The 144,179-nt window shown below is 49.8% G+C and overlaps 1 protein-coding gene across 1 annotated transcript; it reads left to right on the top strand.

Annotated features, from left to right (window-relative positions):
• Positions 1-44,423: 44,423 nt before the first annotated feature.
• Positions 44,424-141,563, top strand: CCDC60 (coiled-coil domain containing 60; the record flags this gene model as incomplete). Its single annotated transcript, XM_079763296.1, has 14 exons — positions 44,424-44,513; positions 90,187-90,266; positions 107,995-108,150; positions 113,527-113,634; positions 119,322-119,429; positions 125,499-125,589; positions 128,344-128,575; positions 129,086-129,170; positions 132,576-132,647; positions 135,440-135,502; positions 136,163-136,285; positions 138,214-138,345; positions 139,931-140,120; positions 141,462-141,563. The coding sequence occupies 14 exons, from the start codon at positions 44,424-44,426 to the stop codon at positions 141,561-141,563; spliced, it is 1,632 nt and encodes a 543-aa protein (XP_079619422.1).
• Between the last annotated feature and the right edge of the window lie 2,616 nt (positions 141,564-144,179).

The raw sequence follows: 144,179 nt of genomic DNA, 5'->3' as shown, positions 1-144,179 counted from the left end.
TGGTGCGTTTCAGTCAACAGAAGCTCCGGTGTTTTCCGGGCAGATGTTTCCTGCCGGTACTTCCTGTGTCCTGAGCAGGTGGCCCCGTGGAAGCTGTGCTGCTGGACAAGCCTTTCAGTCAAGGCTTTTATTCCCGGATCGGGATGGGCGGCAGGGAAGGGAGCACTGATGTCAAATCCAGGCAGGAGAGAACCGTGCAGTCTACCATCTTCCACGTGCTTCCACACGAGTCAAGACGTGTCCTTGTGTTGGGCGCCTGCTGAAGACCATGGCACACACATGGACTCAAATCCCCCTTTCAACCCTTACTAATGGGGTGACTTTGGAGGAGCTGCTATAGTTCTTGGGGTCACAGTGCCCTCTCTTGCAAAAAAGATACTAATGTTACCTGCCATTTAGGGGCTACATGTATTACTGTTGGCCAGGCAATTCTTACTCCAGTGAATGAGAACCCTAGAAAAAGCAGTGCGATCGGGGAGGTGACGGCTGATTGACTTCTAAGTCACCTTGACTTAGGAGGGTGGGACTGAAACGTGCTGTCCAGCTACTTCCTGTGATAACTCCGGACAATGCCGAGTGCAATCTCACTTCCTTTAGCGTCCGGGATTTGGGCTCGGTGTTCTGAATGTTCATGGACAGGAAGTTCCCGGCTCAGAAGGATGCTCATGTGTTTTCCAGTGTTTTTCTGAGAACAGAGCTGGCAGATGACTTTGAAGGGTCGTGGGGAAGCCTGGTGTTTACGGTACAAGATTTGAGACGAAGCTCTGTGTTTATATCTTGGTCCTACAAGTCAGAACCTCCGCGCCTTTGCAGGTGCCTCTTCGCCGCCTCACATGTGCAATAGGCACTTTGGGTTGTTTCTCCAAATCACGTCCCCCTTTCCCACCAAGATCACTCATTCACCTTTTCCTGTGGGTACCTCCCCCCCCCCACCCCTCCCCCATCTTCAGCTCTGTTGTTTTCCCTGGAATTCACCCTTAGCTCTAGGGTGGGCCCTGATTGGCTAAAACGAATAAATGCATATATCCATCAGCCATGGTGATTGGTTGAGGGATGTGCACCTGAGCCGGTGCACACCAATGAGATATGAGGAGAGGATCTGAGACAGACAAGGGTCCTGCCCTCCAGACCGGCCAGAAGAGCTCGTCTGTCTCCCTTTTGAGCCTTGTGCTGTGAGGATAGGAGGATGAGAGGCCGCTAGGAGTCAATCTCAAGACAAAGCCAACAAAGCAGGAGAGAATCATCCAGAAACAAAGCCAGAACCTTCATGACAGCAGGAACCCCTGGACTAAACCACTCCTGGCTCAGAATACCCCAGGGCAATTCAGTTCTGTGAGCCAGCAATCTTACCATTCCTCCCACCCAACCCCACCCCACCCCACCCCACCCCACCCCACCCCACCCCAGTTAACTTTTTTCCTTAAGCCAGTGTAGGTTGGGTTTTCTGTTGCTTGCAACCAAAATATTCCCAAACTACTACACTCTGTTTTCCCTGCCCTACTCTCTCTCCAAAATTCTGGAAGAAGGAAACAAGATAAAAAAGAATGTGGAAATGATATGTAAACTGCAAAGCACTGTATCAATTGAGCACAATAAAAGCAGAACAACTATCATTGCCGTTTCAAGGACTTTCTAGCCAAGAATAATCCCATTTGGAGCAGATGCGGAATATTTCCTCACTCCTTCCTGTGAGATACATTAGTTTCATTACGTTGAAATCATTAGATCACACATTGATAATGGTGTTTAATGGGGCTAACAGGAGTGCTCTCCTGTAAGCAGAAATGTGTATAACTAATAACTGTTAAGATTCCTGGTGTCCACTGGTACTCACTTCGCCCAGCCCCCATCAGTGTGAGTCCAGTCTGAGCAGCTAGAGTGCAAAGGGACTCCCAGGCCTCAGCTTCTGCTCCGACTGCCAGCTGGCTGCCCGTTTGGAGGAGAGCGCCTCCTGGGGGTCCTGGTGGGTGCTGGACAGTCCTCCCTCTCCATCGGCACCGCTACCTCGGGCATTCTACTATGTTTCTTCTTCTTCTTCTTCTTCTTTTTTTTTAACTCTCATCCAAGAATATTCTTTCCACTGATTTTTAGAGAGAGAGGAAGCGAGGGGGAGAGAGAGAAACATTGATGGAGGAGAGACACACTGATTGGTTCCCTCCCACACAGGCCCTGACCAGGGCCTGGGATCGAGCCTGCAACCGAGTACGTGCCCTTGCCTGGAATTGAACCCTTGACCCTTGGGTGCGCAGGCCGGCACTCTAACCACTGAGCTAAACCGGCTAGGGCTACATACATTACTTCTGTTGACGTTGACAAGCTGTAACACGCTGGAAAACTTGGAATATTCACCCCATTTTACAGATGAGCCTAACATCAGCTCAGAGCGAAGGAATGTCTGTGCGGTCATAGGACCTGTAAGTGGCAGACTCAGAACCCAGAGCTGAGGCCTTCCCTCCGCTCTGCGCACCCGCTACCACGGTGTGGCTCACTGGTCGCTAACAAGAAAGGAGGGCCAGAGGCAGAGAGCAAAGAGCCCGGCACTCCCCAGGCTGACTCCGTGCCGGCTGATGAATCTCGTCTGGGCAGAACCGGCCCCCACTCCCTGCTCCCCTCCCTCCCACCTTTTCTTCCCGCTTCCCAGAGGAACTTGATTAATCCATTAGGTTTAACCTCCCTTTAACTTCCTGATTAGTTACATTTATAAAACTCCATTTGTTTTTGCTTTCTCATCAAGCCAAGCCAACACCCCTGGAAAAAAAATTGGCCAATTTTCAGTGCCACTGATTTACTGTAATTTCTGAAAATCAGACCGAACAGAGCAGAGACATGACTGGAATTTCAATTCCTCCTGTTCACGGCGCAGGGCATCTTTGCTGAATGGGAGACAAGCATAACAGGAGAAAACTCAGTAATGCAGGCACCCAGACTGGCCCACGGTGGCAAGACAGCAAGTGTGCTAATAAAGCAGATTAATAACATCTGTAATTCCCATCCCCTGGTCGAGTAACAAAGCTACAAGGTACAATGACAACAACGAGGGCCAAGAGAGGATGTGTTTTTATTGGCCAAGTGAAATACGCATGCTAGTATTGGTTTCCCTGCTTCCATTCCCTCCCCTGTACTCTGTGGCTCACACAGCAGCTGGAGGGAATGTTTAAAAATTAAATTAATCTTCATTTTAACAAAAGATTACATGCACATAGTTTAAAAAAACAAGTTTCATTATAGCATCCTATATAATAAAAGGCTAATATGCAAATCAACCGAACTGCAGAATGACCGGTCGCTATGACATGCACTGACCACCAGGGGGCAGACACTCAACGCAGGAGCTGCCCCCTGGTGGTCAGTGTGCTCCCACAGGGGAAGTGCCGCTCAGCCAGAAGCTCTGAGCCGGGCTCACAGCTGGGGAGCTCAGTGGCGGTGGCAGGAGCCTCTCCCACCTCCACGGCAGTCGGACATCCCCCGAGGGCTCCCGGACTGTGAGAGGGCACAGGCCAGGCTGAGGGACCCCCCTGAGTGCACGAATGTCATGTACGAGGCCTCTAGTTTATAATGAAATTTCAGCAGTCCCTCTACTTCCTCCAACAACATCACTCCTCAGTCCCGTTCCACCAAGGTAACTACAATCAATACTTTGGGCTGTCTTTTCTGGTCTTTAGCTCCATATCCTATGTAATAAAAGGCTGTAACAGCAGAACGACCGATCGACCAGTCACTACGAGGTGCATTGACCACCTTTCGGTCCCTCCCCCGAACCCGCAGGCTCCGATCACTGGGTGGCGAACGAGGAACCATGGGGAACTGGGGTGGGTGGCAGCGGGGCGGGACTGGGGACTGACCAACAGGCGGAAAGCAGACCTCTTGGTCCCTCCCCCCCGCCCATAGGCCCCAATCGCGGGAACCACGAGGAACTGAGGTGGGTGGCGGTGGGGCGGGACTGGGGACTGGTGAGTGGGCAGAAGATGGCCCTGATCACAGGCTAGACCTAGGGACCCTACCCGTGCACGATTTCATGCGCTGGGCCTCTAGTTTTAAATAACATATGAATACTGCTATTTATTGGGTTATGGATGATAAGCATTTTCTATTATATTTCTATTATGGAATTTTAATTTTCTTACATCATGACCTCTACCCAAGTCAGTCTCTCTCCTATCCACCTACTATCTATCTACCTACTATCTACCTACCTACTATCTATCTGTCTATCTATCACATTCTTTCACGCAATATCTCAATTTTTGTTTAAACCAATTTTAGTGTTAACATTGTTAAAACCATATGCCATGTAAATAATCTCCACTCCTAAGTATTGTACAATGATTTCATGTCCTTTCTTTTATAACTTTTTATTTTTCCTAGAGATAAGAATTGCCTCATTTTTATTTACTATGTACCTCCCATTCGTTTATTCTAAAACCTAGAACTATCCCTAAACAGTTTTGCTCAGTGGATAGAGCCTGGGCCTGAAGGGTCCCGGGGTCAATGCCAGTAAAGGGCATGTACCTTGGTTGCAGGTTCCTCCCTGGCCTGGGGGCCCTGGTCGGGGCATGTACAGGAGGCAACCAATCGATGTGTTTCTCTCACATCGATGTTTCTCTCTGTCTTTCCCTCTCTCTTCCACTCTCTCTAAAAACCAATGGAAAAATATCCTCAGGTAAGGATTAATAAACAAAACAAAACAAAAAACTGTAGAACTTAAGACAAACATGTTAGTACTATCTTCACACATTCGATCTATTCTGTCCTTCCTCCCCTCCTTCTTTCCTTCCATCCTCCTCTCATTTTTCCTTTCAACCTCCCCTGTCTCGCTCTCTCTCTCACCCCTTCTTTCCCCTTCCTTAAATCCTTTATTGCTTACATTAGTGAAAAATTGGAAATTCGAAGCCTCTTTTCATTAAGAAAACTTCAAAAATGGGACAGATTCCTATCTGGTGACCTTTAGTAAAGCCCATAAATCTTGACTTTACAAAACAAGATGCTCATAACATCCTGGCCTCAGGCCGATGCACAAGCAAATTTCTGTGTCCTGCACCCAGCGTATTACATGGAATCTTAGGAATTCCAGCTTAGACTTTCCAACCCGCTAACAGCTTCTAACCCAAGTACTTCTCAAATTATCCTGCAAAACCAATTCTTCCCCTCCCATCCTTCATAAGCCAATATTTGTGGTCTATACTCTGGTCAACAAGATGAGCTTCCTTACCACACACTTGGATGCTGTAGAAATGTTAATCACTCTATAAGTTTGCAAATGCCTACCCTTGATTCCTATGCTCATCTCATCAGAGCAAACAACAAGCATCTGTTGTTTCCTACCCTAACTACTTCCCAACAACAGCTTTTTTTCATTTTAAATTGACGTCAGAGAGAGAGAGAGAGGGAGGAAGGGAGGGAGGGAGAGGGGAAGGGAGGGAGGGAGGGAGGGAGGGAGAGGGGAAGGGAGGGAGGGAGGGAGGGAGGGAGGGAGGGAGGGAGAGAGAGAGAGAGAGAGAGAGAGAGAGAGAGAGAGAGAGAGAGAGAGAGAGAAACTTCAATGATGAGACTGCCTCCTGCAAGACCCTCACTGGAAATTGAGCCCACAACCCGGGCATGTGGTGCCCTGACGTGGAATCCACCTATGATCTCCTGGTTCATGGGTCAACACTCAACCACTGAGCCACACGGGCTGGCACCAACAGCTCTTAATTCCTACCTGGGGACCCACATTGCTCTGGGGAAGAGGACACCACCGCTGGCTGCAGGCATGGAGCACGTGACCTCGGAGCAGCCAATGAGTGCGTTCATTCCTCTAACTTCAGTGGTTGATTGGAGGAGGGGTTGGCATGTGACTCAAAGTGGTCCAACTGGCCAATTGGAGTGAATCTCAAAAAACGTTTCCTTGGACTGTGGAGGGAAAGCGACTCTCTTCCCCTGGATTGGTGGTGTGTGGGTGTGGGCCTGGTTCTGTAGGAGTGAATTTTGCCACCAGGAGGCAGATGGCAGATCTGAGAAAATGGTAATGGAATGAAATCATAACCCAGTTCACATCATGAACCTCTGAACCAAAACATGCCACAACCACCTTATTTCTCCCTCCTCCTCCTCCTCCTCCTCCTCCTCCTCCTCCCCCTCCCCCTCCTCTTTTGTTTTTGTTTTTGTTTTTGTTAATCCTCACCTGAAGCTATTTTTCCCATTAATTTTTAGAGAAAATGGAAGGGAGGAAGGGGGAGAGAGGAAAATTAGGGTGCAAGAAATGTTTTTGGAAACAATCCCAGGATGCGTGGTTGGGGGATCAGAGACAGGAAAGGAAAAACAGCAAAGCAGGAGACCCTAAGAGCTGAGTACCCCTGGGCTCCTGGGGTTCAACCCCATTGGTGACTTCTAGGGGACACTGCAGAACATGCTTATCAATTATCCCACTGAGAGCCCTGGCCAGTAGCTCAGTTAATTAGAGCGTCACCCCAATACACCAAGGTTGTGGGTTCGGGTTCGGTCCCCAGTCAGGGCACATACAAGAATCAACCAATAAATGCATAAATACGTGGAACAACAAATCAATATTTCTCTCTCTCCCTCCCCCCCACCTCTCTCTCTCTCTCTCTCTCTCTCTCTCTCTCTCTCTCTCACACACACACACACACACACACACACACACACTCCTGCCCCTTTCCTCTCTCTCTCTAAAACCAATAAATTAATTTAAAAAAATAAAAATTGTAGCTGGGGCATTTATCCACCTATTCTTGCCGCTCACTGGTTAAAGGACACCCTGAGGCTGAGAGATACGGGAAGAGGTCAGAGCGCACAGGAAGCCACCGGAGCCACACCAACAGCCTGCGGACACTCTAAGCGGTGGCCTAGGCCCTAGGGGATATAGGGGGTACCAACAGCATCTGCCTAGAGTGAGCCCAGAGGCGACCAAAGCCTGGAGGAGCTTCCTGCCCCTGCACCACCAGCCCGCTCTGCCGGCCCGGCCTCTGGGATTACTGTAACCACCTCCTCGTCCTCCTGCATCCGTCTGTCCACTCGCCACCTGGCAGCCAGCGCGGTCTGCGTCAAACACACATCCGGTGACTTCACTCCCTCCTCCTAAAACTCCGCTGGGCCTTTAAGATGGAGCCCACACCTTTCAAGAACCCAGTATCACCTTTACTTCTGTGGGTTTATTCTCAGCACTCCCACACCTTCTTCATGGAACTCCTTGAAGTCCTCACACAGAGCCCCCACTCGTGCCCAGCTAAGCGAGGGGATGGAGAAGCCAGGGGGATACACACCTGCCTCGGGAGATCACAGGTCTGCGGCACGGTCTCCCCGCGTGGAGGGAGGACCAGGGGGACCAGATGAAACAGGAAGGTCACCCACAAACAGACTCACTATTTTAGGAAGAATCCGTTCTCCTCTGAGCTGCCCAAGGGCCAGTCGGGGGGACACAGGGCTGTCCCTTTGGAAAGAGTGTCTCTCCTGATGGGTGGGGGGGGGGGCGGGGGGCGGGGGAGGAGGTGGCACCTGAGAAATGGGATGGTGGCTGCAGGGAAACAGAGGGAGCAGCGTCTTCTCCTCTCCCAGCAGCCCCCAGGGCCCCGGATGACAGCCTCCCCGGTGTCCGCCACCCCAGTTCGGCCTCTTGGGATCCTCCAAGCTCCACAGGCACCTAGACCTTCGACCAGTTACCACTGGGCTCCCCGGGGGAGAGGAAACGCGGGGAGTGGAGGGTGGGCGGGTCTACTTCTAGGCAGAAGACATCTTCTGTTTACATCCAAACATCTCAGTAATCAGAGGTGATGAGCAAGAGGAGGGGAGAGCCTGCCTGAGAGGCTGAGCGAGTTATGATCAATTAAAGACCATCCTTCCGAGCGTTCGCAGAGGGAATTTTAAGGTGAAATTGACTCTGATTTGGCAGAGAAAAGATGAAGTGCTTTTCCTCAGGGTGCCGATATACATGTAACCTGCCCAGCCCGTGTCACCAGCCTCACGCAGGGTGTCTAGTCCCCGAGTATTATCGCCTCTCTATTTTTAGAATGAATTAAAAAGAAAAGTCTCCAAATGATGAGGGCCTACTCTGTGCCAGGCATTTTGCAAATATTATTTGTAACCTGGTAAACCCCAGGAGGGTGGGCATCTCTAACTCCACTTCACAGGTAAACAGATGAAGGTTTGAGAGGTACGGTGACTTGCCCAAGACCACCCAGGAGGTGGAGAGTCTGTTTTCATGGCTGCGCGCAGTCGTATTGTGAGGTTTGATGGAGCAACTGAGTTGATACCCCTCCCCCAGGAACTGGCTTTTCAGGCCATTTCACTATGGACGTTCCCTTTGCTGAGGCCACTTTCCACTTGCAGTGACCACATTCCACTCTCTCCCCTCCGGGCATGCATAAAGAGGTCTCTGCCCAGAAAAATCCCGCCAAAAGTCCTTTAAAAGCCGCTGGCTCCCCTCACTGGGTGCCGGAGCCACCCAGGCTCAGCCACCTGGTGTGCGGATGATCAAATAAATTCGTAATCCCTCACCACTCTGGCCTCGTGCATTCCTTCGGCGACCCAACACGTATTACCCACCCCTCCCCAGAGGACAGAGCTGGCTGAGGACAGGGGCCTACTTGGAGGCGGTGTTTACGCTGCACAACAGGGCAAGAGTCAGTGTGAGGCTGTGTATTAGGTGCCGGGCACACAGTGGGCACTTTTCAACGTTAGGCGTCTCCCTGTCCCTTTCCTGTTCTTCCCAGGCCAGCCCTGCCCGGGGTCCCTGTCCCCTTCATGCAGTACTAGTGGCCTCATGGGGCCGTGCTGTGTTCAAAGTGGGTCAGGTCTGTGAGCTTAGCACAGCCACACACAAGTCTCATAGCAAAAACACAATGAGAATTACCACCATCTCATAAGCACCGATAAGAAGAATTACTCTAATTATTATTGCCTGAAAATTTGTGCCTCTCCTCCAAAGATAACACCATTACATTCTCACACGTCCTTACAGACACATGGAGCAACAGGCAGAGGTCGTGGTCCGCATGCCCAACTCGCTGCATCGTCCGCCTGATGTCCACGTGTGAACCTCGTCCTGTGCCCACAAACATCCTCCCGCTGCGTTCTGTTAAAAAACACCCACAGTTCCTGTGCATGTGCACATCCAGGCCTGTGGTGTTGGGCAGCTCCGGTTACGTTCTTCTTGTCTTTTAAAGAAAGCTGCAGCGAAAGCCACTGTAGCTAAGCCGCTGGGCACCTGACTTTCGCTCACCAAACACGCGGTTCTAAAGCCCAGGAGACAGGCAGGCCATCGTGTGCATATCCACCACCTCCAAACCAATGTCCACTCTTGGACATTTCGGTTCATAGACACTCTTTTGGCTCCTATAGAGAATGTTGACATGAACGTCTAAATGTCATATCTTCATATCTTGCCTGCGTATTTCCTTGCGGTAAATTCATAAAAAAGGGAAATGAATGGAAATTTGTATTTTTTTTAATATTTGCCCGAGGATATGTTTTTGTTGATTTTAGAGAGAGAGGAAGGTAGAGAGAGAGAAACATCAATCGGTTGCCTCCTGTATACACCCTGACTGGGGATCGAACCTGCAACCTAGGTATGTGCCCTGACTGAAACCGAACCCACCACCTTTTGGTGTACAGGGCGATGCTTCAACCCACTGAGCCACCCAGGCCAGGGCGGAAATTTGTCTTTTTAAGGCCTTTGACACACTCAGCAAACTTGTTCCTGGAAAGGGTTATGGGAGTTGCTTCACCCACCATCTTACCCCGTCACCTGCATTCACTCAGCAAACATTTCCTTTGTGAGAAAGGGCTCCTGACCTACCCTTTCCTTCTCAGCACGACAATGCAGCAATGCACCGGGGACGCGGCTCGGTGTGCGCTGGAGACCTGCCCCCGGTCGGCTGTGTGGCCGCGGGCAAACGGCGTCCCTTCCCTATCCTCCGGGTCCATCATCTCACCAACCACCAGATTCACTGGGACAGTCACATGAGAAATGAGATTCGAAAAAGCTGTGAGGACCGAACAAATAGATGGGACTTATTGCCAACACGAAGGGGGCGTCTCATGCAGCATCCTCATTATTTTGTGGGGTTTTTTTGCAAACACTTGAAGTTTGCCTTGAGACTCCTTATTAGGTTTTCTTTACTCTCTGCTGCTGTGGTTACCAAGACACAGATCGGATACAATTTCTCAGGGAGAAAACAGGCCCTGATCCTCTGTGGCTGTCTCTGGACCCCATCAGTCCCGGGACTGCTACCAAACTCATCCTTAGCCTGCTCTCCGAGCCGGAGTTCCGTGTTGAGATTAGCAGCATAGAAATGGCTATTACCCCCAAAAGATGCACTTGTATTCATGGTGAATCTGATGGTGCCAGCAATTCAAAACGTGAAGGCAATTTACCATTTCGTGCTTTGTAGCCAAATAATATGCAGTGATCATTTTTTTTTTTTTTTTTTTTTTTTTTTTGCTTTTCAGAATATTTGGACTTCTCTCTGCGAGGTGAGGGGAGGAGAAGTGAGTGAGACTGCAGGTTCCTTGAGCACCGAGAGGGTACGTCTTCCATATTCACGACACCCAGCACAGCTCTAGGCTTGCCTCAGAGGCTTCCATTGTGCCGAGGATGAAGCGTTGGTCTCAAAGCCTAAACCTACAGCCTAACTGGCTCCCTGGCTGACCAATCAACATCTACCCTCTCAGTTACCTACTAGATGTCAGACACTGCACTAGGTGCGGGGCCGCTTTGAGCAAGTTAGTTAACCTCTCTGAACCTTTGTTCCCTCTTGTACATAATGGAAATAGTAATTCCTACTCAATGAGAGGATGAAGGGAAAAGATGTAGAGAAAGGTTTGGTCACATGGTGGAGGTTCAGTGACAAATCTGCATGTGGGTAAGACACATAAAATGATCATTCAAATGACACAGCAACATCTCTTAGTGCCGATAATTGGGCATGCTCTGTGGAGGCACCCATGAGGTGCACCCCAAAACTTCGACAAAGGGAGCGTGACTGCCTGCTTAGGGTACCACTTCTAGCATGTAAACAATACAGGGCCAGTAACACGCCATGCATGCCTATATGCCCCTTCCCTAGCCCACGGCAGACACTGAAACCAAACACACTGATCTTTGCCAAAATCCTTCTCGGTCTAGATTTCCAGCCACAGCCCTGGCCAGATAGCTCAGTTGATTGGAATATCATCCTGCTACGCCAAGGTTGGAGGTTTGATCCCTGGTCAGGGCACATACTGGTACAAAAGTCAACCAATGAATGCATCAATAAGTAGAATCTCTCTCTCTCCCTCCCTCTCTCTCTCAAAATATTTTTAAATAAAAAAAAAGTTTCCAGCCACAACCAACCAACAGAACAGGGTTCATGAGTGTGATGAACCCTCACCAGCAGCAGATTTAACTGATCAGAGCACAGTTATTTTCAATAATCCTGTGGGAACCATGCCAGAGACCCTGACAGTCAAGGCCTTGCTGTTAGTACACCGGGATGGCCAAGGCCACTCTGAACATGGGAATCTTAATCAGCAAGTTCAAAGCCAAGATGCCACAGCAGGCGCAAGGCCACTGCGATCTCACAGTATACTCACACGTGCCCGTCTACAACCCAAATGACTGATGTCAGTGTTGGCTAGAGGCCTCTTTTGTCGAATGGTGTAATCCACGGTGCTGGTCAGCTGAGTGTGCTGGAGAAGCTGAGGCAGGCACAGAGGGTGTAGCTTCTATGAAAGGCTGGAGAGGTCGGAGAAGCTGCTGAGGCCGAGAGCTCAGGTGCCGCTACTATGTGAGGTGGTGAGTCTAGGAGCCTCGTGCGGCTGCTCAGATAGTATCTGCACAGAGACCGATGCTGCTTTGCGAGAAAGATGTATTTTGTTCCCCAGCTGGGGTGCGGCTACCTGTATGGAACTTTGCAGAAAAGAACTGTTTTGTCTGATGGCTATATGGCCACTGGTTTCTGCAATAAAGACTCTTATACACCCACACCTTCTCATGGCTTCTCCGTCTACCACCCGGCGTCCAAGAAGGTCCAGCCCCTGGCAGAGGGTTTCGGCCCCGACAGTTAGTGCAGTGGCAGGGTGTGAAAAGAAAACTGCGCGGACAGTGGGCGTAGTCGCTGGCAGAATTCAGACGAAGGTATGAGCCCCGAGCAGCAGTGCTGTGCGGTGCTGTTTCTGACAGCCGCCTGGGAGCGTTTCCTTCCCGCCGCGGCTAAAACACCATGCCCCTTAAAACAACGCTGAAGCCGTGCCATCTCCTCTGCGCTGAAGATCATGAAAGCTGCCCTTCCGGGAGGGACCTGGGAGCCAACGGGCTGCAGGAGGAGCTCCTTGCCAGTGCCCGGGAGCGCCAGAAGGTCCTCACGCCTGAAGCCACCAGGCCCAGGCTTGTGAAGACGGGGTGTGGTCCCGGCTCAGAGTGGCCCTCTGTTCTGCCTTCCTCCAGAGGATGTGTCCAGCCCAAAGAGACTAGCCTTTCTACTAGACATCCGACCTTGGACAAGTTGCTTAACCTCTCTGTCCCTCAGTTTCCTGAGCTGTAAAATGGGACAATAACAGTCTCCACCTCAAATGAGATATTGCATCAAAAGCCCTGGAACACGGGACTTGCTCAGCAAGCTTCACCTATTACCAGCTATTATTATTAAGTGCTACCAAGTGCTTGGCATCGCTGCGCTCTCATCATAATTGTCTTAAATACAATCAGGAGGCAGGCTTGGTGCTGTTTAATGTTTTAAACTCGTTGCTGGCTGATTTGCACATGCATATGGCGTTAGTGGCTACAGACATTTAACAGGAGCCCCTGTGGTTCCCGTGCCCACACTTGCTGGCAGCCTCGCCCAGTGCCACAGGGACACGGGGGTGGACTCGACGACCCGGAATCCACGTGGCTTCGAACAAGTGGTACAGCGAGTCTGTGGTGGAGTCCTCACTGGACCCACAGAGCTTTGGTTCTGTGGTACCAGGAGGCTGCCTCTGCGCCTCCACCATCCCCCCTCTTCACAAACACCAGCGGAAAGCAAAGACACAAACGAAAACAAACAGCAACGTGGGAACCTAGCATTGGTGTTCACGTCGAAGTCATTTCCTATGGGCTTGTTCTCTCCGCTGCGTACCTGTCACAGCAGCCCCACGTGGACGCTACTAGCAGGAGCCCCGTTTCCCAGGAATGCCAGAGACGGCCGAGCGCGAAAGGAGGCCATGGCCCCCGGAAGCAGCACTCCTGGCTCAGCCCGTCCCCGCTCGCTAATTGTGGGAACTGGGGTCAGTTAAGGCCCCTCCATTTCTTGGTCTTAAAGACGGGAATAATGACCTCTACCCCACAGGACTGTCACTCGGTCATACACGTTGCTTGAACATCGAACAGTAGGAACTGTGCCACGTGCTTGATATTCGCTGGAAAACAAATGGGCTTAAATGAGATACTAATATAAAACTCTTAGCACAAAGCCTGGCAAATAAAACACGCTTAGTAATAGTTAATGTCATTATGATTACTATTATTGTGGCTCAGTCAGGGTTGGAATGAAAGTCTTTTTTTAAAAAATATGTTTGATTTTTAGAGAGAGAGGAAAGGAGAGGGATAGAGACCTAGAAACATCAATTGGCTGCCTCCTGCTTGCCCCCCACTGGGAATCAAGCCTGCAGCCCAGGCATATGCCCTGACCAGGAATCGAACCAGCAACCTTTTGGTGCATGGGACAACGCCCAATTAACTGAGCCACACTGGCCAGGGCAAGGTCTTTTTGACTCTCAAATCCTCTCCATAAAGGTGAGGGTTTGTAGGGGACCAGCATGAGATAAGAACAGAAGGGGACTTGGGGTTGTCCAGAGAAGACGTCAAATGCTAGATTTTTATCATGTGCCACAGCAAGCTGTGTGATTCCGTTTACTTCCAAAGCATGTTAGGTCTTCTCATTCCCTTCTCATCACCCACCCCTGTCAGATGTACACATGCCTTTCAATTTCCATAAACATCCCCCTCTCTGTGGGAATAAATGTATGTCCCCTTGAAAGTGAACCCCGTGTGTTTGATTCTCCGGAAAGGTGTAGAAACCACCCAGACACGGTGCTAATGGGATGTGACAGACTCACAGCTTCTCCGGGCCTGGAAGGAAAAATGTTGACAAAAGGGAAGCTTAATGAGCTTCCACCCACATTTCAATTATCCTAACAAGCTGCCAAAGGAAGCCCTGTTTGCGGGCCGTAATCTGGGAAGTTTTGACAAGCCTGGGAGGAATCTCTCCGCGTGGCAGCTGAGATGCTTAGGGAGGGAAAGCAGTCTTCCTCCGGGAGAGACGTACACAGATGACAAGGCCAAGCCGCAGCCAGCTGTCACCTGGACCTGGAGAGGGCCCTCTGCTCACAAGCACCTCCCTCCTTAGCGATGCCCATTCAATGGTATCAGCTATCACCAGCCACCTCAATGCTGCGTAACAAGCACAAAACCTCCGTGGCATACAATAATTATTTGTAATCTCAAGCCAATGGCCTCTCAAGTCATACAGCCTCTCAAATCATACAGGGGCTCTTGATCCCAGGCTCAGAAAACGTATATTACGGTACTTCTGCTGCGTTCTATTGGTCACAATGGTAAGGTTAGCTGAAATCCACGGTCTGGGAAATAGACTCCATCCTTTGATGGGAGGGACTACAGAGTCACATGGCAAAGAGTATGGAGACAGGAAGACCACTGACTGGGCCCATCAGTATAGTCAATCTCTCACAACAATCCCATATAATAAAAAGGTAATATGCAAATTGACCCTCATGCCCTCATGTCACAAGATGGCCGCCCCCATGTCATCACAAGATGGCCGCCCCATGTCATCACAAGATGGGTGCCCCCACGTTGTCACAAGATGGCCACCCCACATCGTCACAACATGGTCGCCACAAGAAGGCTACCCCCACATTGTCACAAGATGGCTGCCACAAGATGACCACCCCACGTCATCACAAGATGGCTGCCCCCACATTGTCACAAGATGGCTGGCAGGGGAGGGCAGTTGGGGAGGACCAGGTCTTCAGGGGAGGGCAGTTGAGGGTGATCGGGCTGGCAGGGGAGCAGTTAGGTGTTAATCATGCCAGCAGGGGAGCAGTTAGGCATCAATCAGGCCAGCAGGGGAGAAGTTAGGCATCAATCAGGCCAGCAGGGGAGAAGTTAGGGGGCTATCAGGCTGGCAGGCAGAAGGGGTTAGGGGAAATCAGGCAGGCAGGCAGGCGAGTTGTTAGGAGCCAGTGGTCCTGGATTGTGAGAGGGATGTCAGACTGCGGGATCAGGCCTAAACCAGCAGTCAGACATCCCCCGAGGGGTCCCAGATTGGAGAGGGTGCAGGCTAGGCTGAGGAACACCCTCCCCCCATGCACCAATTTCATACACCGGGCCTCTAGTATAAACATAACACCCACCATTACTGAACAGCAACGACATGCCTACGCTATGTCACAGTGAGAGGCTCTGAGTCTTGGTTTCAGCTGAGACATTCAAACCCTTGATGTTCCGAACCAAGAAGCCGGCCTTGCAGAGGCTCCAGGTGAAAACAGTTCTGTGCCCTTCGGTCCAACACCATGCCCAGGGTGTGAGAAGGCTGAAGTGGGAAACTGGGGGGAGAAACTTTTTGGAGGAAGGAGTCCGGCGTGAAATGAGCCTCAGTCCCTCTTGGGGAGGAGGACAATGACTCCCTGCCACAGCCTTGTATCAGGAACTTCAAGGAGACACCTCTAGTTTGCTGTGTGTTCTCTGGGACCTGGGGGGCTGGCATCTGACTCAGACCTGACAAATGTACAGACTAACTGACTGGGGCTGGAGGCTGTCAAGACCAGAGGACGAGGATGGAGGTTAGAGGTGGAAGAAGATGCCATGTCCATCTTGGGGTACCAAGGAAGCACGAGTTTCCCATGAGTTGAGGAGATGTGCAGAACCTGGGGTGGAGACACCTTAAAAAACATCCCACCAAAAATAAATAGAAAAGGGCACTGACCTCTACTCCCTGGTCCCCCATGTCCCACCATGTCCAGGGACTGAGCCATGTGGAAGCCACTGAAGGGGCCCCAAAGAACACAAAGCACACACACCCCCAAAAAAAGACTCAGCTTGGAACACCTGCCAACCCCAGAGGAACGTTCAATACCTGCCAAGCAGAGAGTGCCAGCACCATTCCTGCCCTCGTCATTCTCCCTCTGTTCCCTCAGGCCTGTGGGGACACAGGGAAGCCAACCACAACCCCTGTCCCAAAGCCTGAGCGAAGACAGGGGCAAAGCAGGCTGCCTTTATCCACACAAATACTCCACCTTGGTTGGAACCTGATAAAGGTGCCCCGCCTGCAAGAAACTTTACTTCCATCTGTCTGATGTTTGTCCTAATACTAGTATACTGTATAAGTTATCTATTGCTGCATAACAAATTTCCCCAAAACTTAGTCGTTTAAAACGACAGCATTGATGACCTCCCAGTTTCTATGGGTTGGGAATCTAGGCACAGCTTAACTAGCCCTCTGGCTCAGGGTTTCTTACCAAGTTACAATCAAGGTATCAACTGGGCTGTGGTCTTAATGGAAGGCTTGACTGGGGAAGGACCCACTTTTAAGCTCATTCACATGGTTGTTGGAAAGCTATTGGTCTGAGGCCACATTCTTTGTTCCTGGCCTTATGGGCCTCTCCATAGAGTAGTTCAATCTGGCAGCTTGCTTCATCAGAACAAGCACAAAAGAAGAGTAGAGAGGAGAGTACCAGCCAGATGGAAGACTGTCTTTTACCGTCTAATCTCAGAAGCGACATTCATCTCAGAAGTGACATTCCGTCGCTTTTAATGTTTTCTATTAGTTAGAAACAAGTCACTAGGTCCAGCCCTAAAGGCTAGGGATCACACAGGGCATAAAACCAGGAGGAGATGATTGGGTGGCTCATTGTAGAAGCTTGCCTACTTCATATACTGATTTTATTAGAGCAACACACCACTTCTATCGGCCAAAGATCTGCTATACTAACTCCACAGATCCGTACTGCCTGTGACGTGAACAATGCCCTCTAGTCTCACGTGCCATACAACCTGCCAGTCACATGTGGCTGCCTGGAGGAGCTGCTTTAACATCCTTGCCAAATGTTTTGTTGTAGAAGTTTCCAAGCATTTATAAAAGCAGGGGAAATCATAACACAAACATGGCTGTTCTTGTTTCTCTTACGCCCAACCTTCCTCTGCAAGCCACCAGTTACTGGAAAGCAAATCTCAGACATCGGTGATCTCATTGCTAGTAATTCAACACGAAGCTCCCCATCCCGATTAACCATCACACAAGGAGCAGGAATGCTTTCATTTCACCTCCTCTCCAGCCATGGCTCACATTCCTCAGACCAGTTCAGACAGGTCTCTGTCACAGTTGGTTTGTTTGAAAGAAACTTTAGCTTTAACTGAAGCCCCGAGTTTTAATCAGTCCTTCAGAGTCGGCATTTTAATTACTGAGATGGAACTATTCTGTGAGCAGAAATGACTGCAGGGTGTTTTATTATCCAGCAAGGACCAGCAAAGTGACGGAGGTGGCTCGGGACTTTACCCAGGGGCAGAGAGAGCCTCAGCTCCCGCGGCTGTGCCCATGGACAGTGGAGAAATGAATGAGCTGCCTTCTTGCCGGCTCCTCAGGATGGCGACTCACAGGCTATCTCTAATCCTCCTCCTGCCCTTCGAGGTCGGGGGCTATAATCCTCGTTTTCACCGATGAGAAAGTGTAGATGTGGGAGAATTTTGTCTAACGTCACATAGCAATTGTGATATCCAGCTCACGTCTGTTTCACCTTCCCAAGGGACTCTGGGAGCAAGCTAAAAACTGACACTCCTAGGACATGACAACACTGTGAATGCCTTTTTTAGTTGTTTTTTTTTAAGATTTTTCATTGCTTTTTAGAAAGGGAGAAGGGGGGAGAGAGAAACATGGATTGGCTGCCTCCTGCATGCCTTCTATGGGGGATCGAGCCTGCAACCTGGGCATGTGCCCTGACGGGGAATGAAACTGGCAACCTGTTGGGGCACGGGACGACGCCCAACCAACTGAGCCACACTTCCTCATCTCTCCCTGTGAAAGCCTTTTACTTGACATCGGCAAAACCTGAACCATATCTGCTACTGTCTAGTGTACTCGGCACAGAACAGGGTACACAGCAGGTGCCTAATAAATGCAGCCTATGAAAAGCCTGGCTGGCCAGCTCTGCCCTGAAGTTGCCATCACACAGAACCCTGTACAAAGAAACCCCAGTTCTAACAGCCAGACAACCTGTCTGAAGAGCAGTTTTACTGCACGACCCCAGCCACCCTCCCCTTTACCTCGGCGCTCATCCCCTGGAGCACGGGGGTGGCAGCAGAGGGCGCAGCAGAGGAGGTGAGCCAGGCCGGTCCATGCCCACGCTTTCCAATTCTGAGAACACTCCATTTTACTTGCTTTCTGGAAACTAGGTCTCGGGAAGAGTCTGGGGGAGGAGTTCCCGGAATTATATTTCTTTTAACGGGGCAGCTTTGGCCCAAGGAACTGCTTTCTTTCATTCCATGAAACCTTCTCCAAAGCCGTCTGAAACCCCCCTGCACCCACCCCTTCTCTTTGCCAACAGACTCCTAACCCTTAGGACTCAGCATACCTCTCCTGTGCTCAGTGATGCCTTCTCTCTCCACGTGAACTTTCATTCCTCCACATCCCTCTCACCGGCTCCATCGGGCTTTCCCTCAGAACCTTCAGCCCAGTGAGGCAAAGCTGGCATCTGTCTTGCACTGGAACATAGTAGGCACTCAATCAACACTCATTCCTGACTGATGGATTCTTCTTAAAAAATAAAGCCGTATTCAAACTGCCTTTTCTGAAGTCTCTTAAAAATAATTACAGGGCCCAGAGGCATTCCATTCATAAAATAGAACAGAACTTGAAATTCATCTTTTTCTCCCCATAACTGGTCCCACAGCCCACGCCAACCAAATTCCTTTCCTGTTTTGTAAACTCCCTACATCTCCAAACCTAACTATGCCAGCTGTTTTGTGTTCTGTCTCTCTCTTCCCATAATTTCTCTTATAATCCTTTCTGTCTACTTTGAATTGTCATATCCATCCATTATCCAGATTCCAGAAAGCAAGGAAGGGCTAAACACAACTCAGTAATCCTTAGAACGTGGGGCAGGACTGTAAACCTCTGAAGGCTGGGCTGTTTGCCCATTTTGTTCCCTGCTGTGTTCTCAGTTCTTAGGATGGCACCTGGCACCTGGTTGGTAATCAATCAAGATTTATTGGTTGTGCCCTAGCCGGTTTGGCTCAGTGGATAGAGCGTCGGCCTGCAGACCGAAGGGTCCCGGGTTTGATTCCTGACAAGGGCATGAACCTTGGTTGCAGGTTCCTCCTTGGCCCGGGCCCTGGTCGGGGCACATGCAGGAGGCAACCCATCAATGTGTTTCTCTCACATCGATGTTTCTCTCTGTCTTTCCCTCTTGCTTCCACTCTCTCTAAAAATCAATGGAAAAATATCCTCAGGTGAAGGATATAAAAAATAGATTGGTTGAATAATATATATTCTTTTAAATTTGTCACATATTTTTGTAGTTGTTGTTAAATGAATGGATGGACAAGTAACAAGAGGTGTTTCGGGAGAAAAAAGAAGGAAAAGATGAACAAAGCCATATTAAAACGCATTTTCTGAAGTCTCTTAAAAATAACCACAGAGATGGGAAGTCTGGCTGCAGAAGAGAGAGCCATGCCAAGCGGAGCACAGCCTGGTCGTCCTCAGACTAGAGGCTGCTGTCTGTTGCTGACTCAGCAGCCACGAGCACTGGGGACCGGGCGAGGGGCGGCGGGCAGAGTGGCAGCGATTTGGCTGACAATTTCCTCCTATGCTTCAGCATAATTGAATTAGCATCCATGGAGACCGTCTCCCAGACATCCGCAAACGCAACACTGAGAGGCAGGCGCCGCAATTCATCTGGCATTACGAGGCACTGAATTGCCATCCAGTCCCGCGCCGCGCCTGGCTGCTGTGCGTGTGCTCGTTAGAGGAAATGAGGTGGATGCGACAAGCCTGGGAACAATTAACATCTCCCACTTAGCCGATTCCCAGCAGCGGCGCCCACGTTCTCCCCATAAGCACTCTGGTTTGCCGAGCTCGTGTGCACGATGTTCAGGGGATGGGGATGGCAGTGGGGGTGGGGGTTTCAAATTCTGAGCAGTGGCTACCAATTCATCTTGCTGCATCCAAGGATATTAGGATGGGTCGTCAGGAGAGAGGGCGAGAGGACAGCCGTGATATGAACCGACCTGAACAGCATCCATGACAGACAGAGAGCCACCACCACCAGTCCTGGGCTCAGGCCCATGGGAAAGAGCATTTCTCAAGATGCATCTCAGCAGCACGGCTGGATGGCGGGCCAAGGTCAAGAGCCAGGAAGACAGGACCCAGCCTCGAGTCCTGAGGGTGCGTTAAGACGCGGAGTGGGAGGACTGCGAGCAGGAGGAAGTCGGGGGAGAACATGGCACTGGGCAGATGATTCAGAGCATGAGAGTGCCAGACTGGACTTGCTTGGAGGCTGGGGTGGCCACTTCAGGACTGTTTTGCTGGCTGCGGGAATGGCTACGGCTGCTGGGCTGCAAGGTCGTATGTGCCGCGCCAGCGCAGCCAAAGGTTCGGCGAGCCTGAGCGAGGGCGACGAAGGATGGAGAAATGATAGACAAAGAGAAAAAGCTGGGTCTAGGTGGATCTTCTGTGCCTGGCTGAGGCCACAGAACACATCCAGACTGCAAAGCTGAGGCTTTATTTATAGTCAGGGACAAACAAGGTAATCTACAATGTTCTTGTAAGTTTCACTAGTTTTGGCAGCACTTGCTGCCCCTCCCACAGCCCACTAGCTACCCAGGAAAGATCTAGGGAGCAGTCACAAGATCAAGCTTAATTATGCTTATTGGACTGTGCCCTCCAACCTGGGACTTGTTTGCGACTTTGCCAGCAGGTCAGTCCGAGGCTTAACCCTCTAACCGCTTCCTACAGTCGTATGGGAGGAAAAGCAGGCTCTGGGAGAGGTATGGGTCTGATATTGAACCCCAGTCCTACCATGCTCGATGGTTTAACCACTTCAACCCTTGGACCTCTGCTTCATCGATGGAGGAAAGACGACACCCAGATAGCAAATGGGAGAGGATCCCGGTGGTGGAAAGGACTAGAGGCTTTGCATATGCAACAGGACTCTGCTTGGTTTGGGCTCCCCCAGAAAGGGACCTTGAGATAAGGATTTGCGTGCAAGTAGTTTATTCGGGAGATGATGGGGTGGCGGGGAGGAGATGAGGCAGAGAAGAGAATGAAGACAATGGAGGGGCTGTTAATCACACCAGAGACCACTGTGGGCACCGGGAATCAACCCCTGGGGAACTCTGGGAAACCACGCAGACCCTGTGCCTCAGTTTTCCCAACATGAGGGGGGTGGCGGGGATCTAGGAACTGATACAGAGCGGCCAGGTGCCACTGGTCATTGGCTGGGGCTCCCCTGGGGGCTGGTCCTTCCCCGGCACGTCTGGTCTGCCTGGAAATGGGCAGACAGGGCTTCCTCGTCCTCAGAGAACGCCCACAGGCACCGGATGCCGATATGGCAGGTGACAGCTGGCACTTCGGCTCTGACGTGGTGCGTTCTGAGGGGCCCTGACCACTCCTGACAGGGACACGCTGTCCCCTTGAACTGGGTCCCCTAAGCGGGCCACGAACAAAACCTCTTTTCATGTTCCAAAGAGAGGGGCAGGGCCCCACAGGACTGGCCACGGAGACTGACAAGACCGGTTCTGTGACCCTTAGCCTCTCCCTTAATTCAAGGTCCAAGAGGGTTCACGTTGAAGTGTGGGGGAGCGCAGGAGACCGACCGGGAGGAGGGTTTCTGTAGAGACAGCTGACAGCTGGGGGGAGTGCTGGGACATGTTTTCTCCCCAACCCCCGGGGGAGAAGGGCTGGGCTCTCCTCATCTGGAGCCCAGTGGGCGGAGCTTGGAGAACATGGGAGAGCATTATCCGTGTCCCCTGAAGATCGGAGGGCCCCGTGGACTAGAGAAACCTAAGGGCTGGAGTCTGGCAAGCAACCACACTCCCACCAAAGGCCAGTGTTTTCCTTGGGGGAGGAAAGGGCGAAGGAGAGGGAGAGAGAGGGAGAAGGGAGAGATGGTGGGGTGGGGGGAGGGAGAGCAGCTCGCTGACCTGTGGGTAAATGAAAGATGCTCTGCCCAAGAAGGCCTCCAGGAGGGATGCTGAGACCGCGGTCTGGGGTGGCGGACCACAGAGAACCAAGGTCGGAGGGAACACCCATCCCGGACGATGGGAGAGTGCCTCTCGAGTGCCCGCGAACGGCAGGTGGAGGTGCCGCGGAGTGGCTGCAGACGGGTGTGCACTCGGTGCACCGAGCCACGGCGCTGCCCCGGGAGGGGGTGGGCTGCAGCCATCGGCCGCTGCTGCTCTCAGGCGCGCACACTCACATCCCGGGCGGGGCTGACACTGGGGTCACCTCTGGGTTTGTTGTCCTGGGGGGCGAGGGACTCCACCTTGGGCCTGTTTCTTTTTCTTAACCATCATCATCATTTTCCTTTGACATCTTCTCATTTCCTCAGTTATGTTCAGACAGTTGTGGTTCTCGCACAGAATTTAGTACAGAAATGGCCAGGTCATTCATCGACTGAAGACACTTGGCATTGGGGATACAAATCCTCTGTAGCTGTTGCCAGGGCTGGAAATAACCTGTTCATGACCAGATAAGATCTGTCCCTTGGGCAGTCTCCCAGGCTCTCATTCTTCTCCCAGTCGGTCCTGGGGAAGGAATCTGGCAGGAGACTTCAGCTTTCAAGCCAAAACTACATTTAGCGTCCCAGTTCCCAGTGTGGCAAGCCTGACATTTTCAGACACTTCCAAAGGGCCAAAGGGAAGAGCTGCATCTTTTGTTTCAAGCCAGTGTCTTCCAAGTCCGTTTTCTACTGAGTGATTTACCTGAGCCTTGATTGTTCCATCTGTAAAATGGAGCCAATGATAACCATCCTCTCTCACAGGGTTGCTCTGAGGATGGATGAGTGACCGGAGAACTCGAGCTATTCCCACTGTTGCTTCCATCCTCCCCTACGAGTCAGGGGAGGAAATCAGTGAGTCTGGTCCATGGCAGCTGGTGGCCAACATTGCATCCAGGCTGAATTGATCACATTCGCTGTATTGAGCAAAAGTGACCCACTATGACACTTTGAGTGAATTCTGACCAAGTACGCACCCACTGGTACGACGGCCAGGTTCTGTTTCGTTTTGGCTCTTCAACCCTTTCCGAGCTCTGAAAGCTACAGAAAGAACAGGAAAGGGAGCCGTGCTTTAGGGGGGTGGAGGGGCCAGGCCACAGGGTTTGTGGGGGAGAGAGGTTAAGGACAAAGCTAAAAGGCAGCAGGACAGGCCCTGAAGGTGAAGAGCTGGCTGCCCGGCGGAGGTGTCCAGCTCTTCTCCCCTGAGCATCAGGGACTGGGGAGAGAAATCAGACCAGAAAAGCGTGCCTTTCCTCTGAGTGACTCGACGCAGGGACCACACGAGGAAAAGGGTGCATTTCTGCTATGAAAAGTCCCTGAAGAGAGAAAAAGGGGAGGTGAGAAAACTTCACCTCCTGGAGCCTCAGCGTCTCCATCTGTAGAATGGGAACTAGACCACAGAGTGCAGGTGCGGACCTCACGCAGGACCTCATGCACAGGAGAGGTGCACGCTGCCCCACGCCTCCCCTCTGGGGTCTCCACCCCATCCTCACTGCTCAGGCCCTGGAAGGAGAGGCTGTAGCTCCATGCGGCCATGACGCTGTGGGACCCAGAGGCAGAGCTGGGTCTCATTCATCTCTTCCCCACAGGGCTGCTCCCAGGACAGCAGTCAACCAATGCTTCTTCTTAACACTTGCACGCACACAATTAGGAAAGGAAGGAAATACACCGGCACGTTCCCGTTCCCTCTCAGTTGGCACTCTAGCTCCTTTTGGCTTATCTGCATTTTCTGGCTTTCCTAGAATGCACAGGTATTTTTTGTGGCAGCACCCACGATATTGAAAAACAGCCCGCGCCCACTGGTACTAGAGGTTACCTCTGGGAAATGGGATGGGAAAAATAGTTCATTAAGGTAGGTTTTGTTTGTTTTGTTTTACATTATGTACATCCTTACTTTTTGCCTTACTTTTGTAATATTTTAAAAGGAAAAATGTAAGCCCTGTGCACAGGTAGCATCAGTGTTGGCATGTGAAAGACTTGATTCCAAACCCTGGTTCATCCACGTAATAATCTCTCTAAACCTCAGTTTCTTCATCTGTAAAATGGGGGCAAAACCTCTCCATCTTCCTATGGTGAAAACACGTTAGAAAACTTAAGGTGCATTTGAAAGAAATGACAGACACCAGCCTTCTCCAAGATGGGCAAAAATACCTGGCGTGTTTTTTTGTTTGGGTCACATTTATCGATTTCCATTTTTATCCCACCACAAAGTCTTCCCCTGGAAAATTCATCAAGACCCTCTCCCCCATCCCCAAAGGATCACCAGGCAGTGAGCTTTATCCCAGATCCAGATACGATGGCAGCGCTGAGCGAATCTTTCCTACTGTCTTTGGGAACTTGCTTGCCTGTGCACCTAGGTGCCCTACAACATGCTCACTAAAGCCTCTGCCAAACTTCCTGAGCCATTTAGGCTCCTGCGATGCTGTTCCGAGTCTCTTATTTTCTAGCATTAATTTCAAGCATCGTTTTTTCACCGCTGTTGGAGGCTTCCATGGGTTGCAGGCTTATAAAAAGAACTGCAACAGATTTTGTCACAAATTGCCCACAATAAAAATGTTTGGTTTCATTTCCTGTTTCATTTCCAAATGATTAAGCCGTAGCTGCCTGTCACACCTGTTAGGAAGGACGCTAAGACCATTCCCAGGCTAAACAAAAACAAAATAAACCAAACAGCAACCCAAGAACACCACAGCCTTATTAATTCGTGTTTTCCACTAATGAGTGACCGATGTCTGCCTGGGGCTTGTGACATAGCTAGCATCCCAAATCGAATAAAGCGTTTTCTCTTTTCTCTGCAAAGAAGAGAAGTGGTGGGAGTTCCACGTGCTACAATGTGGCAGTAACAACAGCTACTGTTTATGGAGTGCCCTCAGAGTCAGGGGGGTCCCATAATCATAATGCACATTATTGCAACTCCCCCTTTGTCAGGATAGTTTTGGTTACAAGTGTCAGACAATCAATTCACACTAACTAAGCAAAAAGGGGACCAATTGGGCTCATGTAACTAAGAGAACTGAGTTAGTGTTTAAAGTCACAGGAAGGGTTTCAGAAGCCAACCTTTGTGACTAGCTACAGAGACTTCCTCTCCCCGTCTCTCATTTTTAATTCCCTCTGCTTGCCTTTGCCTGTCCATCACATGGCCTGCTATCAACAAGCCCATCCCTTATGAAGAGGAACATGGCTACCATCCTCCCAACGGATAGAAAGTGCTGCCTTCTCCCAATGTGAGTATATCAGTCCCAGGATAAAACGCTGATTAGACCATTTGGGTCACATGTCCATTCCTTGCACCAATCGCTGTTTGTTGCCAGATGATTTGGTCAGAACTGGGTTATAGCTTCATCCTTTTGGCCAAGGGCTCTGTGTCTGTTCATGGGAGAAGGGTTTAAAAAACTAATAGGTAGCCCTGACAGGTTTGGCTCAGTGGATAGAGCGTCAGATTGCGCACTGAAGGGTTCCAGGTTTGATTCCAGTCAAGGGCATGTACCTTGGTTGCGGGCACATCCCCAGTAGGCGGTGTGCAGGAGGCAGCTGATCAATGTTTCTCTCTCATCGATGTTTCTAACTCTCCATCCCTCTCTCTTCCTCTCTGTAAAAAAAATCAATAAAATATATATTTAAAAAACTAATAGGTAAAAAACAAGGTCACTATGAATAGTTGTTCAGGTTCAGGTTGCATGCTGCCCAAGGTGCCAGCGGAGGGGCTAAACAGGGAATAAAATCCTGCCTCTGATCTGCTCAGCAGCCATGCCCCCTGGCCCCAGACACATCTGCTAGAAGAAGGGATGCCATCTTCCAGTTCATACCACCATGTCCTCTAGGCCGGCAGCTTCGGGCCACCACAGTCTCTAGGAAGCCAGTAATGATTATCCCATTTTCAAGATGAGAAACCAGAGGTCCACAGAGGCCAAGTGACTCGTCCGAGGCTATACAGCAGGAAACAGGAGAGCCAGGATTGGAACCCATGTCCACCTGGCTCCAAAGCCCATGTTCCTCCCATCATCACCCACTCAGCCACCGCTGGGGCGTAGGAAAAGTGGATTATGTGAGTCTCTTCTCCCTGAAAACCCAGCTCACCGCATGGGGACCATCTAACCAAGAAAGCCAAGCCCAAGACAAGACACTTCACAAAACCTGTGTTTGCAAGCAGCTTGCAAGCCACGGTGTTTCCCTTAAAAAGGGAATCTCGTGCTTGGAACAGTAAGAAATTAGATGCCATCTGTTCTGATTTCTTCCCAATTTAGGACACGCTGTAGTGACCCATCTGAAGGCACGCCAGCATCCTTCTGTCTGGAGGAATGTTCGCTGGGTTTATGTCTGCGCTCATCAAGGGCATCTAAATCCTCCCACAGGAGAAGAGCCCGGAACTTACACAGCGGCGTGGAGACAGGCTGCGCTGCCTTTTCCTGGTAATAATAATAATAATAATAATAATAATAATAATAATTACCGTTCACCGGGCATTTCCTGTGTGTCACGCCTGGTGCCGAAGACACCCGTCACCACACTGCTCTCTTAGACAGTTTGGGCAGGGGATGGATCGGGGGATTTGGGCTATTCAGCCTTTGAACCCTCTTCCTGTTGGGAAACCCTTTATTGGGCGAGTCTTTTTAAAAATATTTTATTTTATTGATTTGAGAGAGAGAGAGGAAGGGAGATGGATAGAAAGAAACATCAATGAGAGAGAAACATCCATCCGCTGCCTCCTGCACGCCCCCTACTGGGGATCAAGCCTGTAACCTGGGCATGTGCCCTGACCAGGAATTGAACCAGTGAACTCTTGGTTCATGGGTTGATGCTCAACCACTGAGCCACACTGGCCAGGCTATTGGGAGATTCTTGGTGGGGGCTGGACCTGTTCCTACCACAGAATCAGAAGAGAGCAGACCCCAATCGCCTTCCGGAACATCCCATTTTGCTTAAGCGTCTATTTCTGTTGTGCGCATCCAAGCACCTGCTACATACAAGTGCTGTTAACATTTTACAGGTAAGACCCTGGTACTCAGAGCACAAGACTTAGAGAATGAGGAGCCAGAGGAGGGCAGAGCTCCGCGAAGGAACGAGGGGCACAATGCAGTCAACGTGGGCACCGCCGTGTAGGCAGGCTGACTCGGCGGATGTCAGCGTCACCAATGCCACGGGACCTCCAGCAATGAGTTAGCCTCTGCGCGACTCCAAGTCTTCACCCAAAAAGCATGCGACTGTATGTCAGTAGCATGGGATTCTTGAGAGCATTGAAAGAAATCATGTATGTATTGCTCACACAACACAGTGTCTAGCACACAAACACGTGTTAGCTATCATATCTATTATTACTATCACAGGGTGGAGCAGAGTAGATGTACAGTTGTGAATCTGAGAACCACACAGTGTGTCCTTGTATTATTATTTGCTAATCATTATGTTATTTTCTTTTTTCTTTAATATATTTTATTGATTTTTTTACAGAGAGGAAGAGAGAGGGATAGAGAGTTAGAAACATCGATGAGAGAGAAACATCCATCCGCTGCCTCTTGCACACACCCTACTGGGGATTGAGCCTGTAACCTGGGCATGTGCCCGCAACCAAGGTACATGCCCTTGACTGAAATCGAACCTGGGACCCTTGAGTCCGCAGGCCGACGCTCTAGCCACTGAGCCAAACCAGTTTTGGCTCATTATGTTATTTTCCATACAAACAACGGTGCACCTACTTCTGCCCCACCCTGTACGTGTCCATGAATCCCTTTCTATCACATCCTGTTAGAAGGGAGGGTTCTCCGACGGTCGGATGGGATTGTCTGATTTATTTCTGTCATCCCTCCCACCTCCCAGAGACAGGGATGAATGAAAGCAGAGGCGAGTAATGCTTCCGCTGGGAGTAACAGTCCACATCGGGACACGAGGGGGATTCTGAAACCAGACGCGCACTCTGGTTCTCTCGGCGCCTCGGGAGGACCCGGCACAGAGCAGAGAGGTTGGGCCCGAGCTCATCAATCACACTAATGACGATGGATGGCCGGCCCTTTGCCTCGATCACCAGCTGCCCAGGGTTTCATCACCATTTCCCAGGGCAAAGCAGGCCACCCCCAACTCCTGCCCAAGAGGGTTGTTTTTTTCTTACTCCCTGTCACCCAGAACAGAGCCAATTAAAGCGCTCACTCATTTCTCCCCGCTCCGCCCTCTTAATTGCAGACAGTGCTGAGGGTTGAATAGCACAGAACAAAGGACAGATTTATTTACCCCGGATGTAAACACGATGATCAGAAACAAGCGTGCAGAGCCCTTCGCTCCTGGGAGAATGTTAATTTGCTGACCCCTGCCTTACAGAAATCGCAGGTCTTTTCACATAATTATAAAACCCCATCGCAGGTCTTTTCACATAATTATAAAACCCCAAGAGTTTCGTCCACTTGAGCTATTGGTTGGCACCCGGGCATCACCCTGGCTCCTGTTCTCATTGGCCAGCGCTGAGCCTCTGCACGGGCTTTACACCAGGCTCTCGGGGCCGTGCAGGAAGCCTGAAGGAAACGCTTCCCCTGGGACATTCTCCTACCACAGGCCGCCTGGAATGGCCGAGGTAAACTACACTGGTGAGCTGGCATGCTTTTGGTTACCAATCATTTACCCTCACAGCAAAATGACATTAAGCCAAAAAGGGACACTCTATCGCAGTGGTTCTCAACCTTTCTAATGCCGCGACCCTTTAATACAGTTCCTCATGTTGTGGTGACCCCCAACCATAAAATTATTTTCGTTGCTACTTCATAACTGTAACTTTGCTACTGTTAATGAATCGTAATGTAAATATCTGTGTTTTCCGATGGTCTTAGGCTCTGCAGCAGCGGTTCTCAACCTGTGGGTCGTGACTCACAGGTTGAGAACGGCTAGCAGCGTCGCCGATAGAGTCTATCGGCTCCTTTGACTGAAAAGTTGACCATTAATGCTACCTTCAGGCATGGTCAGCTCAGGGCTCTAAGCAGGTCATTGGGCTCAGTCTCCCTCCCCCCACTCCGGGTGCTGGCTTCTCTTGCATGGGGCTATGGCTACCTCACTGGACAGCCTAGGTCTAGAACAAGCATGTCAAACTCGTGGCCAGCAAATGCAGCCCACTGGCCTCGAGTTTGACATCGTTGGTCTTGAAGATCTTCCAGATTTAGCCATCCCACCAGAGGAGGAAAATGGACCTTGAGAAAACTCCTGTCCAGGTTGTCTGGTGTAAGCACGGTCCTGAAGGTGCACGTGGACCTGAGTGTGGGAATGTCACCCGACCCCTGTCTCATGTCTAGGAAAAAGGTACAATAACATACAAGCTTCCAGATTCTGAGCTCCTGCAGTTTAACCATTTCCCCACCATGTCCTTTCCTATATCATTGCCATTCCTCTCCTCAACTCAATGATGTATTATCATTATCCACATTTTGCAGATGTGAAAACCAAGACTGTGCAGGACTTCCTAATAGCAAATAACCAGATGTTATTGTTGTTTCTTTGAATAATACAGAGGGCCATAGGGCGACATCGTCTCCCTGAGGACAGGGCCAGATTTTCCCTGAAGGGAGTGGACAGACATCCTGAACTGAGGTCAGACAATGGAGACACAGTCAGGCTGGGCAGGAGGCGGGGCCAGCGCCCAGGCAGGCCACGCCCCCAGCACTGTGGGCGCCGCCAGGATGGGGGCCGCTCTGTCAGTGTTGGGTCCCTGGACCCCCAGCACACTACCTGCCATCACACTGTACGTCTGCTTCCCTCCTACTGTCCTGGAACATTCAGACAAGTCAGCGTAGAGCTGCAGCCTGCTCTCTGCTGCCGGCTGGGCGGCCAGGTCTGTCCTGCGCTGGAGGGGAGGGGCAGGGCAGGGCGGCAGCTGGAGCGGGAGCGGGGGAGGGAGGGAGGGAGGAAAGCAGAGAGCCGCCTCAAGGCCGGGAGGGGGGCTCCAGAGAACCCCAATGGCTGAAGTGACAAGCAAGATGAATCTGTGAAACATGCATAGGTTCCCGGTGGGGGAAACCTGGCTTCATGAAGGAAAATAAAAAGAAAAGGAAAAACAGAAACAGAGAAAGAAAGGGGGAGGGAGAGAAGCTTCTAGAAATTGAATGGGATGGAGCTTGAACATCACAATGAAGCCATTAAAGGGAAAGCAGCACCACAGACTGGTAAAGTCTGAGGCCTACTGGTGAGTGAATGAATGAATGAAGAAATCCATGTGCCCAGCTGCTGGGCTGAGCCCTTTCCATGGCCCATTTAATTTACTCCTCACAACAGCACTGAACCATCCCATTCGGTATGGATGAGGATACCGAGGCTCAGAGAGGTTAAAGAAATGTATCAAGCCCTGGCCTGTTTGGTTCAGTGGCTAGAGCGTCAGCCTGAGGACTGAAGGGTCCCAGTTTGATTCCGGTCAAGGGCACATGCCCAGGTTGCAGCTCAATCCCCAATGGGGGCTTGCAGGAAGCAGCCTATCAATGATTCTCTCTCATCTATACTAATAAAAGGGTAATATGCTAATTAGACAACTTCTTCCGGACGTCCTTCTGGACAAAGCCATGTTGGCGGGGCCAAGGCAGAGGAGGTTAGAGGCGATCAGGCAGGGGAGCAGTTAGGGGGATCAGGCCAGCAGGCAGGTGAGCGGTTAGGAGTCAGAGGTCCTGAGGGGTCCCAGATTGGAGAGAGTGCAGGGGACACCCTTTCTATGCATGAATTTCATGCACCAGGCCTCTAGTAATTAATGTCTCTCTCTCTCTCTCTCTCTCTCTCTCTCTCTCTCTCTCTCTCTCCCCCTTTCTTCCCCTCCCTCCCTCTCCAAAATCAATAAAATATATAAATTAAAAAAAGAAGTGAATCAAGGTCACACAGCTAGGAACTAGAACTAGTATAGTTAAGAATTGAATGTGACTCTGTCTGACTCCAAATCAGAGACAATTAACCGCTATACTCGGGCTTCTTACTAGTAAGAACACCATACCCAGAGGTCTCTGTTTAAGGGGGGGTGAGGTGCAGTCTGACCAAACACAATTAGAAAATGCAGCCTATTACCACCCACTGGGAAGGTCGCAGCACACAGCAGCACGCTGTGAGAGGTGTTTACCTTGGTCTGTGTAACAAACCAGCCGTGACGGTTCCCTGTATGTGCCCACTTGGCTAGTCCCTGGTGCCCAGACATTTGGTCGAACATTAGTCTACATGTGACTGGGAAGGTGTTTTTAGATGAGGTTACCACTGAGATCAGTAGACTTTGAGTAAAGGAAAGTCCCCTCTGCAATGCAGGTGGGCCTCATCCAATCAGTTGAAGGCCTTAGGAGAAAAAAAGGCTGATGGCCCCTGGGAGGGAGGGAATCCTGCCTGCAGACAGCTTCAGGCTTGAGCGCCAGCACCCCCCTCCCCTGGCTCTCCCCTGCAGACTCCGAACTGGGCAGCCTCCACAATCACAGGATCCAATTCCTATGTGTCTTATTGGTTCTGTTTCTCTGGGGGACCCAGTCAAATACGCAGGCTAAACTTATGATGCCCTGAAGCCTGTGGCTCCGGATCCAGACAGGGCACAGCAGGGACCACTCGTCTTTGCTCCATGGCTGGGATGGCAACTGGAACCCTAACAGCTGGGACTAAACAGTGGGGGCGGGAGGGTGCATCCCAGGTAGCCTTCCCCACCTGTCTGGCTCTTTGGCAGGGTGATGGGCAGGCTGGGCTCGGCTGGGACTGCTGGCCAGAGGGTAGACCATGCCTCTCCGAGGGCGGCCACCTGGTGCTCCAACTTCGGACATGGGGACCCAATATTCCAGCCTCAGAAGTCACGTAGTCATTTCCACCATATCTATCAGTCTCAGACCCCAGGGGAGGGGACAGAGGCCCTACCTCTAACGGGAGGAGTGTGAGAGATTTCGCAGCAAGGTTATACCGTAAACCACCATGCTGGCCTAAGGTAAACCCATGTGCTTCATTTTGCTTAACCCAGCTTTTCTCCATCTTCTAATTGCGTCTTCCCAGAGTCAGAAGTTGAAGTCTTAACCCCCAGGACCGCGGCATGTGACCTTATTTGGAAATAGGGTTGTAGCAGGTGCAATCAGTTAAGATGAGGTCGTGCTGGAGTCGGGCGGGCCCCTCATCCAGCGATTGAGTCCTTTTTATAAACGGGAAATTTGGACACAGACACACACAGGCAGAATGCCATGGGAAGATGACGGCCACTAGCAAGGTTTTGCACTTATAAACCAAGGAACATCAAAGACTGCCCGCAAACCTTCGGATGCTGGGAGACAGAGAGGCATGGAACAGACTCTCCCAGCCCTCAGAAGGCACCAACGTGCCAACACCTTCATCTTGGACTTCTAGCCTCCAGCACCGTGAAACACATTCCCATTGCTTAAGCCACCAGTTCATGGTACTCTGTTACTGTAGCCCTGAATACATATTCATTCACTCACTCACTCACTCACTCAGCTGAATTCCAGGCCCTTCACAGCCCGGCCCCTAATGATCGCCACTCCCTTCTCTTCATTTTCTGTTTTCTAAAAATAATATACTCAAAAGACCTGGTAAATAGGATGCACAATAACTCACCGGTCCTCTTCTTCAGCTGTTTGTCCTGCTCGGTCATTCCTGCTTGTTCCGCGGACCCTGCTTCTTGGGTTTGCTCGCCTCCTGGGCCTCTCTTCCAGCCGTACCTGAGCTGCCAGTTTCCTCAAGAGCCTGGAGACTGGTTCCTCCCTCCCAAGCCACTCCTCCTCCTTGCTCTAAGCCGAGACCCCAGGCAGCCCCAAGGACTGGGCAGGGGCTCACAACACAAGTGCTGTGGGAAGGCTGGGGGAGGGGAGCGGTGGCTGAACAAGCTTTTGGGACTTTTCTGGGTCTGATGGACTCAGCGAAAAGAGGGAATGCTGCCGGAGCCATGTGGGGAGGCACCGCTGAGCCCGGTGGGCGATGGTGCCCAATCCAGGCCCCAATAAAAATTAGCTGTGTGACTTTAGGCAGGTCTCTGAACCTCTCTGGGCCTCAATCTCCCCATTTATGGAACCCAAATATCCACTGGGATCCTCTTTCCTTTCAAGTCCAGATGAGATCGATACAGGTACCTTTCGTACAAATAGTAGAAAATCTGGTGCCCTCCCAAGATTTCTGTGAATTCCCGGGGTGGGGTGGGGGGGCTTTCCTTTGTTGTTAGTTCTATTTAGGGATCATCACTAATGGGGTCCCTTTCACTGTGGGGCAGGCAGGTGAGGAATTCAGCTCCTTCCTCAACCTCCACCACGCTAACCACTCACGTGAATGAGGTGTCACGTGAATAAACCGGTCTATTGTTTGCTGCCCACCACCGGCTCCAATGTGAACCCGATGTTCCAGAAAAACCTCTCCTCTCCTCCGTCTCAAACCACGTGAGTGTGAATGGGATGCCACCTCTGGTTCCGGGTGAGCACGTGACCCAGTCCTGGCCAATCAGAGCCTGCCATCTCTCCAGCCACAGTGATTGATTCAAAGAAGTCATATGATCCCAGTCAGTCACATGAGATTTCATCCTGAGTCTTTTTTTGGAAAAAATATTGAGAATCAATACATAAGAATGAACAACAACAACAACAAAAAAAAGGTATAAAGGGCCAATGACATCATTTAAGGCCCTGGGACCCAGTCATGCCTGGTGTATTTAATTTCATAAGCAAATAAACACTCCTAACTTATTTTTTCCTAATCCAATTTGAGTCTTATTTCTATCACTTGCTCTTGAAAGAGACCTAATAATAAACCTTGAGAGGCTAGATGAATTTACAGCACAAACAATATAAATTCAACATTCGATATGCTTGTTTCTAGAAGTTCTGTTTCGTTAACTCAGGTCCTGCCTCTGCCACGTGGCTCCTGAGCTCCGTTCCAAATTCCTATTGATTCCTTGGGCAGTGGGTTCAGCTACACCCTCTGCGGCCCCCAGCCCCCACAGCAGTCATAAAGATATTTTCCCAAAGGAAATCCCTTCCTCCCCGCGGGGAGTTCTTGTACCAGCTACTGACAAAACACAGTCTTCACTCCTCTGCATGTGAAGCGGAGAGGCTATGGTTCTGCCGCTTTAAAACTCTGGAGTTCAAAATACAATAAAGCCATTAAAATCGGGGCCCAGGAGACTGTTTTTCAAAATGCAAGTCACAACCCATTAGTGGGCCTGGAAATCAATTTGTGTAGTCATAACCAGCGTTTTTAAAAAATGAAAGCGAACAAAACAGAAAATAACAGAGTACATCATTCATAATAGAGGTGAGTAGTGGCTCATGAAACTTTCATTTCAATTATAAATAGAGAGGTACTGCACACACGCCGTACTGGATCAGAGTTTAAAATATATTTTTCACTGTGGGATCAAAAATGTGAATGCTCAGGTGAAAATCAGCACTCGCTAACAGCGAGAGATGTCAATAAGTTAAAAATTAGTATATTTAGTGTGATCTAATTTTTGTCAAATCACAGAAGGGATAAGCTATTGTTGTATCTGGAAAAATTATGAAATTGTGTATACCAAAAGGCTAAATTATTATCCCTGGGTGGAGAGATTGTGGTGTTTTTTATTTTCATGTGTATACATTTTGTGTTATCTAATTTTTAAAAACAGATGTGTCACTTCTACAGTCAAAGATTTCTTCCAGCTTATTTTTATTTGGAAAGGTAAGTATACCCCTAAAAACCCTCTAAAAGTGTCTTTAAAAAATATACCCAAATATATGAATACTAGAGGCCCGGTGCATGAAAATTCATGCACTGGAGGGGGGTTCCCTCAGCCCGGCCTGCCCCCTCTCACAGTCCAGGAGCAGGAGGTGACCCGGTGATCAGGGGAAGGCAACGCCCCATCACACCTCTGCTGCTGCCACTGCCGGCAGCGCAAGCCTCGGCCGGCCCTGGTTACCTGAGCCTCGGGTGGCCCTGGGCAGCTGGGCAGCTGCCATCCAAGGCTTGCCTGAGTCTTGGGCCCGCCCTGGGGACTGGGGGACTCTGGAGGCAGGAGTGTGGAGCAGGCCCGGCCTTGTCGTGCGCCAGCCACCCCAGCGGGGCTGAGGGGACTGGGCACCGCCATCTTGTGACTGTGGGTGCTGCCATCTTTGAGGGCATGGCAGTCAATTAGCATATTCCCTCCTTATTGGCTGTGGGTGCCACCATCTTTGCAACAGCGTTTGGGTCAATTAGCATATTCCCTCTTTATTAGATAGTATATGCTATTTTGGCTAGTTTTAATTGCCTGATTCTGCAGTGGGAGAAAGAAGTTTGCAAACAAAACTTGGAAAATCAGAAATCATAGTAAGGGGGTGGGCTGGTGGGGGCTTGGGTTAGCAGGATATGCTAATTCTCTGAATGGATTTTCCACATCAGTGAGCTCCTTTCCTTCTCTTAGCTACTGTCTTAGGAAGGTGTCTGCTAGAATGCAGCTATTACATATTCCACATGTCATGTACCTCAACACCTGTTTGAAAGAGTGTCTGTGGTGGAGAAAGAAGTGTCACTGGAGCTAAAGGAAAGAAAGACAGCTTCTAGCAAAGTGGCAGGAGGCGGGTGACTGTAGGCAGGATCCGTGTGATTTCTGCGGCTGCCCTTGAACGGGATGCAGAGGACAAAACCAACGAGAGGAGGCCGCGAGAGTCTCTTCAAGGGAGACATTGTCAGGAAATGGAAAAACTGGGCCACCCCATCCAGACTGTCTAAACAATGATGCCTGAGAGCAGGCAACAGTGGGAAGACTGCCTCCCAAATGGTTAGCTGAATTGTGAGTTGAAAATGGTAAGTTACACAAAGAAATTACAGGGGGGACGTGGTGGGGGTTGGTAGGAGAGAAAGGAGGGAGAGAGAGAGGAGACAACAGTGGTGAACTAAATTCTCAGCTGTCACTTTTCAGAAGAGCAGGGAGACACGCAGGCTGGGGAAGATATGCATTAGGGGTCAGAGAAACACAAATAAATGCACATTTCAACCTTGTCTCGGCAATGATCTAGTAGCCCCATCGAGAACGCTCAAGCTTTGTTCTTTTCAGAGGAAAACACTTTTCTCTTTGCTTCTATGTGCAAAATGGGGAAGGAACGGACACTGACTTCTATTTGTGTGTTCTTAAAATGATACATGCACATGAGTTAGAAAAAATTTTCAAACAGTACAAAAGGCTCTCCAGGGAAAAGTAAGTTACACTTGATGCTAGCGATCTGCTTGCCCACCTCCGCCTACCCACCTTCTACCTCCATTGCACCAACAGGCTCCCATGGCTCTCCCTGTAGGTGGGTTGAGCCAATGGGAGGCGTTGGCAGAGCAAAGAACCAGCGTGTGTTTGGGGCCTCCTTCCCGCCGGGTTGCCTCAGACAGGCTGTATCTCTCAGCTACAAATCCCTGGTCCTCTCACGGATGCTTTCAAGACATGACCTTTGTCCTTCAGGGGTGGTACTCGCTCCCTCCCCTCAGTCCATAGAAATGGCCACAGCCCTTGGTTACTGCACGTTCTCCTCTGTCCCACCCTCCCCACACCTGTGTAACGGCCCCTTTGTGAATGAGCCCTCCTCGTATCACCGTGATCTGAGCCTGCCACCTGTGTCCTGCTGGGCCCTGGCTCATACACTCTCCTGTGCTAATTCCCCAGTGCTACTGGCCCCCCACTGCAAGGTGGCCACCAGCACAATTTCCTTCGGGGGTCTCTCTCTCTCTCTCTCTCTCTCTCTCTCTCTCTCCCCCACCCCCCCACCCCCCGCTCTCTTTCTCGTTAATAAACAGTTAGCACATGATGTACCTTGTTTTCATCTCTTCTGTGTTTTAACTCCATATATGTTGAAGATTGTGCTGGATGCTCTCTATTTGCACAACCTCTGTCCAATCCGTTCCCCACCCTTTCCCACAGGCTCCGTGCTCCTAGAGGGTGGCCTGTATGGACTGCACCCTCGGGCTCCCTGACCCCGGGGCCTCGAGTGGGGCCTTGCCCATGGGCTTGGAGGCACTGGCAATGGGAAGGAAGGCAGAGGAACGTGGGCCCTGGGTACCTATCTACCCCTCTGCGCCCTCCAGGTTGGCTGCTTCCCTGTTCAGGAGGGCACCGCTCTGTTGTCGGACGGCCCTTTGTACAGGCTCTTCTCATCCTGCTAACTGCACCCCCTTTGCCCCTCCAGGTCTAGAGTTGGCACCAGCTCCCACTCTTGCCTGCCTCCCAGTGTCTCACACCCCCGTGGGTTCCATGGATTTGCCTCCACCTGTAACTAACCTCTCCTCAGTGACCCCCTGGGACCGTCTCCTTGTTCTTCCCGATGTGACATCCTAGCACAGTGCTTGTGAACCACCTCATTCTTTTCTTTCTTTTTAACAACGGAGACTGTAACATCGTTTATTTCACCAATTCCCGACTAATTGATTTAAAAAATAATTTTATTGGTTTCAGAGAGGAAGGGAGAGGGAGAGAGCTAGAAACATCAATGGTGAGAGAGAATCATTGATCTGCTGCCTCCTGCACCCCTTACTTGGTATCAAATCCACAACCCGGACATGTGCCCTGACCAGGAATCAAACTGGTTCACAGGTCAACGCTCAACCACTGAGGCACGCCAGCCAGGCCCAATTAATCACTTTTGATTTGAAGGTAAGACTTATTTACAACCTATTTCTGCCCCTATTCCCCACTGCCTCTCAGCTGAATTCACCCCCAAGTCCAAGTCTCATGATCCTGCCGTCAAGAATGGCCCACCTCTTGTGTGAGAGAATATTTTGGGAGACTGGGACGGGAAATAATCCTTCAGGTAGAAAAGAATGAAACTAGTCAACTCTTTTCAATGCAGGTGACAAAATATGAACTCAAATCCACTTACAAACAGTAACAACAAACACAGCCACAGCAACACAATGTTATTCGTGGACTCACATAAATGGGTTTTGGATGGTGCTAGCCTCATGCCCACCTGGGTCCAGGCACACAAACACATCCCATCAGAACCCAATCTCTCTCTTTTAATCTGCTCCTCTGCGTGACCTCGTTCTCTTCTCTTACAGAAAGACTTTTCCTTGTGGCACAAAATAGTGTCCCAGGACAGAGCCCGAGTCACACTCTTCTGGCGCCAGGACCTGAAAGGAAGACCCCTTTCCTTGGAACAATTCTGATTGGCTTCATTTGGCTGACATGCTTACCTCTGGGCCAGTCGCTGAGACCAGGTGGAACGGGTTCTCTATTGGCCGGGCCTGGTGATAAGCTCACCCCTGTGATCCGAGCTGGTTAGGACTCCTTCCCCAATGGAAGTGCAGATTCTGGACAGCCAGTGTCCTCAGTGTCCATGTCCTCAGTGTCCACTCATACCATGTCCTCAGTGTCCACTCATGAGGCCTTGGCTGTGTGTCCTGACACCAGGCGGAGAGGTGGGTAATCAGCTAATGTTGATTTCAGGTGTTTGCAACCAACAAAACATCCTCCAACCACCCGATGGCAGACCCAGGATTAGGATACACGGGTTTCTGTTCAAAACAAAGTTACTGGTCGGACAAACTACTGGAGAGCCATAAAACTGGGACTCCATTTTAGCGAGCACTCATTTAAAAACCATGTTTAAAAATATGCATCTGTAGATGTGGAAGGATGTTTATAGCTTATTATGTGAAAATGCAGCTTACAAGCAGGTGTGTGGCAGGGGTTCCTACCTGTGTTAGAGTCACCTAGGAACTGGACTTTTACTTAACTGAAAACTGATGCCTAATGTTTAATTTTAAGCTGCCGACCCTGCAGAGGTGAGCTGCCTTCTTCTAGGATCCCAGTTGGGTGGAGAGGGAAATGGAGCAGAAGCAAGAGGGGTGGGGTGTTTGTTTCCTGGGGCTGCTGTAACCAATTACCACCGACTGGGGGCGGGGAGGGGGAGGGGAGGATGAAAACAACAGACACTTATTTCCTTATGGTTCTGGAGCTAGAAGTGCAACCTTGTCAAGGCCCTGCTCTCTCTGAAGGCCCTGGGGGCGGACCCGTCCTGGCCTCTCTCCTGCTTCCGGTTGTTGCTGGCAATCCCTGGCGTTCCTTGGCCTGTAGCTGCATCACGCCAATCCCTCCCTCTGTTGTCACACGGCACTCTCTGTGTGTGTTCTGTCTCTATTTCCAAATTTCAATCATCTCCTCAGGACAGCAGTCATGGGACGAGGGCCCGCCCTGATCCGGGATGACTTCACCCTAACTTGAGTGTAGCTGCAAAAACTCTGCCCAGATGAGGTCACAGTCACAGGCACCAGAGTTTAGAACTGGGACGTATCTTTGGAGGAGACATGATTCTACCTGGTGGGAAGCAGGCTACAGCGTGTGCTGAGTAGGAAATTATGAGCAAGTTGGAAAGCCATGGGAATACCTGGCAGGGACGTGTTTTCCTGCCTGTGATGGGGAATTGAGATGTTTTATGTGGATGTCCAAGCAAGGGCTCCCCCACCCCACCCCTCCAAAGGCTGGAGAAGTCCACATCTCCCAGGTAGCTTGGAAATCCCAATGGTCTCAGCAGGGTTTGCAGAGATAACCCCAGGTCGTTCTGCTTAACTGAGTGCGCGCGCGCACACACACACACACACACACACACACACACACAACTTTAAGTTTTTCACTTAAAGTGAAAGACCATCAGGACGGTAGGACAGAGTGCTGAAATAATCGCTCACTTCGGAATCATAAAACCTGGGTTCTCGGGCAAGCTCCACCACTAACAAAGCACTAAACCCAAGAGCTCCAGTTTCCACCTTTGTAAAATGGGATGAATAATTCCATAATCCCAGCCCGTCCTGCAGCTCAGCATGCTGTGACATAAAGCACGTGACAATGGAAAGCACCATCGATGAAAATTGCTTGGGCCGCATCCTAGGTTTCCAGTGGGGGAAATTCCCTAAGAACATTCTGGAAGCCCCATTCCTTCCTGGACCCCAGTCAAGAGGGAAAGAGGAGGTGCAGGAGGTTAACATTACTCGTTCTTCCTTTGTTTACAAAAATCCAAACGCACCTCCCCCTCTTGGGGTGTGGTTGGGAGGATGGGGTAGGAATGTGAGATGGAACCACAGAGCCCCCAAGAGGCAAGGAAGCAAGCAGGAACCCTCCTTTCATTGGAGGAGGTACAGGGACGCGTGCAGGTGGTGCCAATACACGCTACCCAGCGTTACTTTATCTGGGCAGCAATTCCGCAATAGACTGCCAGCGACCAGGGGCCAGGGGAGCCCCGAGCTTTACTCTTGCCCTGGGCTCCATAATTTCTAAACCCAATGCTGACATCTCAGTAAAAATACCCAGGAGTGCTCTGGGGGCTGGATGCCACACAGAAAAGTACTTGAAAGGTATTTTTTAAAATGATGACTTTTCCAATAGGTTTTTAAGGCCAAACATATGTATTATTGACTGAAACTCGAGCGCCGCGCAGATTTTGATATTTCACTTCAGCTGCCACCTTCCAAGCATGTTCTTCCACTCCACACGTCTCTGTCTCACGCCTGGCCTTTTGGCGAACTGGGAGGAGAGGGTGCCTGTCACTTCCTGTCGCTCCGTCTATATTTTGCATAAATCAACCGGGAATTAAGAATTAAACAATCACGTCGTCTCTCAGTTGTCAAATATGTCGCTGCGGAGGCTGTGTTTGCACTGCGGACGTGCTGAGGGGATGAGGGGAGTATCAGGCAGCTCCTCGAGACTTCCCTGAGGGCAATGGCAAGATGGCGACCGTGGGGCATGGTCACCAAAGGAGGTGGCAAGTTCATGCAGCAGGTGAGGGAAGGGGAAACTCAGAACCTGCCTCAGGCCTGGCCTCCCTAGTTATCCCGCGCAGCACTGATCTCGGGGTCTCCCCAGAAGCAGACCCAGGAACAAGATTTTGGACTTAAGTGGTTTCTTTGGGAGCCCAGTGGGGAGGTGAAACAGGAAAAGGGAAGAAGCCAAAGCTGGGTCATAGGTGAGCAGGCGCTAGGGCTGCCCCTAAGTCAGTCCTGAAGGGGACGTCTGGCGGAGAACAGATCACGCTCCAGAAATGCGCTACCTGACAGGTGAGGAGGTGAGAAATCTATCCGCACCACTCCTTGCACATCCAGGCTGCTCAGCTCAAAGACAGAAAACATTCTTATAGCCCCGTGGTTCCCAAACTATGCATCAAGGTACCCCATAATGCCACAGAAAATTCACAGAAGATTGGGGACGTCTGAGATCTCTGAGGGACACACAGCAACATCTATCCAACACTGTGTGCCATTAGCTCAGTGTTATGGGTGGTCTGTGTCCCTCCCAAATTCATAGGTTGAGGTCCTAACCCCCAGGAGGTCAGAATGTGACCTTATTTGGTGGAATACCTCTAGGCTGGGGAGCTCATTTTCTCCCAATGGAACAGGTCCCTTTGTGAACAGAGAGGGGAAACAGCATGCCTTGAGCCCTTGCTGGGTACTGTGCTGTATACATTCATCATTTCACCTAGTCCTCCCAAGGCAGGCATAACCATCACTACTTACCTACATATATAAAAGCCTAAGCGACCATTAAGATGGAATGACTGGAACGAACAGTTGCTATGATGTGCACTGACCACCAGTGGGCAGATGCTCAACGCAGGAGCTGCCCCCAGTCCCCCATCGCCGATGGGGCCTGCTAGCCACTCCCCCTCCCCCCCCCCCGGTCCCTCCCCCTGGCCAGCAGGTCCCGATCACCCGATTGGGGCTGGGCCCCCGGACTGGGACGGAGAACTGGTGGATGGGGCCCCTTTCCCTGGGGGACCAAGGGCTGGCTCCTTCCTTGGGGCCGGCGGCCAACCTCCCACATCCCTCTCCCCTCCCCCCTCGCTCCACCTGAATGGGGAACCGGGGGTGGGTGGCAAGGGAAGGAGGAGGCAGGGAACCTGATCGGCCCTGATCACTGGCCAGGCCTAGGGACCCCACCTGTGCATGAATTTCGTGCAGCGGGCCTCTAGTACTCATGATAACATTGAGGCTTGGAGAGGTGATGTGACCTGGCCAAGGTCTCATTACCAGTAAGTGGCAGACCCAGGATTTGAACACAGGTCTTTTTCTTTCAAGAGCCCTTTCTACTTCCAGTTCTCACATGGCTTCCACGGGTGGGTATTAATAACAAAAAAATAAGAGTTAACATTTATTGTGGGTTTCTTTTTTGTTAGGCATTGTACTTCTTGTGGATTATCCATTTCAGTCCTCTGAGATTATCACTGAGGCTGCTCAGTGGCCACGTCAGTCTGACTCCAGAGCTCATGCCTTTGAAAAAACAATGTTCTGCTGTGGATTTCCTCATCTTGAGCTAAAACCCTCTTCCTATTCTTTGGGCTCCTATGAACTAGTTGAGTCTTTCTTCCGCAAGCCTGTCCCTTAAAGCCACGTGAATATAGCCCCTTGTCTGTTCTGCTGGGGCTAAACATGTCTCGTTCTTTCTTGTTTTCTTATCCTTTCTCGCCCCAGCCCCGTCTTCTGAACGTGATACAGTTTATCTGCATCCTTCTGAAAGCACCTGCTGGTTGCAAACGCTGCCCATGAAGGAAGCAGGAAGGAGCAAAACTTCCCGGGAAAAGAGGGTCAGACTCAGTCTTCAGACAAAGGCAAGAAAATAATGACTTCCAAGCGTCCGCCTCTGGAGCTGTGTGGACCGGTATTTTGTATCCCGTGGAGGGTCATCTTGCAGCAGATGGCCTTCTAACGGGAAGGTGAAGTCACTGTGTAGCCATGATGACATCATAGTTCTCAGCAGTTCAAGGCTGAGAGATAAAATACGGGTCAGATGGATCCAGTGTGAAATAATGTCAAGGATAAAGCATGCAAATCAGAGCACGTGCAATAAATCTCCTGCAAGCTGGCAACATACCCCACAGGAAGGATTAAATAAATTAATGTGCGTAAAGCGCTTAGTAGAGCGCCTGGCACAGAGCGAGTGATCAATAAATATTAGTATTAATATCTGCTGGGAAATGAACACTGCACTGTAAAAATGACGGATTCTTCCTGGGGAGGGGTGTCAGAAGATAATGATAGCTGCCACTTAACTAGGACTCCCCGTGAGATCAGCCTCTGCATACATTATCTGTTTTAATCCTCGCCAGCCTGGGGTAAAGCCGTTTTCCCCGTTTAAAGCTATGGAAGCCAAGCCTCGGTAAAATTAGGCATCTTATCCGGAGTCCTGCCGTTAGGCAGTTAAGAGCTTGGGTTTTAGAAATCCAACAGTCTGGCTCTGAACCCCAGCTCAGGCACTTTGTTTGAGACCTTAAGCACGGCATTCAATCACCCTGTGCCTCAGTTTCCTAGTCTATAAAACAGAGCCATACAATACCTTCCTTAAAGACGTTTTGTGAGGATGAGTTAATATATGTAAAACAGAGCAGTGTCTAGTACATTCTAAGCACTCAGTAAATGCCATGCACCCATACTGTGTGTGTGTGTGTGTGTGTGTGTGTGTGTAGGCTTTGAAAGATGAGTAGGAGTTTGTCAGGTGAATAAAGAAGAGAAATAGGCCCTTCAGGTTAAGGTAATTTTGAGGCTAAAGGCACACACTGAGCTACCCAACCCAAGACACAAGGAATCACGAATGGGTTAGTGGCAGGACAGAACAGAGTTGGAAAGGAATAAGTCCTTGTAGTTAGAGAGAAAGGGTCGAGGTCCTCAGGCCTAAAAGGAGAAACCAGAGTTTGGAAAATGTGGCTCTCTGGCCAGGCACCCGCTCCCAGCCATCATCCCAGCAGCGAGTTCAAAACCACGCCCCCACCAATCCCAGCCAATGAGGAAGCCCTTAAACGGCGTCTCGTTGCTAGGCAACCGAGAGGCCCAGCCCGGCGGTTTTCAGCCGTTTTCTCTCCCTGTAATGGGAACCTGAGCCGCACATGGAGCCGCCTTAAAATAGGGATCTGGAGGCCCCTCCATGGGCTCCCCTCAGACTTATCAGTGGAGTTTTATTTTTTTAGTTAATGTTTTATTTTTGTTTATAAGAGAGAAGGATACCCCTTTTCAAAGAGGGTGGAAAGCTCCTAAAAGTTTGTAACTTTCTAAAAAGTGAATAATTCCAGACTTTCCTTATCTGCTCCGGCTGGACTTCCTTATCCTGTTGGTGGGAAACCCACATGACTTGCTTTCCATTAGTCATGGGTCCGAAACCTCTTTGGAGCCTCTAATTGGCACTTGGGAGTCGGAGTGAAATTGCTGGAGCTTTTCACACTGGTGGCTGCTGAGGTAGAAGATTCTGGAAAATCTCTCCCCTTGGGGACACAGGCTAAGCCTGAAGGATTTCCAAGATGACCAAGACACCAGCCCCCAAGAAGATGCAGAGTTCCCCCAACTCAGGGGCCCTCCGCGCCTTTAATGCCTCAGATCCCCCAGCACAGGTAAGTCTCCCCTCTCTACCGAAACCAAACATGTTTTCAATACCCAGTGAAATAGGAATTAGCCTTCAACCAACACGGGGTGGGGAGGAGAGGAGAGTCCTGGTGTAATTGAAGGGCCGAGACACATCCCTGTTGCTATCAATGGTTGGTTCCTCATACAGAATGAAAATGGCAGCCAGAACGGTGAGCTAGGCCATCCCATTAGCCAGTAATTCCACAATGACGGGAGAGATGTGCAGTGACACTGTAGAACGTCAGAAAACAGTAAGATGAATTGTGGGTCTGCCGTTCCTGGTTCATCCTCTCTCTCACGGGCTGAGCGCGGAATGCCAGACTTTGAAGCCTGGCTTTGCTCTTCGCCTGTCATTGACATTAGACAAGTTGGTTAGCATCCCTGAGCCGTTATTTCCGTGTTTGCGAAGTGAGTACAGGAGCATCAACTCGGCAGAAACAGTGTGAGGATTAAGTGAAGATATGCAAAGTGTTTAGCATGATACTATCACTTGATAATGTGTATAAGTGCCATGAAATGGCTGGTGTTGATTTAATGCCCAGAGTCAATTGTTTCTGTTTTTAAATGATCCTAACCGGATAGACCAGTTATGTATTCGTTAAGTGTGTTTCATTATTGTATCCACAAACCCTGATATCACCATTGATTGGCCAAGGAAGGTGAACAGTAGGGGAGAGGGTCATAGGCCACACGGGCGCACTGTGGTTCACCCACAATCCTGCGGGGGGGGGGGGGGGGTGAGTCAGAGCACAAAAGAAGCTTGAAATTCAGCCAGGCTTACGTGGGAGTCCCGGGTGTTCCTGAGCCTCTGGTTTCTAAGAATTAATAGTGAGCGCACTCTGCAGGATGTGGTCTTCCTGTGTCTCCTTTCGTCGTAAAGTGCTGCAAGGAGTGGGTGTCATCCAGAGCAGCCCCCCTGGGCCTGGACTCCCCGCTCAGCGGTGGGGCGAGGGGAACAAGGAGAGGATGGGGGGCAAGGCGAGTGTGAGAGCATGGGCAACCGGCCCAGAGAGCCTGGGTTTGAAGCCTGGGTCTGCTTCTTAGCAGCCCTGTGGCCTTAGGCAAGTTGCAGCTCTTCTCTGCTTCCGTGTTGCCGTCTGTAAAATAGGGATATCCTGGTGCTTCCTCACGGGATTGCTGTGAGCATGAACTGACGCGCCCAAAGCTCCTAGAACAGCTCCTGACACATAGCAAGCTCGCCCTCGATGTCAGTCACATTGCTCTTTCGTTCATTTAGCAAACATTTATGAACCCTTGCTATGCGCTCTTGTGACAAATGAGATCTGCCTTTAAAAATTTCACAATCTATAGTGCGCGTGTTTGGGATGGGGAGTAAAAGAGGTAATAAAGCAGGTAATTATAATGTGGGCTGATTAATGATGTGCTGGGGATGTATCATTGGGTGCTGTGGGAACTCTGAGAAGGACAGCTAACTCAGTGTGTGTGTGTGTGTGTGTGTGTGTGCGCGCGCGCGCGCGAGCCCGAGTGACATAGAGAGATATGAGAAAGGAAGAAGCCATGTATTCAAGTAAGTGCAATGGAGTTGCCCGTCTGAGAAGAAGAAAGTAGGGGAAAGCATAGAGGTTGGAATGATATCTTTCTCTGGGGATGAGGGTTGGTGGGATGAGGGTGGAGGTCAGGGGCGGGGAGAAGGCTCCTCAGGAACTGTTGGGTAAACTAGGACCTCAGACACCAAGGACGCATTGAAATCCTGCTGCCTCCGCACCACGTTCTGGGGACCTCTGAGGACCTCCAGGTGTCCCCGTGCACATCTGAAGACTCGTGCCCTTAAAATTTTCAACTTTTTGAGCTACTATAAAGCACTGATTAATCGAAACCGGGCTAACTAGGAACTGACAAGCCACGGGGAAATATGTAGAGATTAGGATCGACTTCTGGTGCCAATCAAACCAGGAATTGGAGTGGTGGTGATAACGGGGATGACAGTTGGCGTGTACTGAGTGTTCACCACGTGCCAGGCTCTGAGCAAAAGGCTTCACGTGTGATATTTCAGAACCATCTACAATACTTGACGTGTGAACTGTCACCTCCGAATGAGAGCGATGGCAACACCGGGTTCAGGGGGGACAGGTCCCTGACCCAAGCTCACCCTGCCGGCAAGGGGCAGGGCAGGGACCTGAGCTCCATTCTGTCTGGCTCAGAACTCAAACCCTCCCTGCCTCACCGTGACAGTGAGCATGCGCCACGGGGGACAGAGAAAGAAGGTGTGAGGCACAATCACTGGCTTCACATAGTGTTTATGTTTGTTGGGGAGGGGGTAACAAATAAAAGGAGAATGACACATGCCAGGCAGCCAGGTAACTGTCCAGTGAGAATTGTTTGGGGGATGATCTGGCTTCTCGGGGAGGAATGTCACTTACTATGCCACGCATGAGCATAACAGGTTTCACTTGGGAAAACCCCGGAATGGGTCCTGACGCCAGAGGTGGAAGTTGCAACATCGGAACTAATGTTAAAAAATGGCACCCTGCCTTGGACAACAGCTACCCGTGGTTTTTTCAGTGGAAGGGATATGGATGCAAATGCTCTGCTCGAAAGTCTTCTCCTGCTGGGACCGTCTGTGGGGGTTCAGCTCCCCAACTGGATACCGGGCTCCCTCTCCCTTTGTTTCCCAGGGAGCAACAGAGACGCCTAATGGGGTGGCCGTGGGGGAGGGAGGGCACAGGGCCCACGTTTTCCTCCTTGGAGGAGCACTTCGAACACCCCATCCTAGAATGGAAATGCAGAGACGAGATTTGGCAAAAACTATAGAAAGGTGTGGTATCCTTTATACAAGCACCGTCTCTTGGTACCTGAAGTTTCTATCTCACTGTCATTAAAAACCCAACAGAAAGGAGCTTCCTGCTCTGGACGGGGGCTCAGTTGGCTGGCCATCATCCCATGCACCAAAGGGTCATGGGTTCGGTTCCCGGTCAGGGCACATACCCAGGTTTCGGGTTTGAACCCTGGTCAGGGCATGTGCGAGAGGCAGCCAATCAATGAAGAGTAAAAGCTATGTTTGTCCCTTTTGCGAAGCAAACAGAGGCATCGGAGGAACCTTTGCAGCACATTTCCTAGGATGTCTCATTTGCCAGAATAGTGTCATCTACCTCTTCTAATAGCAAGAATGGCAGGGACACTGAGTACATGACATGACTGTGGACAGCAGTGGCAAGGGGAAGGTGTGGAGAGCAGCTACCGTGTTTGGATAGGTTCAAGCCTGGGACTAATGAGAGGGCACGATCCTCTCGTGGCAAAGCCACATGCAGGTCCCAGCACAGTTACAGCCAAAGGCTATAATTGTAAGCTTGACCTTATGGTCTGAACCTGTGGTCCCACGTGGTTGAGTGATATGGGCTGTGGAAGGTGCAGCAAGTAAACAAAGCTTGATCAGGTACATGTAATTGAGTAGATTCGAATCCCACAAGAACGTTGTAAACATCTTGACTACACCCTTACTTTGCCTCGTGGAATCTGGCTATAAAATAAAGACTTGGCTTGCAGGCTGTGGCTCTGTGTCTCCATCAGAGAAGCAGCATCCCACCTAGCCCCAGCTTTATTCTCTTGTCTGTCTTCTCCATCCTTCACCGCCCCCTCTCAGGTTCACCCATGGCTGTGCCAGCTCGGCACAGGCAGGCATGAAGGTGTTGAAGGGGAGTATCAGACTGACCCATCAGCAGTGACTGGCACAAATGATTTCACAAGAACTCAGGCATTGGGGGTTCCAAGCAATACAGTGACAGAGGAATCTGAAAAGAGAGACATCCCCTCCTCTACACAGCAGCTTCTTAGGAATCCCAAGAGCGCGTATCCATCGTGGTACTTTACAAACACAGCACAGTATCCGTCAGAAAGCTGTGTGGGCCGGGAGAAGAATATAGAAGCCCCCATTGGGAACGTTCATTTGTTCAACTAACACAGGGTGGAGCAAAAGTAGGTTTACAGTTGTTCATAGGGAAAATAATACAATAATTAATAAATAATAATACCAGAGTAAGCACTGTTTGTGCACACACAACTGTAAACCTTTGCCACACCCTGAATTTACTGAGCTCCGGGAACATGCCCAGCATGACTTTAGGCATTAGGGATACTGCAGTGAAAAAAGACAACCCCGTGGAACCCACTTCTGGAAGCTATGAAACATATATACTTACAGGAAATAACAGGAAGAAAGAGCTGAGACCGTGGGAGGGACCCCCCTCTGTCCTATGACCTCATCTGTTTGCACTGCTGGGGGCGGGGGGGGGGGCGCTTGAAGAAATTCGGGATAGACAAGCTTTTGCACAACTATAGGAAGAGACCTATACTTGACCCGCGCTCAGCATTTCCACAGCCTGCGAAGACGCAGCTGTCAGCTGTTAAATTCAAAAGCTGCAGAATCCATGTGGGGTTCAGTGGCAAGTAGCACTTTCATAAAACCTGACAGAAGCCAATTAAACCCTTCTTAGACGGAATAAACCAACATATTTCTCTCGGAGATCTTCCCGACAGCTAAATTCAGAGCCATCATCGCTGGTAATGGGATACCTTCGATCATGACATGGTGGCATTTTCCCTTCTCAATTCCTGTTTTCAGACCGCTGAGAAAATTTCTTATGGGGCTCAATTTTGATCTACTGCATTTCTGCCTAAATTGGAATGTATGCGATCGGCAGTCCTTTTTAATAACTTGAAGATTGGCCACGCCCAGTGATCTGCAAGGCTGGAAGGGCCTTGGGGTTTCTGGATTGCACAGAGTGGGAAGGTGGCACAGCTCTGGTGGTTTCTGGAATGCGGATGCACAGGGTCCCCGGTGGGCTGTAGCTCAGTGGCAGAAATCACAGAAAATAATGCCCCTGGTAGCCTGGTACATGGTCAGGGTCACTTCTGAGGTTCACATTGAACAGCTGCCATGATGGATGTCTGGGGTCTCCTCCCAAGGAACCCACAATTCCATTGGAGAGAAAATTCACAAATAACCACAGATCAAAATAGCAACTAGGAAGCACCAAAAAGAAAGGCGAAAAAACATACAGGAGTTACATACATTCCATCCTTCCTATATAATAAAAGGGTAATATGCAAATTGCCCCCTCAGCCAGGAGTTCAAAAAGTTCAACCAGGGGGCGGGGCCGGACTGCCAACCACCCCCGACCCCTCCCTCCCCGACCCCCCCCCCCCCCGCCCCGGCCTGATCAGCCCTGAATGGGGCGGGCCGGCTGGACACCCCCCCTCCCAGTGCACAAATTTGTGCACCAGGACTCTAGTTATATGTAACAGGTGACACTATTCTGGCAAATGAGACATAATAGGAAATATATGTTATATAATTTCTACCCTGGGAAGAAATGTTACATCTGGGATCGGGATCAGTGCATGTTACCATCCTCCCACAAGAAACTTCTTTCTTGGTACCATGTCTGACAAAATGCTCCCCCACAGAGCTCCAGGTCAACCTTTCAATACTTCCTCTCCATACACAAAGTTGCCAAAGTTTACCTATCCTGTGGGGTTGTCAAATGAGGGAAGCCTTTCCTCCATGAATTCCCACTAAAGTGTTCAATAACCAGAAAGGTCTAATGTGTTACTTCTCTCAAAGGCGCTGCATTCCTCCCTTCCTTCCTTCCTTCCTTCCTTCCTTCCTTCCTTCCTTCTTTCCTTCTTTCCTTTCCTTCCTAACTTTTTTTCGTTAACCCTCACCCGAGGATATTTTTCCACTGACTTTTAGGGAGAGTGGAAGAGAAAGGAAAAGACAGAGATAAACATTGATGTGAGAGAAACACATTGATTGGTTGCCTCCTGCAGGAGCCTCAACGAGGGCCCCGGCCTGGGAGGAGCCTGCAACTAAAGTACATGCCCCCAACCAGAATCAAACCCTGGACCCTTCGGTCCGCAGGCCAACGCTCTATCCACTGAGCCACACTGGCAAAGGCAAAGTTTTGCCTTTCTGCAGAGCAGGGGTTCTGAGCCTTGGCACTGCTGACATGTGGGGCCAAAAGGCTGTCCTGTCCATTGTAGGTGTCAAGCAGCATCCTAGGCCTATGTCCACTAGATGTCAGTAGCATCTCCAGCAGTGACAACAATGTGTCCAGATATTGCCAAATGTCCCCTGCGGGCAAAAGCATCCTGTGGAGAACCACAGCAGTAGATGACGACTAACGTCCTGAATCCCTTCCCCTTGTGGAATGCTGACTGGATGGTGAGCCATTCCCCATATCTCTATATATAAAGGCCTAAGCGACCATTACAACCCAATGACCAGAACGACCGAATGACTGGTCGCCATGATGCACACTGACCACCAGGGGGCAGACACTCAATGCAGGACCTGCTCCCTGGTGGTCAGTGTGCTCCCACAGCCAACCTCCCCCAGCTGGCCAACCTCCCGTGGTCCATCCCCCTGGCCGGCAGGTCCCCATCACCCGTTGGGATGGGGAACTGGGGGGTGGGTGGCAGCAGACGTGGCCCCTTTCCCAGGGGGACCGAGAGCCAGCTCCCTCCTCGGGGATAGCAGCCAACTTCCCTCCCTCCGACGGCAGGCCCCGATTGGCCCGCCACCCGCCTGCCACAGTGGTGCACGGCAGCGAGGAAAATAAGAGAGGGAGAGGCGGGGAACCATGCAGTGGCAGGGTGCCGACGATGGCGCTATCGGCTTCCAGCATTCATTCCTTCCACACCTGGCCCAGTGACCATCACCTCCTCTTCCAACCCTGCTGAGGCCTTCGGGCCCCGATCAGCCCTGATCATCAGCCAGGCCTAGGGACCCGACCTGTGCAGGAATTTCGTGCACTGGGCCTCTAGTAAATAAATAATGCAATTGTGTACCCAAATGTTCAAAAACCTGAGCTTCCTCTTGATCACGCCTTCTCCATCACCCCTCAGGGTAGCTGTTGGATGGACAGGGCCCTCGCCAGCCTAACGCCAGTCCTCTCGCTAACTAGCTGTATGACTGTGGACAAGTCACTTAACTTCCTCCTTCCCCAAGTTCACTACCTGGTCCCGGGCACATCGTCTCTAGCCTGGACTATTCCACCTGCCCCCTCACTGCCCTGTTTACCTTCAGTCTGACCTTCTTCCAGCCCGTTCTCTTTCAATGCAAGCTTGACATTGTCTTTCCCCTGCTTTACATATATTATTAAAATCAACTCCCCGATCCTGTGGGGCAGGTGCTATCATTACCCCTATTTATAGAGATAAGGAAACTGAGTCTTAGATAGGTTGTTGTTTTTTTAACTTGCCCTGAGGAACCCAGACAAGTAGGTTATGGAGATGGGATTGGAATCCAGGGCCAACTAACTAGACAGAGCCTCTATGCTCTTAAGTTCAGCCTGGCTTGCTGCAGTAAGAAGGGGCAATAGACAAGTCTCTCTCTCGAGGGGCATCCCTGAGTGAGATTTTAAAGTGTACATCTGAGAGTCTCTGGCGGAAAGAAGAAAGTGGCAATTTTAGCTGTAGGCAATGCAAACAAGAAAGTGACTGTGTCCATGACCACAGACAAGGACATTTGGATTTTCTTGAGCTCTTGGTAAAATATGCTTGCGAGCTTTTTCTGAAAGAAAAACACAGCTAAGGATGGGGTGGGGGCGGAGGTGGGGGAAACTCTATACATGGCTTAGACTCATCTTTCTAAATTATGCTCATCTCAGTGAAGATTTATAAGCCATTTCTAATCAAAGTCACATTTCTAAGAAAAGCATATTTTGATCATGGGTCAGTACACTGCCAAGACCTGCTGGATGAAACGGAGGGGAAGACAGGCCCAGCTAATGAGGGAAGAGTTTCTGGCTGAGATGCTGATCGCCGTAAACAGCTTAATTGGGTTGAGTAATTTGGGCAAATACCTAGTTAAATGGATTCAGTCTGAACCCAAGTTCTAAACAGATTTTCTAAACACACACACACACACACACACACACACACACACACACACACACACAAATATTACCCTGCATCATAGTCACCTATTTCTTTGTCTGACCCCACCTCTACACTTGGAGCTCCTTGAGGGAGAGGACCATCATGCCTTGCTCATGATTGTATCCCCAGAGCCTAGCACAGTGCCTGGCACCAGGTAGAAGCTCCATGTTCTCAAGGACATCTCTACGTATAGAGTGAGACAACAACACATCCCTCAGTTAACTGTGAATTCCATTTGGACAAGAGCCACAAATGTTTTCATCCCAGGTATACCCCCAAAACATCTGGGCGCTCCATACATAACGATGGATACCACCCCAACACCAGCTATGTCTGTGACCTTGGGCAAGTGGCTCTCCGTGCCTCAGCTTCCTTATCTTCCATATGGAAACAATGAGTTCCTATTCCAAAGGGTTGTTGGGAGGATCATTGATTAATGCCGAGTACAGCCCCCGGCACAGAGTATGTGCTCATTAAATGTTATCTCTCCACAGTTCCACTCGGGAGGGAAGCCACTGGCTCCCAAATATCAAGATTGCAACATTTAAATACTGACATTTCCAGAGACGATGACTCTCACGCGGATCATTTCTTATGCATTCAGGAAAAGGCAGCCAAAGGGTAGCATGACTAAAACATTACATTTCCAAGAGCCCTTGAAGAAAATGCCCCAACGGCAATTAGCACATGACTGTCGCCTATGTTGCCATCGCTTACGAGCTGATTTTATCCTCTGCTAATCAGACTGCTTCTCTGATATTTTTAGACCTTTCAAATGAGGCCTTTCAGAACACAGGAAGCAATGCTTATTGACAGGTAGCAACAAGAACCTGCCATCCTCAGAGGGGAAAGAAAAATGATAGGAGGGGGGAGTATGCTGCAAGGTCCATGGGAACCAGGGTCCGAAGCCCGGACCATTCTGTAACCCCCAATAGCCTCTTCACCTTTTCCCTTTCTTCCCCAAACCAATAAATAGCCCATTTTCCTGCAGCTCCAGGGTGTGAGATTGAAACTGTCTCAGTAAAAGATAATTCTTGAGTTTCCCTGGCTGACCAGACACACTCACGCCAGGGCTGACTGGCAGCGCCTGGGCCGTGGCTCGTTCGGGGCCCTGTTGCTGCCTGCCTGCTCGGTGACCTCCGTCTCTCTGCCTCACTTTTCTGATGCTTAGTTTTCTCACCTGTAATTGCATCTTGTGAAGATTCAGGATAATAACCGGAAAGACTGGATTCAGAATAATAACTAAGGTGGATTTATGATTATTATTCCACCTCTTAGTGTTTCATGGACATCCTCACAGCGCCCTCTGCCCCATGTTCTGTCATGTGTAATGCCAACATTCGTGGGATACACACACACACACACACACACACACACACACCACACACACACACACACACACACACACACACACTAGAGGCCCAGTGGGGTCCCTTGGCCTGGCCTGCGGGGATTGGGCCGAAACCGGCTCTCCGACATCCCCCGAGGGGTCCCAGATTGCAAGAGGTGCAGGCCAAGCCGAGGGACCCCACCAGTACACGATCAGGGTTGGGGAGAGACTGCGGGAGGGCTCCAGGGCGTGTCCAGCCCATCTCGCCCAGTCCCAATTGGCCAGATCCCAGCAGCAAGTTAACCTACCAGTTGGAGCATCTGCCCCCTGGTGGTCATTGCGTGTCATAGCAAATGGTCGAGTGGTCAAACAGTCCAAGGGACAATTAGCATATTAGGCTTATATATATATATAGACTAGAGGCCCAGTGCATGAAAATTTATGCACTGGAGGGGAGGTCCCTCAGCCTGGCCTGCCCCCTCTCACAGTCTGGGAGCCCTCAGGGGCCAGAGGCGACCCAGCAATCAGGGGAAGGCGACGCCCCATCACACCTCTGCTGCTGCCACTGCTGGCAGTGCAAGCCTCAGCCAGCCCTGGTTACCATCCGAGGCTTGCCTGCACTTCAGGGCAGCCACCATCTGAGGCTTGCCTGCGCCTCGGGCCGGCCCTGGGCGGCTGGAGGGGCTGAGGGGACTGAGGGACTCCAGAGGTAGGTGCGCGGAGTGGCCGGGCCCGCTCACGCCTGCCGCCCCAGCGGGGCTGAGGGGACTGGGCACCGCTATCTTGTGGCTGTGGGCACCGCCATCTTTGAGGGTGTGACAGCCAATTAGCATATTCCCTTCTTATTGGCTGTGGGCACCGCCATCTTTGAGGGTGTGGCAGCCAATTAACATATTCCCTCCTTATTGGCTGTGGGCGCTGCCATATTTGTGATGGTGTGAGGGTCAATTAGCATATTCCCTCTTTGTTAGATAGGATTCAGGGGTAAGCAAAAGTAGGTTTACAGTCTATTCTTATATTATGTATTTATTAATTATTGTATTATTTATTTGTATTATTTGTCTTTTTCCATATGAATAATTGTAGATTCTTAAAGTGGTAAGAATTGGGAGAGGGGCATTCTTGTAGAGCTACCTGGAGTTCAATGCCTGCAGAACCTTGGCTGCTTGGTCCATGCTATCCTACCTGTCTCATCACCCTACCACTAACTGAGGTTCAGTGCTCCAGGTGACGTACAAACACTACCTTGAGGCCTACGACAACCCTGTGAGAGCACCTCCATTTTGCAGAGAAGAAAACTGAGGCTCAGAGACCAAAATGACGTGTGTGATGGAGAAGCCAAGCCCCAAAGACCCAATTTCTGCCCACCCCCTCCCCATGATACCCAGAGCTGCAATATTTACTGGGATGGAGGCCTGACTTCCCTCCCAAGCATCCAAATTCAGTTGCAGATGGCGCTCCCACAGCCCGACCTGCTCAGCGCCCACGCCTCTGAGCTCACTGTGAGGAGGACACCACACCATCCACAGACGTCGCATCAAATCAGCCCTCTCGTGGCTGCTCACCACACAGTGTCCCTTTCCTCCTCTGCGATACTGAGCACAGGCCTACTGCAGATTGACCTGAAAGGATGCCAAACCCCATTGCCCCTTGTCCGCCCGTGATGAAAGACAGTCCTGTGTTTAATCCGCGGTAGGGGCCTTAATGAAAGGGGGATGGGGGTGGGGGTCAGAGGTCAGACACCCTCTAGGCAGCCAGCCCTGATTCAGGAAAAATAAAAAACTCTCTCTCTCTCTCTAAATTCCTCTCTCTCTCTTCTTACTCTCCATTCTCCCTCCGCCTCCTCCCTGACTCTCTCTACCCCTTCCCCTTTGTATAAATGTACTTCATATTTGTTAGCTCTTTCTATACTTCCTTTCAGCTTCTCTAATTATTATAAAAATTCCATCTGTTTCAAAAGAGAAAGCAAACACCCTAGAGGCAGCCTGGCCACTTGGACACCAGGGAGCAGCCTTTCAGGCCAACTGCTCGGCCACCCCATCCCGAGGACTCAGTCATCGCTGTTCTCTCGTCCGCCCTGGATGGAAACAGCCTGCTCTGGAATTTCTGACTTTAGGTAAATAGATCGTTAGGCAAGACTGATAACGGAGTGGCCCGGGGAATGTTTTAAACCAAAAGCAGGCGAGCGTGAGGGTGTCTCCAGCTGTAAATGGCAGGACTGACCACAATTCCCGCAGTTTCGGTCAGGGGGTGTGGGGTTTTTCAGCATAAATTGCCATTTTTCTGAAGACTGGCGTTTCGGCTTCAACAAAGAAAAGGGAGGCTTTCTTTCAAGCTAGACACCGAGCTTAGGGTTTCGGGCAAAGGGGGTTTGTTTTGATAATGAACTTGATATCGGGTTGTAATTGGTTAATACGGACCAGGCCATGGCGTTGCAGCTAATTCCTTCATTTCACAAAGCCTGGTTCTCAACAAAGCGTGGTATCGGCTTCAAATGGATAAAAGGGGGAACGAGGGGACACCACAAAGGCCCAGGGGGTACAAAAGGCAGAAGTGGTGCGCTATGTGGAAGGCGGGAGTGAGCAGCGTGCTGTCGCTGCTGATTCAACCCGCATCACAACGCACCCAGGCACCGGCTGTTTGCACGCGGAGGTGGGTTTCAGGCTAACGGGGCCCAAGCCCAAGAATTCCTCTCTCGGGCTCAGGAGGCAGAGCAAAGCAGACCAGCAGAGCCCCCAGTTCTGCGGAGGAGGACGCGCCACCCAGAGTGGGGGGGAAGCCTGTGAATGAATCAGACGGGCCTGCTCTTCTGTCTCTGGCCTCTTCCACTCCGCGCGTCTTTGAGACTCCTTGTGTTGTGGGATAGGCCAGCCGTCCGTTCCCTTTCATGTTGAATTGTGTTCCGTCGTCGGAATACATCCAGGTTTACCCACTCAGCTGTTGATGGGCATTTGGGTTGGTTCCAGGTTTTCTTCCTTTTAATATCGGAACTGCCCTGAGACTCTGCTGGTGGACTTGTACTTGACACATCCTGGCGGGCAGAGCACAGCCCCGCCCTGCGTGAGCCCTGAGGGGAGAGTCCTGTCCGACAAGCAATCTCAGGCACGAGGAGCGTTGCCGGAAGGCAGGCACAGGCTGGCACGGGAGGGGCGGCAGGTGCATCTGGTTTAGCCTGGGGCTTCGGGAAAAGCTCCCTGGAGAGGCATTCGAGTGAGAAATGGGAGGACCGGGTGTGAGCAGAGTGAAGACAGGCCGGCTCTGGGGACGACAGAACACTCGGTGGACGTGGAAGGCAGACAGAACTAGGACCCGCGGAACATCTCCACAGCGAGAGAGGCGTCGTGATGGACACTCTAAAACAGTATTTCCCATGATCCTCAGGACAACCATGACAAGCATACTGAGCTCCATTTCACCAATGGGGAGCCTGAGACTCGGGGGGATACGATAACTGTCCCGGGCGACACCATTACTGATAAATCGAGATTTGACCCAGCATTTCTGTCTGGGGCCAAGGCTCATGCTCCTTCCTGACCCCAGGCCACCCCTGGTTAGGCGACTTCAGGGGGGTGGAGAGGAAGCAACAGATGAGAGAAGGGTCCACATGTCCCTGGCACGAATGGACATTAAAAAAGATATTCCTGTTTATTAAATGGATAAATGTCTGAGAAAAGGAAACACTAGCATATTGTTTGTATTTCCTCACTTGTATTTACTTAATCGCTTATAAATGCAAGTAGAGAGATATCATTTCCAAACTGATCAAATCCCACCCATTTTGCCCTCACTATGTCACATGATACAAAGGTAGACTGTGTGTGTGTGTGTGTGTGTGTGTGTGTGTGTGTGTGTGTGTGTGTGTGGTTGGTGGTCAGAGGCAAGCGCTAGCAGAAAGTGGGATCACAGAAATGCCGAAAGATGTTTGCAAATTAAAGGGCAGAGGGGATCTACAGGTTAACCCAAGTTAGATAAACAGCCCTGCCAATTAACTTCCTGTTCTCAGAAGCGGCGAGCAGAGAACGCTGCCTGAGCATTGAAAGCGTGCGGGGAGCTTTCATAGTGGATGCTGTCTGCGTGCCATTTGTTCCCCTTCACACAGAAATACGAGGTACTAACTGGGGATGTGATTAGGATGCTGGCAGAGGCTCGCTTTGATGGGCAACACACAGGCAGGCGCCCAACAGCCATGGGGATCAGAGCCAGTCTCCCTCCAGTAAACTCACAAATTGCAGGCCCCCTAGTCCGCCTGCTCAGGGAAGGGCACTGGGGCTGCGATCACAGCGTTTAAAAGACCCAGGCCTCCTGCTGGGGGTCCGGGCCTCCCAGGAACTGTAACAGCGCAGGCGCACCCACCGAGCTTACAGAGGCTCCCTGCTGTTCATGAACTCGCTCTTTCACCCTCTAACACATTATCCCCATTACAGGATAAGAAAACTGGGGAGAAGAGGTTCCATGGCTTGGTCCAGGAAGCCCCTGGCCTTAGCCTTGCTCTATCCTGCACCCGCACCTCGTAGGGTAGTGAAGGGTGGGGCACAGGGTGACGAACCCCTGTTCGCCCCCGACAGAGGTCCTGAGACAGGGAAACTGTGCTGAGGATGGGGGTGTGGGGGAGCCCTCCATGAGGAAATGTAAGTAGTCAGAGAGAATCCTAACATCTCCATAAAAGGGAACAAATGACATGCAGACCGCACCCAATACGGAGGCTCCCCGTGACGCCTTCATCGCTCAGCAGCGTCTCTGCTCCCCACCTCGGAGAACGTGAAGTCCCCTAGCGGAGAATGAGTCCGTTCCCCTAATTTTATCTACAGGAACACGGAGGTCCACAGCGAGGACCGTGGGGCAGTGAGGGGGTACCTGTGGGACCGGGTTAGCCACCCGGGAGACGTCCCGGCGATGACAGAAGGAGCAGCAGACACTCCCACTGCACTCACTGGAGCCCGGCACTGGCCACCATGAGTGCAAAATGAACTCATCCAGCCTCCAAACAGCCCTGCGCGCGCGCTGCTGTCAGCTCCCTGTTACGGAGGAGGAAACGCACAGAGGCTCAGGGTCCCTCCCTCTGCAGTCAGCCCATCCCCCACCTTTCGCACAAGAGCCTTCCACCTCAAGTCTCTCCCCTCCCAGGTCCCTCCCCGGTGGCTCCCGCTTTCCTCCCCTGCGCGGTGATCCCACGTCCCACATCCCCAGGGACCCCACGCTCTGAGGTTGCCGTGCAGGAGTCCCATCTTTCCTCAGCAATATGGAACCAGAGATCCTCTCAGTGTCTGTGCGCAGGAGCTGAGGAAACAGACCTGGGTCTGAGTCCCCAGTTTGCCCTTGACTGTGACCTTCAGTAAGCTTATCCGCTGAGGAGGTCAACCTGTGGGCTCTGTCCATCAGCTGACAAATGGATAAACAAGACGTGACACAGCCATGTGGTGGAATATTACTTGGCCATGAAAAAGAATGGAGTCCTGACGCCTGCTACAACATGGATGAACTTTGAAAACAGTCTGCTCAGCGGAAGAAGCCAGACACTAAAGGACACACATTGTATCGTTGTGCTTATATGCAATGTCCAGCGTAGGGACATCTATAGAGACAGACAGACTGGGAGAGTCCAGGGGCTGGGGGACTGTAGGATAATGGGTTGATATCTGAAGAGGGTTTGTTTTGAGCGAGAGAACATGTTTTCAAATGGACTGTGGTGATGGTGGCACATGTCTGTGAATATACTAAACACCACTGACCTGTACGCTTTAAATGGATGAGTCACACGGTGTGTGAATCGCATGGGACTTCACAATGAAGATGCTGAAGAAGGAGAAAGGGGAGGAGGAGGAGGAGGAGGAGGAGGAGGAGGAGGGGGGGGGGGAAAGACGGGGGAGAGGAGGGAGCTCTAAAGCAAGACTGCCGGGGTTCCCACCCCAGATCTGCCTCTTCCTAGCCTGGAGCTACTGCCTGAGCCTCCCTTTCCCATCTAGTAACAGCTGAGGACGAGGAAAGGCTATTACAATGTCTAGCAACCACTGTGGCAGGGACTCTGGCCATCTGTTAACCCCTTTGCGGCTGGGTCCTGTGGCGCTCCAGGGGGACTGAGCGGACAGACCAGGTGGCCGGGGAAGAGGCCCAGGGCACAACTCTTGCCAACCTCTAAAGAATGACACCTTCAGACTCCTGAGCTTAGAAGTTTGCAACCAGACAGGAGCCACCGGAAATTCGGTTTGTCAGCAGCAGCGCCCGGAGCACCGTTTTCCAGGGCGGAGATTTCCGTGTAATTAACACGAGTTCAGAAATGGGCCCAACTTGGGTTTCCATGGAGACGCCCTGCGCTTAGTTCACGTGGCTGGGGCTGCACCTGTTCCCCCGCCCGGCTAACGGCACCTACTCGCCATCGTATTTTTCCTACCCCGCGTTACCCCGATCGCCCTGCCGTTCTTTTTCCTCTTCTTTCATGTTTCCTCATGAACATCCTGAGAGGGGAAAGCAGAGAGGGAGGGAGAAGAAGACAAAACCTGTTCTTTTCGGAGACGGAGGAAGAAGTGGGGAAAGGTGAAGTGCCAGCCTCCCAGCACGGATGACTTATCAGCCGAGAGAACTCGCCTTGGCTGCAGAATTCAGGCGCGTCTGTACAAGGAGATGAAAACCACACGGCCGTGGCCTTATATGGGGCCTTTCTTGCCTCGGCTGGAGGAACAGACGCTAAACCCAGGCCTGAGAAGTCGCCATATTTGGAAAGACACTGGGGAAGGTGTTAAAGAGATTTACAAGGCGCAGCCAAACAGTCCAGCAAGGGGTGAAAATTACAATCAGGGCTGACAAGTGGCATCCCTCAGCAGGCGGGAGGAGCTGTCCAGTCTCGCTGGAGTGAGAAACACTTGCATCTCACTGTGTTTCTCGGACCTGCGGAGCAGATGAGGTTCAGAGGCAGGAAGAGCGTAAAGCCCAGTGAGTCCTTGAAAGCTAACGTGAGCGCCACCGCCCCCCCCGCCCCCGGGGAGTCGGTCTTGCCAGAGGAAAGTGACGTGTGGTGGTTAAGAACACCGACGCGCACCAGCTGCGCAGCCACAGGCAGGTTATTTCGCCTCTGAGCCCCCGAGTCCCTCTCCATAAGAAGGGGGACAGCACCAGTATTTCCTTAGGGGATCGTAATGGGGATAAGTGGGTCAGTGTTGAAGCAAGTAGTGACCATCACCGAGGGTTAATTACTATTGTCCTCTCCCTCCCCGGCACCCAGCACCAGGGTGTAGAGTAGATGCTAGTAAATGGTTGTCGAGTGAATGAATGAATGAGTGAATGAATGGCATCCAGAGGTCAGCCAAGGGCATGCATAAGGGCTGCTGCTGCTGTGCAGACATTTGTCTCTTGATCCACTTCCTGAAAGCAAGGATTTCAAATGTAAATGCCTTCAAGGTCCAGGCAGGAAGTACGAATGAGTCGAGTCGGCTTGGGGACTCCTACACTTAACCCAGCCCTCTCTATCGAACACCAGGCAAGTCCCGGCCAGACCCGCCTTGAGACCCCATCAGAAAGCCTGGTCACTCCCCCGTCCGAAGCTGCCTGAACCTGCGGAAATCTGCCCAGCCTCTGCCTGGTCCCACGCCCATCCCTGCACTTAGTTCCAAACAACGTGATCCATTTTTGAAGTTCAGTTTCTCTCTAACCCATAGTGTCCGTAAGGAATCGAGGAAAGCACATAAAATACAAGCATTGTTGCGAAGCTCTTGGCAAAGTTGCACCTGTAGTATCCTCCCCGTCTGGGACCACGGTTTAAGTTGTCATGATAATGAACTGCCATGGTCACTTAGGTTTGGGAATGGATCCAGGATGTCACCGTGGGTTGTGAAAAGAAGTCCGCCGCAAAGGTGACACCTTGTACCGCATTTACAAGGCAGCAAGCCCGACACGAATCACAGTGGGACGGGTGACAGGAGGTTCCTGTCAGCGCAGCTCTTTAAAAATGGTACTTGAGGGTTCTGAAATCTCCTTAAAGGGGCCTCGTGGGTGGGGCATTCTATCCTCCCTGCCCAACTCAGCAACGTCTGTGACATCCCGCCGTCAGCCTGGACTGGAAAGCTGACATGCAGAGGTGGGGTGGGGGCATGCGCCCAAACACTGGCATTCCACCCGTTTGGTTTCAAGCGCGTGGGCAGCTCTGTCATCAGCCAGAGCCTGATAGCTCGGGGCTGGGCGCCTTGGCGCTCCCTACCTGACTCCATTTCTGAAACATCCTCATATTTCTTCATTAAGCAGCTGCCACTAGAGAATTGATTCCTTCTCTAGGAGAACAAGATTGTGAGGTTGTGTCTATAAATCAGCAAAATAGGTACTTGAGATAATTAACCCAAAAATGCAAGACACCCCCCCCCCCAGCGATGTCTGTGGTCAGTGGGGCTTAAATCAAGAAAATTGCAGGGATTTATCTACAGAGCCCCAAACGCAAATAGCACAATAGATGATGGTGCTTGTATGTGAACGTTGGAAAACTTGGAATCAGGCAGAGAGGAAAACGTCAGGTTAAAATTGCAGAGTGGGTGCTGGTGTCTTTACAAAACACTGAAATGCGAGCAAGGTGACTGACCTTGACCCAACCCCGGAGCAACCTTTACTCCCCAATGCTAAATGGGGAGCTCAGACTGCGCCTCGGGTTCTGTTCCAGTCAGGAAATGCCTAGCACAGCCCTAGCCGAGTGGCTCAGTTGGGTGGAGTGTCATCCCGTCCCCCAAAAGGCTGCGGGTTCAGTTCCCGGTCAGGGCACATAGCTAGTTTGTGAGTTTGACGCCCCCCCCCCCCACCCACCCAGTCAAAGCACATATGGGAGGCAACCAATCAGTGTTTCGCTCTCACATTGATGTTTCTCTCTCTCCCTTAAAGAAAAAAATTAAAATTACAAAACATATCCTCAGGTGAGGATTTTAAAAAAAAAAATGCCTAGCACATAATCTGCAAACAATTGTGGTTCTTATCCTGGTGCTTAAGAGGAGGAGGTGGTTGTGGCCAACTGACCTAACGCAAATCTGCGTTCCAATCCCCTTCAACTCCACCAGCTGCTTTGTGATCCTGAGCGATTACTTAACCTCTCCGAGCCTCCATTCCCTCGTCAGCGGATGGGGGTTTCCATCAGGCCAGCCTGTTTATCAGAGTGAAGGCACTGTCATGAGAAGTGTGCTCCCACACCACTCACAACATGCTTACCCATGTGGGACCCTGTGCCTCACACCACACTAAGCAATTTCTGCCCAAGTCAAAGCAGTGTGGTGGGCTTGAAACCACACTCATAGGAGTCCAGGGGTCCTCAAAGTTTTTAAATGGGGGGCCAGTTCACTGTCCCTCAGACCGTTGGAGGGCCGGACTATAGTTTAAAAAAAACTATGAACAAATTCCTATACACACTACACATATCTTATTTTGAAGTAAAAAAACAAAATGGCAAAAACACCCGCATGTGGCCCGCGGGCCGTAGTTTGAGGACGCCTGGCTGTCAACCAATGGCTGTTGGTGCCAATTGCACACCAACAAGACTCCCCAGTTTGGGGTGCAGTGAAGAAGGAAACTTTATTCAGTGCAAAACAGCTCAATGGTGACGAAGCGGCTGTGAATACAGGTGGTGGTAGAACAGCTCTGGGCCTGGCAGCCTGGGAGGACGCCCCCTGGCCAGGCAGCTCTGCTTTGTGCTCTGTCCTTGGTATCTCAGTTCAGATGGGGAGATGCCGGTTTCATTCTTTGGTGGAAAGGAAAAGAGTGCTCCTGGAGCCAGAGGGGAGAGGCTAGATGGACAGAAGTCCCCGCCCCTGGTCCCTGATTGGTCCATTCTCATGCAAATGAAGACTCTGAATCCTCACAGTTTGAATGATCCAAAGGCACTGTTGTGATTGGTCAGTACAGAGCCACTCTGATTGGTTGGAGATGCCCAGCTCTGCCTGGATGGGGAAAGTCTCTGTCCTATTGGTCCAGGAACTCCGTTATCAGGGCTGGCTCAGATGGTAGAAACCCAGACCAGGCAGAGTTTGGCCCAGAAGCAGGCAGTCCAGTGTAGATAGCACGAGCGCCCCTGTGCAGAAACGGCTGCTAGGCCCTGCTTTTTTATTTGAGCCCCGTTAGCGACGAGGAGCCCTTCTTAGTAGGTGTCTTTTTTTTATCTTTTTTTCTCAATGTCCACAGGACCCCAGCTCTGCAACCCAAAATCCATATAACCTTAGACAAAGTTGGGGGGGAGTCTCAGTTTGCTCATCTGTAAAACGGAGGGGGTCCCCCTTCATTTCCATAAATCCTCATTAAGAAAAGCTTGGCTTGGCCCCTTTTCGAGCCATCCAGATGTTTCTAAAATAGGCCTGTTATGGCATCGCAGAGACCAAATGTGGGTGATGGAGTACATTTTCCACATTGCATTTGTCACCTAGACAGGTGCCAAGGGCGTGGATAATGAACTCAGAATTCCAAATGAACTTAAACCAATTCCTTTCTTGCTCTCTCTTTGAGGCAAGAAACGTTTCTTCAAAGGAAATGAGGAAAACTTCATCTTTGTCTGCTCCTGGCAGAATACCTGCGCTTGCTCAGGGCTGAGTAGTGGGAAGCTGACTTGCCAGAGGGAGAAGACCGATGCTGCAGAGGGAGTTAGACACAGGCCCTGGGATCCCAAAAAGCCCTGAGTTCAAGTCCTGCCTCTGCCACTTACTGGCCGTGACACTCTCATCCAGTTACTTAAAATCTTGGGGGCTCCCCTTCATCATGTGGATCACAATACCTATGTCCCTGGGTTACTGTGAAGACGAGTTATATTGAAACATTAGACACAATATATTTCACCACTCCTCCATGGCAACCACGAAGCAACTACCCTATAAGATTTGAGGCTCTTCTTATCCCCATTTTATAGATGAGAAAACTGAGGCACAGAGAGATTAACCCACTTGCCCAACTTCAGAAGTAGTACGTGGTAGTGCTAGGAAAGGAGACATTGCAGAAATAATAAATACAGGGTGAGGCAAAAGTAAGCTTACAGTTATTTGTATGGAAAACAATACAATCCTACATAATAAAAAGGCAATATGCAAATTGCATCACTCCGCTACGCCCACGATTGGGCCGGCTGGAGGCGTGGGGGGCGGGACTCAGGGTGGCCGATTGGCTGGCGGTAGGAGCGGGGGGCGGGGACTCGAGTCCCCACCCCCCGCTCCTACCGCCAGCCTAAACGGCCAACGCTGCGGAAGGACCCATGCGGCCGGTGGAAGACGCTGGTGGCGGAACTTGGGGTGGCCAATTGCGTGGCTGCCGGCACCAGTTTTCCACCAGCAGCAGTTTTCCACTGGCCACCCGCCATCAGGGCGGAGCAAGGCGGGCGGCAGTGGCGCACGGTTGCAGGTGTGGTGGCCCCAAGGCTGCGGCAGCGGCAGTGCACGCGGCTGAAGCGGCCGCTTGCAGGATTGAATCCTGCAAATGGGCTACTAGTAATTAATAAATAGTAATACAAGAATAAACTATGTTTCACATACAACTGTAAACCTACTTTTGCCCACCTGCACATAGATGATTACAATTTGGGAAGGAAAGGGTGTGATGAGAAATGCTATTAAGGGATGCCAGGGTTTAGAAATAATGCATCTCAGGAACGGGTTTATACAGACAGAAATCTTTGCCCCAAAAACCCGAGTTTGTAGTGCTTGCCAATTTCTATGGTACAAATACTCCCACTGCGACTAATTTCCATGCCCAATGTGACATCACCGAGCACAGGGCGGGCAGGAAACGGCACAGTCAGCTCACACAGTCTCTCTCAGGAGCTCACACACCGTCATTCTGTCCCCACCTGACTCCCACTGGCTCCCCGGAAAGAACCCCTTGGCCTTCTTTCCTGGGCCGCGCCCACCTCAGCAGCTGCAAACAGATGTGGGCAGCTCACTGAGGGCTGGGTTTGACTTAATCAGTCAGAATCATGGGGTGTGGGCTCAGAGTGGGGGGCAGTGTCCTCCTTGACCCGAACAGCTCCCTGCGCACAACAAAGACGTTTTTCAGTGGAGTGGACAGCAGTGGAGCTGTGCAGGGAAGTAGCTATGATGTCATTTGAATCTCCTGTGCTCCTGGTGCACTCGGAATGTGGGGTGTGTGTGTTGGGGGGGGGGGCTGCCCAAAAGGCCAGGGGCCAGTTTTCAAAATGAATCAAGTCACCAGCTCCTTCCTGCACTGGCCACCCCCTCCCTCAGAGCTCTTCATGTAAAGTCTGGCGAATGGAGAGCCGCCGAATTACCTTGCTCACTGTCTCCTAAAAATACCTCTTCTCCTGGCTTTCCTTTGGCAAAAAGAGCAAAGTGGTGATCCGGCGGGAAGATCACATTATACCAAGACATGTGACTGTCGGAAGAGGACCCGACACCGCCTCGCCTCCCCCGCCAGATCTGCATGTTGGACACACGTCCTCCCTGTATGTCATGGCCACCTGCCTCCATAGACGCCCATGTGCTGTTACCCCGGTGAAGCGGAGTCAAGGGATCCCTCTCAAGCCGAAGACTAGGGTTTCCCAAGCTGCCTTACTCCACAGGGGCTCTTCCTCAACCACTTTGCTTCCCCCTGTCCCGCCTTTCCGGGAACACCTGCAGGCATCCAATCAGCAGAATGAAGGCACTGGCTCACCGAGGCCGGAGGAACAGGTCGCCATGTCCACTGGGGTCTTTTGGAAATGTTGACCATTGTACAAAGGCAAGAGATCTGTTGGTTACTGTGCATGGTGGTTTAAAGGGGGGAGGGTATTGAGCAGGGCAAGCCTGAGACCATGCGTGATGAGGTCGGACACCTGGGAAAGGGGAGGAAGGGGACTGAGTAGAAAGAGTGTCCAGCTGCAGTGCAGCTCTGAGAAGGTCTCGGCCAGCCCGATGGAGAGCTCCAGAGCACAGGCTGCCCCAGGCCCCGGGGCCCTCGCCGAGCTCTGTCACCGGCCGGGCTGTCCAGGCAGTGAGTCCTCAGCTCCAAGGCTTTGCCCTCAAATAACTCGGGGGACTGACCGAAGCCCGAGGCCGACGTCGGCGCAGGATGCTGGCTTTGCTGGGCCCGTTCTCGATCCTCCTTTGGTTCCTATCCTTCAAGCAGTTTACCCGGTGTGCTCCCCAAAGGGGCCACTCTGTAGGCAGCGGGGTTCCAGTGGCTGGGGGTGGGGGTGCCTTCCCCATTTCAGAATAGGAGGGGCGTTCTGTAGCTGCTAGGACTTGGGGCGAGAGAAAGATTTTACTGTGCGCTGGGCCCAAGAGTACCTGCAGGCTGCCACCAGACTAGCTGGAGGGAGACCGTCCCCTCAATATTGCACCCAAGTCACAAGAGACAGAGACGGAGCAGCAGCATGATTTCCCAAATACCATAAAGCCTCGTCTATGTGGCCCGCGAAAATCTGGGAAACTCAAGTAACCAGTTCTGTTTCCTTCTTATTCTCAGTGTCTTACATGCACAAGTTATAACATAAACACACACACCTTGTAACCAGTCACAATATTACAAATAAGATTAGAATATCTTTGACCATCACCCCAGACCAGTTCTTACCCCAGAAGTAGGAGTCATTAGCTATTTAGGTGATTCCTTCCAAAGTCCCGCCTTTTTATGCACAGCCAGTAAATGGGAAAACTCGGAATCACACCCAGGCAATGTGGTTTCAAAGTCTTTCCGTTCTACCTCTACACATTTCTCCTCCATCAACTGTAACTAACTGTGAACACAGGCTCTTAAATGCTTTGCCAAGGAGCATAAAGAAGTGCTTACTGTCTGCCAGCCACTGTGCTGAGTATCTCGATTAATCTTTATAACAGGTTGAGTAACTGGCCATGGAGCTAATAAGTGTCAGAGATGGGATTTGAACCCAGGTCTGTTCGAGCTTTTAACAAATACTGCACCTGCCTCCCAGGACATGGCTGAAATGTTCTCTCCCTCCAACCTGTGACACTGCATTGCTGAAATTGATTTCTTCTGCCAAACTCCCAAGGCACAAGCCTGGACAACATCACAGGCAAAGCCCTATGCACGGGCCAAGCTTGTCAAGCAGCAGGCGGTGGGCTCGCTGGATGACATCCTGCCTCTGCACTTGATGACAAGCCACTAATCTAAGATGTCGGTGACAATTAATGCTCAGCCCAGAGCCAACACGTCCTGGTGGGCCCGGGACCGGAGGGGCACAGCCATCCGACGACGGGCTTTATTCAGCCGTTCTCCATTCATTCTGGAAACCCCCAGCTTGGCCTGGCGAGGTCAGACCAGATAGTGGCCAATCAGGCAATGAAGGGGAGAAAAACAAAACATAACAGGAGCCGGTCCAAACCTTTGCTAGGAAACTAAAAATAGCTGTGCCTGCGGATGGCCACAGATCATGAAGCGCATATGCCAACCTAACAGGCCGGTGTAAAAGCATCCCGTGCGGGGCGTCCTCCAAGCCTCTCGCAATTAAGCGTAAGTGGTGATATATAGGACATCATTTTCCAGGTGGAGGGCGCCCAAATGCTTCGTGGGCTGGGTACCCAGGGAGGCGGTGGGAGGCCTGGGCTTGACTGAGGAATGGCCAGGACTTGCATCTGGAGCCACGGGCAGCCCCCTGCCATCAGTGAGGGTTGACCGAGGGCCCACAGGACCCATAGCACTGCTCCCGGCTTTGCTGACGACGGAATTAAAGAGAACGCACAGGGCAGCCTGGGAGGGGTGAGTCAGCATCTTATTTCACCCCCACCGCAAGTCTGCGACCAGACACTCTAATAACCACATAATGCCTGGCACAGAGTGGGCCCTCAGTGAAACGTGATGTAGACCGGGTCTCCCTTGAAAGTAGTAGTTACAGCGAAGTGTGCGAACGATCCAAGGAAGATTTAATTGCCATAGTAACGCACAGTGACTCACCTGAGTCCAGATGCAGATGGTGATTGACGTGTGTGCGGGAGATGCTAGACCTTGAAAAGGATGCCTGGTGTGAACTGACCGAGGGAGCTACTGGAGGGGGTAATGACTTAAAAGTTAAGCAGGCAGGAGCCTAAACACCTAGCATGACTACTAGCACAGCTGCAGTTGCGAATGTACAGGAGGCGAAGTGCAGGTGTGAATTACATACAGATGTGCAAAAAGCGGACAAAGGAAAAGTCACACCCACTCTGGTGGCTGCTCGGACGTGTGTACGGGGAGGCAGGCAGGCAGGCACCTCTGAAACAGGCCTGAGTGCGCTCGGATTGTAGAGTGGGGCAACAGGAAGTCTCCTAGTTTCTCTCTCACACACACACGTGCTCTAGGAGATGGCCAAGTATCTCACAGGCATTTTGCAAACTTCTGACTATTGGATCTAAATCTCTTGGACGCTTCCCACGGTGAAGGTGGTGACAGAGGAGGAGGGCGGAGTGCTCGGGGAGCACCTACCTGGTGAAGGGTGGCGGGAAAGGTATTCCTGCAGGGGACTAGTGTCTGTGCGCTCAAAGAGGTCCAGGGTGGCCCCCACTCCAGGGCTGGCCCACAGGTGGCATCCAGTAGGTGTGAGTGAATGAATGAATGAATGAATGGGCAGAGAGTATAAGAGAGAGCAGAAGATGAGGATGGAGATGTATACTTGGGCTAACCATGAGGTCTTTGAAGTCTGCTACCAAGAATTTTGACCTTGATCATGACTTCAAGGAGAAGCCATGGAAACATCCTAAACAACAGTGCTGTGACTGTATCTGTGCTTCTCCAGAAATACTGGGCCACTGAGCTGACTGCTCCACCACCCGCCCATCCTGACACCCTCGAATGTTAGTAAGAAGCTCTATTTCTCCCCTGTGCCACGAGGAGCTGAAAATGCCCCAGACCCTTGGGCATTTGTCTCTCCTTCCCTACCAGCCTTCCGGGAAACCACCACAGAAGGCAAGCTGGAGGGTTTATCAGAGGTGTTAGCTCCGTCTTACCTGCGTGCTGTGCCTGCCTGTGGGCCCAGCAGGCCCCCAGCGCTCTGGGGAAAGACTTAAGGAGCAGGTGCAGGTGCTGGAGGTGGGGTACTGCCATCGTGCATGGGCACTGTCCCCACCGCAGCAGCTGAAGTTGGAAGTAGGCCAGAGGATGGAGTTTTATGCCATTTACTGGACATTTACCATGTGCCAGACACCTTCACCCACATTTAGACATGCATCAACCCATTCAACCAACCCTGAAACCACCTCCGTGTGCCCAATGAAGACACCAAGGCTTAGAGAAATGAACTAATTTGTGCAAGGGCACAGGTATGGAAGGGGTTGGGTGGAGAGGGGTTGAAGTCCAGATCTGCTTTTGCCACCAAAGCATCCCTTTCTAGAAGTTCTCAAGACGTCACTCTGGATCCAGCCACAAATTCCCAGCTTCTGAGCTGGGAAACTCTACAGCCAGAGTCCCACCCTCCAAGCCACATGATTGGACAGAGGAAAGCACCCAATCCAGGCTGCACCAATCAGAGTCTCTTATCTGGGAATTTGGACTCTGGGCACTGATCCAGATAGCCACCGAGTACCCGATGATCTCCACGGTTGGGAGCGCCATGTTGGCACAGCTTTTATAGGCCCTGTCAGGGAACAGAAGGAGCCAGGATGCAGAGCGGGAGAATAAAGAACCAGACCTGGAGAAATAGCAGCTCTGAGCACCCATGTCTTTCTAAAGAGCCCCAAGACAGAGCAGGCAGCTGAGCTTCCCTGCCATTAGATTCCTTCCTTCATTTTTCACTTGAGCTGGATGACTGCATTTCTGTTCCTGCTGACCTCGGATCCCTGAATAAAACACAACCTTAAAAAGACAAGAGCCGTACAAGAGGGCCCGTGCATGAGATGGGTGACTGTTTTATAGGCAGTGAGAGATCTGGGGTGTCTGGGTTTCTCTGTCATCTCTCTGCCGGGCTGCTTCAGAGACATCTTTAAAGAGGTCACACACAGACGAGGGAGAGGGAGAGAAAGGGGTCGCATGCCTGGCTACAAAATGAAAGATACTTCATTAGGGGTTCGGCGTCGGCTTCATAAAAAAAAAGAACAGGGGCCCAGCCCGCCTCATCTCTCACACAGCGTTACGCTAATAAAGCAGCCAGGTGACGGGTTTCTGTATCCGGTGGTTCCCACTCCATTTGTCGCCCCTCTGCTGGCTGTAACGTAAGCCAGCTCGAGAAGAAATTAATAGTCGAGTCACTGACAGCCAATCAAGGCTGAAAGACAAATTGCTCATTACAGTTCAGGGAGCCGGAGCCGGGAGAAGACAGCCGCGCCATCCCCGGCCAACACCAACGACTTAGCTTCATCCAAGGACCCGCCCTGGCTTCTGCCTGCCTGTGGGGTGGGGTGGGGGGCTCCAGAGGGGCTGGTTCTGGGCTACAGCCAGTTTGGACCTACTCAGGGCCCCCTGTAGGCCCTGTTTGTATCATGTCGTTGGTGCAGCCAAGCCTAAAGGTTTGGAAAAGCAGCGTGTGTGGGACCCCTGTCACCTACTCCTCCTCGGTCATCTCTTTGCCACTGGTTGCCCAGCTTGGGATACTTGGCTTCATTCCCTGTGGTATCCCCAAAGCAACCCCCTGTATTTGTTGGATGAGTGGGTTCTGACCCCCAAGGTGGGCACAAGCCCTCGGTTCCTGGGTGCTTTGCCGAAGGCTGACCGGCATCCTCTATTCACCACAGCCAGGCTGTTGGAAACTGGTCACGGGACCAGCCCTCCCACCTCACCTCTGTGTGGTCCGCAGCCCCCGAACCGCCCTGTGGCAACCATTTACTTCAGATGACTGTTAGACCCGCCTGGGAAAGTTCTGCTGTTCTCTCCTGCTGGGGAGTGAACAGAACAGGCCATCTTCTCAGACAATCATCCTTTCTGATGGTCAGGAACGGTTTCCTCTCCTCCACCATTCTCCTTTCCTTTCCCCGTTCTCCGGACTCTTCTAAACGAGTGCTCTTCTAAACGAGTGCCGGCGGGGCTACCTCAGCGGATGAGCTTGCTCTGAGGAGGGGGCCCACAGCGCGGGCGGTTGGCCTGGGAGACACCATAGTGCAGCTGCTATAAGGCGTGCGTCTTCCTGGGCAGCCACTCGAGGGCTGTTGGGCACAAGGACCGGGTGACGGCATTCCAGGCCCGGAGACTGTCTCCCGCCAGGCTCTGGCAGAAAAGGCACGATCAGAGAAAACAATGACTTAGGGGCCGCACGCACAACAGGAGCCTTGAAGTGAATGGTACCCAACCCAGGAATGAGAGCCGGCAAATGCCGGCGACAACAAGAAGGCAATCACAGCGCAGCCCGTGCCCCTCTCTGCTATGACTGTCCGTCCAGCATTCAGACACCGCTCCCTCCGGAAGGTCCGATCTGTACGCTGCCAGATGTGTGTGGGGGGGGGGGGGGGGGGGGAGGAGAAAGCTGGTGTTGGGAGTCACAGGGCAGATCTTTCTATACAGAATTCTCCAGAATCACCTCATCCACCTGCTTGCTCTTGTGTGCTCTCTCCCTCTCTCTCTCTCCCCATCCTCTCTCTCTCTCCCAATCCTCTCTCTCTCTCCATCCTCTCTCTCTCTCTCTCTCTCTCTCTCTCTCTCTCTCATTCAAATGACACAGCCCTTTCACTTTGCACAGCCACTTCCCACAAAGCTTTGTGTAGGCAGGTTAGAAAAACGACATTGTCTACCAGACAAGCAGCTTTTGATGAACAACACTGAACTATGCCGCCGTAATTGCGCCACACACGAGGCAGCGTTTGAGGACCCGGGAGGAGCTTCCCTTTGTTTCCGGGAACCCTGACGGAGCGGCTAGAAACAAACAGAAGACCTCTGGCTCGCATCGTTTGAAACTTACAATCTAGCACTTGCTAGATTTTTCTATAATGAGCATGTGGGATGTTTACTGTCCATTATTTTTAATGACAGAAGTTGTAAGTGAAATCTGTTTGACAAAAGGGCACCTGCTATACATGCATTAAAAAAGCAAGGTCCTCTTTGACTATCGCTTCCTGTCCATCTCCCATCTCTACGGGTAATCTTCTTATGTGGCTCCTCCCATACCCTTTCTCTATAGGGATGAATGCATATAGATGAACCTTTGCACATACTTTATTTTGAGGATAATTTTGTTTGGCATAAATGGGGTTCTACCACAGGTAGAACTTTTTTAAACTTAAGAATACGCCCTGGAGGTCTTTGCCTGGTGGAATCGGTGCATAAAAACGTGATGTATTATTTATAATGGCTGCCCAGGATTCAGCAGTGTTACCGAGCCATGGTTCACGTCACTGGGTTCCTGCCGACGCAGGTTCAGGTGACTCCTCACGTCTCGTTATTACATGCGATGCTGTGATGAAATATGTGTATGTTGTTTACTTTGACGGTGATAGTGTCTTAGATGCACCCAGCACATTCCCCCTCCAGACATTTGCACAAGCTGCTCCCGCTTCCAGAAAACTAAAGGCGTGGATGTCATTATCCGGGTCCCCGTTTGGAAATCACTTCTCTAAAGAAACCCCCCTAATCCTCCCTCCAAGTGTCATCAGCAGGCCAGGTCCCTCGGTAACACTGCATTTCCTAGACTTTCCACTGTGCTACTTGCCATAATAACAAAATACATGTTTGTTAATATCTTCCTCTCCCACAAGACTACGAGCATGGGAGCTTCTTTGGGGTATGCACCCAGAGGTGGACCTGCAGGATCACATGGTCATTGTAGTTTCAATGTTTTTAAGGAACCATCATGCCGTTTCCACAGCCGCCGTGTCATTTTTACACCCTGCGCATCTTCTCTTAAATGCCATCACCATCGGGGTGCCTTCAGGATTTACAGATATTCTGAGCTATTGGCCTGAGGCCTTGGTTACTAGCCATCAATTACTGGGAGAATGGACTATGGCTCAATGGTTCAGCCATGGGAATCAATGCTAGAGCTTGGACCTAGTCTCAGCCTGACCTGGACAAGAATGCCAACTCCCACGCTTCAGAGCTGTGTGTCTTAGCCATTCTGAGCCTCAGCTCTGCTTCTGCGCAATGACAGCGATGATAAAGGGCTTTCCACCGCCATTTCTCACTTTACAGTTCCTGCTGCCATGCCCTGTCTTGCGAGTGACTCCTGTCCTGCTCTCACTATCCCTACATAGTGTTCATGTTGTCTGAGCCCCCGCCTACACTGCAGGTTCAGAAATGCACCTCCTGGAGCTGTGTACCTGCAGAAACGGGAGGATGTCTATGTTTTTCAATGTGGCTGCAGTAAGCGGCCTTTGGGATGTGCCCGGAACAAACAGGACAAACGTGATGGATCAGCTCAGCCGTGGAGGGCACGTTCCAGGGAAGTTCTGCAAGTGGCACCTTCTCCCAGGGTTTAGAAGAGAGCCTTGGACGAGGGACTGTGTCCACACCTAGGCAGGTGCCAGAGGGGAGAGATGCCAGTCTGTGGCTTCCTGCTCCTGTGTGACACGTTCAGCGAAGGGATCCAGCAAGGAAGACGGGACTCATGTCATGGAACTGCCTCGGAGGGAGGTGTGGGCGGTGAGGAGAGGTCAGCGGCCTCTCCTGGTCCAGCCGGGTACACGCAGCCGCCAGGCACTAACAAGGGCTTGAGGAAGAGAGCGCCCGCACACACCTTCTCTGTCTCGCAAACAGTGTTCAACAGCCCTAAGCACCTTGGGCTTAAACATTTTTGAGCCCCAAGACCTCAGCACAATGGCACATCCCTCATAGGCCCCCAGAAAATACTTGTTGAATTATAATATTCCCATTACACACACACACACACACACACACACACACACACACACACACACCATTTACTGACAGCTTGCTATGTGCCAGGTACTTTACGTACAGCGTCTAATGGTCACAACCACACTGCAAGGCAGGTGTTAAGAGCATCCTCACCTTTTGACAGGTGAGAACAAAGAGGCTCAGAGAGGATGACGGGCTCATCCAGGGCCACTCCGCCAGGAAGCAGGAGACTGAGGATTTTAGACCCACGCTGTGTGACACTCAAGTCCATGCTCTCTCCTCGTGTCCCCTCCACACCTCCCTTTAGCTTCTTTAGCTTCTTCCATGCATTCCCTCTGGTTCTTTCTTCCTGTCATGAAGGAAGCAAGGACAGCGGCCATTGTATTGAGGGCTCACTCCAACCTCCTCATAACTCACTGCATCTGCAAAGGCCCTATTTCCAAAAGGTCCCATTCAGAGGCTCCAGGGGGACACGAATTTTGGGGAGGACACTGTGCAGCCCGTTCTAGATTGTGAAGTGGCGAGACTGTGAGTGGAATCCAGCCAGGAGGCCGGTCCCACCGCGGGAATGAGGCCTGATGTTGCCATAAAAGGAGGGCCCATCGCCACAGCAATGACTGGTCTGCGTGGGTCTCTTCTCAAGGGGGAGGGGAGGTCAAGGGACCTTAAAGATCAAACCATCCCCCTTTCCTCTGTTTACAGAGGACGTGGTGGGACCAGGGCCTGTCAGCCGCGTCCTCTGTCATGAGGATCCCTTCCCGTGGGAAACTGCTCTGTTGCACGCGGCCTCTCAGCAGGTTCCGCGCAGGCGGGGCCTCCAGGGGCCGAGGAGCTCAGGGGCAGAGCTCGGAACTGTCTGGGTCGCCAGCGTGCATTAGGCACGCACCAGCCAGGTGCTGTGGGAGAGGCCTCGAGCTCCTGGGCTGTGGTCCTCACGCATCTGTGGCACAGGAAAGCCGTTGGGGCGGCTCGTTTTACAGGGAGGCACTCAGTGCTCAGAGCGGCTGCCGCCTGCCCAGGCCTCACGGCGGGAGCTGCACTGGGACCCGGGGCCAGGGGATGCCAAAGGCAGTTTTTAAGATGATGATGATGATGATGATGGTGATGATGATGATGATGATGACATTAATAAAGATATATAGGGGGACGGGTTATGAACATTTGATCAATTCAAGTGGCCCTAATTTGTCTTGATCTCAAAGAGGGCGTCTCCATGTCCCCAGTTTGGGATTAAGAACCAGCCCCGGGAGTGTGGACGACTCACTATTCTTACCCCTCCCCCTCCGCCCCTCTGTCTGTGGGCGACTCCGAAGGAGAGGCCCAGGGGCCCAGAAGGTCATCCCCGTCTCCCTGCCAACATCTCCCTCACCCCCGCCCCCCCACTGCACAAAAGAAGCCTTTTCCTTCTCTGGGATTAAGGGGCCTTTTCAGGTCCACCCATCCTTCACCCATCATCCACCCATCCTTCCCTTCATCAAGCATTTATCCTGTGCTTGCTCTGTGTCAAGCATTGTGCTCCTTGCTGGTGGTGACTGGAGTTAGCCCTGATGCACCTCCTGATGCACCTCCTCTACATTCCCAAGGCTTTGGCATTGCATTCAGCCCACTGACACCCTGACGCCCAGTCCTGTTGAGGTGGCAGACAATAAAAGCCCAATCTTCTTTTATTCAACTCAGATTTATACACCTTTGGAAAGTGGGAATTATTTTTTTAACATCAGTAAAGCAATTCAAGATCTTCAGTAATAGCGATTATATAAATATTCAACCATCACATTTCCATGTTTATAGAGCATCAAAGTGCACTGCACATTATAAAACTTCTAATTAATCCTTGTAATGCTCTAGTGTCACGAGTAAAGGGTGGATAATAACCCTGTTTTACTGACGGGACCACGGCCACGGTAATTCAGCGACTTGCCCGTGGTCGTGTGGCAGATCACCTGCATTTTACACCTTCATTAACAGCACAGCTCGTTAATTATAACAATCACATCAACCACTAGTATTTACCGAGAACCCCATAAACCAGCTCCATCCTGAGACCCGACCCTCGTTAGCACGTCGAATCTCCATCACATCCCCAGGAAGTAGGCTCTGTGCCTGAGGACACTATGGCTCAAAGAGGTGTATTTGCCAAAGACCCTGGCCAGTGAACGCGGGTCTGTATAGCTCCAAGTCCCACCCCCGGCCTTTGCTTTGCTGTACCTGCTGTGGCAGGCTGGGGAGTGAGGACCTGTGTGTGTGTCCTGACCCTCCGCTGCTTTGCTCTGTGACCTTAGGAAAACTCACAGCCTCTCTGGTGCCTGGGTTGCTCGTCTGTTCGTGGAGCAGGGAGGGTACGGACTTGGACACCAAACTGCCCCTCCACCTCTGCCCCTTGCTTACTGTGCAGCTGGGGAAATGCAACTAGCCTCCCTGCAACTCCACTTTGTATCCGTGACATGCAGTCAGTAACAGTGCTATCCCGCAAAATGGGTCGTGTAAAACACCTACAGCAGCACCTGGCGCTGGGAGGCTCTCGAGACATGAACGGGGCCATGTTCGTATTCCTATCATGGGATGGGGGGCGGGGGGGGGGTTGTACTGGGCAATCGCCCAACTCTGATGCTCTCTGGTGACTCTAACATTAATGACCTCCCCTGGCCTTCTGTCTAGCCAGCAAGGGAATGGTATAACTCCCCTGGGGTATAGTTTGGGGTCCTCTAGACAAACACTTGCAATGCACTAACAAAATCACCATCAAGACCCTTTTCGTTGCCAATGATAGAAAAACCCAACCCAACCCAATTCTCTTTAACCTACGCAAAAGAGAAATGGTCTCGGGTAGACAAGCGTCCAGAGGTCCATCTACCAGTAGCTTCAGCCCATGGTACCTGCCTGCCCTCCTCTCCACCCCCCGCCCTTGCCCCATCTGCGTGCTCCACTGGGACTGAGCCATCCTCAGTCGCAAGTTCACGACACCTCCAGGCCTTTGCACGGGCCCTTACTTCTGCCTGCAACACCATCCTCCTTCCTCATCTCTTAGACGCTCCTAGTCCTTCCAGACTCGGCGTGGTCAGAGACCTCACTTCCTTCGTCCCTGAGCCCCTCTGCCTGGCTTGGTTAGAAGTGTCCACAGCCCCCACGCCCACGCCCACCACAGCCTCTGGAACATGTCTGGTAACTTGCTTAATTGTCTGACTGCCCCATGAGACTGAGAGGGAGCGCTGGGAAGGGGTGGGTATCCGGGCGCTGGGCTGGCATCCTCACGGGGCTCAGGAAGCCTTTTTCGAATGAAAGCACATCCGACAGGCCCTGACAGCGGGGAGGAGTCGCTGACAAGTCCAAGGGCAGGAGAACCAGGAGCAAGGCACAGAGTGTGAGAGGGAAGTGAGAAGACCCCAACAATTGTCAAGAGACCCCAACATTGATGGAGTCAGGTAGATAGGTCTGCACAAGGCTAGGCAGATGGGGCATACCTGAATCCCAGCTCTAGATAGGATCTTAACCTATCCCAAGTACCAGGTCTCAGAAAGATCTAGAAGGTGTGCCCAGCAAGGACCCTTTGGGACAAGGATCCTCCCCACCTAAGGCACATCCAAGGTGGTTTGACAGAAACCTCGCAGTTCCTGCACAGAGTCCTGGGCTCTGCAAACATAAACGCTCGCTCCCTGCCTCTGCGTGTTGGGCTCCCTCCCTCTGCTGGCTCTCCCACGCTTGGCCCCAGGACAACATGAGCATGAGCATGTGACCCCGTCCGGGGCAGGCACCCCTGCTCTCTTGGAAGAAGGGCTCTCTGTTCGGGCTGGCTGTCACATTAACAATAATAAGCAGGTTTTGCTTATTATTTCCACCCCCCCCCCCCCCCGCCCCACACTGCCAGCCGGCCTTCTCCCATCTCTCCTCACCCCGGGAGCCATGTTTACCAGCTACGAGAAGGGAGGCGGGTGGCTTTTTCCAAACAAGGCTGAACCCCAATTAGTTTCTCAGCAACCTGATGCTCATTGGTGGCGACCGCGGTTTCTCATCTAGCGTCGTTATTGATTTGGTCAGAAGTAATTAAAGAGATAATTCTTACTCAATTACATTTCCCTGAATTTCCTGAGGTTGCTCGCTCTGCTCCCTGGCTGTATTTTCTTTTCCAAATTAATTTTGTCTTGACTCCGAAATGAGAATGGATATTTACGCTTGTTAATTTTCATAGGAAGAAAGTGGGGCTCTGTATTTTAATTCCAACTAGAACTCTCACATTCCTATAATTTCTTTTTTTTTTTAAATCATGTAAAATATACACAAGTTAAAAAGGAAAAAAATAGCCAGGGAAGTCTTCTACCAAAGAGGAGTCCCTCTTCCTTGCCCACTTCTTACTCCCAATGCCACCCCCAGGCAGCCACTTCCAACACTTCTCATTATTTCTCCCAGGGACCCACATGATTTTTTAAGTTTTACCTCAATTTCTCCGTTTATACAGTTAATATTTAGTGACCATCCGTTCTGAAAGACGAGAGGGCCTGGTTTCTTTGTATCCTTATACATCCCCACCCCAACTCCCATCCCCACCCAAATATAAGTTCCTCCACTGGCTAATTATGTAACTTTTCAAAATATGTTATGAGGGCAGTTGGCGTATCATGACGGACACATGTCGGTATACATTTATCCAAACCCACAGAATGTACATGGAGAGGGAGCCCGGCTGTAAACCATGGACTCGGTATGTCAGTGTGACAGTGTGTCAGTGTGACAGTGTTACAATGTGTCAGTGTTACAATGTGTCAGTGTGACAGTGTGACAGTGTTACAGTGTGACAGTGTGATGGTGTGACAGTGTTACAATGTGTCAGTGTGACAGTGTTACAATGTGTCAGTGTGACAGTGTTACAATGTGTCAGTGTGACAGTGTTACAATGTGTCAGTGTGACAGTGTTACAATGTGTCAGTGTGACAGTGTTACAATGTGTCAGTGTGACAGTGTTACAATGTGTCAGTGTGACAGTGTTACAATGTGTCAGTGTGACAGTGTTACAGTGTGACAGTGTTACAATGTGTCAGTGTGACAGTGTTACAATGTGTCAGTGTTACAATGTGTCAGTGTGACAGTGTTACAATGTGTCAGTGTGACGTTACAATGTGTCAGTGTGACAGTGTTACAATGTGTCAGTGTGACAGTGTTACAGTGTGTCAGTGTGACAGTGTTACAGTGTGCATCCATTGGAACAAATGGACCACTCGGGTGGGAGATGTTGATAATGGGGGAGGTTGGTCATGTGTGAAGATGGGGGCATATTGGAACTCTGTACTTTTTGCTCAATTTCGCTGTGAACTTAAAACTGCACTAAAAACAAAAAAGTCTTAAAAATAAACAATAAAAAACAACTATGTTACACTTGCGTTTCTTGTCCCGCTCGCCATAGAGAGTATCTTTGGCCCCTACTTTGCAGACTTCATCCATCTCTGTGTGTCTCTTCGACTACGTCTACATCGTCGGGGTTGAGAACACCCACATTCTGCTGCAGACCCGCAATTCAGCTTTCCAGGCTTTGTCTATGAGTTGCGTCTAAAAGTTAAAAATCACCGAATGCTACAGCTTCGTTTCCGCCCCGTCATCCACTCGCTCAACAAATAACTGCCAAGAAACCGCTCCGGAGGTGTTGGGATTGTGCCAGAGACCAGAGCTACAGCGTGACAAGGTCACACTCCCCGAGCGCATCGCACGGCTGGGGTTTGGTGAGAAGAGAGAAAACACAATTTACAACGTGCACGTAATAGCTGCTTAAATCAGTGGTTTTGAACTTTATGTTAAAAATAGACTATGAGAGAAAAATACAACGATGAGACATCATAAAGAGGGAAGCAGAATACAGCAACAGAAACACGTTTAATGGGCGCTGCTTGGTTTTCTTTTAACCTTGGGAATACAGAGCCTTGTGCTCACAGCCCCGCCCTGTGCCCGCTCCGGAGACCCTCAGGCAGCAGCCAGGCCACCAGAGGGTGACCCTCAGGCAGCAGCCAGGCCACCAGAGGGTGACTCTCAGGCAGAAGCCAGGCCACCAGAGGGTGACCCTCAGGCAGAAGCCAGGCCACCAGAGGGGGCCACACACAGGGAACACGTCCTTCCTCCAGGGACAGAGAAATGGTGACACATCACAGTGACAGTTCCACGCTCACAGGGATGGTTCTCCTCCCTCTCCTTCCTCTCTCTGTAAAAATGAATAAAAGCCTATCTTTTTTAAAAAACTGCATACCCTTTTGTGTGTTTTTAAACCACATGAAAATGCTACCTGTTCAAAAACAAATGAAATGACATGAAACTGAAGACTTCATCTCTGGTCCTTAGCTCGGGCCCTCGTCTTTAAGCTTATTTCACTGAAGTGGCTTCTGACGGCTTTTCAGCAGCATGACCAGCCTTAGGACACTGCTTCCTGTGTCCAAGGCCATCGCCACCCCTGCCCGCGTCCTCTCCGCTCCAGGCCCTCCCGCCCCCTCTGTTGGAAACACTTCTCCCTCCACGTCTGTTCCGCTCAGGCGAGCCACGGTGGGTTTGATGCCGGCACATGCAGCCGAGTGACGTTTCCTACGTCTCCTCCTGGCGGGGAGCTCCTGGCGGGCAGGAATGGTGCCTTTTCCCTGTCATAGTGCAGCCAGTTTCTAACTCACGGTAGGTAATTAAGAAAGAGTCGAGCCCTGGCCGGTTTGACTCAGTGGATAGAGCGTCAGCCTGCGGACTGAGGGGTCCTGGGTTCGATTCCAGTCAAGGGCACATGCCAGGTTGCGGCTCGATTTCCAATAGGGGGCGTGCAGGAGGCAGCCGATCAATGATTCTCTCTCTCATCATGGATGTTTCTATCTCTCTCTCCCTTCCTCTCTGAAATCAATCTATATATATAAAGCCCAGGGGCGGAACGACCAGAACAACTGGTTGACCAGTTGCTATGATGCACACTGACCACCAGGGGGCAGATGCTCAATGCAGGAGTTGCCCCCCCCCCCGATGGTCAGTGCACTCCCACAGTGGGAACACCGCTCCACTGACCAGGATGAGTGGTGCTCCCACAGTGGGAGCAGCCACACAGAGGGCCATCCACAGCCGCTCAGAGGGTGGATCCACAGCCGCTCAGGGCAGGTCCATAGTCGCTCGGCTGACCAGGATGAGTGTTGTTCCCATAGCAGGCCTATCCCCGCAGGCCATGCCCCCATCAGTGCACGAATCTGTGCACCAGGCCTCTAGTAAAAATATATTTTTTTAAAAAGAAAGAGTCGAGCTGCTCTTACCCATCCCAGGCTCATGGCATGGTCCATGTCGCTGGACACCAAATGGCATCCCGCAGACAGCATCATGGAATTAGTATCACAGCAGCCTCGGGGTCACATGGAGGCTCATTCCAAGGGGAACTCAAGCCCCCAGCAGACCTTCTGCTTCTCGGCTCTTCCCCCTGCACCACCGGCTCTGCTCCTGCTCCTCAGGTGGTGATGGAGTGGACAGTTATTAACCCGTGGGAGGCTGCGTTTCTCCGGGCCTTCAGCGGGTTTGCGTGAATTCTGCAAAGAAGTCGACTTTACTAGTATCTTCTTCCCGGGAGAGGGATGCTGAAGCCACCTGGGCTCTAACTCCTGACCCGACACCACAGAAGGAGACTGGCTTTCTTGGGTCCCGACTTGTTTCGTTTGTCTAGGATGAATCGCCAAGGAGCTTGTCTCCCTTTCAAGAAAGGGAGTAACTTGTGTGAAAGGTAATACAGGGAGCCCTACAGTGAACTGGACTGGCTGACCTCAGGCAAGTTATCTAACTAATAAGGGTCTCTGGTTCCTGAATCAGAAAACATTTTTTAAAATGGGAAGAAGAATAATTACAACACTGACCGTTTGGGGTGGTCATGAGGATTCGATGAGAAAAGGCAGGTAAAGTGCCCAGCCCGGGGGTATGTCAGGAACTGCTTTCCTTCCTGGGGCCATGGCAGACGTTGCGAATCAACCAAAGAGCCTTTTCCGAGGAGGCTGGACTGCAGGCGGCTCCAGACAGCCAACACTGCTGATGGGTGGATTGAAGCAGGCACTGGAGTTGGAGTCCATTTGCCATCTCTAGCCTAGGGCATTTCTAGACGCACGGGAGGTGCTGAGGAGTCAGGCACTGTTGTGGTTACTAAACAGAAGCACTGCTGGAAGGCGGTGGCCACAGCCGGGGCCGGCGTCCTGCAACTCCTCCAGGACTTGGAGCAGCTGCCCTTGTGGATTTCCATTGCCTACTGGTGCCCAACAGCTGGACTGCCCGCCTCGCATATCAGTCTTTCAAAAGAGCTTATGAGGTTAATGCATTTGATTCAAGTTTCTCTATGTCTCTTTTTCTCTTGTTTTAAACTGGGTGGGTAGCACATTGGCTGTTGGTCAATCCCAGAGCTAATGGGGGCTCCTTGAGGCTGGTAGCTAATTTTCATTTCCATGAGAGGTGGGAAAGCCGGACTTGATTGAAAGCTATGGCATCTAGCGCCACCTACTGTTATATTGCTGCATCACTACCATTGCTATCTATCTTGGGATTCTTTTTTTTTTTTTTATAAATGGTCTCTTTTTTTTCTATTTCTGCTTTTTATTTATTTTTTTAAATATATTTTTATTGATTTCAGAGAGGAAGGGAGGGGGAGAGAGAGAGAGAAACATCCATGATGAGAATCACTGATGGGCTGCCTCCTGCACGCCCCCTAGTGGGGATGGAGCCCGTAACGCGGGCATGTGCCCTTGATCGGAATCGAACCCGGGACCCTTCAGTCCCTAGGCTGACGCTGTATCCACTGAGCCAACCAGCTAGGGCTATCTTGGGATTCTTGATAGCCTTAATCTGCCCTTAGTTTATTTGGAAATATTTTTGTAATTTCTCTCATGCTACGTTTTTCATTTGTAATTTGTGATTCCATTTTGTAAAAACCCCAGAGACTCCTGATATAGGGACAAGGACAGGGACACACTGCCTTGGCATGTTAGGTTCACAAAACCTGTGCACCAAGCATGCCTCTTAGTTCCCTCACAGACGTTAGGTGAGACTGGGCAGGTGCCAGGTGGGAGCCCTGAGGTACAGAGAACACGTCTGACCTGATGTCACACGGGGGCCTGGACTCCGAATCCACATCCTATTCTCCCCCTGCGCCTGCCCCTCCACCCCTGGCTCACACCTTGTCAGGCCCCTCAAAGCACCATTCCCATTCCCCAAACCCCAGTGTGTGATGTAGATTTCACCGCAAGTTTCTGGGAAGAGATAGAGGGGAGGGTCACACTGCCTCCCATGGAAGAAAAACCAATAAAACAGTCCTTTAAACTTTTTTACACACACACACACACACACACACACACACACACACACAACCCCCATCAGCTCCTCCCTCCCCAGCCCCAAGGCTCCCTGCACACCCTGCATAACACACAAGTCGCCTTTACTAACTGGGACCATTCATCCTCTCTCTGTGCTTCTCCAGTGCCCGTCCTTCACACTCATCTTCCTCTCCTCAAACCAATCACCACCTTAGAAAACGGAGGATTTAAGAAAAAACACACAATAGAATAGTGCCTTTCCCTCTGACATGAAGGACTGGTGGGAAAGACTGTATTTTCTGGGAGGCTAAATAGTTGAGGACCCAAGTTCTAAATACAAGATGTATTAGTCAGAGTCTTTCAGAGAAACAGAACCAATGGGATGCATATAGACTTAGACATAAAGAGATGTATTATAAAGAATTGGTTCATGTGATTCCGAAGGCTCACAAGTCCCAAGATCTGCTATTGTCCAACTGGAGAGCGGGAGGGCGGGTGGTGTAAGTTCCGGTCTGAAGGCTGTGGGCTCAAGACCCAGGAAGAGTCAATGTTTCAGTCAAGTCTGAAGGCAGGGGGAAAACTGATGCCCTGGCGCAAAGGCCGTCAGGCAAGAGAGCTTCCCTCTTATTGGGAGCAGCCTTCTGCTCTATTCAGCCCTTCGACTGATGGGATGAGGCCCACCCACATCGGCGAGGACAATCTGCTCTACTCAGTCTATCAATTTAAAGGTTAAACTCCTCCAAAAACACGCTCAGAGAAATACCCATTCGACAAAACACATGACTGCTCTGTGTCCCAGTCAAGTTGAAACTCAAAATTAACCATCACAACAGGATTCTAGTCTTGGCTCTGACACCTGACCAGCTATGGGACCTAGGATAACATCCTCTGTGCTTCTTCCATTTCTCCTTCTGTAAAACGGGTCTATTAACCACTGTCTGAAAGAAGCAAGTGAGGCCGGTGGCACAAAATGCTTAGCACAGTGCTGATGTGTAGCAATTCCACAACAACTTGTCAAGTTAGGAGACTTGGGCATCCCCTCGTTCCACAGCCCACCCCGCTCACAAAGGAGCCGGCACACACCACATTTTCTGAAACTTTTCAGGTTGCACAGCTAGGAAGCTGGGTGTGAATGTGAAAGATCATGATTTCTAAAGTAGAAATGAATTGCCGATAATTATAAATACTGCATAGATTGAAGAGGTCATGGAGGCCACCAGACTGACATCTGTCTCTAGTCCACGGCCCTCATTTATAGATGGGAAACTGGATCTCCTGGGTTCACAACAGTAAATGAATGGGAGTGACCATATTCCAGTGAAACTCCACTTTACAAAGACCAGCAACAGGCCACAGTTTGCTGGCCCCTGGGTTAGATAAGGGTAGGGGAGGGTGTCGAGGAACACAAGCTAATGAGCTCCACCTCTTACTACCTGTGTGACCTTGAATAAGTGGCTTAACCTCTCAGATCCCGGATTTCCTTTTCAATAAAATAGGAATGAGGATAGCTCATCAAGGTTGGCATGAGGATTAAGTAAAACAATGGAAACAAAGCTCCCTCCCCCAGTCTCCCACCCCGTCCAAGGCGAGCCGCTCTCAGCTGCTCTCATGGTGAGGCATTCTCTGCCAGAGTGGACGTTGCTGGTGACAGATATGGGAAGTGTTTTGTAAGAGTTAAAGGTCCCTTTGATGGTGGGGTATACCACACTGATACTCGGATAGATGATAGGATCTCGTGTTCAATCCCAGTCAACCCCAGGTCAGGGCAATTAACAGGAGGCAACTAATTAATGTTTCTCTCTATCTCGCACCCCCACCCCCACCCTTCCCTTCCTCTCTCTCTCTCAAATCAACAAAACCATATCCTCAGGTGAGGATTAAAATTTTAAAAAAATAATTCAATAGCATACTTCATCATATTTCATCTTGGAGGGTCTGCGTGTGAATAGGTAGGTACCTGCCTTACATCTTTATGACAAAGGACCTTCACTCTCCCTGAAGGGAAGTGCCCATCACTACCATGACACCAACAAAAGCTTAAGGATCTATCGGTGTGCAAGCCATGGGCTCGCATGTCGTTCTCGCCATGGAGTGTACCCACTCTCTACCTCGTTCTTAACTGCCTCTCCATAATGCTCTGAAATGTGTTCATCCTACTGCCTGCTCCTCCCTTCCCCCTCACCACTCGACAGAACCTCCCAGCTGTTCCCCTGATGTCTGTATCAGCCCAAGTACATTTAGCAGGAATTCATTTCCATCTCAATCTGATTCTAGGAAGTAGATCGTATTATAAGAAATAACAAAGGGTTGGGAACATTTTTTCATAAAAGAAAAGAGAACCACAGATATTTAAAAGATTGGCTTTCCGGCCATGACCTTCGGCAAATCATCTTGATTTTCTGTCATATAAAAATGTTTGTGACTAAAATTCAGTGGGCATGCTTTGGAGGTAATATATGTAAATTAACAACTGGCAACAGCTCTCCCTTATTTCGCCCCCACTATGCAAGATGCGGCGGGGGCAGAATGAGCTAGAATCACGAACACGTGCTTTTATGTCACTGGAATTTGAGTTCAAATCCAGACTCAGCCTCTGACTAATAGCATGGTGTTTTCAGTGTTTGAAGCCTCATGTTGCTCCTCTATGAAATGGGAAGAATAATACGGCAAGGTCTAAATGGATTCGTGCACTTGGGCTCCTGTATGGCACATGGATGAACAATAAAGTTACTGGTAGGACAGCCTTAGCACCATTTCACAGGTGGGGAAACAGACTCAGGGAGGTATGTACGTAACTTTCCTGCGATGATTCAACACCTAAGTGGCAGAGCCGGGATGCCAACCTGAGTCTTTCAGACAACAAAGCAAGCTCTTACCCTGTTTTCCCATCACCTCCTACTTCTCAGCCGTCATGTTCCACCAAGTTGCTTCCAGATGCTGCTATTTAAACAGTTCCAGCACATGAGTTTTTTTTTGTTATTGTTGTTAATCCTCACCCGAGGTTACTTTTTACAATGATTTTTAGAGAGAATGGGAGAGAGGAAGAGAGAGAGAAACATCGATGTGAAAGAGACACACCAATTGGTTGCCTCCTGCACATGCCCTAAGTCTGGGGATCAAACATGCAACCCAGGTACATGCCCTTGACTGGGAGTTGAACCCATGTCCCTGGGTGCTTGGCCTGACACTTTAACCACTGAGCCACATTAGGGCCCAGCACATGAATATTAAATGTGAATACACCTGCCCCCCAAAATCATCCGCACCTAAGTCTTCACTATGAGTCTGTCTGCACTCTCTCCTCCCTCCCCCCGCCACTCCCCATACACACACACACACACACACACACACACACACACACACATCAGTGTTTACCCTGACTCCTGACTGAACACCTGGTATTTCTCACAGTCCTGCTCCCAAGACCCATTGACAGATGGGTCAGAGAAAAGCCATCTGCTGTAGAAAAAAGGTAGATGGGCCAGAGATTCAACTCTGTTTTCCCAGAAATAAAAAATGGAGGCCTCCCCCACACTTTGCAAAGCCTTGGAAAAAGGGAAAGCTCTCAGGGCCAATGGCACTCCCAGGGGAAGCAAGGCCAGAACATTGAAGTCACTGCATTAGGGTGGCTCCTATGAAAGCCGGCTGGCAGGGAGCAGTCACAGAGAGCAAGATCGAGGACATCAAAGAGATGGTGATGGGGTTGTACTCGGCTTTTATTTTCTCCTAAGTTTTTATCTTTTCCTGATTTTTCTACCATGTTCATTAGCTAGTTTCATAACCAAAATACAATCTTAAATGTAGAGTTGAACCTGGGTCGGGAGACACATTCATCAGTGTCAGGGAGGAAATATTTAGCACCAGGTTGTTTATCAGCGATAAGGACCGAAGGGTGTGAGGCCTAGAACACGAAAGTTCTGGTGCCAGAGGAGGTGGTCCACACAGATCTGCAGTACCCAACACTTCTCGGGAAAGAAGCAGGCAGGAATAGGAGGGTCCTGGATTCCCTAGACACGTGGGTTTCGTTAATGATTTTGAGGGGACGGAGTGGGGAGGAAGAATTCTGGATATGCATCTAAGCCATGGAAAAGTCTGGGGGTCTCGGGCTTAGGATGAAAAGATAAGGAATACACAAAGTTACCATCTGCAAAGGGAGAACCAGCTAGATCGTCCCAAAGTAGCTGGTCAGCACCTGAAGCCAAGTATTTGCATAAACTATCACCATAATCATTTGTTTCTGACCTTCATTTCCATTTCCTGCTCCCCACCGGGGGGCTGGTCCCTGTAACCTCATTTCCCAGCCCCCTTTCCAGCTGGCTTCCCGGGAGGGGGTGGAACCGTCCTTCTTTGCTAATCTCGAGCTTGCCTTGCCATCACTAACTTGGCTTTTCAGCTCTGGCACTCCTGCTCCCCTAAGTTAAATGCCCTGTATTGAACTACCCGCATGAGCTCTGATTTCCTGCCTAGACCCTGCAGTGTGCTTAATACAGTGCATTAAAATAAACTATTAACTTTCATCATTTCAGACATTTAGATTACTCAACTTAAAATAGCATTGAAAAATCACATTTTGCTTATATTGGTAGAATTAGTCAGAATTGCTTTATAAACATGAAAAACACTATTATTTTACTACAGAAGTCATATATGTAAATTAGTTTAAAATTAGGGAAAAAAGATAACCCCAAGTTAAAAATTATTATTTATGTATAATTCAAATGCCCTGAGATAATATTGCTATTGACAGTTTGTTATATTTCCTTCCAGCTTGTTTTATAATTAAGCATAAACTTTGCCATCTATCGATGTTTTAAAATGTAATTTATGTCAGGTTATACAAAGTTTTAGAAATTTCTATTGATTTTTATAAATATAAGTCTTAAAACTCTCTATGATCTAAGTACTTTATATTTTGTAACATGGACGTCGATAGCCACAATAAATACTAGCACCAAATTCGAATGCATCACATACCGCTGTCTGGAGGGACTGTGATTTACACCCCTCCCCCGCTACTGCTCACATGGAGATGTTGTGCACTATTGTTCACAATGCCATTATAGATATGCTCACAGATGCCTTTTCATCCCTATGCATCATTTCCTTGGCTAGAACTGGAGCTGCTGGGTCAAAGGAAATGTCTTTCTAAGGCTTGTCACCCATATGGTGGTACTGCCATCAGAAGGGATTCGTGGAGGCTCTGTAAATTCTGACTTGTGTCCATATCGAATGGTGTTTGTAAATGCCCTGACAAGCAGACTGCCCTCACTCAAAGCCAATTATTACTGCCAGCTTATTACCACTGCAATTAAACGATGGTCATAATGAAGATGGTTTCCTGAGAATCCAGCAAAATGCAGACATAATTGCGGGGCGTTGGGGAGGCTCCTGTCCTGCTAAAGTGTTGTGTCAAGTTGAGGGCACAATTCAGCTTTGCTGCTCTAGATTGTTCGGCACCCATTAGGTCAATACAAATTCACTCCGTTCCAATAATGTGAATTTCTGGTGCACAGGCAACTAAAATGAAGTGGGAATTGTGTGTGTGTGTATGTGGGGGGGGGGGGGGGGGTGTGCCTGAAATGTGGACAGCGTTGTTGTTTCTTCCTGAGGAGGGTGAAAGGAGCCGTTTATGAGAGTGATGGGCACATGGCTATGACATCAAGCAGGGTTTTGATCACATATTTTCAAGTTACCTGGTGAGGAAATGTGAGCGTGTGTGTGTTTTTGCTCACAAGTATGTTTCATTCACAATATCTTTTAAGAAAGTCACTCTGGTCCTGAAGAAAAGAGTGAGTGGGGTGCTTAAAAGGATGAGGAAGAGAGGCAATCTGATTTACCTGCTCGAGCTCAACATGGCCAATCCCCCTGCCTTCACTACAAAATGCACCAGGACAGGGGGCACCTGATTTTGATGTCTCCAGAGGGGAAGTGAGAGGGGGTAAGAGGACTAGACTGCCTTGGCACGCTGGGGAGCATATTTTAAAGAGCAGTTTTATGGTTGCAGGAAACAGAAAAGCCAATTGAAACTGGTTTAAGTAATAAAGGAAACGTTACAAGAAGTCCCGGTCCTAGTGAAGCTTGACCAATTCAACAAGGCACCCTGAGATCACTTTTTCTTTGAAGATAGTAGTAATAATAGAAGCCTCATTTTCAAATGCTTGCTATGAGTCAGGAATTTGGCAATTAATTTCATTGTCACAACACGGTAGGAATTAGTCCCCCATTCTGCTGATGAAACTGAGGACTGAGAGGTTGAATAATTTGTCCAAGGTCACACAGCCAGTCACCGGACAGAACCAGGATCAGAGCTCAGGTCTGCCTGTCTCCAAAGCCCTGGCTATTTCCACTGTCCCACATGGCCCCTCGCTGGTGTAGAAAGGACGCTGGGCTGCCCAGCCCGCTCCAGCCTGATCAGAGACCTCAGATGAACACGCGAGCCCCCTGCAGCCTGGTTCCACTGGTAACGGTTGTACTAACATGCTTTTCTTTCACTTCTTGGCTTCCCATCAGGTCCCGGAGAAGCCAGTGAAGAGCATCAAGTATATGGAGAAGGAAATAATAAACCTCAAAAAAGACCTGATGCGAAGCCGGTGGGTGAGCCCCGCATGGAATAACCCACACACAGCCTGACGGGGATGATCAGGCTACGGGGTGGCGCCCACGAGTCGTTGCCAAGTCCCAGTGCCCCGCCCCAACCCTGACTTACAGGAGGGTAACCCTGAAGGATGCATTTCCTGGTTGGACTTTTCAAAGAGTTCCTGTACCAGACTTCTGTCCCCACTCCTGTGCGTGCCAGTCCCCTGCTTTCCTGCCTGGACCCGAATCCAATTCAAGAGAGTCCCTGTATTCTCCAAAAGTCTTTTCTTTTCACTCTGGGTCTACAGCATGGTAGCTGAGAGTCGGGCAGGCTCGGTCTCAGTACTGGCCCTGCAACCTGCCTGCTGGTGACACTGGAGGACTCATTAACCTCCCTGAGCCTCTGGGTCCTCACCTGTGAAATGATTATAAAGGGAGGCTGTTAGAAGCACCAGGTGAAATGCCCCTGTGTGGCCTTAATACAGTGCCCTTCCCGGCCCACCCATCACTTCCCTCCATGACAGTGGGAGCAAACTCAGATCTGGGCCACATTCCATTCATCCCCAGGCGGTGAGAGGGGATTCGTTTTCCTCTCCCCTTAACTCCTCCCCGGGAGCTGGAAGGATCCAAGGTGGGATCATGACAGGGCCCTGGGCCAAGCGACTCAAGGCAGAGTGAGATGTGGAGGCTCTCTTAGCAAAAAATGCACAAGGCTGTGCCCAGGGGGTAATGCAGGCAGCGTGGAAGGTCTGTTTATCTGAGCGTCTCTCACTCGGAGCCAGACCACAGTGCAAATCACAGCGAGACGTTTCCTTTCTCCACCTCCACCATCTGGAAGCTCCTCCTCCCCCACTGCCCAGCTGCTCCCCCACCCTTGACCTGTCCCCCAGCACAATTTGATGGAACTGGAGGACTGAGCCCCGCAGGAGGCGGGAAGGTGAGGGCAAAGAAGGCGGGAGAAGGAAAGGGTGAAAGGGACTAAGGGCAGGGTCAAGACAGGACCCCAGAGAATGATACCTCGCATTGACACGGGAGGAATGGCCGCGTCAGCTCTGGAGGGTTCTGGGCACCCACTCTCTAGCGGAAACATAATGCAGGCCATGGGTAGCCGCACTGAAATCTGGGCACCCACTCTCTAGCGGAAACATAATGCAGGCCATTGTAGCCGCACTGAAAAAAGTAAGTGAATCGGGTGAAAGTCATTCTAATGATATATTTTACTTAAGCCAATATACCCAAGGTATTATCATTCAACATGGAATCGGTAAGAAAACGGTATTAATGAGACACTTTACATTCTGCTCTGAACACATGATGAAAAGGGATGAAAAATGATGATGAAAAACCCAAGTCTATTTTACCCTTAGAGCACGTATCAGTTTGGGCCAAACATATTCCAAGTACTCAATAGTTGTTATGAATTGAATTGTGCCCCTTTTAAATTCTTATCTTGAAGACCTAGTCCCCCAATGTGACTGTATTTGAAGACAGGACTATTAAAGAGGTAATTAAGGTTAAATGCGGCCGTAATGTTAGGGCCCTACCAATAGGAATGGTGTCCTTATAAGAAGAAGAGACACCAGGAATATAAATTCACAGAGAAAAGGCCATGCCAGAAGGTGCCCTCTGTAGGTGGAGGAGAGAGAAGCCTCAGGAGAAACCAACCCTACTGACACCTTGATCTTGGGCTTCCAGCCTCCCGAACTGGGAGAAAATGTCTGTTGTTTAAGCCAGTCAGTCTGAGGTATTCTCTGACAGCCTGGCCACAGGAATATAATAGCCAAGGTCGAGATAATGCTGCAGAGAACGTTCCAGGCTTAAGGGGGCTGATGGGCCTCAGTCTCAGCGTCTCACATGAAGCCAAACTCGAGGGTGGCATGTGAACGATGTGGCTGTGAGAACTGAGAACTAGGACCCGCAAGGACTCTCCTGTTAGTTGTGGACACATTGGCCTCCACAGTGTTTGAAAACAGGCTGGAGGGCTTCGGAGGCTGATGCCTTGGGAAGCCTAACGCCCCAGGGACAGGGAAGATGTAGGTTCAGGAAGCAGGAGTTATCAGAGTGGGGACAGCATCATGGCTGAAGATGGGCTTCCCAACGGGATTTGTGCTCGGCTCCATGGTTGCACCTGGAGGATATTCCAGGCGTCAGAAGGAACGGTGCAGAGGGAACCTGGATCAGAGGGGAGGTACGAAATACAGAACCATCTGCATGCTGTGGCATCTATCACCCAGAACAGACCCTGGCCATACACAGCCATGAAGACCATGTGAGTCCTTAACAGCTGAATATTATCAGCCTTGAGGTGGATGATTCTAAACCAGATCCCCGGCTACGAGTACAGACCAGAATCTCTAGAGCCTGAGAACTGAGAATTTCCACAATCTTCTCTAGAGTAGACAAGAGCCGAGAGGAGAAGTACCAAGAGATGCTTGGAGCTGTGTTAAGTCCCAATTATCAAACACAGCTATTGTTAAAAATTAAATTGTATAAACTTACAATTAAATATATGATATTAAAACAAAGGCAATAGAAACTCAAAACTCATCATTTCCTAATGATTTCATACATTTTCCTGTTGTTATCTATGCGCTTGGGGTTATTTCTGTCTGATGGGAAGAGTATAAGTGGGGCTACCGCAAGTTTCTTCCCAGCTCCGCATTCACTCACATCACATGGGCAGCTCAAGGTCAGCCACGAAGGGAATGCTTATGTCACAGAAATCAGCAAACGCTATAAATCAGGGCTTGCTTGTCCCCTCCGAGTTAAACACCTCTGGTCACATGCCCCCCAAAATAACCAGGGTTGAACTTCCCACTCACCCAGTATAACAGAGGGGCCTGACTAAAGGGTGATTTCGACAGTGGCTTTTCTGCCATCCTTGAGTTAGCAAGGCGAGTCTCTCTCTCCTGCCCGACGCATTGACGATGGCTCTGAAACTAGCTCGAATTTAACATTCCCGTGGAACAGGCTAGCTGTCCAAGGTCTGGACGTGAAGGAGAATGTGGGGAAAGCCAGACAGAAAAGCCACAGGCAAGAAAACAAGAATCGACAATAAAACGTCCCACCTGGCCCCTCTCCTGGATCCCACTGGCATTTAAGGAAGCGACGACCCCCCTTCCAAAGGAAACACCCTGGTTTCCAGGGGAATCGCCTCTTCGAAAAGAGGTGCAACCCCCACGGCCCCACCTCCCAGGGTCAAATGAGGCGAATTATTAGCAAAGAGGATGTTGTCTTTTCCACGTCTTGTTTTCCAAGTCTGCTTCGCCTATTAGAATCCAGCCAGACGCCTTGACTATCTGCTAGACTGTTATTTAATACTTCAGCCCGCTTGTAATTCAATCGTACCATCCCTGCTTTCATGGCCAATTGAACATGATGCTAAGAAGAGTAAAAACCTAACGGCTCTCCTCTTCGCCGGCTCTGCCAGATGTTCGGCGGCGGAGCAGCCCGCTGTGCCCTCACTTGACGCGGTTCTCCTCGCCCAAGTCAACACGGGGGCATCTGCGCATGCCCAGTTCTTTGACCCGGTTGACGTCCCGTCCCCGACGCTGCGGGTGCTTTGCATTGGGAGTGTTTTAAGGAAAAAACACCTCGGCAACTCGAACAACTGAAAAGTTGAACCTGCAGCCATGATTTCCCCATGGTAATGCTGCATTAGGTACAGGCAATAGCAAATAAACAGTGAGGAGCGAAGTCCCCGCCCGGCGGACCCCGGCGGGGCACGCATTATGCACGTGTTCATGCAGTCGGAGGCTTCGCTTTCTACCTACCTTTGATGGGCAGTTGAAGCCAGGCAATTAAAAAGGACAAGGGTGGGTTTTGGCGAAGGAAGAAGCTATTTTCTTTGTATGAGGTTAGGCATGGTTCCTCCTTTGTTTTTTGTGCACATTCATTTTCTTCAACAAATATTTATTGAGTACCAGGTATCGCCAGGTGTGCATGCGCATCCTTGTATAAACTGGAGACAGGGCAATGAACAAAACAGACAAGGTTCCTGTGAATGGGAGACAATGATGTGTGTTATAATGGGGTATAAGCGACCAGCAGAAGAAACTAACCTCACCCAAATCCCTTTACGAATGAGGCTGATTTTAATTAGTGAATTTAAATAGTTGGAAAACATGTCGTTGACCTAAGATGTTTATTGCTGTTCTCAGTAGCTTCTACATTTCATCATTCAACACCCAGGACCTTCACATCCATAGCCTGTAAACCGGAACGTCCTCATTTAGAAGTTCGAGCCTGATTCTTCCCCCCACCCCTCCCCTGGATTTGAGACTTGCCTCAAAGCCCCAGAACATTTAAGATCATGGATTTATATACTGGTCAATACCCTGGACGCAGGCAAAGTGAAGGCTTCTGAATTGCACTTTATAAATCATTCAAAGAAGACCTTACTGCGTGCGCCCCCCCCCCCCCCCATCACATCAACCTCATACCCTGCAGCCAGCAGGCAGACATTAATAAAGGCAAATGCTTGGCCCCGTGTCCTTAGCCCAGAACCGATAAACAGCCACACACCCAAAGGGTAGGTCACTGCTGAGGGCCGGAGGACCCTGGCTCGGGTTAATTGCATTTTTATCATCTTCAATGTGACCTGGGTTCCCTGCCCATTTTTCCTGTGTCTGGTGTCTTCCTGTGTCTTTGACGCCTCTAGGCAGCCATAGTTCTAGGGCAAGTCTCCTCTCTGCTTTCCTTGCACCACTCTCCACCAAAGGCAAATGTCTTTATTTTCTTTCCTTGTGGCCAGGGCTGCCTCAGAGGATTCCACGGCATAAAGAATTTAACTAGAAGATCAAAGTTGAGCATCAAAATATCTTGAAACCTTGAGCCTTTTGTCACAAAAGGGTCTACTCAAAACGTTGTTTTCTGAAATTCCTCCCCAGATAACAGGTAGTGTGCTCCGCCTTAGAGCCGGCCTTGGAGGGCTCACATAGCACAGGTGAAAATTCACTGGCTTTGGAGGCAGCTGTGGGTTCAAGTCCCAGCTCTACCAGTTATTAGCTGGGTGGCCATGGAGCAAATGCATTCACTTCTGTAGACCTCAGTTTCTTCTTCTATGATATGGGATACAACAGAGTGGGTGATTAAGAAATACCTGTTGAAAAAAAAAAAAAAGAAATACCTGTTGAATGAATGAACGCAGGCATGCTTCAGAATTCCCCTGGCATTTCCTAGGCATCAGGCTCAGGGGAACGGAGGGAAGAAGGTGGGTGACTAGATGCATCCTTAAAAAGATCATGTGGCGAGGCTGGGCCGGGAAGGAACCTACTTCAGGGCAGCAAGCACAGGCCTGGCTTCTGTCCCATGAGCCCACACAGGCTTTGAGCCAGATTTTTTGGGTTCAAACCCCAGCTCCTTCACTTACAAGCCACGTAGTGATGAACAGCCTGCCTAGTTTCTCTGATCCCCAAAATGGAGAATTACAAAAACACTTTCTCCCCCTTGCAGAGCTGTTGTGCGGATTAAATGAATTAGTACACATAAAGCACTCAGCAGAGTGCCTGGCCGTGGTCAGTGTAAATGGTAGCTGTGTGTATTACATCATTCTCGTTCCCAAGTGATTATTTTACATGGATGTCTCCCTGTCCCCAGTCATGGGGCTGCAGCCAGCATGTCACACCGGATCCCAGATTCTGAACCTGGGAAGGCTATGCTTTTCAGCACAGCTGGAGCCAACAGGATGGGCGGGGGGGGGGGGGGGGGGGGGGGCAAAGTCAAGTTCATAAGTGGAGGCTGTGCAAATGCAGCTGTGAGTGCTGGATTTCCATATTAATTCTAAATCTCTTCCTATTGGGATTGTTCAACAAGCCATTACTCTAATGGATGCAACCACAGGCTGAACAATAAAGCACTAATCCACCACTTAGCGTAGATGCTGCATGCATTAAGCCCTGTAATTTTTTTAACTTTCTATTGAAATATAACATAATACAGGAAAGCACACAAATCATTCAGCCTACAGCTCAACAGACGTTCACAAAGTGAACACACCCAACATCAAGAAAGGCAACATGACCGAGGTCCCCCCCAAAAACCTCCTCAAGTCCCCTCCCAGTCACTACCCCACCCTGAAGAAAACCACTGTCCTGATTTCTAAACTTGGGTTAGTTTGTCCTGTTTTGAACTTAAAATAAGTGAAATTGTACATCTGGCTTTTTCCCACTCAATATTGTGTTTCTGAGAGTTATCACACTGCCGTTCTCTCTCAGTTTTTTAATAGTTTACACTGTGGGAAGATAGCACAGCGTGCCTATTCTGGTATTGAGGGACACTTGGGCCATTTCCACATTGGGGCTATTATGAATAGAGCTGCTATGAGCATTCTTGCACATATGTTTGTGTGTGCACGCGCGCATGTGTGTGTGTGTGTGTGTGTGTGTGTTGTTGTTGTTGTTGTTTTTGCTGAACATATGTATGCACTTCTGGTGAAAATATACCTAAAAGTGGAATTGTTGGCTCACAGAGTTTGCATATGCTCAAACTAGCAAACAAACCCTATATTTTAAAGAACTTTAAAAAAATACACAAATAAACTAATCTTGAAAAACTAGAAAATATAGATAAGTCTATATAAATCAGTAATGAAGAACCACCCACAATTACATCACCCAGGAATAGCTCTTATTCACATTTTGGCATAACAACTTGCAGTATTTTTCTATATAGACACGTGTATATTTTTTTAACCAATAAAAACCCCATTCTGTGTGTACCATTTGGTAACCTGATTTTTATTTAGCAATAGATTATGAACGTCTTCCATGTCAACAACTTCACTTTTAAAACCTTTTAGTATGAAAATGTTCAAATGTCTATAAAGGCAGACAGGGCTTGATCAGATGACTCCCCGACATTCAGGCTATCTGCGCATGGGCAGTTACCTTCGGGCTCCAGAATGCCCTATTCATGCCCAATCTGAGGGAACTAGGGTCTAACCAAAGTGGTCTTCTGGCCCTTTCTTCCCGAGAAACTTGTAGGGAGAGCACACTTGGTTTTTGTTTTATTTTGTAGAAACTCAGACATATGCCAGCGATCATTTCACTAGACTGACAATGATAGGGAGTGGAATGTTTCCCCAAAGTCAAACCTCACTACAGCCTCGCCTTGCCATACCCCACTGGACCAGAGGGACCCCCAACAGAACTGCTTGGGCTTCACCCTCCCAAAATTCCCCACACTAATGAGAACAAATTCAGCAAGAATGCTCACAGTACTTTCCTGCCCGGAGCTAAAAAATGCAAGACGGCAAACCAAACAGCCTGAGGAGTCAAACAGCCTGAGAAGTGTCGCAAATGATGCTTCCGCGAGTTCCCTGAAGTGACTTGTGAGGCAGACAGAGTTTGGGGGTGAGGAAATTCTGAAGGTCTTGGTGCTGCTGTGCGAGGCCTGTGGGCCCCACTTACAGAAAAGGCATGGCCTGGCCCTTCAGCGCATCTGACTGGGGGCTTAGCTTTAGGAATTGTCCCGATAAGAGTGGGATAAGCGCCAAACAAGAGCTTCCTGGCAGAAGGTGGGTGCAGAGTTTAGGAAACCAGCTAGAACATCGTTTTTGCAAGACGCTCTTTAAACCAGAAGAGCTTATGCAGGGATCCATTCAATAGAGCCAGATCCAAACAGCCAGTTACAGCGGGAATCTCACCTCCGGCTCTGCCCTGAGAGGGCCCCAAAGTGCATATCAGCTGCCAAGCGCCCGGAGGGGAGGCCCGTGCACTGCTCCTGAAGCGCTCCTACCATCCCCCACACGCAGGGCTCAGGTGGGTGGTCTCTGTTCAGAGCGGGGCTGCCCCTGTGCACAATTCCAGGGCCACGCTTCACAATGGACACTCCAGGGTGAATGGTAACCCCAAAATGCAACTTGTGCAATACAATGTTAACAACACCCTGGGTTGTACAATCAAGCAGCCCTTCAGTGGTAGTCACTCACATAAAAGTAAGCTCTTACAGTGCTCTGGGAGGAGGGCGGGAGAGAAAAAAAGCACAGGCAAGTTACTAGTATGAGTGTCTATAGTGGTTCACAAACTAGACACAGCCGTAACAGGTGTGTGTTCAGGCTCATTTACCCTTTACCAGCTACACCCCTCGACATCTCTACGTTGTGCCTATTTGGTGTAGAAGAGCGAACAGGAAAGGACCAAAGGAGAGGCAAGTAGGGAGTCGGGGGAGGTGTCCCCAGCAGAGAAAACAATCTACATGAGGACCACAGTCAGAGGGGACCTGGAAGGCTAGGTGACTAAAGACACCTTTCACCAAGCTCCCGCTCTCTGTCAGGCACTGGGCTAGGAGATGGTGTCAGGATGTCTCAAATGGGAGAGCAAGATGAGAGAAGGTTGCCTAATTTGGGGGACCAGACAGTTAAGAGGCTAGTTTCCAATGATACAGCTTAGTAGACCCTGGGGGGAGGGGGGAGGGGAGGGAGCCGGCCTGCAGTCCTGGGCCGAGGTTTTGCGTCTTCCAGGACCTGTCTGAATGAGCCCCGACAAGGACACACAGTAGCAGATGATCACCCACCCCATGTTCAAGGGGCCACCAGAAGCATCTTCTCACGATGACGGGCAAGACCAAGTTGTGGATTCAGGAAGGAAGCCTTTGACCGCACACCCCCTCCAACGGCTCTGCATCTCAGACCCCTGGGATGTCCCTGGTGCTGGCAATTAGTGGAAACGCCATTGCAAACTCCTGGGCGAACTCCTGAGGCGTCCGGGCCTCCCGCAAGTCCTCCCTGCCTTCAACCAGCAGAAGAACATGGGTAAAAAGATGGCAGGCCGGTGGCCTGGTGCCTTACTCCGCTGCCTGTTGTCTGCAAACCGTCCGTGCACTCCAGCAAAAGCCTCTCTTTCTGCTAATGCATTTTTTATGTCCACACGGGCAGGTCCATGAGGAAGAATCCTCCCTTTCGTGCCATTTAGCCATTAAGCACAGTAGGTAATGATGGGTATTGCAGGGTGGTGGGGTTTGCATTCTTTAAAAAAAAAAAAAAAAGTCAGTTTATCTCAGAACTGAAAACTGACGCTGAACTGCCTCCGAATGCTCCCCTGCGCCTCCGTCCTCCCAGGCGGCACCTGTCTGTGAGCTGACGGGCGGCAGTGGTTAAGACAACGGCTCCTGCATTCAGACAGACCAGGGTCCAAACGCCGCCGGCCTTCCCACCATCTTATTTGGTGACTTTAGGCGAGTGGCTGCAATTGTGTGAGCCTCAGTTTCCCCATCTTTGAAACGGCAATCCCCGCCTTGTGAGTCTGCTGTAGGGATTAAATGAAATAACGCTTGTGGGGCATCGGGGCCCTGACAACAGGGATCAAGTGCTCTGTAAGGAGAGACTATCATTAGGATGAATTTGTAAACCTGAGTCACCCCCCAAGGCTTTTGCCTCAGGATATCTAGCTGCTTCTGCATCCCCCCCAAGCATCATTTGCTGCGAAGTAAGATGGGGTAAATAGACCGGGGGGGGAGCATTAGACTCCTTTGCAAGGCAGACCTGCCAGCACTCCCTTTCCAAGGAGGTGCAGAACTCCCGAGAGCAGTTGCCTGGAAACGGGAGCTGCGGTGGGCTGCGGCTGCCTCCCAGAAGTCCCCCTAATTGGGACGCATGCAGAACTGTTTGTTGACACTTGGCAGGGTTTTCTTCCTACCAGTGCTGCTGACTCACATTCATTAAGGCGTAGCCATGGGCCGCGGCACCCAGAAGCCAGTGCGGATGGCAGCCTTGTCAGCACCCTCTGACAAAATGGCCACATCAGGTCACGGTCGCTCTGTTTGCACTTCAGGATGTTTACCAGGTTTGCAGGGGCAGGACGGGGTGTGAGGGAGGGTGAGTGTGTGTGGACAGCGCGGTTACATAAACTTGCCACGTCCAGGAGGCCGTACCATCAATCAAAGCACGAGACGTGCCAACTGTGTCACCTGATATCTACGCTGGGGTTCCCTTTAGGGGTTTAGACACCACGTGTAGCCATTGGCAGGAGGCAGGTCAGAGACGGTATTATGAGCTAAAGAAATAACTTTCCTGAGAGGCCCGTGGGGAGCCTGTTTCATTTGATCACTTCTTCCAGAACACAGCGACAGTCTCACTCCCAGCTGAAAAAACGCAGGTTTCAAAGGCAACCACTCATCTCCAGCCTGTTTGGATGATTCAGCGTCTGCGCAGACGGTTCTACACGCCTACTCCACCCAAAGACAACAACCAAGTTGGGTGGTGGCGTCATTGTTACACGCTCCAAAGTCGCATGCATTTCATTGGGGCTTGAAATGCAAGGGTTTCAAATGCTTTCGTTATTCGTGCAATAAATATTTTCTGAGGACTCCCTATGTGCCAGTTTCTGGGGACGCAGAAAAGATTTAGAAATTGTTCTGACCCTCAAGGAGCTCAGATTGGGGTGGAGGTGGGAGGATGGAGTTCATGGACAGGCAAGTCAACCAGTAGCTCAGGATCACACAGACCGGGGTGCCGAACCCAGCCTGGGAAAAGCGGAGGTGACTTCCAGTACAGGGCGGGGTTCATGCCGGAACCTCTCTGTACTTCCACTGCCTCGCTGTGAAAGGGGCTAATAGGACGACTCACAGCTGCCTTGGAGGATTACCTTAAGAAGTTAGAGGGATCAGTAGCCATAAAGCTTTTTCACACTCACTGCTACGTGGAATTACTCATCTTCTAGCTGTGCTGGTGGTGGTGTGGTGGTGACAGTTATTCCTACTTACTGGAACAGAGAGGTTAATTATTCTGCCTAAATCACACAGCCAGGTGTTGGTGGAGTTGGAGTTAGAACCCGGCGGTCTAACTGACATTAATGTACATCCCACTTTTGCCTACACCCATATCATTTCCCAGTGCCGCCCTGTGAAACATCACCGGGCTGTGATGCGGGTTCCTTCCATTCTTCTCCCCCTCTTTTCCTCCTTCTCTTTTTCCTCCTCCTCCTTTTCCTCTTTCTTCGTTTTCTTTAGTGAAAATCTGAGCTAGCGATTAAGTAAAGGAGGAACCCAGAAAAGAAAACCACTTATAATTAGACATTTTCTGCATGTAATTTCTTAGTCAGCAGGGCAGAGGTTAATTCCCTGGCCCTGTAGTTTAATAAATTTCATTACGTACATGATAACCAAGCATTTCTCCTACCCACCATGGACGGAGATTCACAAACCTTTATGAACTACCGCCTAAGGCAATTTACCAAATCCCCAAATAACCGCGGTCTAATTAGACTGTTTTGGCCGCCACCCTTAGAGAAGAGAACCTCCTAAGCTCACTACCTGAACTGAGTGCCACTTCCCAGAAGCCTGCGGGGCTCAGAGCCAAACCACTGTCCTGGCTGTGGCCACAGCCAGAGAGTGGCAGCCGCAGTCATTCATGGCTTTGATGGTGGTGGGGGTGATGATGCCCGTGACAATAATTGCTGCCATTTACTGAATACCTCCGATGTGCCAGGCACCATGCTAAATGCCTCTCATATATGATTTCCACCGTATCCTGAGATGGGCATTAATTTCCCAATTTTACAGAGGAGGGAAGTGCACCTCAAAGAGGTGGAAATGACTCGCCCAAAGTCACGGACATTGAGAGACAAGGAAACAATGACCATTAAAGCTGAGCAGACATTCCCACGCCCGTGCATTTCCTCACGCAGCACTCCGGAACCGGACACCTGGGCTTAGATTCCAGCTCCACCAGCTAGGAACCCTGTGGTCAGACAACCGGACCTCTCCGAGCCTTAGTTTGCTCATCAGCCAAATAGGAAGGGGGTAAATAGGAAGGGGGCAAATAGGAAGGGGGTAAATAGGAAGGGGGTAAATAGGAAGGGGGCAAATAGGAAGGGGACAAATAGAAAGGGGACAAATAGGAAGGGGACAAATAGGAAGGGGGTAAATAGGAAGGGGGCAAATAGGAAGGGGGTAAATAGGAAGGTGGCAAATAGGAAGGGGGTAAATAGGAAGGGGACAAATAGGAAAGGGGTAAAGGGAACAAAAGGAACGTCTCCACTTTACAGGCAAAACCAATTACTTTGGCCACCATAGAGTGACGTCCTCAGCTGAAGCCACTCTCTAGGTTGCGCCTTCTTCCAATTCAAATAGCACCTGCTGGGTGCACATTTGCCCAGAACTCAGAAATGCCACCAAGTTTTGCAAAGGAGCCAGAAGGAATACGAGTGAAGCAGCTAAAGTGACTTTCCCACCGAGAGTCAAGGCTCCTAAGCCTTTATCACAGTCCCACGGCATCTTTCTTCCACCTGATTTATGAGCCCAAGGAATCCGTGAACAGGCCCTTTTCTGTTTGGGCTGAGCCATTCAGAAAGGAGAGAAATCCATCTTGAGCTCTTGATCCGACTCCGAAAAGCTCCCATTGTTGGCATTACAATTAGCAAATGACCTAGGGATGGTAAAGCGATGTTCCGATGTGACTTAATAAGAACGAGGCTGCACTGAGCACTCAGAATATGTTTGCAATCAATTTGCTGTACGCACAATATGCTACCAGAGCAATCTTTTGTGTTTTCAGTTGACCTTTATCTCCGGCAATCTTGTCCTATAAAGAAGAGTGAAATCTCCACTGCAAATCATTAGCAGTCGGGAAATGTCTAATTTGGATGCTGACAAAGATATTAACTTGTGGGGGGGAGGGTGTGAACAATACAACGCATCCTTTTGTCAGAAAGGCAGTTCAAAAGCGGTGTTGTGACTACAGTTGACTGAAGTTCAATTACTGTAATAAATGTATTCCAAATTTCATCTCAATTGCATTTGCATTTTAATGAATGATTCTCACCTTCTTGTCAATTTGGCAGCCGGGCTAGATTTATTAAGTTATTGTATAAACAGGGCATTCTAATGCGGGAATTTAAATGCAAAAATATTTGCACGGTGTGCATTTGAACTGGGGCTGCCTGTTATTAATTTGCCTGTTGTATGAGTTGCCTGAAAATTCAAGAATTTAAGAAGAGCGTTTTAGATCCCTTCTGTCCATCCTCCTTGCCCTCTCTCTTCTTAAATCAATATATCCGGGTGGACTGACAAAATAAGGTGGGGGAGCCATAGATGAAGTAGGCTTTCCAAGCCGCCAGCCTCCACAAACTGGAGAGAAACTGAATTATTGGCTATGATTTGCAAACAGTAAAATGTGTTCAGTGAAAGGTTCCTACGTAGGCAATCCCCTTCTGTAAGAGCAGGACATCCCTGAAATCGGGTTGCTAGAAGTGTTTGTTCATCTAAATGTCATTCCTTCTCCGAGGAAGCACTCCTGGCTTTATAGCCCCATATTTCTTGCAAGCAGAGATGGAAGATGTGAGTGAGAAACAGCTGTATGCAAAGCTATAATGCCATTAAAAGGGGTGTGTGTGTGTGTGTGTGTGTGTGTGTGTGTGTGTGTGTGTGATGTTTGGGCTGTTGGTTTTTTGACAAAGTGATTTGCAGTGGTTAATCCCATGCCCCCTAATAGAAAGGTTGAACGTAAGTTCCATTCATGGCCTCCAAATTGTCCAGCACTCCACAGCTTCTTGCCTGGCCCCCAGTGAAGACAACTGGGACTGTGTTTAGACGGCCTTCAGTCCTAGTGTCCTGTAGGGCCCTGAGAATTTAAGAGGAGCGTTTTAGATCCCTTCTGTCCATCCTCCTTGCCCTCTCTCTTCTGAAATCAATATATCCGAATGGAAGCTGACTCGGGACAGTTATTGCAAGCAGAGTGCCCTCGAGGGTGAATGTCTCCTGCAGACACACTGAAAGAACTGTCTGAGATGAGCTGGCTGCTAGCATGTGCTCAAAGTTTCATTTCAAACTTGTAGCAAGGGAATTTCCTTTAAAGCCCATTTGAAGCTTTCTTCTGAAGTTGTTGCTTTGTTAATAGAGGGAAAAGGGTGGCTGGACCAGTACAACTCAAATTTCAAGGTGCATAGGAATTACTTGGGGTTCCTGTTAAAATGCAGATTCTTACTCAGGAGGCCTTACTGGGGCCCAAGATTCTGTGCTTCTAACAAGCTCTCAAGTGATGAGGATGCTGCTGGTCCAGTAACACACCTTGAGTAATAAGGAGCCACATAGCATCACTCAAGGGAGAAATGGATAGTTGAAGGGCAATAGCTTTGTTACAAGTCTGAAGGGCCACCTGTGTGCTTAAATCTAATACCCCAGAAAGAACTCTTAATCTCATTAGACTCTAATGATTAGAGGATATCAGAAAATTGCCCAAATATTTTACCAGATATTCTAGATGCTTCTCAGAAGGGGCTGTTAATTACTCTATGATCCAAGTTCTGTTCCAGACCATCTTTTCTTGGGCCTGAGGCAATTTCTTTCTTAATACCATATTTTATCATATTTAAGAGGCACTTTTTTCACATTTTAACAATCTCTGAACTGGAGATGCAACGTACAATCATGACTTAATGTAATTGGCATGGGTGTTTTCTTCTTCATGGTTCATGAAATAATGGTATGTCTTATAAGGGATGATGCACTGGTCAGCTATTTTCACCATAATATGCTGTGTAACAAGATGTCCCCAAAACTCTGTGACTTTTAGTATTTCTTCCTTGCTCATATGTCTGTAGGTTAGCTGGGGTTTTACTTATCTGGGCTAACATTAGCTTGGTTCAGGTCTATTCCATGCCTTTCTCATTCTTCTGGATTTAGTGAAATAGTGAGGTTTCTTTCCTTGTCACGGACCTAAATGAGCAAGCTTATGTCAAGCTTTTGTTCAAGTCACATCTACTAACATCCCATTGGCCAAAGACGTCACATTGGCAAAGCCTAAAGGAAGGGGGAGAGGGGAGGCAAGTATTTGCTGACCAGTGACCTAATGTGCCACAGGTAGTGTCTTGGACTAGGTCAGTGGTCGGCAAACTCATAGTCAACAGAGCCAAATATCAACAGTACAATGATTGAAATTTCTTTTGAGAGCCAAATTTTTTAAACTTAAACTTCTTCTAATGCCACTTCTTCAAAATAGACTCACCCAGGCCGTGGTATTTTGTGGAAGAGCCACACTCAAGGGGCCAAAGAGCCGCATGTGGCTCGCGAGCCGCAGTTTGCCGACCACGGGACTAGGTAAAGCAAGGTCCAGAGGGGAAAGGCAAGCCTCCAGTTTTCCTTCTACGAGCCGAGAGATAAACTCTGCACAGGGGCCCAGCGACACACCCACGCTATGCTTTAAAGCTTCCTCTGAATGTGCTTGCCGGGCAGGTGGAGAGAGAAGTTGTGAAATCGCCCACGCACTTCCGATCCCTGCTGTGCTCCTTTCCGCCGTGTGACCCTCGTCATCTGCTTCACCTTTCCCTGTTTTCTCATCTGTAAATCACACCAACCTCTCAGGACTCTTGGGTAAACCGACAATAATAATAGCTCCCAATAACTGAATCCTATGTACTAGGCACCATACTGAGCTCTTGATGTCACAATCCATTTCATTTAATCCTCCCAACAGCCCTCTGAGGCAAGAGCTAATATTTTCCCCATTTGAAGGTGAAGAGGTTGACAGCCTGCCTAAGGGATGGCAGAGTAGAGATCCCCTCCCGGGGCTGTTGCCCAAGCCTTACTCTGCAGACACCTGCCTTCAGGTCTGAAGGGGCTGGGACTGAAGCCCGGGCTGCCCACTCCTGCCCTCTGTCCGTCTCAGCTAATCCCTGCTGAGTGCGTCCCGATTGGCCACAGGAACATTCCTCATTCATCAGCTCGCGCAGACTCCCGCGCAGAGAACATATGTCCCTTAAAAATAAAAGCCCGCCCTCATGCACTGGTTAAGAGGAAGTTGCATTGGGTAGAGGAAACTTTCCATTTTCTAATCTGCTTCTTCCCTCCACTTGCCTGACGCAGTTAATTATTTCATTCCCCATTGTTCCTCCTGCGATGTTAGCCAGGGGAGTTTTCCATTGTGAAAAGCAGTGAGCAAGAGGCCCGAGTGAGTGGATTGAAAGGCGAAAACTGCTCTTCCCTGCAAATAGCTCCCTTCACACAAATAGCCTGGTAATCAGCAATAATGATGAAGAAAATGTAGGGAATTAAATGGGAATTTGCTAAAATATGAAGCATCTTTTAAATGGGCCTCCGTGTGCCAGGGGAGTATTTCAAGCTCGCTAGATGGACATCCTGCAGACTCAAGTTCCCAGAATAGACTGGTGTGTCTGACATGAGGGTCCAGACCCTGCCCCCAACTCTGTTCATCTCTCACACAGGTCTTTCCAGAGGTCTGGCAGGTGGGAGTCTGGCTGCCTGGGTTGAAGAGGGGCTGCAATTCCACCAGAAAACTTGCTTGCTAGAGTTCCTCCAATTGGCCAACACCAACTCCCCTATCTCTTTCTGTGAGTTACTGACAAGACAGGCATTCATCACTGCATTTCAGGGTGTGCTGCAGACTTGGCTTTTCACAGTGTCCTCCTGTACAGGTCCTTGAGAGAAATCTCTTCCTAGTTTCAGGACAAGGAATAGCTAGACAACACCTGAACCGCTTTTTAAAAATCTTCTGGGCATTAGAAATCACGTGAGGGATTGTGTTTCCCTCTTTGCATTGGCCATTAGGGATGCTCAGGGCCAAATCTGTGCACTAGATCATGTGGCATGGATTTTGATACTTGTCTCGCCTGATTTTATTTTCTTGTTTTTCCTGCCCTTTTCTTTTTCTTTTCTACCTTTAATACTTTTTGGAATAAGGGCACAAATAAGTCAAGTAAATAAATCTATTACCAACCTCCTAATTATGACCCCATTGCGAATTCTTGGAGGATATGGTCACCTTTGCAATGCCAGTGCCTTAAACAGAACTTGAAACAGAATAAGTGCCCAGCACAGAATCTGACACATAGCAGGTATCCAGCCCCGGGCCTGGAACATAATATTCAAGCCCTCTGATTCACTGCACCATGGACCATCCGCCTGTCCCTTGTTATAAAATTAATTCATTGGGGTGTTATTAAAATCAAAGGAAATAAAAAGAGTTAGGCTGTTCCATGAGTGGAGGACTAGATGTTCGCTCATACTGTGTTCTTGTCCTATGGCAGCCCTCACACAATACTGCCCGTCGGGTGGCTTAAGCGGCAGAAATGCATTGTCTCACATGTTTGGATGCTAGAAGTCCAAAATCAAGGTGTCAGGAGGGTTGGTTTCTCCTGAGGACTGTGGGAATTTGCTCCACGACTCTCCCCTAGCTCCTGGTAGCTTGTTGGTGATCTTTGGCATCCCTTGGCCTATAGAAGCATCACTTCATCTCTGCCTTCATCTTCACGTGACATTCTGTTTGCATGCGTGTCTTTGTCCAAATTTCTCCCTTTTATAAGGACACCCATCATATTGAATGAGGGGTCAACCCTACTCCAACACGGCCTCACCCTAACTAATTACATCTGCAATGACCCTATTTCCAAATAAGGTCCCATTCAGACGTACCGGGGTTAAGACTTCCAACTATGAATTTTGGGGGAACATAATTCCATCTACAACACATACATTTCAAGATCTAATTGGCTACAAGTTCTGCAGGGGAAGTTGGAGGCTTTTGTCCAGTTACACACTGAAATCGGAGCCCACAGCTCACCGAGCTGGCTGGGTCTGCCAGCGTCCCTGGGGCCCTCCCACTGCCACGGCAATGGCCACACAGGATGGGTGTCCTCTGCGCTGGCCCCACACTCTGCCTCCTACGTGTCCCCTACAGGGACTTGAAGCAACAACCTTCCAGTGCCCAGGATGACGCCCAACCGAGCCACACCAGCCAGGGCAAGACAGCGTCTTTCTCTATAGTCAACTCATGTGTCTCCATCTCTCTAGGTTCCTGATCCGGTCTGTGAAGATAGGTCGCGGGTACTTTGCCATGCTGAGGGAGGAGAGTGCGCTGAAAAAGAGGCAACAGCAACTTCAGAAACTAAGAGAGGAAGAGGAACATAAATTCCAACCAGCCAAAAAGATCTCAGAAATCCATTTGGCGTAAGTAAGCAGAGTAGCTGTGGCACGAGTGGTCTTAGGAAGGACCTTGGACAGCGAACGCTGCCTGGCTGGGCTGAGGGATGGCAGCTATCAGCGTGGGGACCCTTCTCCAGCTAGTGTCTAATGACTAGTTTAGTCTGGTCCAGCCTACCTTGCCACCCTCACCTTCTGGAATTCAGTGGAATATTTTCTGCTCCATGTATCTGTCCTCATATCCAACATCAAGAGCACACTACACCTTGCTGGTCCCCGAACGTGCCTCTTCCCCTCTCCTTCCGGGCTTGTCCCTGCCTCTAGGCCTTTTCCCATGCTGTTCCTTTGGCCTTCCATTGCTCTTCCCTGCATCCTTGTCCAACTAAGATTCTAATTATCTTTAAAGCCCAGCGTAAATGCTGTCCTCTCCTGTTTTCTTGGATTTCAACCCAAATACCCCCACACCCATTTGGGCTCTGGGTTCCCATAATGTGTTTGTATGCTAGTTCACTTTAATCCACACAGATACTCTAGGCCTTCACCTGAAACCCTAGGTCCTGGCTCAGTGTCCAGCAGGTGGGCAAAAATGTCTGTTGGGTTATTTAATAAAGTAGCCCCCCCCTTTTGGGGGGTAAAGGTCTTTCCTCTAGTCAAGAGAGGACCACATTCAGACTAACCCATTATGAAATGTTCATCATATAACAGCAGCAATTAATAATAATAACCACAGCAATAATTATAATGGGTCTACTATATGCTTTATGCACAACTTTCTGTCTAAATTTTAAAACAGTCCTATGAACTAGGTGTTATTATTAGCCCCGTTTTAGAGATTAGGAATAAGGCTTAGAGGTGCTCATATAATTCCTCCTAGGACTCAGGTCGTCAGTTAAAAGCATCCTGAGTCCCCAGCTGAATGACACCCGAATCCGTGGACGGTGCCACTCAGCATGAACAATTTCCTGGGGTCCTTAGCTCATGCAGACGGAATGGGGCACATATCAGGATAGAAAGGAGGTGTTGAGGCACCCAGCTAGAGAGAGAGAGAGAGAGACAGACAGAGAGAGAGAGAGAGAGAGAGAGAGAGACGCATTGATGTGAGAATCACCAATTGGTTGCCCTTTGCAGGCACCCTGACCAGAGACCGAACCTGCAACCTTTTTGGTGCACAGGATGCTGCTCCGACCAACGGAGCTACCCGCTGGGGCAGTTCCAAGCTCTAATCATGGCTTTTGGAAGCCATCCAGGAACCCACCAAGAGTTGCCTTATTAGAAACAGACAATCCTGTCACCCGGGAAATTCCAAAAAATTTAGGAATTGTGTGTCAGAAACCAAGGTCTAAGACTAAATATTAGAACAAAAGACCTAGTGCTAGGACATTACGAGGGTTTTGCAAGCTCTGTGCCAAAAACCAGAGGAAGAGACCGATGCATACATTTTTCTATTATTTCACAATGCCATTCCTCAAGTTTAGGGAATCTGGCAAGAATCCCAGAGGCAGGACTTTTGAGCAGGATCTTTAAAGCCAAGCGGGAGTTCATTGGATGACAAAAAAGAGGCGCTGTTAGACACATGCATATCAGCCCAAGAGAAATTCTTACAGCCAGCATTTCTGGTTGGGAAGGCCAGGGCTGAAAGGGAGGCTGTGATGGTGTTTTTTTTGCCTAAAGTCAGAAACATTAAACAAAAACAAAAAAAAAGCAAGCACATCATGACCTGAGCTTCCTCCATCCACACTCAAGGGGCCACCATGAAGTGCCCTCATGGAACCTTGAAGGGGCATGTGATGCAGAGAAGGGCACTCAATGATTAGGGGTGGGGGCCGAGAGGGGGACCCTCTCCATGAGGGTCTCAGGAGCTCAGAGCAAACTGCCTCCCCTGAGCCGACGGTGCCCACGGTCTGCTGCTCCCAGGGCCACCGGCCGGCTGGCTGCCTTTCCTGGAATAAAGAGAAGGAATAAACTTGGCTGTTTTTGTGCAGGAGCTGTGCTCAGGTTAACAGGCAAGTGAACGGGCGCTGGGAGGGGTGGCGTCCGTTAAAGATCCTTGGGTGACTGTTAAATTGTTCAGTTGTCACATTCCCCTTGTTTGGATGGGGTTTTTAATCCACAGTCACAAAACACCATTCTCCCCTCTCCGATCCATGTTTCCGGGTGAGAGACGTGGTTTATTTAAAGTTTAATAGGTTTAAGTATGCATGAGGTTGCTCCTCTTGTAGACACTGGTCTGGTTATGTCTTATCTGGTGAATTCTATGAGCTGTACAAGGCCAATTATTAAAATACTAGAGGCTCGGTGTATGAAATTCCTGCACGGGGGGGGAGGGGGGTCCCCTCAGCCTGGCCTGTGCCTTCTCATAGTCCAGGACCCCTTGGGGGATATCTGCCTGCCAGCTTAGGGGGGATTGGGCCTAAGCCAGCAATCAGACACCACTCTCATAGTCCAGGGCTCTCGCAGTCCGGGACCCCTCACTCCTTACCACCCACCTGCAGCGGAGGCGGGAGAGGCTCCTGCCACCGCTGCTATGCTTGCCAGCCACGAGCCCGGCTTCTGGCTGAGCGGCACTCCCTCTGTGGGAGCACACTGACCATCAGGGGGCAGCTTCTGTGTTGAGCGTCTGCCTCCTGGTGGTCAGTGCACATCATAGCGACTGGTGGTTCCACCATTTGGTCGAAATGCATATTAGGGTTTTATTATATAGGATAACCAGAAGCTATACTGCCATTGAATGTAGCCATTGGGAGGCAAGGGTTATAGAATAGCATTGATAGGTCATCCCGACCAGTACAGAGTAGTGATTAAGAGCACAGGACTGGGTTCAAGTTCTGCCTTCCCTCATACGACTGTTTAACATTGGGCAAGTCACTGTGTCTCTCCGAACCTCTTTCTCTTCATCCATGGGAATGATACCAAACTACACATTTATTCTGAGGATTAAATTAAATAATGCTTAGCACAGAGTCTGGCATATGCAAAGTTCCCAGTGATTATTGGCTCCTATTATTCAATAAAAAGAATTTGATCTCTTTGGGCCTCAATTACCTAAAATCCTCAGATTTATGGCTAAAACTATTTTTGATGTTTTTCTTGATTTTAGAGCGAGAGGAAGGGAGATGGAGAGAGAGAGAAACATCGATTGGCTGCCTACTGCACTTCCCGCCTACTAAGGATCGAGCCTGCAACCCGGGTATGTGCCCTGACCAGGAATCAAACCAGAGACCGCTCAATGCATAGGACAATGCTCAACCAACTGAGCCACACCGGCCAGGGCCATGGCTAAAAATCTTAATTTCCAGGCACACTTGAAAGCATCTCACATCTAAGAACTATGCTTCTATAATTCTAGTCACAGAAGTATCAGAAGTACAAGTGTTCCTTTTTAAACAAGGTATTTGATCTTGTGTATTATAAAAGCAAAGGGGATTCTTTTTCTCCCTTCTGGATCTAAGACCACAGGATAATTCTTTCAGACAAAAGTTTTAAGTCTGATAAACTATGCAGGGAAAAAAGAAAAGCAAGCATGTCCCCAAAGATTTCTGCCTGCCCAGTCTTTCCCACTGTGTTCAAGCTCGTTTTTCAGCTGAAAAGGTAGGGGGAAAACAAAAGGTAAAATTTGTCTTATTATCGTGGTTGAGAGAAGATTTAAAACCAGCAGTTAAGGAGTGTAAAAGATGGGTTAATTTCTGCATATTCTAAACCACTGGGGGTAAGAGTTGAGCCAGTAAGACAGGGCACTGCCATAAAAATGGTGATAGAAAGAGACTTGACTTGGGTGGTGAATATATAATACAATATACAGATGACATATTATAGAATTGTACACTTGAAACCTATATAATTCTCTTAACCAATGTCACCCCAATAAATTCAACAACAAAAAAGTGTAAAACCTGTCCGCTGAAAACTACAAAACAACGTTGAAAGAAATCAACAAAGACCTGAATAAGTGGGAAGACATCCAAAACAAAAACAAAAAAAGACTAGGCACTGCCAAGGTATTTGCTTGTGGCTTCCTCAGCTCTGGCGTTGAATTAAAAGCCCATGGAAATGGAAATCAGGCGACCAAGATTCTGGTCCCATTTTTCAGTTCACTCTGTGACCCCAGGATTGTCCTCAAGTTCCCAGGAGGAAGGAAAATTCCTAATATGTGCCCAACCCTCCCCACCCCCGCTCCCTTAGCCTCCTCTGCCCCCACCATAGGCAATTCTCAAAACAGCAGCCAAAGGGATCTTTCTCAGATGCAGGTCAGAGCATATATTCTCTCAGCTCAAAATCCTTTTCACTCATTCAGAGAAAAGGCCAAAGTCCTTGCAATGGTCCCCAAGGCCTGTTCTCTCTCCACCCGCCTTTCCCTCTCTCTCTATTCCTCACTCCACTCCAGCCACGCTGTCCTCCTTGCTGTCTCTACAACCCAGGTGCACCTCAGGACATTTGCACATGTTGTTCCCTCTCTCTAGAATGCCATGTCCCCAGACATCTCAATGGCCCACTCCTTTACGCTCTGCAGATTTTTATCAAATGTCACCTTCTCCATGACACCTTCCCAATCATCCTACTTAAAATTGCAACTCCCAGTGCTCCCAGCCCTTACAAACTCCTGGTCTGCTTTTTGCTCCCCATAGCATTTATCACTATCTAGAATAGGGTGGGGAGGCCATGCTGGCCAAATCCAGCCCCCAAGGCTGATTTTGTAAATAAAGTTTTATTGGAACATGTTGTTTACATACTGTCATTGGCTGCTTTCATGCCAAAAGTAGTTGTGACATATACCCTATGTCCTACAAAGTCAGGAAGACTTGTCTGGCCCTTTAAGAAAATATATCCAACTGTATACTAGTATACCACACAATTTACCTATTCATCCTGCTTATTGTCTTTGCTCCTCCACTAGACTATGCGCTCCACGAGAGCAGAGATTTTGGTGTGTTTTTTTTGTTTGTTTGTTAATCCTCAGGCAAGGATATTTTTCCCATTGATTTTTAGAGAGTGAAAGGGAGGGAAGGAGGGAGGGAGGGAGGGAGGGAGGGAGAGAGAGAGAGAGAGAGAGAGAGAAACATCTTTGTGAGAGAGACATATTGATTGGTTGCCTGCCTCCCTCACGTGCCCCAACAGGGGCTGGAGATCAAACCTACAATCCAGATAGGTGCCCTTGACTGGGAATCAAATCATGACCCATTGGTGTGTGGGCCAGCACTCTAACCGCTGAGCCACACCAGCCGGCAGCAGCAGAGGTTTTCCTATGCTCTATTCACTGACTGCATCTAGAACCCTCATCTCTCAAGCCATGTTTATTGCCCAGCATAAAGTTGGTGCCCAGTCGTATTTGCCAAATAACCCCTGGCAAGAGGTGTTTAAAACTGCTGCTCACTGTCGGCTCTGTTTCTCTTTCTGCCTGTTCTTCAGCACCTATGACGATGAGAAGATGAAGAAGGCAGAGGGTGAACTCATATCCCGCCCATTCACCCCCAAGTACAGCTGCCTCATTTCACCTTTGCTACCTGAGTCCCACGTGTAAGTACAGTCTCACCTCTGGCTCGTCTGCCTCGCTAGCTTCTCAAGCGAAACCGAGGTGAAATGACTCACCCGGCTGTCCCTTTGTCCTCCTGAAAGGGACATGGAGCCTAGAGCCGACAACACTATTGGTGTATAAAAATAACAGAGAGCAGACACGGGGGTTTAGAGCTAAGTGGAAAATCAGTGGGGACTGAGTCACTCCGTTCCTTACCGAGCCAGACGCTCTAAATGTCAAATAGCTTGCAAAGCCTGATAGAATCTGTCTACAGCCCTCACAGAGCGTGTGCGATCACATCTCGGCCATGGCTCAGGGGACAGGTTTCCCCAAGACTCGCAGAGCTGCCTCCCAGAGAAGCCCTGCATCTGCTGACCCCAGGCGTGAACTCATCATTGCATGGTGTTCCGGGCTAATCAACCCCCTGAAGGACACTCTGGCTTTCCAAAACCTTGTCATCTTGTTCCCCTGGGGTCTACGCCAAAGAATTGCAACTTTTTCTCTTTTGCTGGTTAGCACTTCCCAATGGGAAGATTTCAGGCACAGAGATAGAAGCTTTTGACGTTAGCGCAGGCAGGGTTTCTCAACCTTGGCACTGCTGACATTTTGGGATGAGTAATTCCTTGTTGTGATGGACTGTCCTGTGTATTGTAGGGTGTTTGGCAGCATCCACGGCATCTACCCATTAGGGGCCAGTAGCACCCAACCCCCAGTTATGACAACCAAAACTGTCTCCAGATATTGACAAATGTCCCCTGGATGCAAAATCATACCCAGGGGCAAAAGAGCATGATGCAATGAATTCTAGACTTCTCTGTCCACCATTCACTCATTTGTCAAATATTATTAGGCCCCTATGGTATGCACAGTAATATGCACTGCCTGCTCTGTAGGCATTATCTCATCCAGTCCTCTCGTGTAGGTATATTGTTGTCCCCTCTCTGCAGGGAGAAAGCATAAGCCCAAGGTCATAGAGCTCAGTGTGTTGCCGTGCTGAGGTTTGAAAGCAAGTCTGCCTGACTTCAGAGCCTAAGCTCTCACCACCACACACTGCACAGAAAGTACATCCCAACACCTTTGAGGAGCTCCCGATATGTGTACTTGAGAGTAAAAAAAAATGCAAAAGTGAAATCAGAGGATGAGATGGCAGACAAAAGAAGATCATTAGTAAGAGCACTTAGTTCATCTGTGGAAGATACCACCATCATCATCATCACCATCATACTACTACCATCATCATCATCACCACCACTACCATCATCACCATCATCATCATCACTATCACTATCATCATCATCACCATTACCATCATCATCACCATCATCACCACCATCAATATCATCACTATTACCACCAATACCATCATCATCACCATCGTCATCATCACCTCCCTATCATCATCACCATCACCACCACTACCACCACCATCATCATCACCATCACTATCATCATCACCACCACCACTACCATCATCACCATCACTATCATCATCACCACCACCACTACCATGTATTTGGACACATCCTTACCTTTCCCTAATATTCCAGCTTTTGACACCTCACTCTCCACTTTCCTCCTATGTACTTCCCTCTGGTAGATATTATGATTGGCTTCTAGATAGACTTATTTGTTCAGGGACATTCCAACTGGCAGCTGAAGGCTGATCTTCTTAAAACATCGGCAGGCCTTGCAATTTCTCCTAATGTCTCTTGGAAGCCCTTGTGTTTCTGCCTGTCTCTGCCATGGATGAGCCTCTGAAACCAAATGGTGAAGATCAGTGGGTCTCGCTTTCACTTGCATCCCAATCATCTGGGGATGGGAAGTGGGGAGAAGGGGTGGGGGTGGAAAGCCTGGAAGAAATGTATGCCCCACCCTCCATTCATTTGGTCTGAGCAAATTGAGGCTCAAATCAACTGTGGAACTAACTGGAAAGTTTCTTGCTCATCTTCCATCAATGCCAGATGGGGAAACTGAAGCTCAGAGAGGGGGAAACCTGCCTAAATTCTCCCAACAGGAATCCTGATCTCCTAGCTCCTAAGTCAGATCTTTGTATCAGGTTTGTTAGGTGGGCTACTACTATTATATTCTTCTTTTTCTTTATCATCATCATCATCATCATCATCATCATCATCATCTGTTATGCCCCAGACAAGGATCAGCAAACTTTTTCTTAAAGGGACAGAAAGTAAATAATTTAGCCTTTGCAGAGCAGATGGTCTCTCTTGAAACTAGCTTTGTCATGCAGTATGAAAGCTACAATGAATGGATGTGGCCGTGTTCCAAAAAAGTTTTATTTGCCAACACAGGCAGTAGGCCCACTGGCAGCAGTCTGCCAACTCCTGCCCAGACTGAAGGCTGCACTTTCTTCTCCTTGGCTGCTAAAAGGCTCTGCTGCATTTGATGACTATATCAGTATCTACTGCTGTGTTATAGACCCACCTCAGAATGGGTGGCTTAAGACAGCAACCACTTGTTACTGCTCATGAGTCTACAGGTTAGCTGGGTGGCTCTTCTGGTCCAAGCCAGCTTGGCTGATCCTGGCTAGGCTAGTGTGCACCCCGTGGATGGGCGAGCTGGAGGCCGCCCCATCTAGGATGGCTCATTCTCAGGTTGTTGGTGATGGGTTGTTGGCTGGGGTAACAGAAGTGACTGAGCCCCGAGTCTCTCATCATCCCAGCTCGGGCTCATTCACATGATGGGCATGAAGGTTCCAAGAACAAGAGCCAAAGCATCTAGTCTTTTGAGGCTTAAGCTCAGAATGAACACAGTGATCCTTCCACCACCTTCACTGGCCACAGCAAGGCATCAGTCCAGCCCAGATACAAGGAATAGGGGAAAATACTCCATCTCTCGCTGGGGGAGATGCAAAGTCACATTGCAAAGTGCAGATGCAGGGAGGGGTGGTGCATCGAGGCACTCTGTAATCAGTCTACCAAAGGCAGGGCATGCCGGTCAATTCTCACATTCTCAGTTAGCATGTTAACCAGTGTGGACTGAGCTGCTCATTCCCTTCAATCCCAATGCAATTGATCCCCAAACCAGCTGAAAATTCTCAACTAACTTTGTGGGGATCAATTCAATCATGTCAATGGAGACTTGATTTTGATCTTTATTTTTTTAATATATTTTTATTGATTTCAGAGAGGAAGGGAGAGGGAGAGAGAGAGAGAAACATCAATGATGAGAGAGAATCATTGATTGGCTGCCTCCAGCATGCCCCCCACTGGGGATCAAGCCTGCAACCCAGACATATACCCTGACCGAGAATCAAACCGTGACCTCCTGGTTCATAGGTTGACACTCAACACTGAGCCATGCCGGCCGGGCTTGACTTTGATCTTGGAAGGGGTGAGAGAGAATAGTCTCCAGGAATGAGAAACAGCTCTGACATGACTGGCCTGTCCCTCACAGCCTTTCCTGGAAGCGACTGTGCAGGGAGGGCAGTGCCCGCGACCTGTGTCCAGATTAGCCCTTGGCAGTCAGCACGGGGGCCTGCAAGGCCGTGGTAGGCATCTTCCGATCTCTCTTACTAAATAGGGAAAACACTGTTTTCTGTTCAGGGATGCTTACACCCACACTTATTCCGGCTGGCATGGCAGTTTCAACAAAGGTCTCCAGGCCTGCTGACCACAGGGTGCTCTCCCGGAGTTCTGTGCACAGGGTTTCGGAAGCACGCGTGTGCGTCCTGGTCGGCATTCTCATCTATTACTCCCTGCACTGCACAGGGAGGGACAGGGTCAGGTGTGCACCTGTGCTTATACCTGCAGAAATGAATCTGATGCTCACATACCCACATCCCCCTGTGACCAAGCAGGCCCCACATCCCCAATGACCTCCTTTACTCACCCCGCCCCCGTTCCCCATACCACCTCACCCGACCCAAAGCCCAAGCCTGCAGGGGCTCTAAGTTGTAAACAGAAGAGGGGGGATCTCCAGGGCCTTTCACAACCCCCTGGGGACACTGTGAGGGTGACGTGTGGTGTTAGGCCAGGGCCAGGCACACAACACAGCTCGCTGCTCGCTGCTCTTGGTGAAGTGCTGGGCATGGCCAGCGCCCAGAGCTGCCAACATGTGGTGGGTGCCAAGGTGGTGGTAAGGGGGAAGAGAGACAAAGTGGGAACGGCTGTGGGCTGACGGGTCCTTTAAATTAAAAGAGAAGGAGTAGTAGGTGCTCAGTAAATAATTTGTGGAAGGAAGGAAAGGAGGCAGGAGGGGGCTCCAGAGGAGAAAAAGGAGCTGCTGACTCTGGGTTTCTTCCTAAGCCTGGTGGACACGGCCACCCCGGTCCCCTGGGATGGAGTGTGGGATGCGTGGGGTGCATGGAGGCAGTGCCCCTTCAAGCTGAGTGAAACCATCGCCTCCAAAAGGGATTTCCAGGATGACCCTGGGTCAGCTCGGGACTTGAGCCCAGGGGTGGGCTTCCGCTTCTGCGGAGGGACTCCTTCCTGCCCCTTGAGCAGCAGGTGCAAGGGCCCTGGGGTATCGATGAAGGCTGGGCACGGTTTCAGAGAAGAGCGATCACACAGGCTCATGGAGGCAGCGTGCCCATTAGCTCAAGAGGTGAAACCGTGAGGGCGGGGGTGCTGGTGAGGACTCCACCTCTTCCCAGGAAAGGTGCAGCAGGTTAACCCTCTGCTGACCTCACTCTCAGGTGGCCACTGCGTTGGCCTCCTCAGGGCCTCGAACAATCAGAGCTCAGGCCCAGGGAAGCACAGTTTCTGGGGTTATACAGACTCAGGTTCAAATCCTCACTAATCCTCGAGGTCAAATCCGAGCATGACCTCGGGCAACTCGCTTTACCTCTCTGAGCCTCAAGGCCCTGGCCCACAAGGAGAACACAATCGCAGTCCCCTCCCTGTAGATGTTGGGAACGTGAAGTGAGGTGGCCACATCCCATCTCTGTCACCAACAAGGGGTGTGACCAGAGCAAGATGACTGCACCTCCCGGAGCTGTTTCCTCTTCTCTACCGTGTGGATGCTGAGTCACAGCCCCGCAGACTGCTGGGAGAATTACTGACACATGCGAAGGGTCCTAGTCAACGCCTGGCTCGTTGTAACACAAGATACCCCCCAAAATCAGCAAATACAGGTTGGACAGATTTTAAACAGGATTTAGGTGGATTTTTAAATAATAGTTAATATATTTTTCTTCAGTATTCAAAGGATTTATACATTTAAAGCGATGGGTCCAACTGTTAATCTGGGGTTGGGGAGAAGTATAGTAAATACACTAGTTTCCCTGGGTTTCCAGACTTCTTCAACACTCTTAGTGTATTTATTGTACTTTTATCAGGTGGACAATTGGATACCTGTAGGATATTAATTTCCTTCAGTCCCCTCGTTTGCCAAGTCAAGAACTCCAGCTGTGGGACCCCTTCATCATCTCTCCTTTTCTCACACACAACTCCCCAGTCACTGGCACAGGTTATCTTATGTCAAATCATGGCTCTGCCACCTACTAGCTCAGTGATGTAGCACAAGTTCCTTAACTCCTCTGAGCCTCGGGTTCCTCATCTGTAAAATGGGGCCATTGCAAAGGTTTAATGAGTTGGTGCATGGGGAATACGCATGCAGGAACAGGACAACATCGCTAACTGGGAGCCAGCACAACTTCCGTCTCTGTTGCCACAGTTGTGAAGAATGTTATTCTGATGGAATCCCACTGTGCTCCCTCTCTCTGTCTTTGCAGGGAACCCCTCTTCCGCCAGCTGTGCGCCCTCCACTGGCTTCTGGAGGCCCTGACTATTGACCACACCCACCACACCATGAAGCCCTTGATCACCTGCTGGAACACAAAGTAGGTCTCAGCCCTTCCACCTGCTGCAACCAGTAATGGACTGGGCAGTGGGGGAGGAAACGCCTGTTTACTCTTCCCCTGCATTTGCTGTTTTTCAGTGGGTGGGTTGCTGTAGGATTTTCTTTCCTGTGTGTTCTGGGGGATCCAAAAAGGGGTAGGTTGGAGCCCCAGGGCATACAGCTGTGGGAGACAGCTGTGTGCATCTCCCCAGCTCCACATTTGTGATGTCATACTGGGAGCTTAAAGTCAATCAGGCATGGTGGGAGTACTTACACCACGGACATTGGTCAGCTAGACAGGCACACCACCGGATGCACAGCCAGGCTCTGCTCTCCACCTGTGTCTAAGACCATGTTTCTTCTTAGACCATGTCTCCCCAACAATATTTTTTTATTTGCTCTTCTTTTTTTTCCTCTTCTTCCCTACCTTTTACTCTTTCCTTTCCCTTTGCCTTTGTATTTCTCCCTTCTCTCAAGTCTCTCTCTCTCTCTCTCTCTCTCTCTCTCTCTCTCTCTCTCTTTCTCTCTCTCTCTATATACACACACACACACACACACACACACACACACATATATATACACTAGAGGCCCGTTGCAGGAAGATTCCTGCAAGAATAGGGCTTCCTCAGGCCTATTCCTGCAAGAATAGGGTTTCCTGTGGCCTGAGCGAAGCAGAGAAGGGAGCAAAGCCCACCGAGGCAGGCTTCCCTCCCACCACCGCCACCTCCCCACACTTTCACCGTCACCGCCGCTGCCCACCCCCCCATGCTTTCCCTCCCACTGCCGCTGCTGCCCTCACCCCGCTTTCTGCTTTCCCTCCCTCTTCCTTGTACACTGTCTTCAGTCTTTGCTCCACGCCTGTGTATGCAAATTAACCACCATTTTTGTTTGGTTAATTTGCATACTCTCTGATTGGCTGGTGGGTGTAGCGGAGTGATGGTCAATTTGCATGTTTCTCTACAGCAGTGGTTCTCAACCTGTGGGTCACGACTAGCAGACCACAGGTTGAGAACCACTAGCAGGGTTGCCTAAGACCATCGGAAAACACAGATATTTACATTACGATTCATAACAGTAGCAAAATTAGTTATGAAGTAGCAACGAAAATAATTTTATGGTTGGGGGTTACCACAACATGAGGAACTGTATTAAAGGGTCGCGACATTAGAAAGGTTGAGAACCACTGCTTTAAGAGGATACTTGTATCTATGGTACAAATGGGCCATAATTTAGATACCCATTTCTCTATTGATGGCTGTCAAATTTTTGCATTTCAAATAGGGCTGCACGGAGCATCATCATGCACACACTTTAAACCCTGTTGGCAGTATTTCTGTTGGCTAGATTCTGAGAAATCGAATTTCCAGGTCAAAGCAACATCTAATTTTTTTCACAGTTGACTGCTTAGATTCTAAGAAAAGGGCCCTCGGCCAATGGACTTCTAATAGCATTTCATCTCCCCAAGCAAGCTTCCAGCGGCAACATTTTGCCTCTGACAGCTGAGCGCCTGTTCTCCCAAATTGAGGTGAGAACATAATGCAGAATTGGGGCCAAGAAGACAGAAAGAACCGTCTTTCTCTCCTTTGATTGGCTTTAGGAATGTGCCCAGACCGTGACCAAAAGAACTGTTACCTGTGGTCACCTTGAGAGGTTATGCAGGTTCTACTATGACTTCTCAGGGCAGAACCTCAGCCATGCCTGACAGCAGAGATTCCCAGAGGAAGCCAGAGGACTCGCTGGGGTTTGTGTTTTCTAGCGATCTACTTGCTCCTGGCAGTGATTTTAGTTAGGGGTCAGTGTATGCAGGTAAAGGGTTAATAACCAGCTCTCCCCGCGGGAGAAGCCATGACTACAGTCAGGCCACGTCCCGGTGGAAATCGTCCTGCTGCGGCTGCATCCAGGCTAAGCAGCATGATGTCACGGGACTCGCAGCTGGGAAGAGGCACGCTCAGAACTTGTGAGCCCGTGGGGGCCAGCTCCAGCACAACGCTGCCTGAGATTGATTTTTTTTTTTAATTTAGCAAATCAGTGGAGGGGGTGGGGAAAGGGGTTAAGTTTCTCTAGAAAGTGCCAGAAAGTATCTTTTTCGTTAGCAAGAAAGGCAGAGGGTATCTTTCTTCTCTTTAACACTTAATCCCTACTTGTGATGTTTCATCCTTATGTCATAATGAGAATTTCCCCAAACCTTCCATTGCATGGTTTAAAGCCTAGATGGATTAGAGGGATAAAGATCAGGACTTTGGCATCAGACAGGCCTGGATGAGCCCAGGCCCTGCCGTGTACTGTGACCTTGGGCAAGTCACTCAACATGTCTGGGCCTCTGTTTCTTCATCTACCTAATGGGTTCCTGACCTAGAAGAGTTGTTGTAAGGATTAAGAGAACGCGCACAGAGCATTTAGTCCAATGTCTGGGAACACAATGAGAGCTCCCCGTAGGACAGCTACTCAAGACTAAAATCCCTGTTTAAAGAGCAGTTAGCTCTGTGATTATCAATGCCACTGAGACTTAAGGCTAGAAAAGAAATAAAACTTTAAGTGTTTTCCAGACTGTCGCTCTTACAAAAAGACAATGTAACAACACACACAATAGCAATTATTACACTGAAGTGGTTTTCTGTTGTTAGGTGTCCCCGCCCCTGAAAAGCCTCATTTCCCTCCAACCTGCTGTTTTCAGGCACCACTGGAAGAAGAGACACATCCCTGCTCTCTGGATTCTGTTCTAGGGGAGGTGGGAGAGGCCACAGATAAACATGTAATAATCAAGATACTTTGGGATATTCAGTGTCATGAAGAAATTGAGAGGGTGATGTGACAGTGACGAAGGGGTGGGGTGACTCACTCAAGAGGTGACATTTGAGTGACCTCTGCCCTCCTCTCTGCACAGCTCTAATCGCATTCCTCCAGTCCTTTACCCAAGTGGCATCTCTACAGGAGTGGGGGTCATGGCAGGGTGATCAGCATGCACCCCTCACTCAGGAGGCAGGACAGGGCGACCTGGGTGGTGATCCCAAGAGCTTTGACCTCTGTCCTCTTCCTGGTGCAAAATCAGCAGTTACCTCCACTCTCCATCTGGGTCATGGGCACACGACGCCTCCTAAACCAGACAACAGCCTTCCCACTCAGAGAAGAAGGTGAAACTTGGTTCAGAAAGAGAGTGAAGTATCTGAGAAAAATTACTCTGACTGCCACCATGGACAGACATCTTCAAGCGAACGTTAGGAACACGTGTGCTGGAAAGAGAGGGGACAGAGCTCGGTGCCCTCATCCCTGGATTCCCAGCAAATAGGAGCTCCCAGAAAGTGTCAGCAGGTGGAAATTATGGTCCAGAAATCACAGCCACCTCTCCCCAGTGGATCTGCCTTGGTATCTCATTCCCCACCCCACAACCCCTCCTCCAAGCCACAGGAAGTTCTCTGTTGAAAGGGGGATATTGCACTTAATAGTTTAACTGTATTCAGTTCTCTGTGCAAGGAACTTCGCGAAGTTCTTAGCAAGCCTCATTCCATCTTCACCACATAGCTAATACCACCCCATCTTACAGATGAGGAAACTGAGGCTCAGAGAAGCTCAATAACTTACACAAACACACATGTAGGAAGCAGTGGGGCAGCCAGCCTGCCCAATTCTTAAACCACCAAGATATACCACTGTCCTGGTTCTGACACGCGGAGAGACTTGCCTGAGGTCACAGACAGTAAATCAGGGACATCAATTAGGTAAGCAGGGTTAAGCTGCCATAATGAACAACCCCAAAATCTCAGTGGCGTCACACAACACAAGTTTATTCCTTGCTCCCCCTACATGTCATCAACATGGGGCTCTCTGCGCATTAGTGTCGCTCAAAGGCCCAGGCTGGTGGGAGCTCCATCTCAATACAAGCTTCCGCCACCCACACAGCAGAAAAGGGGCTCCGCCTCGAGGCCCGGCACCCTAAGTGCCACATGTCACTTTAATGCAAAGCAAGTCACGGTGCGACACCTGACTTCTAGGAGCCTGAGGCCTGGGACCATTTGGTGAACCACATAATGACCAACCCACCAAGCTGCCGGGAGGGGCACCAATGGCTTTGCCCTTTTCCGAAAGCTGTGTAGTCAGCCCACTGTGGACGACAACGCTCGGACGGTTCATTTCTTTTCCTCCCCTATTGGTCTTCCCTTTTGGTTTATTTGCTTCTGAAAATGAAAGAGAGACTGATTCTGTCTAACCAGGCCCTTTCTTCATCAGTGGCTTTGCAAGAGCAGGCACAGGCCTTTAAGCTCTCTGGGGAGCTAGCTGCATGTTAGCTCATTTAGCCCGCTGCCTGAAGTTGCAATAGATTTCGGGTCGTCTTGGAAGTCGGTGTTAACAGAAAACCTCCATATTCCCCAATCGGCCTGAATATTTAAACTTTTGAAAGCCTGGCTTGGACCAGATTTCATTTTTAAAGGGGAAGGGGTTGCTTTTGAACTTCAAGAAGGCTAGAGGCACAGCAGGGGCTGTGTTAGCGAAGGGAAAAGGCAAAAAGCCCTGTGGAAAGAAAAGCTCCAAAGAGGAAGCGCCAACGCTTCTAGTTGGTGAGCCTTAAATCAGATTTCAGAAATGCCACAGAGTTTAAATACTGTTTACAGGACTGAAGCATTGCTGCTCCTTTCTCTGGCTGGATTTTAAATATTCCCTAATTTGATTACTCGGGGGAGAGGCAGGCAGAACCACGTTAAATGAGCTTTACTGTTAATTATTCAGAGGCTTTTTATTGAGTAATCAAACATAAAATCTTACAAAAAGCTTGAGGCACGGTCTCACCCTCCTCCCCAGCCGACTTCCACCTGGGTGTCTGGGCACATTTCGTGCATCGAAGCCATGAACTGGCAGGTGCCCAGCCAGGTTCTGCCAGTGAGGAGCGCACCCCCTCCCTTTGGGCTGGTGAAGGCCTTTGGTTCTCCCCCCATGCCATGAGAAGCCAGTCCTAAGTGAGGTTGGTCTTGATCACCTTTGCCTCCTAGATCTGAGCATCTCCCCCACCACTGGCACTCTGCAGCCCCTGATAACTCTAGACCCCGTCAGTGCCTCTCCCCATCAAACTGGTCTGACCATCTCATTCCCTCAAGGCCCTCATCTACGCCAGGCGACAGCCAGTCAAATGACTGAAAGGATCCCAGCCATCTAAAGTCCTTCCTGCAGAGAAAAGGGGAATAAAGAAAGAGATGGGTGGGTGGATGGATGGATGGATGGATGGATGGATGGATGGATGGATGGATTAGATGAACGGAATGAAAGGAATGGATGGACTGGATGGATTGGGTGAAATGGATTGGATGGACTGGATGGATGGATTGGAGGGAGGGAGGGATGGATTGAATGGATTGGATGGAATGGACTAGATCCATGGTCAGCAAACTGTGGCTCGCGAGCCACATGCAGCTCTTTGGCCCCTTGAGTGTGGCTCTTCCACAAAATACCACGGCCTGGGCGAGTCTATTTTGAAGAAGTGGCGTTAGAAGAAGTTTAAGTTTAAAAAATTTGGCTCTCAAAAGAAATTTCAATCGTTGTACTGTTGATATTTGGTTCTGTTGACTAATGAGTTTGCCGACCACTGCACTAGATGAACTGGATGGATGGATTAGATGAATGGGATGGATTGGATGGACTGGATGGATGAATGAATGGATGGATTTGATGGATGGATTGGGTGAAATGGATTGGATGGACTGGATGGATGGATTGGAGGGAGGGAGGGAGAGAGGGAGGCATGTATTGAATGGATGGACTGGATGGAATGGACTAGAAGGACTGGATGGATGGATTGGAGGGATGGATGGGTTGGATGAATGGGATGGATTGGATGGGTTGGGTGGACGGATAGAGTAAGCAGTAGTCTCCCTAACCTTGATTTTCACTCGCAAGACCCAGTTATGGAGAATTGTAACCTCCCACTTCTTAACAAGTACAGGATGGGGGGGAGGGGGCTGGTCTTAATAACTAAGACCAGCCACCATTCATCATCTGTTTATTGCATTTCTTAAAATAACTCATAATAAACCGAGACTCTGGAACCGGAAAACTCACTAAGCTGTTTCTGTTTCTCTCTCAGGGACCCAGGTGGAAGCAAGAGCACAATAAAAAAAATCACTAAGGACAAGTCCATGGGACAGCGGTGGGAGCACTTCCTCTCGGCACCCAAGGTGACAGACGGCGCGTGCGACTCTGCCATCTGGTGACCAGCCCCAACTTGTGCTGGAGGCATTCTCTCCAGTCCTTTCTCTCACTGGGTTCTTCTTTTCTAGCTCGTTCTCTGAGTGAAGGAAAGTCAGAACCACATTCTCTTAGATAGTCATCTGGAGGTTAGAGGAGAAATGACATTGGCTGGACACCATATCACAGAGACAGGGAGGGGTGGCCACGGTGCTGCTCAATAGGAAATGAACTCACTCAATAATAGAAGGAAATGTCACCAGAAGGAAATGGACTCACTCAATAATAGAGAGAGAGAGAGAGAGAGAGAGAGAGAGAGAGAGAGAGAGAGAGAGAATGATTCAACAGACAGGGCTTTCTATAAACTAGAACATGTGTTTATTAAGGAAATATCAAGAAGTCTATTCTTTTCACCAAAAACTATTCTTAACCCAAAAATCTTCCAAATTCATCTACTCAACAAAGCACCAAAATAATAATAATGACAGATGATATTAGGTATGTAAAGGTCGTTGAGAAAGCATACAACTAGAGTGTTTGCTGAACCTTTCTTTTTACCTGCAAAATGGGTATGATGCTCATCCCTGTCTCCTTCACATTAGTAAAGGATCCCAGGAAACAATACACACACACACCCTGAAAATGTTCAAGTGCCACCTTAGCTGGTTTGGCTCAGTGGATGGAGCGTGGGCCTGTGGACTGAGGGTCCCAGGTTCGATTCCTGTCAAGGGCACATGCCGGGTTGTGGACTCTATCCCCAGTGGGGGGCATACAGGAGGCATACAATCAGTGATTCTCTCTCATGATTGATGTTTCTATCTCTCTCTCCCTCTCCCTTCCTCTCTGAAATCAATAAAAAAATTTTTTTTTAAATGTTCAAGTGCTGAGCTTATTGTGGCTATGCATCTTTTAGAAGCCACTTTTTAACATCATTGCAATGGACCAGGTTCTGTGCTAAGGAAGCTAGTCTGTCCTCTTAAAAATCCCATGAGGCACTATTCTGATTCCAGATGGAAGAGGAGAAAACAGGGGCTCAGAGAGGTTAAGTGACTTGCATGAGGACACACAGCTGGGTAATGGCAGAGCCAAGAGTTAATCCTAGCCTGTTTATTAACCACTGCTTATGAAACACTGAGTCTCTGAGCGCATGTTCTCCACAGTATCATGATTATAATTGGCCCTCATAAAGAGCCTCGACATTTTCTTGCTCTTTCATCAGGGTGCTCATAGCTCTGAGAAGTCAGGATGCTGGTTTTTATCACAGAAAGTTGCTATGGAGATAGCGTGTGCATCTGTCTCCAGAGTTGCACAGAAAAAGCAGCAGGAGCCACAAACCTTTAAAAAATATCCTTCGGGAACATACACAAGGGAAATCGGAGGAGAGAGTGAATCACCACACGTGAGCTCTCACAAAATTGAATTCCCCGGGGCAAGTCTGTGGGTCAAGCTCTGGGCCACAACGTGGTCCACTCTGGGGGTGGGGGAGGACATAATTAGGAATCAGGAGACCTCGCTCTGCCACTGGGACTCAGTTCGCTGTGTGGCACTGGACTCGTCCTTTCATCTCTCCTGACCCGGTTTCTCCACCTGTCTGATGAGCACTGTGCAAGAGAGGCTCTAGGCAACTCATTCAGCAAGACAGACTCTTCTCTCTGTGTGGAGCTTAGTGGGGCTGAGGCAGTGTGCGTGAGAGCCTGGCAAGCTAAGTAAATAAAAAACCATCAGGCTGAGTAAGCCCTGGTGGGGGTGAGGTCTGTGGCCCAGCGTCAGGAAGAACCTCCGCTCCCCATTAGCTCATTTTGCTGTGTGAGGATGGGAGCCGAGGGCTTAGCATTTTTAAGAGACCAATAGCCTCAGTTTCTATTTAAAAATCTCCCCAGTTGGTAAAATCTTGGGCAGCTAAACATGTCTCCCCATGAGCCATCAGTGTGGAACCCCTACTTCTCAGAAAGTATAAGGAATCACTGCAGCCCCTACTGAGGTGTGACACAGCAGCTGGTTAGCACAGCTCTTGGGTGAAATACAAAACAACAGAGAAGCACTGGGGTTAAAGCCAATTCAGAGAGAGTCAGCGCAATGAAGGGCAAGGAGGATGCTGAGCCTGCCTGTCACATTCCCCCACTCTCAACTAATCAGGAGTGTCGGCCCTTCACTTTGGATTTCCTGATTGGGATTATTAATTGAATTTCAATTAATGGCAACTTCAGAAGCACAAAATGAAATCCTACCCAACGAAGATATGAAAAGCTCTTCTCAGAGCATCCCAGTCCCTCCTCTTTGTTTTACAGATGAAGAAACTGAGGCAAGGCCGAGTGACTTGCTCAAGGTCCCCCTGAAGTCCCCTGGCTGAGTCCCGTGCTCACTGCACGACCCCAGGCTGCCCCCAGGACACAATCTGTCTGTCCTTCAACAATGGCGCTGATCTAAAGCACCTGGTTTCTAGAGTCAGGAACTCACGTTGTGCCAGGAGAAACAGCAAGGGGCGTTATCCTTGAGCGTGGACATCCTCTCTCCCAGGGCGGCAGGGAGTAGAGGGGCTTTCTGTCAGGCTAGCAAGCTCTTGACCAATGTCAGGACAAAGAGGACACTGTATCAAGCTCCTAATTTATCCAAGGAGGGAACCTGCCCTGACCGGGAATCCAGCCATGACCTCTTGGTTCATGGGTCGACGCTCAACCACTGAGTCACACGGGCCAAGCCTGCCTTCTTTCTAAAAATCCCTCTTTCTTCTCTCTTTCCTCCAGACCAAGAAATTCAAAACTCCTACACAGCGCGCCACAAGTCGCAAACCAAGCCGGCGAGGCTCGGTACTCAGCCTGTCTCGGGCCAGTGCAGGGTCATCTCCCCTGAGCAGCATGATCTCCATGAACCCTGGCTCGGATGAGCCCCCGAGTGTGACTGTCCAGGCAGCAGGCAACAAGGACATCGAGGACACGGAGTCGTCTTCCACCAGGCCAGACGAGGATCTCCACATCAGTAAGTCCTGCCTGAGGTCTGACCAGGCTGCCCTGACACTTTGCCTTGAAGCCAGATAGCAAGACCTCCTCCTGCTCCACTTCTGCCCCAACTCAGTTAAGAGAGACACAGGGGTTCCCTAGGCCTGTTCTATCCCCTGGAACCCCTCTGCTTTACTCCAGTGGAGATCAGAAATATACCCTCCAACCTGGGCTACTCTGAGCTATTTCTCCTTGGGAGACAGCCGATGGTCATCAATTTCTGTTTACAATGTTAACAATATATTTCATTTAGCCCAGTTTATACAAAACATTATTGTTTAAACCTGTAATCAGAAAGTCGTGTCTAAAGCTCCACACGTCACTTAGTTCCCAAACACTGTGCGCCACCTCTTCTGGACCCGCTCCAATCCCTCTGCAGCTCCTCCACCCTGAGAAGCAGAGGCGACATCAGGCTGTGGGTTGGGCCCTGTCCCGCACAGTCCGGTCTCAAGAGAGCCCTCCAGACAGTGAGCTCTCCTGTTCCTGTCAGGTCTGCAGAAGCTCCTGGAGATGGTTCGGGAGGAAGCCCGGAGGACGATCATGATGGACAGCGAGGTGCAAAAAAAAGCACCCAGGTATGTTCTCGCGACCCCTGGGGCAAATAAAGAGTATCAGGATCAGAACGGCAATATTCACAACAGCAGCTCCCAGTTACTGAGCGTTTTCTTTGCGCCAGCACTGAGCGGTGTGCTCTTCTCATGTGCATCATCTCCCCACGTTCTTACAAGCACCCTACAAGGCAGGTACCATTATCTTTATTTTACAAATAAGGAAATGCGGCTCAGAGAGGCGAAGGAACCTGCTGGAGGTCACCCAGCGAATGAATGTAAGACCACGATGTGAACCCAGATCTTTCTGATTCCAGAAACCATTCTCTATAAGGTTATCCCTTCATTATGTTAGTGAATATTTAAGAAATTGTATGGGCTATGGGCTATGGGCTAATTACAGAGGGAAGGGTTCTGGCAGGAAAGCTCAGACCTGTGAGAGTACCTGATCTCGTCTGAAATGGTGATCAGGGAAGGTTCCTCCAGGAAGAAACATTAAGCTGAGATTTTTTAATGGAGCATGAAAAGGAGCTAGCCAGGCAAAGTTGGGGAGGGGCAAGGGAGAACATTATAGGCAACACATATACATATGCGAACCTGGTCGAGGGACCATGGCACCTTCAAAGAACTGAGATGCAGCACAAATGGATGGGAAGAGGCATGAGTCTATCTGGGACCTTGGAGGCCACCTCACTGAGTCTCGTGTCTATCCCAGGAGTCACAGGAATCCTTTGAAGTTTCAAGCCGGCGACCAATGGCATTGGCTCAGAGGGTCAGACTTGAACCTGAGGAGTCTTCCTTCCGGTGGGAAGCATTGTCCACAGAGCTTCTGGCCTCTAAAAGCCTCGGAGAGCACACGGGCTAGAGCTGGAGTTCCCTTCCCAAGTGTAGATCCTCCCAATAAGCAAATTACTTGCTGAAAGTAACTGAGGTACCAGGAGAGGTTCATCATCGCCTTCAGCCTCCTGAGATGCCGGCTATGACTTATTGGTTATTGTTGTCACCGTAATTACAGTTCACCAAGCACTTTCACCTCCGCTTGCAATGATGAATTTCTCCGCTGCTGCCTCAATTCGCATCAGGGCTTGGAGGCGTGGCCCTCACAGGCACTCAGAGACAGCATTGGCCCCCAAGGCCTGCTTGCCTGCCTGATTCCTCCGCGTTAAAGAGAGACAATCCTGATGAGAGTCAGCTCTACAAGGCCCCTCCCCCCTTTGTAAGAACTCCTGGTGTGAACACAGGCTTGGAGTCGACTGCCATGGGTGCAAACCCTGAGGCTCTGGAACAAGTCCCTCAGCCTTTCTCCATTTCCTCATCTAATAAAATGAGATCTGGCAGCATCAAAGCATTGGCCTTCGGACCAAACAGATGAAGGTTAATCTCCATCCTCATCATTTCACTGCCGTGTGATGTTGAGCAAGTTGCTTCACCGCTCTGAGCCTGATTCCCATTCTGTAAAATGAGGCTCACTGACAACCTATCCCAAAGGGTTGCAGTAAGAATTCAATGCTATCAGCCTGTTAAAGTATTACTATTATTGTTATGGACGTAATGTCTACTCCAATGAGTCGTTTTTATGCATTTCATGAGATATAATGCATTTCACATATTAGCATGTGCCTGGCAAGCTGCAGGCATGCAACAAGTGGCAGTGGTGGTCGTGGTGGTGGTGATGACATGACTTTTATTTCACACACATAGTGTCCCACCGTCCTCGCTGCACCTTGCTGAGACACACTTATTAAGCATAACCATCGCTCCGTCTCACAGACATAGAAGAATGGTGGTGAGTGACTTGCATAGGGTCGCCAAAGACAAAACCAGACAAGAATCTGGTCCGCACGAAACTCGTCATGCGGCCTCTGTGTCCGCTTTGATGATAAAATAACCAATGCTGCAGAGCAAGAACCCGCTGAAATGCCCTGTCCTCCTCCCTCCTCCGGGAGGAAAATCTCCCCATCTCTCCGAGGCCGCAGGCAGTGAGGGCTTCTCCTCACTCTAGAATCACTTTAGACATCAAATTGGCTCCCATCAAGGCGGACATGGAATCCTAGGGTTCCGACCTACCCAGGCCCCAGCCTCAAGGCCGGAGCGCCCTCTGTCATCTGTCTTTAGTCCGTTTGGGCCGCTATCACAGACTGCCATCACTGGGTGGTTCATAAACAACAGACATTTCTATCTCACAGTCTGGAGGCTGGAGAGCCGAGATCGAGGTGCGGGCAGATCTGGTGTCCGGTAAGGGCCCTCTGCCTCAGAGACCGCGGTCCTCTCACTGTGACCTCACATGGCAGCGGGACAAGCTAGCTCCCTAGGGTCTCTTATGAAGGACACTATCCCATTCATGAGGGCTCCACCTCCTAACCATCACCTTGGGGGGCTAAGATTTCAATGTATGAATTGGGAGGGCAAGAAGACTCAAACATTCAGAACATAACATCATCTAGGACAGTGGTCGGCAAACTCATTAGTCAACAGAGCCAAATATCAACAGTACAACGACTGAAATTTCTTTTGAGAGCCAAATTTTTTAAACTTAAACTTCTTCTAACACCACTTCTTCAAAATAGACTCGCCCAGGCCATGGTATTTTGTGGAAGAGCCACACTCAAGGGGCCAAAGAGCCGCATGTGGCTCGCGAGCCGCAGTTTGCCAACCATGGCTCTAGCTGTATTTTCCAAAGTTCCCCAAAGCTTCCCCAAAAGTCCCCAAAGATCCCCAAACGTCCCCAAAGAATCAGCTGGGATGTTTGTGAAAAATGCAAATTTCTGGTCTTCACCCCAGCCCACTGGGTCAGAATCTCCAGAAGAAACCTTATTTTTTTTAAATATGTTTTTATTGATTTCGGGGAGAGGTAGAGAGAGACAGAAACATCAATGATGAGAGAGAATCATTGATCAGCTGCCTCCTGCATGCCCCCTACTGGGTATTGAGCCCACAATCCAGGCATGTGCCCTGACCAGGAATCATGACCTTCTGGTTCATAGGTCGACACTCAACCACTATGAACCATGACCTTCTGGTTCATAGGTCGACACTCAACCACTGAGCCATGCTGGCTGGGCGGAAACCATGTTTTTTAATAAGCACTTCTGGTGGGCATTACATCACAGTATGCTGAGAAACTCTCAGGTTTCAAAATGTGCTCCCTGCACATATGTATCAGAAGTGTGGGTACGTGTGTGCGTGTGTGCATGTGTGTGGTTTTAAATGCAGCTTCCGGGGTAGGGCCCCACTCCAGGCCTAATATATACAAATCCCGGGAGCAGGGCCCAGGAATCCGTATTCTCGGCAGTCTCTCCAGGTGAGTCCTGTGCCCGGTAGCCTAAGGAGCCCTGCTCCAGAAAGAGAAGCCTTTGTCCTCCCACAGACAATGACCGCCTCAGGAGCACCACAGGTCTGGTACCTTACTAAGAGGTTCTTCTTGCTTTGCAGTATCTCGTCAATGTTGAAACAAACCAAGAGCGATTCTGCCTATAAAGACATGCAGATCACCCTCAAATCCAGGTAGGAAGGCCTGGGGCCCACAGCAGGTGGGTCAGGAGGCACCCCTCAGTTACAGGGGCTGTTGTACCATGGAATGGGGGGCAGGGAGGGTCAGCTTTTTTCTTCTTCACTAGAAATAAGCCCCCTTAAATCCTGGGCCCGGGGTGAGTACCCAGGCATTTCTCCCCAACAACCACATACTAAGCAGCCACACGGTTCGCAGCCTCCAGTACAGACGGATGCAGTAGAGAGGGTGTGTTACAGAGCTAGTCCTTCCCTCTTTATCAGGTGAGTTACAGTGGGGGAGGGGAGATCTGCCCCCATCTCATCCATTCATCTCCAGAATATTCATTGAACCCACTCTGGGCCAGGAGCTGTGCTGGGTTTGGGGGGATTCCGCAGCAAATAAGATAACTGCGGTCTGCCCTCATGAATCTCATGGTCTGGACTGTGGTCACCACTTTTCTGTGCCGTAAATAGTCGGAGGAAGCCTATGGACCCTTTCCGATGCAACAATAAATCACCGAGGTTTACGAAGCAATCTATAGTGAGATCGTAGGTGGACTAGGATATTACAACCGCATCTGGGATGTAGTACATCTGTGAGCTTCTTCAGCAAACCCACCATGTGACAAGTCCGAGCGGCCGCTCTAGGAATGATCGTAATTTTGGATTCGTGTTGAGGGTAAATGATTTTTCAAAACAGCTCCCACAATTGCCATATGACGTGCAAATGCCTGTGATTTCCATTCCTGCGCACGGCTAGGTAAAATAAAGCTGTGACTTTTTTCCCATCGCATTTATGGACTCCTTGAATCCTGTCCATGGTTATGAATCGCTGGTCCCATTTGATAAATGGGACAGTCACGCATTTATCAAATAACCCCCCAGAGTCAGCCCTGTAATCATTACTATGGCTGAATGTTGAGCACAGGGTCTTAGCCAAGATGGACTTTGACATTTAAGTCGAGATCAGAACTATACAAGCATGTTAAACTTGCGGCCGGTAGGCCACGTGCCTCATTTAAATGAGGCATGCATCCATCAGCCTGAGTTTGACATGCTTGAGTGGCTGGGAAAGGTGGGGATAGTGTTCCAAGCAGAGGAAATAGCATGTGCAAAAGGCCTGAGACAGGGAGCAACTTAAAGTCATTGAGCAAAGACCTGGATGGCTGAAACTCAGTGAGAGACAAGGGAAAGGAGACTGAGGCAGCCAAAAGGATCTTTTGTTGCTTGTATTTCTTTTTTTTTTTAAATATATTTTATTGATTTTTTACAGAGAGGAAGGGAGAGGGATAGAGAGCCAGAAACATCGATGAGAGAGAAACATTGATCAGCTGCCTCCTGTACACTCCCCACTGGGCATGTGCCCGCACCAAGGTACATGCCCTTGACCGGAATCGAATCCAGGACCCTTGAGTCCGCAGGCCGATGCTCTATCCACTGAGCCAAATCGGTCAGGGCTGTTGCTTGTATTTCTGTGTTTGTCTGTTTGTTTGTTTGTTTGTTTGTTTGTTTATCACAGCTAATAACACTGCTAGAAAAGAAGAAAGTCATCTACAAGAGGAAGGTCACAGCCAACACGTTTCCCCAAATAATTCATCTGTAGGGTTGAGGCAGCTGGTTGAATCCAACACAGGGCCTTCTGGGTATTATTACTGGGGCTCTGCCTTAGTTGAGTGGAGCATTTGCTCCACCACCTGCCAGGCCTAAGACCTCTAGGTCCAGTCCCATGAGCCTCTTGGGGAAAGCAGAAAAGGCCAGGACCTTTCCTTCGGAGAGGGGTCTGGGAGAACACCAGGCCTGCCTCCTTAAAGGACTCCCGGAGGTCACAAGGCCAAAAGGAAAGAATTAGTCACATATCACAGGGATATGAAAAATTCTTACCCTCTAGAACCACACAGATAGAGCAGTCAAGTCCATTTTTGAGGCATTTGGAATAAACAAAGGGAGACAGGGTGAGAGAGAAGGTGCTAGACCCTGGTGCTGAAGGCCTGGGTCACCAAAGGAGGACCTGGGAGAAGGCACAGAGAAGGGACGGACTTGAGCAAGGGAGCTTCTCCCACTCCCCAGGAGCCCCAGCCAGGCAAAGTCACAGGAAGACACAGCCACTCAAGGAATTAAATCAGCCCCCATGTAAGAGAGGGACAAAGGGTATGAGGAGTTGACTGGGTACAGATGAGGAAACTGGCATTCCAGAGCGAGTTCCTGGCCCACAGACCAGCGCTGGGCTCTGCACCCAAAGTCAAGTGAAGAGGATATTCAGTTCAAGCGTCCAATTTAAAGAAGAGAATCCTTAAATGAGAGGCAGTCTGGGGTCAGGAACACCCAGGACAACATGACGCGGAGGACTCAACCATCCCTTCACCAAGTCGGCCCTCGGCCCCAGGTTAAGAGCTCATGGGTAGTGACAGGAGGACAGAAGGGTCCACAATGAACTTATCCTTCAGTTAGAGACCCATTTTATTCAAAAGAAACTCAGATCCAGAAAATGTGTCATCCTGCCAGTAGGCAGAGACAGAAGGTCAACGTTAGACCAGGGGAGTCAGAGCAAGCAGAACCGGATGTAGACCATGAAACGCTGTAGGAGTTTAGTAGGGAGAGAAGAAACAAGGACGCTCCAGGCAGGGTATGGGATGAGCAAAGGCAAAGAGGTGGGAAAAATACACACAGAGTTCTATAACCTGTGTCTTGATTGGAACCACTCCCTGACCTGAATCCTGGAGGCCAGCAGGTGTCAAGGGGACCCCGAAACTTCCCTTTGTGTGAAAAGCAGGCTCCAGGCAACCTGAAAGCATCCCTCTGTATTTCAGTGACAGGTCCAGCAGTACAAGTGGAGAAACCCACAGCCAACCAATCCAGAAGAGGTCTAAAAGGTAAGCCAGGTGGGCCAGAGGGATTGTGGAGACCACACCCTCTACCTTCCCAGGGAAATAACCCAGTGCAGACCAGGCCCCCTGAAGCCATAGACACTGCTGAAGGACCAGGGGCTCCCAGGGCACAAGGGGCTCAAGGTCAAGATGCCGAGCAACAACACAAGCAATGGCAACAAATTCGTCCTCTGTGCCCGGCCCTGGGAAAAGCATTCCATATTCACCATCTTGCTTATTCCTCAAAAGCAATCCCATGAGGTGGCAACATTATCCCATGCTACAGAGAAACAGGCTGACACTTGGCCAATGAAATGTCCTGCCCAACCCACGCAGCTAAGAAGCGTGGCACTGGAGTTTGAACCTGGATCTCCCAGCTCCAAATTCCACCTTCATCTCAAGGTCCTTAACATTTGCTGGGCTCAACTGGCCAGATGTCTCACTGTGGGCTCCATTTCATAAGGCCTGCACAACCAGCCTGATATGGTCGGGAAGATCTGTCCTTCCTACATCCACGGTGATGCTGGGGAGGCGCCAGATGAGGCAGAGAGCGCAGGTTGGCACATGGAATCCCCACAGCAAAGCACTATGGGGCCCAGAGAGGCCAACCTCATGGGTCTGTCTTTTGGGCCTGATCCCCCAAACCCCTCTTGTTTCTGTCCACAGCCGCACCTACCATGACCTCATCCACTGCAAGACGAGTGTGTGTACCACCATGAGGGCCAAGTTCTACAGCGTGGCCCAGGAGGCCGGCTTCTGTCTGCAGGACAAGATGGAAATCCTCATGAAGTAAGGATACATGTAGATGCACTCACTCAAAGGACATTCATCTGACACCTACTATGTGCCCACATGATGCCGTGTGCTGGTGCTGAGGCTACAGCTGGGTACAGGAAGGATGTGTTCTCTGCCCTCAGAGAGCTTATCGTCTCTCCTGGGAAATATGGGCAGAAGCAAACTAACTGAATTAATAAACATAGGTACAAATTATAATTATTGCTATACAGGAAAAAAAAAAAAGGTGCTCTGAGAGAGGGAGAAACCATGGGGACCTAATTTAGGTCAGGTAATCCAGGAAGACCTCGCCAAGGATAAGGAAGAGCTGGTGGGGTGGTGAGAGGGTAGATGGACATTCCAGGCAGCAGGAAGGTGCATACAAAGTCCTAAGGCTGAAAGGGACATAGAAAGTGTGAAGAGGACAGAGAAGTGGCAGGTGACAGCTGCATCGTGCACAGCCAGCCATAAATGTCATAATTAAAATTGGAACTGATTTTAAGAGCATCAGGAGGCCACTGGAGACTTTTTTATTCTGGCAACCCAATACCTGCCTCCCATCCCAGCCTTCTCCTTGACTGCCATGACTATTCACTCCAATGAACTTGTCCATTCAACAAAGGTCGCATGATGACCCTTTGCCCTCTCAGCCTGGATGGACTGGCTGCTATGAGCCACGGGATTAGAGGTGATTGGTGCCTGCCTTCTGGGAGCCCCCAGTCTAATGAAGGAGACAGAGAAGTAAACAGGCAATTACCACACAGAGTGATGAGGGCCAACAGGGGAGTGAGCAGGGGCTAAGGGAACACGGGAAGAGGGTGTCCTTCCCAGCCTACAACAGCAATCAGCAAGGTCGTCCTCGGGGAAACAATATCTTCAGCTTAATAAAGTCAGGTAATACTTCCAGGGCACTTACTGTGTAGCAGTCACGGTGTAAGAGCCTTGTGTGTATTTATCACTGAGTCCTCACAACAATCCTACGGGGTAGGTACTATTATTAGACCCATTTTATAGATGAGAAAAGTGGGCTCAGAGATGTCTCTTGTCAAAGGTCACCCAGGAGTTAAGCAGTAAAGGTGGCATTCAAACCCAGAGAGACTCACAGGAAAAGGAGGAAGGTAGGGAGTTCCAGGGAAAAGAACAGCAGTCCCAGAGGCCAGAAGGGCCCCAGTGGGTCAGGAACTACCAGTAGCCAGGTGTGGCTGGAACTTGGTTGTGGTTGCTTACAAGGTCATCAGAGAAAAACAGAGACCAGATCATAAAAGGCCTTACCAGCCCAGCTGTGGAGGTTGGACTTTATCTCAGTCTTTGATCATGAGCCCAAGCATAAAATTCTGGGAGAGAAGAGATGGGAAGGATAGGGGTAAAGCTGGGAAATGTTGTAGGGGCTGAAGAATCGAGAGCCTCAGAGGGCAAGTTACTCAGAGGGCTTTATTCTGAGTAAAATGGGAAGCTATCAAAATGTATATAAGATGAATGGCATGGTTATATTTATAAGATCTCTTTGGAGAGATAGGACATATGCACAAAATGATAAGGGGAGCGGAGAAGAGAGGAAACAGCATGAGTTAAACGCCCACTGTGTCACTGGCAGGCACCAAGTTCAGCCCTTTCCACACATTGTAGTATGTAACCCTCACCTCTGAGAGCTAGGAACCATTATTATCCTTCATTTTACAGATGAGAAAGCTGTGCAAATACAATCAAAAGTAGGGAGAGAATGAAGGCTGATTTTAAAAAAAAAAATTACTGACTGTAGCAAGAAAAGAGCATTTCAGGACCTTGGAGAGAGGTGTATCCTCTTGTAGCCAAAGCCAGATAGTAAATTAAATAGTGGCCGGGAGGGTTAAGAAGAACCTCATGCAGGAAAAAGGCAGCTAGGACGGTTAAAGGAGGCAGGGGTCTGACTCTTCTTCCCCTCTCTCTCACAACCTGTGGTGCAGGCGCCAGGAAGAGAGAGGTCTCCAGAAGTTCCATTCTTTTGTCCTCGTCTCGAATTTTCAAAAGGACATAGCAAAAATGAGACACAAAGTCTCCAAGGTAAAAGGAGACGCGGAAGAAATCGCAGACCACTGGTAAATACCCTGAGAGCCAGATAAGACGGTCCCTGAAGGGGGTGAAGGAAGGGCTGCTGTTACAAAATCACATTTGATCCCATTAGCTCTCGCAACGTGGAGAGGCATCACTCCAAAGCCGCCCTTGGCCAGCAACAGGGCCCCCCAAACAGGCTCTCTCCAGAGCAGTCAGGCAAGAACCCTTCAGTTCCCGAAGCACAGACAATCCAACCAGCTCTGTTCTCCACATTTATCTTCTATTTGATTCAGACCTGCAAATAGGGACCAGCTCACCAGCCCCTGTGGGAGCAGCAGACGAGGCAAACCAACCTGAAAATATCCACAGAGTCAGAGGTCTACGGGGTGATCACTATATTCCTCAAATAACTTAACCCCTTACAGATACAGCACCAGGCAGACACATCCTAGGAACACTGTGCCCAGGTGTGATAATAAGTATAACAAAAAGCAACAGGCATTGAGTGATTATTGGATGGCAGACACCACCCTGAGCAAAGTTCAGATATTATCTATTGTATTCCCCCAAAAAGTCCTGAAAGGTGCATATGAACAAGGAAGTGTTAGGATTTAAACCCCTGCCTGACCCCAGTCTCTATGCTCATCTGCAACACAGAACTGGAGTCGGATGAACTGTAATTTTATGAACCTAATCCTGGCAGGGTGAGTAAATCAAGCTCTAAGAGTACGATGAGAAAGTCTAAAAATGTACCCAGAATCCCTTCCATGATTTTAATAGTGTAGAACTGAAGCTTACAAAGAGACATAAATATATATAAATATATATCATAAAATATAAAACAGTACGTACGAGGAGCCCAAAATGTATGGAGATCAATTTCTTCTTCAAATTTTTCCACAATGGGTACATATATATCAGGGCGGGGGACTTTTTAAAGAGATGCCACCGCCGCCCTTTTAAAAAGAGACCCTCTCAAACCCCATCACACCTGAACCCCCTCAGGGCTAGAATCCACCTTGTTCCCACCATGGATTAGCAAACTGCCCTCACACTCTGTAGTGGCATCAGAAAGATTCACAAAACCCACTGAAATACACAGAGCTGTGGCCCAAGCTCCCTCACAGAGACATGGGAAATGCACACCCTTCCTCCCTCTTTATCCCCTCCCCATCTTCCTCCCCCTCCCCCCACCCCCTCTCCTTCCTACTCCTCCTCCAGCTGGTGTGTGAGAGCCTCCTCACTCTGCAGACTCCCCCCCCAGAAGTGTCCATGTCCCCCCCTGGCCTGATTAACTCTCAAAAGTGACACTTCAAAACCTCAGTCACCTTTCCTTTCTTGCAAGCTTTTCGTGCTGCTTTAGAAAAATAAATGCATCTCTTTAAAGTATGTCCCTAATTTGTTTTTCTAATGAGATGCAAATCGTGCTCCAGCTTTTACTGCCCTTAAAAATTAAAGATGTGCCTGATCTGCAGGCCCCTTGCATTTAGGGTGGAGGAAAAAACCCCAGATAAAGACTTATGCTGCCCTGGAGGCATCGCATGAGAGGCAGAGAGAGATGGAGGACCTGAGGTGCCAGCCCCACCTCCCGGCAGCTTCCTGACTGGCCCTCTCTTCTTGAAACCCGAGGTACTTTGATCTTCTGTCCAAACTCCCAGAAGATCTGAAGAATTTCCGCCCCGCCAAAAAGATCCTGGCAAAACTGCAGAAGTTCGGGGAAAACCTGGACCTGAGAATCAGGCCCCACGTCCTCCTGAAAGTGCTACAGGATCTGAGGACCTGGGAACTGTGCTCCCCAGACGTCGCTGTGGCTATCGAGGTAACTGCCACGTCCTTTCCCCGCACCAGGCCCCGGGGGCCCTCATCCCACCACCTCTCAACACCCAGGCACCTTGTAAATGCTGGGAACACAACGTATAAGACAAAGATCTCTGCCTTCTGGGAGCTTATCATCTAATAGAAGAGGGATTGTCACATGACCTTGGCTGTTCAACTCCAGGGGCCATTATGTTCTTTGTAAATGGTGCCCTCCCCCCCAGAAACTGGAGGCCTTGGAGAGACAGAAATAAACGGACAAGGGCATAAAATAACTGGCGATCATAACGAGGAGCCCTCTAGATCTGGCTGCTAAAACTGTGGCCCACGGACCTCGCCTGGGTGCTTCTTAGCAATGCAGAATCTTCTGCGCCAAACCACATCTGCCAACTCAGAGTCTGCATTTCAGTGAGGCCCCGGGTGATTTTTTTGCACAATAAAGTTTGAGGAGCACTCGCTCAAGGTCAAGGTAGAGGGGACCTACCTTAGCCAGAGCAACTGGGTAAGGTGAGCTTTAAGCCAAGGCCTGAATGCTGAAAAGACAGCACTATGAAGAGCAGGGGACAGGCAGGTCAGGCAGAGGGAGAGCACGTGCGAAGGCCCCAGCGCAGAACTTGAACTATTGGAGGAACCTGCAGGCAGTCAGTGGGGGTGAAAGCAAGCAAGCAAGGGCCCCGTTCAGGAAAGATTCTAGCTGGTTAGTCCAAAACGAACTCCAGGGCAACTGTCCAACCTCCACTTGCCAGTTATGAGGTCTACCTTTAACCTGGCAGTTATGGGGCCATCTCTGAATGGGCAAGAGGAGGGGGGATATGGAGGCTCCCCCCATTCTCTGAGGTGAGTGCATGGCCCCAGCGAGTGAAACTCAGCATGTTCCTCTCCCAGTGAGAGCATCACAGAACTTCCAATAACCTAGAATCTATTTGAAACTACATTCTGTGTCTTAACCCTTTCCTGGAAGCCAGCCCACAGCTGTCATCAATTCTCAAAGGGGTTTATGAACCAAAATAAGTTTAAGGACGCATTATTTTTTTAAAAAAGGTATTAAGGAGTAGAAAAGAAAGAAAAGTGCAGACAGCTGAGTTTTCCTGATCTCCCTAAATTTCTCTGGGTCAATAGAAAAGGCTTAAAATGAGCTTGCTGAACCAGGATGCTAGAAAGGGATCTTTTTCTAGAAGGAACCACCCCAGCGCGATGCTGCAGGCATTCTGAATGTCTGAATGGTTGGAGGCATTCTGAGACCGCCACCCTCAATCACAAATATTTCAGGATCTTGGGGGAAGGGGAGGGCAAGGAATCTAGCTTGCAGACCAAATCTGAGGCTGCCACTGTATTTGCCCTGCAGTTTGTGCGAGAACACATTATCCATATGCCTCAAGAGGATTATATCAACTGGCTGCAGACGCGGATCAACGTTCCCGCCCGGCCCCAGACTGCCCGGACATAGTCTGGGCCGGGTCGGCCAGCTGACCTGGTGGAGGAGGGCTAGTGGACATTGTGCTCCTGCTTCCTGCCTGTTCTTATGGATACTCGTGATATAGCAGGACCACCTGGAGACTGACTTCTGGCAAAGTAGAAACTCCCCTTACCCTCACACCAACCTTCCAGTCTCTGCTCCTCACTGACCCAGCCTGACTCTACCACTCCCTTCCAGATCCCTGCACTGTATTCTCAAATTCCAGATAATAAAATTGAACTGAATGTTTGATGTCTGGCTCGGAAAGAGTTGGAGCTGTGGAATCTGGGTGTGGTATTCAGAGACTAACAATGACAACAGTTACCACTTACTGAGCTTTTGTTATTCAACGGGCTCAGTGCTGGGTGATATTGTGGCCTCATAATATCATTTACAATCATGTTCAGCTGCCTCTGCATTCCTTCCCTACCCCTACAGCCCCCCCCCCCCCCCCCCCCCCCGTCCTCAGTGTATGAGACAAGGAGGTCACAAAAGCTATCTTGCTTTTGGAATCATTCCCAAGGGATAGCTCTAATGGCGAGGCTTCCTGGCACCATATTAACTTCGATTTGCACAGCAATCCACAGTTTGCAAATTAGATAATACTCCAGCAGCATCATATGCAAGGCTCAGAGCATCCCTCTGAGGTAGGCTTTGTTATCATCGCCATTTCACATGTAAGGACACCAAAACGTAAGGTCATTTGCCAACAGTCACAGAGCCAGTAAGTGGCAGAGCCAAGTCTAGAATGGGTGTTTGTCTGTCTAGCACAGGGGACATGCTGAAATCACAGGACTTACTCCACCCTCCCGCTTGCCACTTTCCAAGACTATTTCTCAGAGCTGCAGCACCACCTAGTGGTTTCAGTTAGTATTATGCTTCCATCAGGCTTGCCTGCAAAACATAACCTTCCACTGAAAAGGCAGGCAGCAATCATTACCAGCAGCAACAAGACCTTCTTTGGTTGGGCAAGGAATCTTTATTCAAACAAAGGCCCTCTCACTACTTAAGTAGATTAGGGACTAGGGGGAGGCACTACATCACCTCCCAGCTCCCAGCCTCAAAGAAGAGCCGCAGGGAGAAATACTTATTTTAGAGGCTTTTGTCTTTGGACTCAGATTGGTCATCTTTTGGTGGAGGTCAGAGCCAGACATTCAGTCATAATACATTTTTAAAACCATTTAAATCTCCCAAATGGCAAAATTAACTATGCCAAAACCTTCCCAAAGATGTGAAACCCTTCCCAAATACGTAAAATTCTTCTCACCAAAAAAAATGGGGAGGTTGGAGGACAATGAGCCATCCTGAGGTGCTTCATGAGGCACATTCATGTCCAAAGTCCCAAAATCGAAACAGAGATGAAAACAAAACAAAACACTGACTACTGGGGCAAACTTTCAACTTTACATGGATTTGAAGAAGGTGTTCATGGGAGTAGGTGTGTGAAGGAGAAGAATGATTTTTATTAAGTGGAAAACAAGGTGGCAACTGGGTGAATGGAGTTGAGGGAGGAAGGGGCGCCACTTGGTGGGTGGGAGGTGGTGGTGGGGGCAGCTCATGATGCTCATGGAGTGTTTGAGCCACGTTAGACCTTGTCATCTACTTGAGCTTGAGTATGTGAGAGATATCACAGGTATAAAAAGACACCTAGAAGACTGGACAAAGATCTTACACCTATGGATGAGGACAGTGGGGGGAGGGGCAAGGGCCTGGGGTAGGGTGGGAACTGGGTGGAGGGGAGCTATCGGGGAAGGGGGTAAGAGGAACATCTGTAATAATCTGAACAATAAAGATTAAAAAAAAAAAGACCCCTAGACCCTATCCTCCAGGATTATGCAGAAGGTTTGAACAGTGGTCCTATAGCATGATGGTTAAGAGAAAAGGTTCTGGTGTCAGATTGAGAACATTCAGATCCTAACTGTGCTCTCTCACAAGCTACATGACTTTGGACGGTGTCTTCACTGCCACATACCATCTTTAAAATGGGTATAACACCACAGAATCAATGAGAGAGCATGGGAAAGGCATACACCTCACAGTAAGACTCAATCCATGTCCTAACGATGGAGGTGGCGACAGGCAAATGGTGCAGATGGAGCACACAGAAAGCCACCTCCCCAACCTGGCAAGGCGAGGAAGATGCAGCAAACAATTGTCTTCAGACACACGCAATGAAATCTGATCCTGGCTAATTTCACTAAGTCTCTACATTACTACCTCCGAGGACATAAAGGTCTGATTGCCAAAGCCTCAGTCACATGATCACATCCAAGCTGCATGAAAGGCTGAGAAAGCAGATTCTGGCTTTTTCAACGTTTATAATAGGAGGACGATTCATATCATAAAGTGCAAGATTCCCCCCAAAAGGAAAGAAGTTCAGATGCGAGCCACAAGAAAATATGCCAAAGTGTCCTCTAGAGAAAGCTTCCTGGGATAAGTACCAGCTTAGCTGAGTCAAAATGATCTACATCCCATATGTTACCAATGAAGAGATGGGACACAGACAGGTGGACTTCTCCAAGGCCACAGCTTTGGGAGGAAGAGAGAATGGGGCTGGAAAGAGGGAGCATGGGGTTCAGAGGAGACCCAGAAGGGACCTCTAATGAG

The sequence above is a fragment of the Cnephaeus nilssonii genome (genome assembly GCF_951640355.1).
Source record: "Cnephaeus nilssonii genome assembly, chromosome: 22".
Lineage (NCBI taxonomy): Eukaryota > Metazoa > Chordata > Mammalia > Chiroptera > Vespertilionidae > Cnephaeus > Cnephaeus nilssonii.
Note: the sequence above shows the minus strand (reverse complement) of the source record. Positions and strands in the feature narration are given on the sequence as shown.